This window comes from Cervus elaphus, chromosome 22 (assembly GCF_910594005.1).
Source record: "Cervus elaphus chromosome 22, mCerEla1.1, whole genome shotgun sequence".
Lineage (NCBI taxonomy): Eukaryota > Metazoa > Chordata > Mammalia > Artiodactyla > Cervidae > Cervus > Cervus elaphus.
The window spans coordinates 23,006,360-23,115,334 of NC_057836.1; the positions used below are offsets into that span (position 1 = coordinate 23,006,360).

At 44.9% G+C, this 108,975-nt stretch overlaps 2 protein-coding genes across 4 annotated transcripts; one reads left to right on the plus strand and one right to left on the minus strand.

Moving 5' to 3' along the window:
• Positions 1-50,405: 50,405 nt before the first annotated feature.
• Positions 50,406-88,826, plus strand: FAM234B (family with sequence similarity 234 member B). Its single transcript, XM_043881552.1, has 13 exons — positions 50,406-50,601; positions 60,994-61,392; positions 65,216-65,314; positions 68,877-69,065; positions 70,119-70,249; positions 74,775-74,922; positions 75,249-75,390; positions 77,143-77,286; positions 77,436-77,517; positions 79,060-79,215; positions 82,234-82,348; positions 84,654-84,874; positions 85,768-88,826. Exons 1-13 carry the CDS (start codon positions 50,565-50,567, stop codon positions 85,771-85,773), a joined length of 1,869 nt encoding a protein of 622 aa, XP_043737487.1. The 5' UTR covers positions 50,406-50,564; the 3' UTR covers positions 85,774-88,826.
• An 876-nt stretch (positions 88,827-89,702) lies between these two features.
• Positions 89,703-107,829, minus strand: GSG1 (germ cell associated 1). 3 transcript variants are annotated; one of them, XM_043881553.1, is made up of 6 exons: positions 107,584-107,829; positions 95,666-95,984; positions 94,055-94,225; positions 93,082-93,234; positions 92,153-92,264; positions 89,703-90,118 (listed from the first exon to the last, which is right to left on the minus strand). In XM_043881553.1, exons 1-6 carry the CDS (start codon positions 107,629-107,631, stop codon positions 89,779-89,781), a joined length of 1,143 nt encoding a protein of 380 aa, XP_043737488.1. In that variant the 5' UTR covers positions 107,632-107,829; the 3' UTR covers positions 89,703-89,778. The 3 variants fall into 3 exon arrangements, with proteins under 3 accessions (XP_043737488.1, XP_043737489.1, XP_043737491.1); XM_043881554.1 differs by having other exon boundaries at positions 94,178-94,225; positions 107,584-107,803; XM_043881556.1 differs by lacking the exon at positions 107,584-107,829 and having other exon boundaries at positions 95,666-95,987.
• Between the last annotated feature and the right edge of the window lie 1,146 nt (positions 107,830-108,975).

A 108,975-nucleotide genomic window follows, 5' to 3' on the forward strand; every position in this document is an offset into this window, starting at 1 on the left:
TTTTTAAAAAATATTTATTTATTTATTTTTGACTGTGCTGAGTCTTTGTTGCTGCACGGGCTTTTGTTTGGTTGCAGCGAGGAGGGGCTACTCTCTAGTTCTGTGCACAGGCTTCCCATTGCTGTGGCTTCTCATGTTCCAGAGCATGCTGGCTTCAGTAGTTGTCGCTCCTGGGATCTAGAGCGGCTTCAGTAGTTGTCGCTCCTGGGATCTAGAGCACAGACTCAATAGTTGTGTCTTATGGGCATGTGGGATCCTCCTGGATCAGGGATCAAACCCATGTCTCCTGCACTGGCAGGTGAAATTCTTTACTACCGAGCCACCAGGGAAGCCCCAGGCCTCAGTTTTTACATCTGCAAAGTTGGGATTTTAATGTCAACAGTGCTGCTGGGTGGATTAAAAGAGTCTGTCAGGTACTTAAAAGCGCTGTGTATGTTGTTAAGGGCTAGACTCTCTTCCTACCAACTCCATCCCCCCCAACCCCAACCCCCTCTCCCCGCTCCCCGCCATCCTCCCTGCCACCCCACCCTTCCAGCCAGCCAGCGAGTTGGTTTTGCTACCAAGAACTGAACCCAGCTGCTTCAAGACTATACTAAAGTTGTTATGCCCGATGTCCGAATCCCCGAGCGGGAATAGAGAAGGCCTCCAAGACAATGCAACTCGCAGAAAGGGAAGTTTATTACTGACTCGAGCCAGGACTCTCTGCTGCAACCAACGCAGTGGTGCGGGTCAGAGAGCCCTGAGCCCAAGCTGTTACACAAATTTATAGGGTGAGAAGCGGATTGGTTATACGTTTGCAAAGCAATTTCATTGGTCAAAACTTCCGCGCGTGGGACTTTCCTGGGGGTGTCCGCCCTGTTCCTAATTTCCTAATTGGCAAACAGCGGTCAGTATTAAGTGAAAGCTAATTGGTCCTAATTGGCAAACAGCCATCAGTGTTAAGTGAAAGCTAATTGGTTGTATCCAGGTGGCCTGATAATCTTACCAAGTAGGAAGGCCTACTCTCGCCTCCCAAAGTTAGATCGCAGTCTTAATAAAACAGCCCTGGCTTGGCTTGCTTTTTTTTTCTTTCCTTTTTTTTTTTTTTTTCATTTATTTTTATTAGTTGAAGGCTAATTACTTCACAACATTGCAGTGGGTTTTGTCATACATTGACATGAATCAGCCATGGAGTTACATGTATTCCCCATCCCGATCCCCCCTCCCACCTCCCTCTCCACCCAATTCCTCTGGGTCTTCCCAGTGCACCAGGCCCGAGCACTTGTCTCATGCATCCCACCTGGGCTGGTGATCTGTTTCACTATAGATAATATACATGCTGTTCTCTCGAAACATCCCACCCTCGCCTTCTCCCACAGAGTCCAAAAGTCTGTTCTGTACATCTGTGTCTCTTTTTCTGTTTTGCATATAGGGTTATCATTACCATCGTTCTAAATTCCATATATATGTGTTAGTATGCTGTAATGTTCTTTGTCTTTCTGGCTTACCTCACTCTGTATAATGGGCTCCAGTTTCATCCATCTCATTAGAACTGATTCAAATGAATTCTTTTTAACGGCTGAGTAATATTCCATGGTGTATATGTACCACAGCTTCCTTATCCATTCATCTGCTGATGGGCATCTAGGTTGTTTCCATGTCCTGGCTATTATAAACAGTGCTGCGATGAACATTGGGGTGCACGTGTCTCTTTCAGATCTGGTTTCCTCGGTGTGTATGCCCAGAAGTGGTATTGCTGGGTCATATGGCAGTTCTATTTCCAGTTTTTTAAGAAATCTCCACACTGTTCTCCATAGTGGCTGTACTAGTTTGCATTCCCACCAACAGTATAAGAGGATTCCCTTTTCTCCACACCCTCTCCAGCATTTATTGCTTGTAGACTTTTGGATAGCAGCCATCCTGACTGGTGTGTAATGGTACCTCATTGTGGTTTTGATTTGCATTTCTCTGATAATGAGTGATGTTGAGCATCTTTTCATGTGTTTGTTAGCCATCTGTATGTCTTCTTTGGAGAAATGTCTGTTTAGTTCTTTGGCCCATTTTTTGATTGGGTCATTTATTTTTCTGGAATTGAGCTTCAGGAGTTGCTTGTATATTTTTGAGATTAATCCTTTGTCTGTTGCTTCATTTGCTAGGCTTGCTTTTTGATTGAATTAAGTTGATCAGTCCCTTACCTAAATGCCTGAGGAAAAAAAGAGCCTCTCTGATGGGAAATATACTGTGTGTAATCTCTACAGTTGTTACTTAAGCTACTGCTGCAATGACCATGCAAGTTAAAATCATGCCAAGCAGTTCTATTTCCAGTTTTTTAAGGAATCTCCACACTGTTTTCCATAGTGGCTGTACTAGTTTGCATTCCCACCAACAGTGTAAGAGTGTATACTATCTATGGTGAAACAGATCACCAGCCCAGGTGGGATGCATGAGACAAGTGCTCGGGCCTGGTGCACTGGGAAGACCCAGAGGAGTCGGGTGAAGAGGGAGGTGGGAGGGGGGATCGGGATGGGGAATAAGTGTAAATCTATGGCTGATTCATATCAATGTATGACAAAACCCACTGAAATGTTGTGAAGTAATTAGCCTCCAACTAATAAAAAAATTTAAAAAAAAAAAAAAAAATCATGCCAAGCGATGTTAATATTTAATGGGAAAAATAACTGTTGCATGACCTTTAAAATGTGTTGTCAAAACATTCAAAATGCTTATTATCAGTTAGAAATGTATAGTTCAGTTCAGTTCAGTCGCTCAGTCGTGTCTGACTCTTTGCGACCCCATGAACCACAGCATGCCAGGCCTCCCTGTCCATCACCAACTTCCAGAGTCCACACAAACCCATGTCCATCGAGTCGGTGATGCCATCCAACCATCTCATCCTCTGTCGTCCCCTTCTCCTCCTGCCCTCAATCTTTCCCAGCATAAGGGTCTTTTCCAATGAGTCAGCTCTTCACGGGAGGTGGCCAAAGTATTGGAGTTTCAGCTTCAACATCAGTCCTTCCAATGAACACCCAGGACTGATCTCCTTTAGGATGGACTGGTTACATCTCCTTGCAGTCCAAGGGACTCTCAAGAGTCTTCTCCAATACCACAGTTCAAAAGCATCAATTCTTCTGCACTCAGCTTTCTTTATAGTCAAACTCTCACATCCATACATGAGTACTGGAAAAACCATAGCCTTGACGAGACAGACCTTTGTTGGCAAAGTAATGTCTCTGCTTTTTAATATGCTGTCTAGGTTGGCCATAGCTTTCCTTCCAAGGAGTAAGCATCTTTTAATTTCATGGCTGCAGTCACCATCTGCAGTGATTTTGGAGCCCAGAAAAATAAAGTCAGCCACTGTTTCCACTGTTTCCCCATCTATTTCCCATGAAGTGATGGGACCGGATGCCATGATGTTGGTTTTCTGAATGTTGAGCGTTAAGCCAACTTTTTCACTCTCCTCTTTCACTTTCATCAAAAGGGTCTTTAGTTCTTCTTCACTTTCTGCCATAGGAGTGGTGTCATCTGCATATCTGAGGTTATTGATATTTCCCCTGGCAACCTTGATTCAAGCTTATGCTTCCTCCAGCCCAGCGTTTCTCATAATGTACTCTGCATATAAGTTAAGTAAGCAGGATGACAATATACAGCCTTGATGTACTCCTTTTCCTATTTGGAACCAGTCTGTTGTTCCATGTCCAGTTCTAACTGTTGCTTCCTGACCTGCATACAGGTTTGTCAAGAGGCAGGTCAGGTGGTCTGGTATGACCGTCTCTTTCAGAATTTTCCACAGTTTATTGTGATCCACACAGTCAAAGACTTTGGCATAGTCAATAAAGCAGAAATAGATGTTTTTCTGGAACTCTCTTGCTTTTTTGATGATCCATCGGATGTTGGCAATTTGATTTCTGGTTCCTCTGCCTTTTCTAAAACCAGCTTGAACATCTGGAAGTTCACGGTTCACGTGTTGCTGAAGCCTGGCTTGGAGAATTTTAAGCCTTACTTTACTAGCGTGTGAAATGAGTGCAGTTGTGCGGTAGTTTGAGCATTCTTTGGCGTTGACTTTCTTTGGTACTGGAATAGGGGAGACAGGCAATAAATAAATACTCTGTCGTTGTTGTTATTGTTGTGTAGTCACTAAGTCATGTCTGACTCTTTGAAACCCCATTTGTAACCCGCCAGGCTCCTCTGTCCATGGGATTTTCCAGGAAAGAATACTGGAGTGGTTTGCCATTTCTTCCTCCAGGGGAGCTTCCTGACCCAGGGATTGAATCTGCGTCTCCTGCTGTGGCAGGCAGATTCTTTACTGCTGAGCCACCAGAGAAGCCCAAATAACTACACTAATAAATATAAAGTAGATCAGGCTCTGTGTGTGTGTGTGTGTGTGTGTGTGTGTGTGTGTGTGTAGACACTGGTGTGCCAGTGTTTGCTACTTCAGATGGAGAGGTGACCTTTGAACCCAGACCTGAAGAAATGAGGGCATAATCAAGGAGATAACTGGGGGAGAAGTTTTCATGTCACTGAGAAGAGCATGTGCAAAGGTCCTGTGGTGGGAGGGTATCCAGAACATTGAGGAAAATGAAGAGGCCAGTGTGACTGGAGAAAAGGAGAAGGTATTGGCAAGAATAGCTCAGTCTGGACCCTGGAGCCAAGCTGCCTAGGTTCAAGGCCCAGCTTCACTGCTTATGAGCTGAATGGGGGACCAGTTATTTGTCTTCTCTGTACTTCAGGGTTATCGTCTATAAAATGAGGATAACAATAATATCTTCCTTGTAGGCGTCTTCTGAGGGTGAATAATTACAAAGTGCTCGGAACGGTGCCTGGCTCATTGTAAGTTGAGGAAGATCTGTGTAGATCTCTGTGTCTTATATTGGTTCATTTCTCCAGCGAGTTCTGGCAAATAGAGATGGGGTGCAGGGAAGATCAGGTAGAACCTGGTGGGTGTGAAAGGTAAAGAAACATGGAGTTGGTATTGCTAAGAGAGCTCACTAGTATACATGCTGCAGAATCAAGTTCTCTGAAGTGGAGCCGGGGTGAGGCAGCAAAGGAGACACAGATGTAAAGAACAGACTTTTGGACTCAGTGGGAAGAGAGGGTGGGATGATTTGAGAGAATGGTATTGAAACATACATATTACTATAAGTAAAATAGATAACCAGTGTGAGTTTGATGTATGATGCAGGGCACCCAAAGCCGGTGCTCTGGGACAGCCTGGAGGGATGGAGTAGGGAGGGCTGTGAGAGAGGGGTTCAGGATGAGGGGGACATATGTATCCCTATGGCTGGTTCATACTGATGTATGGCAAAAGCCATCACAATATTGTAATTATCCTCCAACTGAAATAGATAAATTAAAAAAAATAAAATGGAACCAGAGGCCATTGAGGGAGTATGATTTATGTATGTCAGCCTGGGTGGGAATCTGGCCTTTTGATCACTTATTCTCAATGCAGGTATCCAGAATATCTGCAGAATTTTCCAGAAGCTCAAGATACTTACCAATCCTTCCCCTAAAGCAACTGAGACAGTCTGCCCACTTATTAGACCCATACCCCTAGAACGGCCTGTGACAGCCTGTCCCTCAGGACAAATACTTCTTTTTTTTATGTCATAGACTATGGCTTTGTGGCTTTTGCCTCAATAGACCCTTGACTCTTTCTTTTTCCCAGAACACTCTTTCAGTTTGACTCAAATCTGTGTTTCCTGAATTATAGTTCTTAAGCTCCACCCCCCGCAAATAAATATTCTTCTTATTTGCAGCTTTCTGTGGGCTTTGTTTTGGGGGTGAGGTTCACATAGATCATTCATCATAAGGACTTTGGCTTTATTCTGAGCAAGTAGAGAAACCACTGGAGGGATGGAAAAGGTCTCCTTGCTACTATGTTGTTGAACACAGGTGGTGGGGACAAGGGCTGATGCAGAGAGACCAGGCAGCTGGCCCTGGAGTTGATGCTCAGACAAAGGTGGGAGCTGTGGGGATGGTGCGAAGTGGTTTTGCTCTGGATGAACTTGAAGGAACAACTAACAGGATTTTGCTGGTGCAATGGGCTGTGAGATGTTGAGAATGCCTCCAAGGTGGTTAGCCTGAGCAGCTGGGAGAATGAAGAACCTTAAAAATCCAGCAGGGGGACTTCCCTAGTGGTTCACAGGTTAAGAACCCACCTGTCAATGCAGGGGACATGGGTTCAATTTTTGGTCTGGAAAGATTTCCATATGTCACAGAGCAACTAAGCCCGTCAGTCAGTCAGTTCAGTCGCTCAGTCGTGTCGAACTCTTTTCGACCCCATGGACTGCAGCACGCCGGGCTTCTCTGACCATCATCAACTCCTGGAGCTTGTTCAAACTCATGTCCATCAAGTCGGTGATATCATCCAACCATCTCATTGTCTGTTGACCTCTTCTCCTCCTGCCTTCAGTCTTTCCCAGCATCAGGGTCTTTTCCAGTGAGTCATTTCTTTGCCTCAGGTGGCCTAAGGACTGGAGTTTCAGCTTCAGCATCAGTCCTTCCAATGAATATTTAGGACTGATTTCCTTTAGGATGGACTGGTTGGATCTCCTTGCAGTCCAAGGGACTCTCAAGAGTCTTCTCCAACGCCACGGTTTGAAAGCATCAATTCTTTGGTGCCTGTGCACCGCAGCTAAGCCTGTGCACTGCAACTATTGAGCCCATGCCCTAGAGCCCGTGCTCTGCAACAAGAGAAGCCACTGCAATGAGAAACCTGCACACTGCAACTAGAGAGTACTTCCCGCTCGCCACAACTAGAGAAAGCCTGTGTGCAGCAAAAAGACCCAGTGTAGCCAAAAATAAGTAAGGTAGAACAGCAGTTGAGGTGGGGGTGGCGGATCTTTATGGTCCTTCCTCAGGACTGGGTGTTGATGCTGTCTGTCCATCTGCCTCTCCTAAATTCTCCTTTGCTTCATATACTCACCTCCGGGTTGCAGTTGTTCAAATGAGGACAAATAGCCCGGAGTTTTTAGCTACAGCAAAGTCTAAATTCAGACTTAAAAAGGACATATTTTTTCCAGCCTCAGCTCTCACATCAACATCACATTTTGACTGTGTTCTGACCTCCGGTTCCCTAGAGTCACGGCTTCTCAAGCAGTGTCCTTTCCCACCGCAGTTTCTGCCTCACATTTGTTTGTCAAAGTTGCCCATGTGAGCAGTTTTCCCCAACAAAACCATCTGCACCAGAAGGGCATTCAAGCCTTTAAGGCAGCGCGTGCGCGCACGCGCGCACACACACACACACACACACACACACACACGACTACATTGTCTGTAGTGAGTCTTTTCAGTATCTCCCATTCCATTTTCATTAACTTTTTTTGTTGGAGTATAATTGCTTTTCAGTGTTGTATTGATTTCTTCTGTACAACAGAATGAATCAGCTCTATGTGGACATGTATCCCTCCCTCTGAAGCGTCCCTCCCACCTGCCCCATCCCACCCCTCTAGGTCATCACAGAGCAATGAGCCGAGCTCCCTGTGCTATATAGCAGCTTCCCACTGGCTGTCTATTTTACATGGTGATATATATATAATATATCTATATATTGCTACTCTCCCAATTCATCCCACCCCCACCTTCCCCCATTGTGCTCACATATTCATTCTCTACGTCTGCTTCTCTGTTCCTGCCCTGCAAGTAGGTATTTTACAGTCAAATCTCAGCATTTAATCTCTTCTCCACACCAGTCATCACAGCAAGGAGCACTTGGTCTTGCGTAGCTCAGCCCTGAGGTAATGACTGAGAAAGCCTGTCCACAACACACCCCCATTTTATGTCTTTGGCCCCTGATTTGGTGGTGCAGATATTGGGTTGGTCAAAAGGTTGTTCGGGTAAATCTGATTGAATGTTTTGGCCAAGCTAATGTTTTTTCCCCGTCCTAAGCAGGCTCGGCCTAGGGCTTTGGCTCTCTCGTGAGCTCTGCCTGAGATCTCATCCTCACTCAGCAGTGAGATTTCAGAGTCTGGAGAGACCACAGCAGGGCCATGACCTATAGCAGAAGGAGGTGATGTGTACATGGGAGGAAGTGAGGACCCAATAGTCAACAAAAATTGGTGAGCTTGACATGCCAGGTGCTGGATTAGAATCATGATCTTGCATGTGTGTTCCTGATGCTTCTCCATCATGGAATTTCATGCTTCTAAGGACTGGTGAGAATTTATGATCCCTGGTCATAGATTGGAAGAAACTTATAAGACATAGCAACATTATATGGACTCTCTTTGGAGCTTGATTTAAACAAACTAAAGTTAAAAAAAATTTTTTTCCCAAATAACCCAGAAAATTGAACCCAGGAATTATTGTCTGTTTTGTTGGGTATAAATGAATGTCCTTATAGTTAAAGGGTTCCTTTGATGAGGAGTAAGATACTTGGTGGTGGTGGTGGTGGTGGTTTAGTTGCTAAGTTGTGTCCGACTCTTTGTGACCCCATGGATTGTAGCCTGCCAGCCTCCTCTGTGAGATTTCCCAGGCAAGAATACTGTAGTGGGTTGCCATTTCCTTCTCCAAGGGATCTTTCCCACCCAGGGATCAAACCCACATCTTCTGCATCACAGGTGGATTCTTTATTACTGCTGAGCCACCATGGAAACCTACTCACATGCTCTCAAAGTATCTTTCCACAAAGAGTAACAGTGCAGTGGAGAAACTGGACAATACCTCTCCTAAATCATAATTGACCACAATTAATATAACCAACATGGGATACCATGCCTCTGGATCAATACTCTGAGAACAGAAAATCACCCCTGGGTCATTCATCCCAGCCATAGATTTATCATCTGAATCTAACCATAAGGACAACAGAAACCACATAGGTACAAATTCCATGAAATTACTGACCTGTATTCTTAAAAAATGCCAGTGTCTTAAAAGACTAGTGAAGGCTGAGGGATTGATCCAGGTTGAAGGAGACTAAGGGCTTCCCCAATGGCTCAGTGGGTAAAGAATCTGCCTGCAAAGGCAGGAGATGCAAGAGACGCGGGTTTGATCCCTGGGTTGGGAAGATCCCCTGGAGAAGAAAATGGCACCCCACCCCATTATTCTTGCCTGGAGAATCCCATGGACAGAGGAGGGCTACAGCCCAGAGGGTTGCAAAGAGTTGAACATGACCAAGCGCCTATGCATGAAGGAGACTAAAGAAACGTGACAGCTAAATGGTGTCTGCGATTGTGGACTGGACCTTGGTCTAGGGAAAAAAGCTATAAAGAAAGTACTGGAATAATCATTTGCATTGGAATGAGGACTGCAGATTAGATAGATGTACCAGCGTTGGAGATCCCCATGTTGATGACTGTGTTGTGGTTGTGTAAGAGAACATTCTTGTTCTTAGGAAATATACACAGAGAATTTAAGGGGTAAAGAGGGCACGGTCCATGTAAACTGTGATGGGATGGTGCAGAGGTGAGTTATAGTATGTACACATACACGCACACGCAGTCTCTCTCTCTTCTAATATTTTAGTGTCCTCCTTCTGGTTTAGTATCCTCCACCGTCGGGGTCCAGCCCCGGCAGGTCCAGGAACACCCACGGGATGAGTGGCGTCAGCGAGGAAGAAGACAGACACACACAGAAGGATGCGTCGAAGAGGTAGCTTATTTTATTTTTAGGATAGCTCAGTTTTTATAGAATGAACGTTAAGTCCCCCTTAAGTCACCACATATTACATCAGATATTGGTTTCATGCTCCTGTCAATATTTTTCTTTCCCATGTTTTTCCCCTACGCATTCATCTAGAGCGTTTCCGATTACAGGGTTTTTTCTTAAATGTCCCGTACGTTAATCTTCTTGCCTCAATGGCCTAACATTTTCATTCTAACAAAACAGTGTTCTACAAATCTCAGGTGTAGTGTAAACTCTTTGGACAATAAAACAATTCACGGGAAGGGTCACAGTAACATGTTTGACATTTCTGAGAATAGTACCATGAGAAAAACCTCGGTATTTTTCTTTATCTGAAACCACAAAATCTCAATTTACAATGATTAACTATTAAACAGCAAAAACACCTCTAAAGCAGCAAAACACCTCTATTAATAGTGAGATAATGGCAGTGAAGCTGGTTAATATAAATCTTCTATTGAAATCCTATGTACCCCATTTCCTAACTCTACAAAAATACCCATAATCTTCCATGTTGTTTAAAGAAAGGGAAACAATGGACAAATAGCAGCAAGGAAATAGCAATAATGAAAACCCTCTCAACCAAGGAGCAAGTAAACAGAAGCAGTATATCTACTTCTAAATCTAAATGCCTCTACTCTTTTCTATTCTAGAACATTATAATCTTTTAAGCAAGCAGCCAAGCTATGCCTGTGGCCTTTTCCTTTATGACTTGATGTTTATGGTCGTGTCCTGAGCCAGAGCAATCATGAGCATTTCCAAAAAGGCTTGGACTTTTCCAGGGAGGCCGTATTACTATATATTAAATTTCCAAAAATTAATAGAAAGCCCAACAACAGTAAGAGAGAAAGAAGAAAGGGACATACCGGGCCCCCGGGACAACCTCGAGGGGAAGAGCTTCCTTGCAGGTTCTTCTCTCGTCCTGTGACCTTGTCACGGCCTGGGCATGTCCTGGCGGCTCCCGACACTCCACCTGTACTGATCTTCTCTGCGCTCCTCAAGAAGGGAATCTTGTTCGAGATCAGATCCCTTTTCCTTTGCTTGGAATATTCTTCTGCTCAGAAGTTCATTTGGTTGGCTCCTCCTCCTCTCACCTCTTGAGAGAGACTTTCCTTGATGGGACCTGAACTGTTCCATCTCCCACAGAGCACTTACTACTATCTAAACATATAGAATTCATTTCTATACTTTTTTTTTCTCTTGTGTCTGCCCCCTTTTACTAGAATGTACACAGGATGAGAAGAGGCATCTTGATCAGGACTCTGTTCCCCAGTAACTAGAATAGCGCCGGAAACCTAGGTTCTCCACATGCGCTTGTTGAATGAATGAAGGTGGGCCAGGGTGAGATGCTATGCGAGGGCAGGACTCCAGGAGAAAAGCTGGCTACATGAACATGATTATTGGAGAGACTGTGAGTATGTGTCCATGTGTGTGGTGACGTCTAGCACTCTCTTCTATACCAAGTACTTTTATTATTATTATTTAAATCAGTTTTTACCTTTTGGCTGTGCCACGAGGCATGTGGGATCTTAGTTCCTCAACCAGGGGTTGAACTTGGTACCCCGTGCATTGAAAGCTCGGAATCTTAACCACTGGATTGCCAGGGAAGTCCCCTAAGTACTTTTTTTTTAGAAGAGATAAGGAAAAAATTGTGCATAGTTGGTATTTGAATCTTGAGGTTGATCACAATCAGCAGTTTTAGAGAAAAAGAGGAATCCAAAGAGAGGAACTCTCTTGACATGTCCACAACTTAATTGTAGTATCAGCTATTTCTTTCTGATGGCAGGGTCTATGTTAAAATTGCAGTTAGAATGGAGAAAGGATCTGGTTCTTACATCTGCCTGGATGGATTGTCCTTTATTTTGAGAGGTTTCTTTTCCATCTTCTCCTGTTGAGAACGAGGTTATTATCTCCCGATTCTGAGGGATCAGTGCCTGGGTCTCATCTTTGGCTCTCTTCCTCTTCATTTCTTTGTGATTCCTCTTTTATAATAATTTTGTGTGTGGGCCTGTGATGTGTGCGGGCCTGTGATGTGGCTTTAGTTACAGTGTGCTCCTTGCATCTGCTGTATCACTTGGGAAGCCTGTTATCAATGCAGATTCTTTAGCCCCAAATCAGAATCTCTAGGAGGGGGCAACAGGGAAACTAACATTTAAAACTTCATATATTTTTGGAGTAAACTACATATTTCAGACACTGAAAATGTTCTGAAGGATGTGTTGTAAAGAGTTTCCATCTGGCCCCTCTTTTCCAACCACTCACTTCCCTTTCTCAGGAGTATATATTATTATGTTAGTTTCATATATATTTTTTTCTGAAGATTTTTTTTTTTGTACATAGACTGTCAAATACATGCATATGTTCTTCTCTCCTCTCCTTATTACACAGATGATAGCCTACTATACTCATGTTTCCCGTTCATTGTTTTCTTTTAATTTGCCTGTATATCTCAGAAATTATGCCAAGTTTTGGGGGGAGCATTTTTCAGTTATCATTCCTGTTGTTAATTTCTTGTTTAATTCTGTTTTGATCTGAGAAATGCTTTTGTGTGACTTTTAGTCTTTTAAATTTGCTAAGATGTGTCTTATGGCCCAGAATGTGTTCTTTTGAGGTGAGTGTTCCATGCGGGCTTGAGAAGAATGTGTATTCCTTCTGTGGTTGGATGAAATAATCTATAAATGTTAACTGGACCAAGTGATTGATAATGCTGCTCACATCAATTATATCCTTATTAATTTTCTGCCTGCTTGATCTGTCAGTTACTAATAGGAATATGTTGGTGTCTCCAATTACAACAGTCAAGAGCAATTTGTCTATTTCTCTATTCAGCTTGGACTTGAACAGCTTGAAGATTGGTATATCTTCTTGGAAAATTGACCCCTTTATCATTATGCAGTGCCCCTCTTCGTCTCTGAAGAGTTTCCTTGATCATGATTCATGACAAAATATTTGGTCTAAATTTTCATCAAATCTATAGAAATATTTTTTTCTGGTTTTTTTTTTTCATTTATTTTTATTAGTTGGAGGCTAATTACTTCACAACATTGCAGTGGTTTTTCTGGCATTTTTAAATTCCCTCTTTTTTTTCCAGCTCCTCGCCTCCATTTCTTCTCCCATTGTTATTTCTCTGAACAGCTGCTATGCTAGTTTCAATTTGATTACTCAGTTTTGAATGGATTTCCTACCCTCTCCACCCCCATGGAGTTGTATATATAAGAGGTGAGTGTATTTCTGTCATAGATGCTGTAGAAAGAAGTTTCAGGATGGAGTGCTTAAAGGCCTTCTGATAACTTCTGCACAATAAAACTTGAGAATCGTTGTTGATTTTCATGGAGCTCAAGAAAATTGGTGGGGTATTGGAACCCAGCTAAGTTAGAACTGCATTTCTTAGAATTTCCTTCCTTATGTGGTTCCAGGTTGAGGTTGGTGATAGAAGAATTTTGTGTAGGATCTTGAAAGGTGGAATGGAAGAAGCAGTCTTTTTTTTATATAATTTAATTTTTATTGAAGTATAGTTGATTTACAACATGGTGCTGTTCTCTATGTCTGTGAGTCTTTTTCTCTTTTGTTGATAAGTTCATTTGTGCCATATTTTAGATTCCACAAAGAAGTGATATCATATAGTGTTTGTCCTTTTCTTTCTGACTTACTTGACTTATATGATAACCTCTAGGCCATCCATGTTGCAGAGAGAGAGACAGAGAGAGAGAGTTATACACTCTAACAGCTATAGTGTATACACTGTAACAGTTACAGTGTATAACTCCACTATATACATTTGGACATTCTTTTTTTAAAATATTCTTTTTTCACTATGGTTTATCACAGGGTATTGAATATAGTTCCCTGAGCTATACAGTGGGACCCTGTTGTTTATCCACCCTATATATGTATTAGTTTACATCTGCTAATCCTAAACTTCTAGTTCTTCCCTCCCACTTCCTTCTTCCCCTTGGCCACCACAGGGCTGTTCTCTATGTCTGTGAGTCTTTTTCTGTTTTGTAGATACGTTCATTTGTGCCATATTTTAGATTCCACATACAAGTGATCTCATATGTTATTTGTCATTTTCTTTCTGACTTACTTGATAGTATGATAACCTCTAGATCCATCCATGTTGCAGAAACAGCCATTTTTTTAATGCTCTCAAGGTCAGTGGAGGGTATCAGTTGCTACTGCAACTCAGAGACATCATTACTGATCTGCTGGTTTATCTTGTTGGCCTCGAGCAGAAACCTGTAGCTCCTTCAGCTCCTGGTGGAATTTTTCCTTTGACTTCTCTGTGCTTTTGGGCAAAGGGGAAAATACAGCTCCATGATAAAAGATGACAGAGTCTGGAAGAGTGAGTGCAGTCCTGGGACAAAACAGAGAATGAGTAGGTGTCCATACCACGTTAAAAAAAAGAGAAAAGCTTTTGGTCCTCTTTATTGCTTGGAAATGAAAAGAAGGTGCTTGCCAGATCAGTAGTGTGTACCACGTGACAGAAACTGTGTTGTTCTGTTTCAATAAAGGTGTCACATCTGGTGTAGCACCTGTGATTGGGACAACCCTTACTTCAGTTTGTATCAGTTTGTAGTAGTAGAGGTTGTAGAGTTCCCCGGTGGCTCAGATGGTAAAGAATCTGCCTGCAATGTTGGAGACATGGGTTTTATCCCTGGGTGGGAAGATCCAATAGAGAAGGAAGTGACAACCCACTCCAGTATTCTGGTTTGGAGAATCCCGTGGACAGAGGAGCCTGGTGGGCCAAGTCCATGGGATTGCAAGGAGTTGATGGAGCGACTAACAGTAGTGAACCAGCAGCTGTCAGTCTTTTTTCTTTTCTTCAGAATTAGAAAGGTAAATTAAACTGGGAAATGACGGGGACCATCATCTTTTCCTCCTTTAATTCTTTGAAGGTGGTACTGATTTCTGTAATTCTTCCCAGTACATGGTATTTCTTCTGATCCCCACTATCATGGGCAGACGAGAAGGCAGGAAATTTCAGAGGCTTTCACTTGGCCATTTCTACCCTAATGACTGTTACAGAACAGGCCAAGGAATAAATCCGAGGGGTTTTCCTTTTTTTTTAAGTATTAATACATCCATCCTAAGGATGCACTCAGGGACTTGCCAACCACTGGCAGGTCTGTGCACCCATTGTATCCACCATGAGATGAACTTGGGCTAGGACACCATTTCTCTCCCAGATTTCTTATTTCTTTTATTTTTTTAAAAAAATATTTTATTTATTTGTTTGGTCACACCAGGTCTTAGTTGTGGCATATAGGATCTAGTTTCCTGTCCAGGAGTCAAACGCGGGCCCCCTGCATTCGAAGCATGGAGTCTTAGCCACTGGACTACCATGGAAGTCCCCCTATTTCTTTTCTTTTCTAAGAAGAAAGAGAAGAGAATTTTGTTCGAGTTAAGTTGAGGACTATAGCCTGGGAGACAGATTCTCAGAAGCTCCGAGAACTGCTCCATTAATCAGGAATTAGAGATGCAGTTTTATACATTTTTAAGGCAAAGAAATTATGTATCGTATTGGCAGCATTGTATCCATAGTTCAACCAACAAGGTTTTTTATTTTTCTTTTCAATTATGCATGTGCAGACAAGACTTTGGTCAATGTGACCCATTGTACCCTTGTATGAGATGAAAAAGAATATTAATCATAGAATTACAATATTGCAATGCTGGCATCTGAAGAAAGGGGTTAACTTTTTCTCACAGATTTTTGTCCTCCTGTGTTGAGGAGATCTAGTTAATGTATAATGGAGGTGCACTCTGCACATTGGGAAAGGCCTGCAAAAAAGGGGGCATGTCATTTTTCTTCCTTCCTTTTTCTTTCTGTTTTAGTTTGATTGTCCTGCCACAGAATATTTATGATTTTCTTCATCAGGTTTCATCAAGTACCAGTTCCTAAAAGTCTAAGCCTGAATATGTACTTTATCTCTCAGCCACAAATGCTATGTGTTTCCAGTTATAGCTTGGAAAATAGTCTAGGCTGTATCATCAATGTGTGTTTCATAGGTAGTGTTTATAAACTGCTAATGATCTCTATTAAAATTTCAGTATTAGAATATTTCAAATTTCTTGTACCTTCTCCATCTTCATAACTTCTTCAGCTTCTGGAAATTTTAAAAATTGTTTTAGGAAGATCCCCTGGTTCTTCAGGGTGAATCATTTTCCCAAATTTAACATGTTTGGATATGTGTTCAATACATGGGCTAGGTTGGCAAATATATTTTTATGACATTGTGTTCAGTCGCTTAGTCGTGTCTGACTCTTTGTGGCCCCATGGACTAGAGCCCACCAGGCTCCTCTGTCCATGGGATTCTCCAGGCAAGAATACTGAAGTGGGTTGCCATGCCCTCCTGCAGGGGATCTTCCAGACTCAGAGATCGAATCCGACTCTTATGCCCCCTACACTGACAGGTGAATTCTCTACTACTGGACCATTAGGGAAGTCCCTGTCTAACACCTTGATTTTCCATCCCATACATGCCCCAGTTCCTGTTGCTGCATTTTGGCCAGGTATTCAGATTCACACACTGCATATGCCATATGCTTCCAGAGGAGGAATTCCCCGCTTGGGTCCTGCTCAGACTTGTCCCTAGTCATTGGTTTGAAGGCAAATGGGCAAGATGGAGCCAGAGCTAGAGGAAAGCAAGCAGCATTTTGTGAACTACCTGCCTCCAGTGTGGTCTGTTGGGTGATCTCCATTCGAATGAAGTCTGTACTCCTTTAGCAAGGGGGAGGGAGCAGCTTGGGCCAACCTGGAAGATTAAGAAGTATTGGGGTTCCAGGTAGTTAGGCCCTTGCACCCAGATATCCCCATCTTAGGTCTCTGATTCCCACTATCATCATATCATGTCCTTAATTTTGACATGAGACACTTTAGGCTGTTGTTCAGTGTTCTTCGAGCTCTGCTAGCCCAGCAGTTTGGTATCCCTGGTGGCTCAGTGGTAAAGCATCTGTCTGCAAGGGGGGGAGACTCAGGTTCGATCCCTGGGTGGGGAAGATCCCTTGGAGAAGGAAATGGCAACCCGCTCCAATAGTCTTGCCTGGAAAATTCCATGGACAGAGGAACCTGGTAGGCTATCCAGTCCATGGGCTCACAAAGAATCGGCCACGACTGAGCTACTTCACTTTCACTTTTCCAGTGTTCTTGCTTGGAGAATCCCATGGACAGAGGAAACTGGCCATGGGGTCTTACAGAGTCAGACATAACTTAGTGACTGAACAACAACAACAGAAGTGTAGCTGTTGAATCCTGAACTTGATGTTCAGCTGCCTGTGAAAAAGGGTAAGAACCTCTTCAAACACTGCCATGGAGGCTTTCTCACTTTCACTGTAGGTCTAGAGTCGTCCGGTTAACCTGAGCCCATCTTTTAAAATTTTTATCTTTTCTTTCTTCAAGGCTTTTAAGGCCATGAACAAAAGTCAGCCGAAGACTATGGTCTTTCTTACCTAGCACCAGTAATCGAGTCCTTACCAGGGTTTGACCTATTAGTGATTCAGTCCCACAGTTCTTTTTTGGAGGGGCCAATTGTTTTAGCCTAGCTGCTTCAAAAAGGCAGAGCCTTCGACAAGGACTTGGGTGATGATCATTGTTCTGGAAAATGATCCTCCAGGGAACAGAAGGGAGAATGAGGCAGGAAAGGAGGAAAAGATGACCTGAGAGCACCTCAGTGAGTGGGTCCCCTCTGGAGAGCTAGAGCTTCATGCTGTGATGGATGCTGGGAAGTCACGCAGAGCGTGCATAAGAACTGTTACTTGAAAGAGAAGAAAGCAATGTGTGTGCTGACTCCTGTTCTTATAGGAGGATTGCCCTGTGGAGTACCAGTTCTCTTGCAGTTCTAGTTTTTAGAAAAATTCGTTGGTTCTTTCGTATCCTCTAAAGGTGATCAGTGAGATTTTTTGTTTTTTTAAATATCATTATAAACGTGTGGATTTACTGTATTTTATATGCTTCGCTGCACTACAGTCATTATTCTTTTTTCTTCCAGTTTTATTGAGATATCACAGACATCATGCTCATGCTCAGCTGCTCAGAGTCGTGTCTGACTCTTTGCAACCCCAGTGACTGTAGCCCGCCAGGCTCCTCTGTCCAGGAGGATTCTCCAGGCAAGAATACTGGGGTGGGTTGCCATTTCCTCCTCCAGGGGATCTTCCCAACCCAGGGCATACAGCACTGTATATGTTTAAGGCATACAGCATAATACTTTGGCTTACATTCATCATGAAATGAACATCCGTTATCTCATATAGATGCAAAATTAAAGAAATAAAAAAAGTTTTTTTTCCTTGTGATGAGACCTCTTAATATTTACTCTTTTAACAACTCTCATAAATAGCACACAGCAGTGTTAATTGTATTTATTATGTTCTATGTTACATCTCTAGTACTTATTATAACCGGAAATGTGTACCTTTTGACTGCTTTCATTGAGTTCCATTTTCTCCCACCTCCCACCTCTGGTAACCCCAAATCTGATCTCTTTCTGTGGGGACTTACTTTGAATCTATGGAAATATCTTCTTCCTCATCAAAATTTCTATTTATTTGTCTATTTCATTATACAATCATTATTCCTATTGATAATGCTCTATCTTTGGCTATTGGGAGCCCCTTCAAATTGTTTTGACCATTGGGAACTCCTTCAAACTGGCTCCTGTGGACTTTTTGACATGATGCTAGTGAACTTTAAGAGCTTCTTTCTTTTCTAGTATGACTCGGTATTGCAAGCTCATTACTGCTCCTGACAGGAATTCATCCATTTTTCCCAAGCACCCACAGTTCCTTTTCGTGGGAAATGGTATTTAGATAATACAGTCTGGCCACTAGGGGTCCCCGTTGGGCTGATCATTGCTTCTAGGTCGTTTGCCTGGGCCGCACTGGAAACATATATATATATATATATATGTATGTATGTATATATATATGAAAATATCTTCTAAGTTAATACTCATATTTCCAATTCAAACATATATATGTTATGTAAACATATATACCTTCTAAGTTAATACTGATATTTCCAATTCAAATAAAGTATCACATTTTCAAAACCTAACTTCTTTGATTTTATATTTGTATTTCTTTACTCATACTCATTAGCATCATTACTTAATTTGCTTTCACTTATTCTATGTCTTTCACTTATTCTATAGTAGCATCATTAATGAATTATTTTTTTTTTAACCTATTATATGTATATGGAGATGGAAATGGCAACCCAATCTAGTGTTCTTGCCTGGAGAATCCCGTGGAGAAGGGAACCTGGTGGGTGCTGTCCATGGGGTCGCACAGAGTTGGACATGACTGAAGTGCCTTGGCATGCATGCATGCATTGGAGAAGGCAATGGCAACCCACTCCATTATTCTTGCCTGGGGAATCCCAGGGACGGAGGAGCCTGGTGGGCTGCCATCTATGGGGTCACAAAGAGTTGGACATTACTGAAGCAACTTAGCAGCATTATATGTATATATGTGTGTTTAATAGTTTTATACTTTTATTACTAGCAATATGACCCCTGAATACAATTTAAGATAACTTTGCAATTCTATTTTTCCTTTGGACTGTACCCTATAGGAAAGGTACAAATTGCTGTATTTTGAAGTTATTGAATTAAATCATCTCTATATAGTTAAGCCATCATCTTGATATATTTGATTTTTTGTTCTCAATTTTCAAGGATTAATATTTTCTCATGTTGATTTAAATTTGGTTTTATGAGTACATAAACCATTTATATTGTTTTGAAGTTAAGAGCTATAAAACAAAGTATTTTCAGAGAAGTTTAGCTTCTAACCCTGTTTCCTCAAACCTCCTTCTTTCCTCCTAAAAGTAACCATTTCCCACGCCTGTGTGCTCAGTCCCTTCAGCGGTGTATGACTGTTTGCGACCCCATGGACTGTAGCCTGCAGGCTCCTCTGTCCATGGAATTCTCCAGGCAAGAATACTGGAGTGGGTTGCCATGCCTTCTTTCAGGGGATCTTCCAGACCCAGGGATCGAACCAGCATCTCTTACATCCTGCATTTGTTGGCAAGTTCTTTACCACTAGTGCCTCTTGGGAAGATCCCAACCATTTCCCATTGCATTTTAATTTATTCTTCCATTTTTGAAAACATACATTTTCTCATTTTTCCTCCCTTTTTTGGTAAACGTAGAATACTATACGTTTTATCTTGCACCTTGCTTTTTTCACTTAGCTGTGTGTCATGGAATTTATTCCACAGTGGTACATAGGAAACATTTTTTTTTTCACAGCAGGATTGTTCTCCATTGTATGAATTTATCCAGATACAAATGGAAGACAGCACCAAGAGATTTGTAACCAGTAACTAGAAGGATAGAATTATCACTTAGTGTAATGGGAAAGACAGCAAAAGGAACAGGTTTTGGGGGGAGTATCAAGATCTTGTTTGGTTGAGGAGGCATTTTGTTTGAGATGCCTATTAGACATCTAAGGAGAGTTATTAGTAGACAGTTTTGGATAGATGAGTCTGAAGTTCAAGGTGGACAAAGAGCCAATGATTGCCTCACAGCAGAGCAAGGAAGAGGTTGGAGGAAATGTAAACTTGTTTTCACTAACCCATTTCTGCCAGCCAGTCTTCTGCTCTGGGCTCTAGCCAGCCCATCTGCCTCCACCCCTGTCAGCTGTACCGTTTCCACCTCTCCAGAGGTCTCTTATGGTCCATGTCATTAGTTCCTGGAATTCATGTTCTCTTGAAGCTTCTTCCTTGTTTGATTTTGGGGAAGGGAGCCAACAATCTGTGCCAGTTTTCTATCTTTGCAGGAACCAGAAATTCTATTTGAGTTTTAAAATTAAACAAGGGAGAGGAATATTTATTTTTTCAAGAGGAAAAAAATACGGGAGGAACTGCAATTTATTGCCTCTTTTCAAGTATCCTATGAAAACATCCCAAAGAGATTGACCCTGATTAGAGTCAGGTTCAGGAAAACAAAGATTCAACAAAGCTGGGAACTACAAACTGAGAAAATAAAAAGTTGACTCTTTATGAAGAAATGTTATAAGGCCTCTGAAGTTCTACTATGAGGAAACAAGTGTCATATGTCCTTAAGAGGTATTTCCCTAGTCTGTAGCATGCATGGGAAAGATTTCAGAGTTCATCAGTATTTGACAGACAAGTTACAATCAACCTTAAATATGATCAGTATGAAAATAGTAGGAGGGGCAGATTATAAAATGAAACTAGGTGACATAATTTGAGGTCAATAAAATATAAAAAGATATTTGAAAATTTCAGTGGAAATTAACATCTACATTTTATATAAGTTCTCTTGATTGACTCTAGGTTCTTAGTATTTTTTCTTTTCTATTTCTGTCCTGGTAGCAACTTTAAATTTTTTTTACAAGTGTTACCTGCTTATTATCCAGTAGTACAAGTGAATATGGAGTCAAAAGTGAGAGTTATCTGATAAAACTCTCCTTTCATGAACACAAGACAATATACCTCCCAGAGATAAACATTCTTGGCAAGTTGTGTATTTCTCTTTCCTGTCTTAGTCTGTTTAGGCTGCTCTAACAAAAATACCATAGATGGGGTAGCTTATAAACAACAGAAATTCATTTCTCACAGATCCAGAGGTTGCGAAGTTCACGGTCAAGATACAGCAGGTGGGGTGTCTGATAAGAACCTGCTTCCTGGTTCATAGATGGTCATCTGCTTGCCATGTCCACAGGCAGCAGAGACGAAGGAGCTCTGTAATATTCTTTTAAAAACGATGTTATTTATTTTTGGCTGTCTCGGCACATTGGCTCTTGAGTTGTGGTTTGTGAGCTTAGTCGCCCCATGGCATGTGGGATCTTAGTTCCCTGACCAGGAATCGAACCTGTGTCCTCTGTATTGAAAGGTGGATCCTTAACCCCCTGGACCACCAGGGAAGTCCCTGAAGGGCTCTTTTATAAGGGCACTAATCCTAAGAACTTTCAAGGTCTCACCGCTAATGTAATACCATCACATTGGGGATTGTTTCAACATATGAATTATTTTTTTGGGGTGGGGCACAAATATTTAGTCCATTGTACCTTTTTAGACACATTTAACCATTTTTACATGCACACACATAAAATAGATCATTATAGATTTATTTCTGAAATTTATCATGGGTATGTTCTCATATTAGTACATTTAGATTTATGTCATTATTTTGAGTAGCTGAAATTCATCTTGTACAGATATTAGCAAACTGTATTTTTATTTAATTGAAACGACATACAAAAAGATCAAATTGAAGTGAATCATACCTTCTTTTATTCTTCTTTTTTAAGATTTATTTTATACCTTCATTTAAAATTAAATATTGTAAACTGAAGTAGTACTTGGTCATGGATCCCAGTTGTATCTCTTCTTTTCTAAGTTGCCATTTTGTAACTTCTGTCCCTTCCCTAAAAGACATCACAAATCCACTGATCTGTTCTATAAGGCTAAGGTGTGGAAAGCAGTGCTTTTTGTAATGGAAGCAAATAGACTATTACATCCCTTATCTTTAAGACTGGGGAGTGGAGGAAAATATATTCAACAATTTTTCAGATAAGAAAACAGAGATGTAGGGTTAAAATTAAGGTTAAAAAAGAATTTGTTAGGGATTTTATGGGATAGGCAGAAAAACTTCATACAAAAACCCTTTCTCTAAAGTGCTTTCTGTTATTTAAGGTCGGCCTAGTAAAGAAGAAAGGAGTTTCATTCTTAGACATGAGAACAAAACCTCAGGTCTTTGGGGTGAGCCCAGAAACAGAAACAAGGAGAGATTCTGTGATGTCATAGGTCAAACTAGCTCCAGGTACATTCTCTTCTCTAGGTAATCCAATCTTGCTCTTCAATGGGCATTTTCAGCTTTTAGAATACATGTCTAAGGTCTTTAGAGATTTAAAGCCCAAGCAGTGAGAGAAAACATTTCTAAAGGGAAGGAGAAATTAATGCCATGAAAAACATTTTCTCTAAGGAATATGAGGCTTGACTGCGGAAGGAGAAATTAATGTCAAAGGAAACTTCTTGCATTGGGAAACAAAACTTCATGTACTTATGAGAAAGAGGAAGGAGGAGGGAGAGAAAATATTTTTGATAGGAAGGAGGACATAACTTCAAGCAAAATTTCATAAGAGCCCTGACTCAGTATTTCAGGCCTCAGACGGGTTGCCATACGGAATGAGGATTAGGCCTTGTTCAGTGTGGCTTTGGGAGGGAAAATTAGATTGTGGGGTGGTGGTCATTGGTAACCATTACAACATAATCCAGTAGTGGATTTCAGCTGCATAACCACCAGCTCTCAGGAGCTGATAATGTCCAAGCAGGGATGAAGTGACTGAGGATTACAGAAGCAATTCCTACTCGGTGGGGATTAGATTTGCAGACCTTTGAGACCTTCCAATATTGAGATCAGCGCTACTAAACACACACTTGAATCCCCTTCAGCTGGTCTGACACTGGACATGGTGAGGAGGTGGGTGTTGGGGGTGTGTGGGTCTTTTGTCATAGACTTAGTGAATAGGATGGCGGGGACCTTAGGAAATATTTCTAGCAGAGCCTCATCAGTACAAGCAGTCTGATTTAAAATATATTGCATGGGACTTGCCTGGTGTCCAGTGGTTAAGATTCCACACTTCCAGTGCAGGGGGCCCTGGTACTATCTGTGATTGGGGAACTAGGATCCCCCATGCTATGTGGCCAGAAAATACATGAAGTGAAGTGAAGTGAAAGTTGCTTAGTCGTGTCTGACTCTTTGTGACCCATGGACTATACAGGCCACGATCTCCAGGCCAGAATACTGGAGTGGGTAGCCTTTCCCTTCTCCAGGGGATCGTTCCAACCCAGGGATTGAACCCAGGTCTCCTGCATTGCAGGCGGATTCTTTACCAACTGAGCTACTAGGGAATATGTAATATATATATACATATTGCAAAATTCCTGGGTGTGCGGGTGGAGGCAGGGTCAGAGAGCTACCCTGGAGAGAAACTGGAGCTGGCAGGGCAGTGTTACGGAATGGCCCCTGTGCTGGAGGAGATTTAGAGCACTTCCGCCAAGAAACTTCAAAGCCTGGGGTGTCCTGAGGCACAGACCCCCAACAGAAACCCCCTTTGCCCCCGTCTGAAGGCAATTTGCCCTTTAGTCTGAAATTGCCATTCTAGATTTACATAGAAGGCATGAAATTAAAGTTAGTGGATGAACAGCATCTGAAGCAAATACATTGAGTGTGATTAACATTAAAGAAGATTTTTATTCATTATTCCATTTTAAACTAAACTTTTGGCCAATTATTTTCCTTTATACATAAGAACATGTAGTTTAGCATGTGCTAGAAACTGGAAGAGATGGTGTGTCATCAACGAGATTAATATTTTAAAACCTGGGTAATGATGTCATAGAAGACAGATTGAAAATTAAATTGTTATTCCACTTGGAAGTTAGTTAGTGTTAGTCACTCAGTCATGTCCATCTCTCTGTGACCCCATGGACTGTATTCTGCCAGGTTCCTATGTCCATGGAATTCTCCAGGCAAGGATACTGGAGTGGGTTGCCATTCCCTTCTCCAGGGGATCTTCCCGACCCAGGAATTTCACTTGGAAAGAATTATATAATATAAAGCCAAAAGGCAATGAAGTGAAATTCTTCAATATGAAACATTTCTGGCTCTAGTTTCAAGGTGAAAGAGAAACAAGTTACACAGATTTTTCTCAATAAGAGAAGTCAACATTCAGTATTGAAGGCTGAAAAGAAATTTGTATTCTGAGAGAACACGTTAACATTATGTGAAATGTCTCTTATCGGAAATCTACTTGTCCTAAAAGATTTTATTACTGAAGGAGAGAGTGGTTGTATGTAAATAAAAATCTCTTCAATAAGACAACAGAGTTTCACCACTTTAAGGTCAAGGTATTAAAGAGAAACATAAAAATAAACATGTTTCACGGGAATAAGGAAGTATAAAAGAATAAAATCTTATCTCTTCCGGCGGTTGAATGAAATACTCAGCTGTGTCTGACTCTTTGTGACCCTATGATCTGTAGCCCACCAGACTCCTTTGTCCATGAAATTTTCCAGGCAAGAGTACTAGAGTGGGTTGCCATTTCCTACTCCAGGGGATCCTCCCAACCCAGGGATCAAACTTTGCATCTCCTGCATTGCAGGCGGATTCTTTACTGCTGAGCCATCAGGGAAGCCCATAAGAAAATAGCTTCATGTAAATCTAAGAATCCAACTACAGCCCATGGAATTCTCCAGAATACTGGATTGGGTAGCCTTTCCCTTCTCCAGGGGATCTTCCCAACCCAGGGATCGAACCCAGGTCTTCCGCATTGCAGGCACATTCTTTACCAACAAGCCACAAGGGACCCCAAGAATCCTACTAATAGTCTTTAAAGCTATTAAATACTGATGAGGCAAAAGCAACACCAAAACCCCTGAGGTCCTTAAGGAGACAGAGTGAAGAAGAAATATGTCTAATGTCATGGATGAGTAACCCCATGCCATACCTTCTCTCTAAATAATCCTCCTTGGTTTTATTTTCAGGTTCTTCACAAATTCCCAAGTGTTCTTTCTCAGCTCGACTGTATGTTGATGCTTTTTGGTCTTGAGATGGAAATTTCAGAGCCTCAGAGCTAGAGGCCATCAGAGGATTTCTCATCATTGTGACCTTTATGACTCCTGTCCTCTGCTTGATATTGTCTTCCTTAAAGTTCCCAGTGGTCCAAGGACTTTCCTGGTGGTTCGGTGGTTAAGAATTTACCTGCAAAGAAAAGAGGAAAGAAAAGAATGATCCTGCCAATTCAGGGAAGGTCCCACATGTTGTGGAGCAACTAAGCCTGTGTACCACAACTACTGAACACCACGTTCTCTAGAGCCTGTGCTCTGCAACAAGAGAAGCCACTGCAATGAGAAGCCCAGGCACCGCAACTAGAGAAAGCCCGCTCACAGCAACGGACCCAGCACAGCCAAAAATGAAAAATAGATAAATTTTAAAACTTAAAAAAGTCCCCTGTGATCCTCCACCCAGACTGAGTGTGTCTTTGTCCATAAGGACATGGAGGAGAGAGGGCAATTGAGTGTCTTCGGGTGTGACCTGGTGACATGTCCAAGGACTTAGGTTGTTTTTCATCCCATGTGGCAGATCAGATACTGTGGGTTCATGGAGATGTGCCATGACATCCTCTACTTCATTTGGGTCACCAAGGGGCAAGTTTACTCCTGTCCTCTTGGAAGCATGAAAACATACAAGCTCAGTGTTTTCTGGAAAGAGCAGCTTGTAATATAAGAAAATCCTGATGCTTGTGTTTGCTGTTTAGCCTGGCTTCTGGGAAGAAGTTTTATGAATTGCGTACCTTGCTTAAGTACAATAATTAGGAAAGTGTTAGTGTTAGTCCCTCAGTCATGTCCAAGTCTTTGCAACCCCATGGACTGTAGCCCACCAGGCTCCTCTGTGCATGGGATTTTCCAGGCAAGAATACTGGAATGGGTAGCCATTTCCTTCTCCAAGTGATCTTCCCGACCCAGGGATCGAACCTGGGTCTCCTGCATTACAGGCAGATTCTTTACTGTCTGAGCTACCAGGGAAGCCCAAAGTGAAAGTGTTAGTTAAGAATTAGTTAAGAATTAGGAATAGTTCTTAATCTCATCTGCTTCCCTTGAGAAGAAAGAATCACTGTATGGCTGGATTATGGTCCTTGGTACCACACTGAGGTATCTGTACCTCTTATGTGCTTGTTCAGTCACTCAGTTATGTCCTACTCTGTGTGACCCTGTCCATGGGATTTTCCAGGCAAGAATAGTGGAGTGGGTTCCGTTTCCTCCTCCAGGGGATCTTCCCCACCCAGGGATTGAACCTGTGTCTCTGGCGTCTCCTACATTGGCAGGTGAATTCTTTACCACTGAGTCACCTAAGAAACCCTATCTGTACCTCCTACACTGGTTGTTTAAAACTGGACTAGAGAAGAAGAAAGTAGTTTGGGGGAGAATCTAAGAGCAGGAAGAAGAGAAAATAATACTGGGGAAACCCATTGTATATTAATATAAGAACAAAACCTCACATCTATCAAACCGAGACACACAAAAAGATTATTTGAGGTTATTGAAGGTTTTGGGGTCCAGTAAATTCATACCCATGTTCCCTGCAGAGTTCTGATTCAAGGGAGAAGAGACCAAAGAGATGGGCAGATGGAGATTAAAATATCAGCTTCACTGTGGAAAGAAAGCTAAACTGAGTGACACAGCTTAGATCTGTGGCCAAAAGGGCTTGCACGTTCTTTCTTTGAATTAGACAGGCTTGCTTAGTCTGGCATAGCAGGAAAACTGCAGGTTCCTTAAATCACAGAAGAGAGGAGAACAAAATGCACGCTCACAAAGCAGACAGATCACTCCTAGTCTTCCCTTCCTTGGTTTCTCTGCAGCATTTCACCCCCAAACACTGCCTCCCACCAAATTTCATTGGTCATCCTTTGATTTAAACCAGTGGCTACTCCCACTGGTTTCCTGGCTGGTTCAACCTCTTTTCCATAAACTATGATGCTGAAATGTGGCAGGGCCCACTCTCCTCCCTTCGCTTCCCCTCCTCTCTGCTTTATACTCACTCTTTTAGTGACCTCATTCAATAATAAGCTATATGCTAATGCCTCCCAAATTTACATCTTCCCTTAGGCATGCGTGTTAAGTAGCTTCAGTCCTGTCCAACTCTTTGTGACCCATAAACTGTAGCCCACCAGGCTCCTCTGTCCATGGGATTCTCCAGGCAAGAATACTGGAGTGGGTTGCCATGCCCTCTAGGTGATCTTTCCCACCCAGGGATCGAACCTGTGTCTCTTTGGTCTCCTGCATTGGTAGGCGCTTTCTTTACCACTCATGCCACCTGGGAAGCCCCTAGGGCTTCTCCCTGAACTCCAGATCCTTATATCAGCTGCCTAGTCCCCATTTCCACTTGCACGTCTGATTGGATGTCCAGTTTAGCATATCCCAGCACAAACCTCTGACCTCCCCTTTCCGGCCTGCGTCTCCTCTGATCCCCTTTTCCAGTTGCTCAGGACAAAGCTTCAAAGCCTCCTTGGTTCCTCTCTCTCTCATACCTCACATTCAATTTGTCAGCAATTCCCCAGGGGTCTACCTTCAAAATAAATTAAGAAGCTTAATACTAGTTTCTACCTCTGGGACGACCACCCTAGTCGGAGCCACCGTCAGTTCTTGGCTGAATGATTGCTGTGGCCAAAAGTTGTTCATCACTCCTACCATCCTCACAGTCTGTTCTCAGAACAGCAAACTGACCCAAAAGAATCCCTTTAAAACAAGTTTTATTTACTTATTTATTTTTATTGAAGCCTAGTTGATTTACAATATTGTGTTAGTTTCTGCGGTACAGCAAAATGAGTCAGTTATTCATATACGTATATCCACTTTTTTGATTCTTTTCCCATATAGGTCATTACAGAGTATTAAATAGAATTCCCTGTGCTATACAGTAGGTCCTTAATACTTAGCATTTTTACATATATTAGTGTGTGTATATCAATTTCAATCTCCCAATTTATCCCTCCCCCTGCCCCTCTCCCCCTTGGTAACCATGTTTGCTTTCTGCATCTGTGACTCGATTTCTGCTTTGTAAATAGGTTCATTTGTACCATTTTTTTTTTTAGGTTCTACATAGAAGTGATACTATCTAAGTCTTTAAAAATCAACACTTTTGTGCCCCTAAACTTTAAATCATTCCCTATTTAACATACACTAAAAGCCAGTTTTTGTTCATACCTGCAAAGTCCACATAACCTGTTTCTCCTCTGGCCGTATCTGAGCTCATCTTTTGCTAATTACCCCCTAGAACCATCCTTTCCAGCCACATTCTTGCTGGTCCTCCAACAGTCCAGGTATGCCTCGGGCTTTTCACCTGCTATTTCTGCCACCTCCATGTTGGAATCCATGTTCAAATGTCACCCTCTTACTGAGGTCTTCTCTAACCATCAAATTCAAAATTGGAAACCTCCTCCCCCATTGCCAGCCACTTCCACACTTAATTTCCTCTTCCCTATTCATTGGAAGGACTGATGCTGAAGCTGAAACTCCAATACTTTGGCCACCTCATGCAAAGAGCTGACTCATTGGAAAAGACCCTGATGCTGGTAGGGATTGGGGGCAGGAAGAGAAGGGGATGACAGAGGATGAGATGGCTGGATGGCATCACCAACTCGATGGACATGGGTTTGGGTGGACTCTGGGAGTTGGTGATGGACAGGGAGGCCTGGTGTGCTGCGATTCATGGAGTCACAAAAAGTCAGACATGACTGAGTGACTGAACTGAACTGAACTGATTCTATTTTTATCCATGCTTTATCACCATCTGATACATTGTATATTTTATTTATTTACCTATCTTGTCCCTGACCTGGCTCCACTATTTTGTTTGATCTTACATCTCAGGGTCTAGAATAAAGCCCAGAAAGTAGCAGTCACTGAAATATTTGTTGAATGAATAATTTAAAAAGTGAATGAATGAATATGTACCAAAGGGGAAGCAGCCATGCTAATATGTTTTCCTTCTTTTTTGCTGATCTCACCAATCAGAAAACACTTCTTCCATGGTGCCCTCGCAGAAATGCTGCCATATGGAAATCTGGGATTGGGAATAAGTGTTCCTCCAAAAAGTGATGGAGAGAAATATAAAAACCCATATCAAAGTATCTCCTCAAATAAGACCAGTGCTGGATTTTAAGATTGCGGAAGCGGAGGAAAGATTAGCTTCATGCAAAGTTGTCCAAGTGAAGAATAAAACTCAGGTTTTCATGATTACCTCATACAAGGACTTCCCTGGTGGTCCAGTGGCTAAGACTCCATGCTCCCACAGGGATCTGGGTTCGACCCCTGGTCAGGGAACTAGACTCCACATGCCACAGAATATCCTGCTTGCCACAACTAAGACCTAATGAAGCCAAATAAATAAATAAAAATATTTAAGACTGGCTCATACAAAGAAATAGATGAGCCAGTTGTGTTGGGAAGGAGAAAATACCTTTATGCAAAATTTCATCTGTAAGTCCCCACCTGTGGTCCCTAAGAATGGGGTAAAGGAATAAAAAAGTAATTACTTAGATGAAAGAATAAAACATAGAGGTCTTGATGACTAAAATAAAAAAGAAGATTTATGATAAGAAAGAAGTAAAAGAAATGAACGAGATTTGAAGAACTGGATACATACAAGGCAGCTTTATACCCACGGTTTCTGGAAAATTTTCTCAGAGCCGTTAGCTCTTTAAGGACAAGTGCTTGGAAGGAAACCAAAGTAAAGGAAAAAAGAATGAATGAAAATACTTGTGGTGGCAAAGGTGGAGGAGATTCATTTGTTTCACAACCTCTGCATAGTCTATGACTACATACATCCTCTCGGCTCTGCCATTTTCCCTCTCAGAACCTCAGATAACTCCCTGGAAATGAATTAAGCATCACATCGAGTTCCATGTCATAACAAACCCCAGGTTGATGAACTAAGCTTGTTGCCAAACCCAGAAGAATGGCCAGAAGTATTATACATGGCAATCAGGTTTTATCAGATTATATTAGAGACAGGTTATAGTAAAATATTTAAGGAATAATAAGGTGATGATGAAAATATTTACAAAATAATTTTTACGACAAATATTTGAGGAACAATTTTTAGGTTTAATGTAATTCAGAAGTTACCTTATTATATGGGGTTCCTTGGTGGCTCAGATAGTAACAAATCTGCCTGCAATGCAGGAGACTCAGGCTGGATCCCTGGGTCTGGAAGGTCCCCTGGAGAAGGGAATGGCAACCCACTCTAATATTCTTGTCTGGAGAATTCCATGGACAAAGGGAACCTGGGGGGTTACAGTCCACGGGGTCTCAAAGAATCCAACACGACTGAGCAACTAACAACTACATTATTACAATGTGCTTCAAATAAGGAAAGCTGAAACTGTTAAATGTATAGGAGTGTGAATAATGGCTGGGGCTTCCCAGGTGGCGCTAGGTTAAGAACCCGCCAATGCAGGAGACGTAAGAGACGTGGGTTCTGTCCCTGGGTCGGGAAGATCCCCTGGAGGAGGGCACGGCAACCCACTCCAGTATTCTTGCCTGAAGAATCCCATGGACAGGGGAGCTTGGCAGGCTATAGTCCCTAGGGTCGCATAGAGTTGGACACGACCGAAGCAATAGCATGCAGCACGTGAATGATGGCTAGTATTCAGTATGATTATATGTTAAGGAGAAATTACTTTTTGTATATGATAACTTCATATGATGGTCATTTACTTTTCCTTGGGACAGATTAATATAGAAGGAAAGAGTTTATCTCCATACGTGTGTGTTGGACTGTCATCTAAGGCGATAGCTCCGAATAGCCGGGGGCATCACTCAGGGCAGAGAGATCCAGGGAGCCGTGGTGTCTGTACGTGATTCGGTTCAGTTCTCAGATGGTTCAGTCCTGCGGGTGCTTGGCTGCTGGAGTGTCAGGCGTGTGTCAGGCTAGGAGTAAATACTCGAATTTATAGCCAGGCTCCCGGGAGAAGGAATGTGAGTTTCTTAAGCGTCAACAGGTTGCATAATAGAAAGATAAACAGCACCCATATTTTCCTTCTTGCTAAAACAGGAAAGCAGGTAAAGAGTCAGAATTTGTGCCTGGTCTCCACTTCCTCTAGTCTATTTTCTCCACATAGGAGCCAACTAGATGATATCTGGACAATAAAAAAGGCTGAGCGCTGAAGAATTGATACTTTTGAACCGTGGTGCTGGAGAAGACTCTTGAGAGTCCTCTGGACAACAAGGAGATCAAACCAGTCAATCCTAAAGGAAGTCAACCCTGATATTCATTGGAAGGATCGATGCTGAAGCTCCAGTACTTGGGTCACCTGATGCGAAGAGCTGACTCTTTGGAAAAGACCCTGATACTGGGAAATATCGAGGGCGGGAGGAGAAGAGGGCGACAGAGAATGAAAAGGTAGGATGGCATCACCAACTCAATGGACATGAGTTTGAGCAAACTCCTGGAGATGGTGAAGGACAGGAAAGCCTGGTATACTGCAGTCCATGGGGTCGCAAAGAGTCAGACACGACTGAGTCACTGAACAACAAGATGATACCACTTTTACTGATAAAAGTCTTTTGGGGTCAAGCAAGGCCTTGAGGTCATTTGTATGAACTGGTTCCTGTTACCTCTTACTTCTTACCACCAACTCTTTGTACAACTGTCCTCCAGGCCCACCGCTTTCCTCCATAAAACCAAGCTCTGTTCTGACCTGGGCACAGTCAACTTTTACCCATTATCTAGAGCTTAAGTTCCCAGAGAGTCATTTCTTCACCCCCATCCCCCACGTAAGCTGTGTTTCCCTGTGAAACTGACTTTCGTGGTCCTGGATTCCCCTCAGTCATAGTGTTCATCACCATTCAAAATGATAAGACTATTTATAACTTGCTTAATGTCTGTCTCCCCTACTAGATTGCTAGGTCTTTGAAGGGAAGGGTCTTGCCGAATTTGTTCACTACTTCATATCCAACTCTGGGGAAAGAATTGGCCACGGATGGCCCTTGAGAAGGATATAACCAGTGGACTCTAGGGCCCTTGATAGCAAGTGTGAGTGTTGCTTATTCTCTATTATGATGTCTTGTGGAGATGCAGAGATGACCAGAGGTGATCATTAGGAAAGCTGAGTCCACCTAACTGGAGGGCCAGTTGGCAGTCATGAGGCATGTGTGGAGTCTATAAGCATTTTTGAGGGCTACACGTGCAGTCATACTGGGTTTCCTGAAGTCAAACAGGATGGGTGCTTGGACATGGCACTGATACGAAGAGGTGCAGTGAAAATTTGAGAATATCTGGATTACAGGAATCAAGGAATGTGAATTTAAGAAGAAAATGTTTATAGAAAGTACCCCTTGATTAAAAATTGTTTTTTCTAAATTGACTTTATTCTTCTCAATAATGTGATAGTCATTCATTCATGAATTCCAATTTATCCAACAGACCCCTGGGACAATGTGCTTCACATTGTGTAGGGCTAAAAAAGATGAAAAAAACTCACTTCTTTTCTTAAATAACTCAACGTTTTGTGGTAGACAGATATTCAAATCATTACAACACTGCTGCTTACGATAAATCCTCTGAGAAGGGAAGAAAAATGAAGTCTTCTAGTATGTTAGTTACACAATCAGCAGTACCCTAACTTATTGACCTTGAGAGCATTACTCAGGAGTCAGCCAGTGAACTGGAAGTGTAGAACTAAAAAGACTTTCAGTTCAGTTCAGTTCAGTTCAGTCACTCAGTCGTGTCCAGCTCTTTGCAACCCCATGAATCACAGCACGCTAGGCCTCCCTGTCCATCACCAACTCCTGGAGTTTACTCAAACTCATGTCCATCGAGTCAGTGATGCCATCCAGCCATCTCATCCTCTGTTGTCCCCTTCTCCTCCTGCCCCCAATCCCTCCCAACATCAGGGTCTTTTCCAATGAGTCAGCTCTTCGAATCAGGTGGCCAAAGTACTGGAGTTTCAGCCTCAGCATCAGTCCTTCCAATGAACACCCAGGACTGATCTTCTTTAGGATGGACTGGTTGCATCTCCTTGCAGTCCAAGGGACTCTCAAGAGTCTTCTCCAACACCACAGTTCAAAAGCATCAATTCTTCAGTGCTCAGCTTTCTTTATAGTCCAACTCTCACATCCATACATGACTACTGGAAAAACCATAGCTTTGACTAGACAGACCTTTGTTGGCAAAGTAATGTCTCTGCTTTTTAATATGCTGTCTAGATTGGTCATAACTTTCCTGCCAAGGAGTAAGCGTCTTTTAATTTCATGGCTGCAATCACCATCTGCAGTGATTTTGGAGCCCCCCAAAATTAAAGTCGGACACTGTTTCCAATGTTTCCCCATCTATTTCCCATGATGTGATTGGACCAGATGCCATGATCTTAGTTTTCTGAATGTTGAGCTTTAAGCCAACTTTTTCACTCTCCTTTTTCACTTTTATCAAGAGACTCTTTAGTTCTTCTTCACTTTCTGCCATAGGGGTGGTGTCTTCTGCATATCTGAGGTTATTGATATTTCTCCTGGCAATCTTAATTCCAGCTTGTGCTTCTTCCAGCCCAGCGTTTCTCATGATGTACTCTGCATATAAGTTAAATAAGCAGGGTGACAATATACAGCCTTGATGTACTCCTTTTCCTATTTGGAACCAGTTTGTTGTTCCATGTCCAGTTCTAACTGTTGCTTCCTGGCCTGCATACAGGTTTCTCAAGAGGCAGGTCAGGTGGTCTGGTATGCCCATCTCTTTCAGAATCTTCCACAGTTTATTGTGATCCACACAGTCATAGGTTTTGGCATAGTCAATAAAGCAGAAATAGATGTTTTTCTGGAACTCTCTTGCTTTTTCGATGATCCATCGGATGTTGGCAATTCGATCTCTGGTTCCTCTAAAACCAGCTTGAACATCTGGAAGTTCACAGTTCATGTATTGCTGAACCAAGGTCTAATATAAATATTAACAAATCATTACATTTCCTGACAAATCAGAACATGTCTGACTAATCAGCTAGGAATTCCCAACCAGTTAGAACAAATGTTGGCCAAATATCAGCCACTTTCAACACTGAATACATATCAAGAATCAGGTATGATTCTTGAAGGGATTTTTACTTTGGCGAGTATGCTATAAGTGAAGCAAATAATTTTCACATTTTTGTTGTTGTTCAGTCGATAAGCCATGTCTGACTTTTTACGACCCCATAGACTGCAGTACACCAGGCTTCCCTATCCTTCACTATCTCCCAGGGTTTGCTCAAACTCATGTCCATTGAGTCAGTGATGCCATCCAACCATCTCATCCTCTGTCTCCTCCTTATCCTCTTGCCTCAGTCTTTCCCAGTATCAGTGTATTTTCCAATGAGTCGGCTCTTTGCATCTGGTGGCCAGACTATTGGAACTTCAGCTTCAGCATCAGTTCTTCCAGTGAATATTCAGGGTTGATTTCCTTTAGGATTGATTGGTTTGATTTACTTGGAGTCCAAGGGACTCTCAAAAATCTTCAGCACTGCAGTTCTGAAAGCATCAATTCTGGTGGATCTGTCCTTAATTACTGTCTTTCATTTTTTTTTTTTTTTTGTAAACTTTTTATTTTATGTTGGACAGCAGTTGGCTAACAATGTGTTAGTTTCAGGTGTGATGACAAAGTGATTCACTTATACACATATATATATCTATTGTTTTTCAAATTCTTTTCCTGATTAGGTTGTTACAGAATATTGAGTAGAGTTCAATGTGCTATACAGTAGGTCTTGTTGGTTATCCTTTTTACAACTGTCACTCTTCAACATATGTGCCAGCCAGGGACTTTTTAAGAAGACTTTCCTTAAATCTCAGTGCCCAGAAAGCATTTTATAGTCAAGGTTACACTAGACGAGTCTAGAAAGTTCTACAGGTTGGAAGTCTATATGAGTTGAAGCTGGATGAGCCCTATTGTTTTATTTTTATGTTTATTTATTTTTGATGAGTGGGGATACAACAGTTTTATTTTCAGCATGTTAATTATGATATCTATTGCATTACCAAATATGTATTTCAAGTAGCCAGTTGGTACACACAAGCTTGGAATTCTATGGAGACGTTTAGATGGGGATAAAATGGGGAATAATAGATGTAAAGAAATGGACATATAGTTTCTGAGACAAGAAGAAAGATCCCAGGATTGAGCAATGAAATAGTCCAGTAGTTAGAAGTCAAATAGAGGTGAAGACAATCCCCTCTTTGTCCCCAGTACTTACCGCAACACCACGTGTCCAGTGATTACTGAGTTAAATTGTTCCTTCTCCATATCAGAGTAATAACAAATTGTAGGATGACCATGAGCCCCTGTGTTTTATTAAGGGATGCTCTGGGAATATCCATCAACAGAAAATTGAATTAAAGATTTACTGAGCCTGGCCCTGCCCATCAGAGCAAGACCCAGATTCCCCCACAGCCAATTCCTCCCATCAGGAAGCTTCCACAAGCCTCGTTCTTATCCATCAGAGGGCAGGCAGAATGGAAACCGCAGCTACAGAAAATGAACCGAAGTGATCACTTGGATCACAGCCTTGTCTAACTCAATGAAACTATCAGCCATGCTGTGTAGGGCCACCCAAGATGGACGAGTCATTGTGGAGAGTTCTGACAAAGCATGGTCCGCTGAGAAGGGAATGGCAAACTTCAGTAATCTTGCCTTGAGAACCCCATGAACAGTATGAAAAGGCAAAAAGATATGACACTGAAAGATGAACTCCCCAGGTTGGTAGGTGCCCAATATGCTACTGGAGAACAGTGGAGAAATAACTCCAGAAAGAATGAAGAGACGGAGTCAAAGCGAAACAACTCCCAGTTGTTGATGTGACTGGTGATGGAAGTAAAGTCCGATGCTGTAAATACCAATATTGCATAGGAACCTGGAATGTTAGGTCCACAAATCAAGGCAAATTGGAAGTGGTCAAACTGGAGATGGCAAGAGTGAACATTTTAGGAATCAGTGAACTAAAATGGGCTGGAATGGGTGAAATTAATTCAGATGACCATTATATCCACTGCTGTGGGAAAAATCCCTTAGAAGAAATGGATTAGCCCTCATAGTCAACAAAAGAGTCCAAAATGCAGTACTTGGGTGCAGTCTGAAAAAAGACAGAATGATCTCTGTTCATTTCCAAGGCAAACCATTCAGTATCACAGTAATCCAAGTCTATGCCCTAACCACTAGTGCCAAAGAAGCTGAAGTTGAACAGTTCTATGATGACCTACTCAATATGCCAGCAAATCTGGAAAACTCAGCAGTGGTCACAGGACTGAAAAAGGTCAGTTTTCATTTCAATCCCAAAGAAAGGCAATGCCAAAGAATGCTCAAACTACCGCACAATTGCACTCATCTCACACGCTAGTAAAGTGATGCTTAAAATTCTCTAAGCCAGGATTCAGCAATACGTGAACCGTGAACTTCCAGATGTTCAAGCTGGTTTTAGAAAAGGCAGAGGAACCAGAGAACAAATTTTCAACATCTGCTGGATCATCAAAAAAGCAAGAGAGTTCCAGAAAAACATCCATTTCTGCTTTATTGACTATGCCAAAGCCTTTGACTGTGTGGATCACAATAAACTGTGGAAGATTCTGAAAGAGATGGGCATACCAGACCACCTGACTTGCCTCTTGAGAAACCTGTATGCAGGCCAGGAAGCAACAGTTAGAAACTGGACATGGAACAACAGACTGGTTCCAAATAGGAAAAGGAGTACATCAAGGCTGTATATTGTCACCCTGCTTATTTAACTTATATGCAGAGTACATCATGAGAAATGCTGGGTTGGAGGAATCACAAGCTGGAATTAAGATTGCCAGGAGAAATATCAATAACCTCAGATATGCAGATGACACCACCCTTATGGCAGAAAGTGAAGAAGAACTAAAGAGTCTCTTGATAAAAGTGAAAGAGGAGAGTGAAAAAGTTGGCTTAAAGCTCAACATTCAGAAAACTAAGATCATGGCATCTGGTCCCATCACATCATGGCAAATAGATGGGGAAACAGTGTCCGACTTTAATTTTGGGGGGCTCCAAAATCACTGCAGATGGTGATTGCAGCCATGAAATTAAAAGACGCTTACTCCTTGGCAGGAAAGTTATGACCAACCTAGACAGTGTATTAAAAAGCAGAGACATTACTTTGCCAACAAAGGTCTGTCTAGTCAAGGCTATGGTTTTTCCAGTGGTCATGTATGAATGTGAGAGTTGGACTACAAAGAAAGCTGAGTGCAGAAGAATTGATGCTTTTGAACTGTGGTGTTGGAGAAGACTCTTGAGGGTTCCCTGGACTGCAAGGAGATCCAACCAGTCTATCCTAAAGGAGATCAGTCCTGGGTGTTCATTGGAAGGACTGATGTTGAAGCTGAAACTTCAATACTTTGGCCACCTGATGCGAAGAGCTGAGTGATTGGAAAAGGCCCTGATGCTGGGAAAGATTGAGGGCAGGAGGAGGAGGGGACAACAGAAGATGAGATGGTTGGATGGCATCACCGACTCAATGGACATGAGTTTGGGTGGACTCTGGGAGTTGGTGATGGACAGGGAGGCCTGGTGTGCTGCAGTTCATGGGGTCGCAAAGAGTCGGACATGACTGAGCGACTGAACTGAACTGAACTGAAGGAGGCATTACAAATAGCTGAGAAAAGAAGAAAACGAAAGGCAGAGGAGAAAAGTCAAGATATATCCATTTGAAAACAGAGTTCCATAGAAAAGCAAGGAGAGATAAGAAAGCCTTCCTCAGTGACCAATGCAAAGAAATAGAGGAAAACAATAGAATGGGAAAGACTAGAGATCTCTTCTCTGGAGAATGAAACAGCAACCCACTCCAGTATTCTTGCCTAGAGAATCCTGTGGACAGAGGAGCCTGGTGGGCTGCCATCTATGTGGTCACACAGAGTCGGACACGACTGAAGTGACTTAGTAGCAGCAGCAGAGATCTCTTCAAGAAAATTACAGATACCAAGGGGACATTTCATGCAAAGATGGGCATAAAAAAGGACAGAAATGGTACGGACTTAACAGAAACAGAAGATACTAAGAAGAAGTGGCAAGAATACACAGAAGAACTGTACAAAAAAGGTTTAATGACCCAGATAACCATAATGGTGTGATCACTCACCTAGAGCCAGACATCCTGGAATGCAAAGTCAAGTGGACCTTAGGAAGCATCACTACGAACAAAGCTAGTGGAGGTGATGGAATTCCAGTTGAGCTATTTCAAATCCTAAAAGATGATGTGAAAGTGCTGCACTTAATATGCCAGCAAATTTGGAAAACTCAGCAGTGGCCACAGAACTGGGAAAGGTCAGTTTTCATTCCAGTCCCAACTACCACACAGTTGCACTTATCTCACCCACTAGCAAAGTAATGCTCAGAATTCTCCAAGCCAGGCTTCAACAGTACATGAGTCGAAAACTTCCAGATGTTCAAGCTGGATTTAGAAAAGGCAGAGGAACCAGAGATCAAATTGCCAACATCCATTGGATCACAGAAAAGTAAGAGAATTCCAGAAAAACACCTACTTCTGCTTCATTGACTACACTAACGCCTTTGAGTGTGTGGATCTCATTAATCTGTGGCAAATTCTTTTTTTTTTTTTTCTTCTTTTTTTTTTCTCCTTTATTTATTTTTTTCCAGTGGGTTTTGTCATACATTGATATGAATCAGCCATAGATTTACACGTATTCCCCATCCCGATCCCCCCTCCCACCTCCCTCTCCACCTGATTCCTCTGGGTCTTCCCAGTGCACCAGGCCCGAGCACTTGTCTCATGCATCCCACCTGGGCTGGTGATCTCTTTCACCATAGATAGTATACATGCTGTTCTTTTGAAACATCCCACCCTCACCTTTTCCCACAGAGTTCAAAAGTCTGTTCTGTATTTCTGTGTCTCTTTTTCTGTTTTGCATATAGGGTTATCATTACCATCTTTCTAAATTCCATATATATGTGTTAGTATGCTGTAATGTTCTTTATCTTTCTGGCTTACTTCACTCTGTATAATGGGCTCCAGTTTCATCCATCTCATTAGGACTGGTTCAAATGAATTCTTTTTGACGGCTGAGTAAAATTCCATGGTGTATATGTACCACAGACAAGCTTGGAATTCTATGGAGACGTTTAGATGGGGATAAAATGGGGAATAATAGATGTAAAGAAATGGACATATAGTTTCTGAGACAAGAAGAAAGATCCCAGGATTGAGCAATGAAATAGTCCAGTAGTTAGAAGTCAAATAGAGGTGAAGACAATCCCCTCTTTGTCCCCAGTACTTACCGCAACACCACGTGTCCAGTGATTACTGAGTTAAATTGTTCCTTCTCCATATCAGAGTAATAACAAATTGTAGGATGACCATGAGCCCCTGTGTTTTATTAAGGGATGCTCTGGGAATATCCATCAACAGAAAATTGAATTAAAGATTTACTGAGCCTGGCCCTGCCCATCAGAGCAAGACCCAGATTCCCCCACAGCCAATTCCTCCCATCAGGAAGCTTCCACAAGCCTCGTTCTTATCCATCAGAGGGCAGGCAGAATGGAAACCGCAGCTACAGAAAATGAACCGAAGTGATCACTTGGATCACAGCCTTGTCTAACTCAATGAAACTATCAGCCATGCTGTGTAGGGCCACCCAAGATGGACGAGTCATTGTGGAGAGTTCTGACAAAGCATGGTCCGCTGAGAAGGGAATGGCAAACTTCAGTAATCTTGCCTTGAGAACCCCATGAACAGTATGAAAAGGCAAAAAGATATGACACTGAAAGATGAACTCCCCAGGTTGGTAGGTGCCCAATATGCTACTGGAGAACAGTGGAGAAATAACTCCAGAAAGAATGAAGAGACGGAGTCAAAGCGAAACAACTCCCAGTTGTTGATGTGACTGGTGATGGAAGTAAAGTCCGATGCTGTAAATACCAATATTGCATAGGAACCTGGAATGTTAGGTCCACAAATCAAGGCAAATTGGAAGTGGTCAAACTGGAGATGGCAAGAGTGAACATTTTAGGAATCAGTGAACTAAAATGGGCTGGAATGGGTGAAATTAATTCAGATGACCATTATATCCACTGCTGTGGGAAAAATCCCTTAGAAGAAATGGATTAGCCCTCATAGTCAACAAAAGAGTCCAAAATGCAGTACTTGGGTGCAGTCTGAAAAAAGACAGAATGATCTCTGTTCATTTCCAAGGCAAACCATTCAGTATCACAGTAATCCAAGTCTATGCCCTAACCACTAGTGCCAAAGAAGCTGAAGTTGAACAGTTCTATGATGACCTACTCAATATGCCAGCAAATCTGGAAAACTCAGCAGTGGTCACAGGACTGAAAAAGGTCAGTTTTCATTTCAATCCCAAAGAAAGGCAATGCCAAAGAATGCTCAAACTACCGCACAATTGCACTCATCTCACACGCTAGTAAAGTGATGCTTAAAATTCTCTAAGCCAGGATTCAGCAATACGTGAACCGTGAACTTCCAGATGTTCAAGCTGGTTTTAGAAAAGGCAGAGGAACCAGAGAACAAATTTTCAACATCTGCTGGATCATCAAAAAAGCAAGAGAGTTCCAGAAAAACATCCATTTCTGCTTTATTGACTATGCCAAAGCCTTTGACTGTGTGGATCACAATAAACTGTGGAAGATTCTGAAAGAGATGGGCATACCAGACCACCTGACTTGCCTCTTGAGAAATCTGTATGCAGGCCAGGAAGCAACAGTTAGAAACTGGACATGGAACAACAGACTGGTTCCAAATAGGAAAAGGAGTACATCAAGGCTGTATATTGTCACCCTGCTTATTTAACTTATATGCAGAGTACATCATGAGAAATGCTGGGTTGGAGGAATCACAAGCTGGAATTAAGATTGCCAGGAGAAATATCAATAACCTCAGATATGCAGATGACACCACCCTTATGGCAGAAAGTGAAGAAGAACTAAAGAGTCTCTTGATAAAAGTGAAAGAGGAGAGTGAAAAAGTTGGCTTAAAGCTCAACATTCAGAAAACTAAGATCATGGCATCTGGTCCCATCACATCATGGCAAATAGATGGGGAAACAGTGAAAACAGTGTCAGACTTTAATTTTGGGGGGCTCCAAAATCACTGCAGATGGTGATTGCAGCCATGAAATTAAAAGACGCTTACTCCTTGGCAGGAAAGTTATGACCAACCTAGACAGTGTATTAAAAAGCAGAGACATTACTTTGCCAACAAAGGTCTGTCTAGTCAAGGCTATGGTTTTTCCAGTGGTCATGTATGAATGTGAGAGTTGGACTACAAAGAAAGCTGAGTGCAGAAGAATTGATGCTTTTGAACTGTGGTGTTGGAGAAGACTCTTGAGGGTTCCCTGGACTGCAAGGAGATCCAACCAGTCTATCCTAAAGGAGATCAGTCCTGGGTGTTCATTGGAAGGACTGATGTTGAAGCTGAAACTTCAATACTTTGGCCACCTGATGCGAAGAGCTGAGTGATTGGAAAAGGCCCTGATGCTGGGAAAGATTGAGGGCAGGAGGAGGAGGGGACAACAGAAGATGAGATGGTTGGATGGCATCACTGACTCAATGGACATGAGTTTGGGTGGACTCTGGGAGTTGGTGATGGACAGGGAGGCCTGGTGTGCTGCAGTTCATGGGGTCGCAAAGAGTCGGACATGACTGAGCGACTGAACTGAACTGAACTGAAGGAGGCGTTACAAATAGCTGAGAAAAGAAGAAAACGAAAGGCAGAGGAGAAAAGTCAAGATATACCCATTTGAAAACAGAGTTCCAAAGAAAAGCAAGGAGAGATAAGAAAGCCTTCCTCAGTGACCAATGCAAAGAAATAGAGGAAAACAATAGAATGGGAAAGACTAGAGATCTCTTCTCTGGAGAATGAAACAGCAACCCACTCCAGTATTCTTGCCTAGAGAATCCTGTGGACAGAGGAGCCTGGTGGGCTGCCATCTATGTGGTCACACAGAGTCAGACACGACTGAAGTGACTTAGTAGCAGCAGCAGAGATCTCTTCAAGAAAATTACAGATACCAAGGGGACATTTCATGCAAAGATGGGCATAAAAAAGGACAGAAATGGTACGGACTTAACAGAAACAGAAGATACTAAGAAGAAGTGGCAAGAATACACAGAAGAACTGTACAAAAAAGGTTTAATGACCCAGATAACCATAATGGTGTGATCACTCACCTAGAGCCACCTTTGCATCCTGGAATGCAAAGTCAAGTGGACCTTAGGAAGCATCACTACGAACAAAGCTAGTGGAGGTGATGGAATTCCAGTTGAGCTATTTCAAATCCTAAAAGATGATGTGAAAGTGCTGCACTTAATATGCCAGCAAATTTGGAAAACTCAGCAGTGGCCACAGAACTGGGAAAGGTCAGTTTTCATTCCAGTCCCAAGGAAAGGCAATGCCATAGAATGTTCAAACTACCGCAGAGTTGCACTTATCTCACCCACTAGCAAAGTAATGCTCAGAATTCTCCAAGCCAGGCTTCAACAGTACATGAGTCGAAAACTTCCAGATGTTCAAGCTGGATTTAGAAAAGGCAGAGGAACCAGAGATCAAATTGCCAACATCCATTGGATCACAGAAAAGTAAGAGAATTCCAGAAAAACACCTACTTCTGCTTCATTGACTACACTAACGCCTTTGAGTGTGTGGATCACATTAATCTGTGGCAAATTCTTTTTTTTTTCTTCTTCTTTTTTTTTTCTCCTTTATTTATTTATTTATTTTTTTCCAGTGGGTTTTGTCATACATTGATATGAATCAGCCATAGATTTACACGTATTCCCCATCCCGATCCCCCCTCCCACCTCCCTCTCCACCCGATTCCTCTGGGTCTTCCCAGTGCACCAGGCCGGAGCACTTGTCTCATGCATCCCACCTGGGCTGGTGATCTCTTTCACCATAGATAATATACATGCTGTTCTTTCGAAACATCCCACCCTCACCTTCTCCCACAGAGTTCAAAAGTCTGTTCCGTACTTCTGTGTCTCTTTTTCTGTTTTGCATATAGGGTTATCGTTACCATCTTTCTAAATTCCATATATATGTGTTAGTATGCTGTAATGTTCTTTATCTTTCTGGCTTACTTCATTCTGTATAAGGGGCTCCAGTTTCATCCATCTCATTAGAGCTGATTCAAATGAATTCTTTTTAATGGCTGAGTAATATTCCATGGTGTATATGTACCACAGCTTCCTTATCCATTCATCTGCTGATGGGCATCTAGGTTGTTTCCATGTCCTGGCTATTATAAACAGTGCTGTGATGAACATTGGGGTGCACGTGTCTCTTTCAGATCTGGTTACCTCAGTGTGTATGCCCAGAAGTGGTATTGCTGGGTCATATGGCAGTTCTATTTCCAGTTTTTTAAGAAATCTCCACACTGTTCTCCATAGTGGCTGTACTAGATTGCATTCCCACCAACAGTGTAAGAGGGTTCCCTTTTCTCCACACCCTCTCCAGCATTTATTGCCTGTAGACTTTTGGATAGCAGCCATCCTGACTGGCGTGTAATGGTACCTCATTGTGGTTTTGATTTGCATTTCTCTGATAATGAGTGATGTTGAGCATCTTTTCATGTGTTTGTTAGCCATCTGTATGTCTTCTTTGGAGAAATGTCTGTTTAGTTCTTTGGCCCATTTTTTGATTGGGTCATTTATTTTTCTGGAATTGAGCTTCAAGAGTTGCTTGTATATTTTTGAAATTAATCCTTTGTCTGTTTCTTCATTTGCTATTATTTTCTCCCAATCTGAGGGCTGTCTTTTCACCTTACTTATAGTTTCCTTTGTAGTGCAAAAGCTTTTAAGTTTCATTAGGTCCCATTTGTTTAGTTTTGTTTTTATTTCCAATATTCTGGGAGGTGGGTCATAGAGGATCTTGCTGTGATTTATGTCGGAGAGTGTTTTGCCTATGTGTTCCTCTAGGAGTTTTATAGTTTCTGGTCTTACATTTAGATCTTTAATCCATTTTGAGTTTATTTTTGTGTATGGTGTTATAATCTGTGGCAAATTCTTAAAGAGATAGGAATACTAGACCACCTTACCTGCCTCCTGAGAAACCTGTATGTAGGTCAAGAAGCAACAGAACCAGACATGGAACAACGAACTGGTTCCAAATTGGAAAGGAGTATTTCAAGGCTGTATATTGTCACCTTGCTTATTTAACTTCTATGCAGAGTACATCATGTGAAATGCCGGGCTGGGTGAAGCACAAGCTGGAATTAAGATTGCTGGGAGAAATATCAATAATTTCAGATATGCAGATGACACCACCATTATGGCAGAAAGTGAAGAAGAACTAAAGAGTAGCTTGATGAAACTGAAAGAGGAGAGTGAAAAAGTTGGCTTAAAGCTCAACATTCAGAAAACTAAGATCATGGCATCCGGTCCCATCACTTCATGGCAAATAGATGGGGAAACATGGAAATAGCGAGAGACTTGATTTTCTTGGTCTCTAAAATCACTGTAGGTGGTGATTGCAGCCATGAAATTAAAGGATACTTGCTCCTTGGAAGAAAGCTATGACCAACATAGACAGCATATTAAAAAGCAGAGACATTCCTTTGCCAACAAAGGTCAATCTAGTCAAAGCTATGGTTTTTCCAGTAGTCATATATGGATGTGTGAGAGTCGAACCGTGAAGAAAGCTGGGCGCCAAAGAATTGATGCTTTTGAACTGTGGTGTTGGAGGAGATTTTTGAAAGTCCTTTGAACAGCAGGGAGATCAAACCAGTCAATTGTAGAAGAAATCAGTCCTGAATATTCATTAGAAGGACTGATGCTAAAGCTGAAGCTCCAATACTTTGGCCACCTGATGTGAAGAACTGACTCACTGGAAAAGACCCTGATGCTGGGAAAGATTGAAGGCAGGAAGAGAAGGGGTGAAAGAGGATGAGATGGTTGGATGGCATCACCGACTCAATGGACATGAGTTTGAGCAGGCTCTGGGTGTTGATGACGGATAAGGAAACCTGGAGTGCTGCAGTCCATGGGGTCGCAAAGAGTCAGATGAGACTGAGCGACTGAACTGAACTCAACTCGAAACATAAACCTGTTTGTCTTCGTGATAAGCCATGCAACTCCTGATCAGAGAGTGAGGTTCTCTGTGATAAGAAGTAAATATGCCACTTGTACCTCCCCCTTTCAAACTTCCTGCTCTAAATGCAAGGCTGGTATCACAGGGTCCTTGGCATTTGCATCTCATCCCCAGATTTTTGCTGAGCACTTCTTTTGCTTTTCTCCATCTCCCTGCTGTCATTTCTTAAACATTAGAGGGCGAGTGAGCTGTTTTAAAAAATAACTTATTTTTAAATTTTTGGTTATGCTAGGTGTTTTTTATTGCTGGCATGCTTTTCTCTAGTTGTGGAGAGTGGGGACTACTCTTTCTTGTGGTGTGTGGGCTCTAGAGCTCGGGGTCAGTAGTTGCAGCTTGGACTTAGTTGCTGCTTGGCATGTGGGACCTGCCCTGACCAGGGATTGAGCCCATGTACCTTGCATTGGGAAGTGGATTCTTATCCTCTGCTCCACCAACGTAGTCCCCATGCTATCACTGTTATTTGCTATAGTGAAAGAAAGCGAAAGTTGCTCAGTTGTGTCTGACTCTTTGTGGCCCCATGGACTATACAGTCCATGGAATTCTTTAGGCCAGAGTACTGGAGTGGGTAGCCTATCCCTTCTCCAGGTGATCTTCCTGACCCAGGAATCGAACCAGGGTCTCCTGCATTGCAGGTGGATTCTTTACCAACTGAGCTATCAGGAAAGCCCATAGTATTTTTCTTTTTTGATCTCATAGGTATTGCTCCCTGATTCAATCTCTTTGGCACCCCTGTAGCAGTGGGGACGATACTCTGAGCCTGAGGTGTGTCCACCAGAGAGTTCAGACTGGTCCTGGCCCTGCCAACAGATGGAGGAATGGCCATCTGTCAGATGGCTGAGGCTGAGAAGCCTCCCAGGAGAGCTTGTCCTTAGATGCAACACCAAGTCCTAACTCAGAACAACAAGCTCAGTTCCAAAGTGAAGCTTTAGTCCCTAGAAAAGAAGAATGGTTATAAGTAGAGCAGAGCCTGAAGACTCTCCCTGAAACTGAGGACTCAGGTCTGTATCCTATAAAGATGTGGGGTGACTAGGGTAGCAGAGATTGGCTCGAAGCTCACCAAACTGTTTCCTTTCCTTCCTACACCCATACCTCCCTGGCAAACCTAATTTGCATCTAGTTAGTCGCTCAGTTGTGTTGATTCTTTGCGACCCCATTGACTGTAGCCTGCCAGGCTCCTCTGTCCATGGGATTCTCCAGGCAAGAATACTGGAGTGGGTTGCCATTTCCTCCTCCAGGGGATCTTCCCAACCCAGGGGTCAAACCTGCATTGCAGGCAGATTCTTTAGCATCTGCACCACCAGGGAAGCCCATTTTGTTTCTAAGTTCTGGCTAAATAAATGTGGGCAGAGGTCACATATATCACCTTCCAGTCCTGCTGGAAGCTTCCTGCATGATCAGAAAATACAGATGATCCAGTGGGGGACCTGAAGGCCCTAGGTATGAAGAAGCACCAGGTAGAAGAAGCTGGTTCCCTGAATGACCTGGAGGAATAGAGTCTCAGGGCTGATTATCCCCACCTTCACCTTGACCGTGCCATGAGCAGAAATGACCTGATTCTTGAAAACCACTGAAGTTTTGAGATTGTTGATAATGGCAATAACCTTGCCCCAACTGACTCACTGGGTAAAAACAAATAGCACTGTTTAATGAAAATACTACATTTGACCTTGAAGAACAGGCAACACGGCATTTGTTTTTCTAATCAAGTGTAACACAGAAAGAAGAGGACAGTCTTCCCTACCTGCCCCTGCCCTGAACAGCTTTGACATTTCAACAGCGCTCAAATATGAGGTGGCCCTGGCTGGTGGGAGATACAGGAAGAAGTTACAGTTTCTGAAAGGAGGCAGAAATGGCCATGAGGCTTGGGGCGGCTCCAGCGGTGCCAGGAGGGAGGGGTGGCAGCTGCTGTGGACACAGAGGTACCGATTTCAAGAGGAAGTGGTAAAAGCTTGCAGGAGAGTCATGACCAGTAGAACGGAACATATTGTCTAGAGAATGGGAAGTACCAGATGATCAGATTTGCTTATGAGCCCATGTAGGATGCTTGGAGATTGTTGAGCAATACTAGGGCTTCCCTGATGGCTCTGATAGTAAAGAATCTGCATGCAATGTTTGAGACACTGGTTCAATCTCTGGGTCAGAAAGATTCCCTGGAGAAGGGAATGGCTACTCACTCTAGTATTCTTGCCTGGAGAACCCCCTGGACAGAGGAGCCTAGTGGGCTACAGTCCATGGGGTCGTAGAGTTGGACACGACTGAGCGACTAACACACTGGGCATCACAATGGTCATAAAAATCAGCAAATACGGTTTTTAACCACAAAGTATCGGCAGCTTAGAAGGCTGAGGAAGAACAATCCCACTGCAGATCCTTGTAGGGAGACTAGAATAGGTTCTGCGGCTTCAGCTGTGACTGTCAGAATTTCTTCTCTTCATGGCAGGCACAGTGGTCAGACAGGGTGGGCTGTCCTCAGGCTTCTCTCCCCAGCCCTCCTTGTTTCACTCCTCCTAGAGAGGTCAGGTTAGAAAGCCAGGAAGTCCAGGTGTTTGCATCTTCCAGGGTGCCCTCAGTAGGGGGGTCTGCACAGCAAGGCACTTAAGTCCGCCAGGTGACTAGAGAGCATGTCACAGGTTTTCTTTAGGTAAAAGTCTAGGATTCTGATTTGTTCGGTGGCTGCTTTGAATTTTTTCCTGTAATTGAACGAAAGTACATTAAATGTGAGAAACACTGTTTTAAGCTGTGGTTCCTGTGTTAAAATGGGGGGAAAAAGTGGAGGGGATGGGAGAGATTTCTGGAGTTAAGAGAACCAAAGAGGCGGTAAGGTCAGGGAGCCAGGAGGGAGGGACTCCTTGGCATCTGTGTCCCCCTGAAAATCATTTTGGCAGAGCTGGGGTGATGATGGGGAAAGGGGAAATGCTCAAAAGATTAGGCTTAAGAGGGCTAGAGATGCCGTAGCTGTGGGATGCACATACAGTTACACACATTTATGTGCTGCACAAATGTAAGTGCTATGGGTGATGATATTTTTTTTTTTAACGCATGCTATTATTCTCTTTTCTTTTTTAGAATTTTATTTTTATTAATTTGATTTATTTTGGGGGCCACACCTCGCAGCCTGTAAGACCTTAGTTCCCTGAAAAGTGAAAGTGAAGGTGTTAGTGGCCCAGTGCCTCTGCATGGACTGCAGCCTGCTAGGCTCCTCTGTCCATGGGATTCTCCAGGCAAGAATACTGGAGTGGGTTGCCATTTCCTTCTCCAGGGGATCTTCGCCACCCAGGGATCGTACTTAGGTCTTCCACATTGCAGGCAGAGTGTTTACCCTTAGGTCCCTGACCCAGGGGTTAAATCTGTGCCCTTTGCAATGGAAGTGTGGATTCTTAGCCACTAGACCACCAGGGATGTCCTAACAGTACAGTTTTAAGCAAAGTTTTAATCAAACTTTGTACAATTTAATTAAAAATTAAAAAAATTTTTTTGGCCATACTGTGCGGCTTTTGGGATCTTAGTTACCTGGCCGGGGATTGAACCTCGGTCCAAGGCAATGAAAGCCTGAATCTTCACCATTGGACCACCAGGAAATGCCCTTGTACAATTTACTTTACTTTCATCACATAAAAAGGGACTTTCACTAAGAAAAATGGACAGACATTCTCCTTCCCTGCTCTCCTGTGTTTCTGGCTATTTCAGTTCACAGGCATCCTCTCCCAGAAACCCAAGTTCCTATCCTACAGCAGAAACTGATTCTACTCAGCTTAAAGGTTATTTTTCTCAGTCTTTATATCTCAAGAATGTGTTCCAGTTAGCTAATCTGATATCAGGTAAGCCTCTGCTGGTTTACTGTGACCTGTCATGGTGTTTTTCTTAGATGACCCACATAGATGTCAAACGTGGTTTTTAATCATACCTCCAGAGAAGTGTTAGTGGACATTTCGGGAATGGTAGTACACACAAAGAATAAACAACTAATTTTACTAATCTCTACAGTATTATTAAATTTATTATTAAGTTATTACATTGTCAAAAAGTAATAAATTATTAATAAAAAGGAGAGCTAACACAAAACACGCAGTGCCACACATGGTTCTGTGTGCTTTGCATGTGTCCATTAAATTCTCAGGAGGCCTTTCTTGTTGGCTCAGAAGGTAAAGAATCCACCTGTAATATGGGGGACCCAAGTTTGATCCCTGGGTGGGGAAGATCCCCTGAAGAAGGGCATGGCAACCCATTCCAGTATTCTTGCCTGGAGAATCCCACGGTTAGAGGAGTCTGCTGGGCTACAGTCCATGGGGTCAAAAAGAGTGGAACAAGTTTGAAGCGACTCAGCATGCATGCCCATGCAAGCACAGCCTGGCTCCAGACTCTTCCCTCTGTCGACATGAGTGATATTATATTTTTGTGTGGGGTAAAGTGCGGTGGGGATAACTGTTAGAATGCTGGGACTACCCTCACAGGACAGGCCTAGGACTGTTTCTCATGCAAATGAGGCAGTCCAAGTGAGAGACCTCTTAGAACTTTTGTTTGCCACTAAGAAGTCACATCACCTTTATAGATTTCAGTTTTCTCTTCAGTAAAACAAGGAGTCTCTAAGGTCTGCTTCAGTTCTAAGATAAATAATGTCTTCAGCATTCCTGGACTAAAATGCCTATCTCTTGGTGCCTGAGGGGAAGAAACAGGTCTGATCTTGCGTCCTTAGACCCTTCAAGCTGGAAGCTGCGGGGTAGGGTGCTGAGTGGATCCCTGTAAAGAACTGGTAACCAGAGATGAAGCTTAGAGCTCCAGGGGAAACCTCGCCTTTAACCTGAGAAACGCAGAGAAACACACTGATTAGGTGCCTGCTGTGTGCTACGCGTTTTAAAAAGATTATGTAATATCATCCTCACAATATGCTCCTGAAGTAGGTGCTATTATCTCCATATCTAAGCTGAAGCTTAGTCATACAAGTGACTTGCCCTAGATGGCCCAGCGAGTGAGGGTTGAGGGCGGAATTCAAACCCGTTTGACTCCAAAGCCCAGGCGTATTTCACAACCTTTGCTTCCTATCTATTATCTCATTTCGTGCTTACTGCAAGCCCATGGGCTGTATCAGATCCCCATTTCACGGAGGAGGAGAGTGAGGCTCAGAGCGGTGGCGTGACCAGCCCAAAAAGGCATCTGTCCTGGAGGGGGCGGAGTGGAGGGGCAGGAGCGCGCACGCGGGCGCGGAGGCGGCAACGTGCGCCTCCTCCAGGCCCTGCCACGCTGCCCGGCTCCCACCTTTTCAGGTCCCGGCCCCGCGCACCTCGACTGCGAACTACATTTCCCGGCAGGACGCGAGCGCGCGCACGCGCACCGGGGCCTCCACCATGGCGACCGTGCTGTCCAGGGCGCTCAAGCTCCCCGGTAAGCTGCAACCTCGCGACCACCCCGCCCCCGCCGGTCTTGGGGAGGTGGGGACTCCAGGCTCCCGGGGGCGAAGCCTATCGGGGCCTGGCCCCAACCCGAGCGGAGCTGCAGGCGCGCGGAGGCGAGACGGTGAAGCCTCCCGCGGGCTGGGGTCCACGCGCCACCAGGGGGCAAAGGAGGCGCCCGGCGGGTCGGGGGTCGTAGGCGCGGGGCGAGCCTGGGAAACGCGGGGGGACGGACCCTGAAGGCGCGCCGGGATGGTAGCCTGGCGCTGCGGCGGCGGCGGCGGATGTCAGGGCGCGCGTCGCCGCTGTCCCCAGGGGAGGGCGATGAGGTTAGCATCCTTTCCCGAGCGCCGCGAAGGACTTACGGGAGGGTCTCCAACTCTTTCCGTCTTGGGCTGGACTGGGGGTTGAGGGCAAGGGAGTGGCAGGATGGCGAGTGACCCCTTTGGAGCAGCCTCTCCGTTTAATGACAACATTGATGCTGCGGTGAGGTAGGTGGAACAGATATTTCCCCTCCTAAAAAATAAACTATTTGTCAAATTGACTTGTCCAGGGTCGCACAAACAGCATAGGAAAAGCCTGGACTTGAACATGCGGGGTCTTCTGACTCTAGATTCTGGGTCTTGGGTTCCATTTGTTCAGTCTCAGGCTCTCAAGCCTGAGCATTTATGAGGGTAATTTATTTGCATCGGTAAGTTGCAGATAATGGATGGAATATTCTTTTAAGGAGCCACTAGTGGTGAAGTCAACTTGCAGAGCTAATTCAGTGCTTGGGGGCAACAGCTCGAAGTTTTTGTTTTTCCTTTTAAACCTCCAGCTAGAAACTTGCTATTTTAATAAAAGTATATTTATTCTGCTCAAATAAATTTTAGATTTTAAGGCTTTAGAAAAATGTATGCTTTTATCTAAATAAGTTTGTTGTTTTTGATGTGGACCATTTTTAAAGTCTTTATTGAATTTGTTATAGTATTGCTTCTGTTTTATGTTTTTGTTTTTGTTTTTTTTTTTTGGCTGTGAGGTATGGGGGATCTTAGCTCCCCTACCAGGGATCAAACCTACACCTCCTGTGTTGGAAGGCAAAGTCTTAACCACTGGACCACCGAGGAAGTCCCACCTAAATACATTTTTAAACATTGACCTATAAACTGTTTGCTGATAATCTTAAGTTGTTTGTGAGAAACGCAGTTGCTTCCCCAGCATGGGTAGAAAGGGCTGATTGGGTGTCTGGCAGATAACCCCGTGGAAGGTCCCTGTTCTCAAGGAGTTTCCAGTCTGCCAGATTGTCCCACGAATGACACTGGGTTGATTGTGAATTTAATATGAATTTGCATTTCCCCAGATTTCATAACTTCAGACACTTTTTCTTTGCACGTGGTCTCATTAGAACTTTGGAAGGAACGTTGATCTCTCTGTTGGAGTGTGTATGTAACATTGGAATAGAATGGGGATAACCCTTTATGTGCAGGATTTACTTTTAAGAGAGTAGCCGTGTATATCCTTAGTGTAGGATAGTGTCCTCCCACAGGCTTCTCAGGTGAGGCAGTGGTAAAGACTGCACTCAGGAGACTCGGCTTCAGTCCCTGCATTGGGAAGATCCCCTGGAGGAGGAAATGACAACCCACTCCAGTATTCTTGTCTGGAGAATCCCATGGACAGACGCGCCTGGCAGGCTGTAGTCCATGGGGTCACAAAGAGTCAGACGTGGCTGAGCACGCCTGCATAGCACAGCATAGACATCCTCCCAAGGGGTAATGGGATGTCATACATGTTTAGCTTTGTTTCTCCTTTTCTTTTAGATTCTTTCCCCACCTCGCGCCCCCTCTGAAGTGAAGTGAAGTGAAAGTTGCTCAGTCGTGTCCGACTCTTTTCGACCCCATGGACTATACAGTCTATGGAATTCTACAGGCCAGAATGCTGGAGTGGGTAGCCTTTCCCTTCTCCAGGGGATCTTCCCAACCCAGGGATTGAACCCAGCTCTCCTGCATTGCAGGCAGATTCTTTACCAGCTGAGCCACAAGGGAAGCCCCGTGCCCCCTCTCGCATAGGTAATTGTCATTCTCAAAGGCTGGAAATGCAAAACAAAAACTCTTGCTTTTGAAACTCTTGAGCTCTCTTGCATGCTGAGGCTTCATCGTTAATCCTGGAGTATTCAGTTACAGTAAATGTGTCAGCTGACCGGGTAGGGGAAGCACAGTCTGGTCCTGGACGTGTGTGTGTGTGGACGGCAGTAGGGCCCTGAGCACTCCGGTACTCTTGATACTTTTAGGTCCCGGTTGTTGTTGCTCAGTCTCTAAGTCATGTCCTACTCTTAGTGACCCCATGGACTGCAGCACGCCAGGCTTCCCTGTCCATCCCCAACTCCTGGAGCCTACTCAAACTCGCGTCCATTGAGTTGGTGATGCCATCCAACTGTCTCATCCTTGGTCGTTGCCTTTCTCCTCCTCCCTTCAATCTTTCTCAGCATCAGGGTCTTTTCCAATGAGTCAGTTCTTCACATCAGGTGGCCAAAGTATTGGATCAGCATCAGTCCTTCCAATGAACATTCAGGATTGATTTCCTTTAGGATTGACTGGTTTGATCTGCTAGCTGTCCAAGGGACTCTCAAGAATGTTCTCCAACACCACAGTTCGAAAACATCAATTCTGCGGTGCTCAGCCTTCTTTATGGCCCAGCTCTCACATCCATATATGACTACTGGAAAAACCATAGCTTTGACCACACAGACATTTGTTGGCAAAGTGATGTCTCAAATTTTTAATATGCTGTCATAGTTTTTCTTCCAAGGAGCAAGCGTCTTTTAATTCCATGGCCACAGTCACTGTCCACATTGATTTTCGCGCCCCCGAAAAATGAAATCTGATACTGTTTCCACTTTTTCCCCATCTGTTTGCCATGAAGTGATGGGACCAGATGTCATGATGTTCCTTTTTCAAATGTTGAGTTTAGGCCCAGGTACAAAGGCTGTGTGTTTTTTAGGTGATGTGGGTCTTTTGGGTTTTTGTTCATGCTTTTGCTTTTCTCCCTCTTGCCCTCTCTCCCTTCTACCACAAGTACAACTGTTAGCTTTTATATTAGATGGAAGTTGCTTTCTGATAGCTCTTTTTGGGTACCCTGTAATTGGGTCTGTGAAGCTGTTATCCTGTTTTGGCTACTGTATCATGTTACTTTAGTTAACGTCCTCACTATTTTTTTTTTTTTTACATTGAGTATCATTGATGTATAACAGTGTATTAGTTTCAGGTGTACTAATGATTTGAAATTTGTAGATATTGCAAAATCACCACAATGACATACTCACTATTTTTATGTGTAAGGAAGCAGACTAGAATGGTGGTGAAGAGCATGAGACCGACTTGGATTAATCCACTCTTTATCAGAGTCTCTTTAACCTTTAATTTCTTCATATGTAGTAATAATATTATTATGGAACCTTTCACTGTTAGCCACACAGTAGGGTTATTTGGTGTAGTAAAAGAGATGGATGTGCTTAAGAAGTTTGTTGACCTTTGTTTTGTGTTAATTATTCAGTAAGTGTCAGCCATTATTATCTTCATCATTAGCACCATGATCTTTACAAATGTGGTGACTGGAGGGAGGCCTGTTGTAATGTGCTCATGGCCAGTGTCCATCAACCTGGCGAAGAAAGAACAGTTCCTGGGATGTCTTTCAGTTGCATATCCTTTCATCAAGCTCAAGACGGAAAGATGTTTGGCCAACATGCGTAGAATGCGGTTAATTAGTAACAGAAGGACAATGTGAGATTCATAAAGTAGCTGGTGGGGCAACTTATCGCTTAAGAATATATATTTTTAGTCCATTTAAAAGTTTAAAGGTCAAACACTGAAGGGAATAGAAGAGCATAATGTTATTGTAATGGCTTGTTTTATTATGTGTAACTTGGAATGATTCTGTGCCCTTGGATAAACTAATTCATGATGGGAATGATTTACCTTTAGTTGCAGTAGAGTGTAGGCGATAGTCTGTGTAAAGTATAGTGCATGTCACAGAGGAGGTTACATTATAGTATGTTTTCCTGAGAACACTTGGGGCTGGTATAGTTGCATCTCTTTTCTATTGATATTTTCCTCTATCTCATTTTGGGATTGCTATTTGCCCAGCATCCTCTCTCTCTCTAAAAGTGACAGTCATGGGAAGCTTATTTACACTGATGTATCCTGAAATTGGGCTTCCCAGGTGTCACTAGTGGTAAAGAATCCACCTGGCAATGAGAGACACAGGTTTTATTCCTGGGTCAGGAAGATTCCCTGGAGAAGGAAATGGCAACGCACTCGGACAGAGGAGCCTGGCAGGCCACAGTCCATGGGGTTGCAAAGAGTCAGACACAACTGAGCGTCTGAGCACATTCTGAAATCAGTGTCCTCTCTTTATTTTCTGAAAACCTTTCATTGACTAAAAATGCGGGTGGTGGCTGAAATCAGCAGACAAGAGGTTGGTAAAGTTCCCTGAGCTTTGAAGCACGGATTGGATGTCTACTCCTCAGCCTGAGTATAACTTTAGGCAAGTGATGTACTATATATTTCACTCTTTTGCTGTGAATAGATAGAAAAAAAATTTTACTTAGGACTTCTCTAATTAAAACTTGCTGTAATAATTAAGTGGAAGGTCGTTTTTGCATGTTCTGGAAAAATACATAATAATAGTAAAAAAGTCAATATTTAGTTTCCTGTGTAATTTGGCCAAGCACTGGTTGTAATCTGTGATCCCGTAAAGAAAGCGTATGTGATCTTTTGTGCTTGACTCTGTACTTCAGAAATATCATGTCTGGGTCAGTTCTTGGATTTTGCGGTCCCATTTTCTTTCTCTGAGGATTTTCCCATATTGCCACACTGTCATTTAGTAATGTGTTTTACTGTGGAGAAGTCAGCCTGATTTTTGTTCCCACTGTTAGTGCCTTGCTTCTTTTCCTCTTGGGCTGACTGGCTGCTTACAGGATTCTGTCTTTGTCCTTCAAGTTCTTTGCCTTTACTAGGATATATTTCAGTATTGATTGCTCTGTGTCAGTTTTTCTTGAGACTCAGTGGGCACCTTATTCTGCAGTTTCAGGTCTTGCTTTCCTGCAGGAACCTTTTTTGTATGGGCTTCCCTGGTGGCTCAGATTGTAAAGAGTCCACCTGCAATGCAGGAGACCTGGGTTTGATCCCTGGATTGGGAGGATCTCCTGGAGAAGGGCACAGCAACCCACTCCAGTATTCTTGCCTGGAGAATCCCATGGACAGAGGAGCCTGGTGGGCTACAGTCCATGGGATCCCAGAGAGTTGGACACAACTGAGGAACTAACACTTAACTGCAGGAGCTTTATTCGTATGTCTTTTAAATCATTTTGGTTCCATTCTCTTTTCTAGTCTCTTCTTCAATTACGTGTAGATTGGATCACTTTTGTCCTCTCTATCTGTCCCTTTCTATCTAGTCCTTTTATATACTTTGCTCTTTTTCTTGTGAAGTACTGAGATAGTACAGCCTTCAAGCCAGACTGCCTGGGATTGAATCCTTGTATTATCACTTGCTGTATAACTGTGGGCCGGTTACTTAAACTTCCAAACCTCAGTTTCCTCATCTTTAAAATGGAGATAATATTGTGTCTGCCTCAGAGAGTTGCTGTGATAATTTACTGAGCTAAGGCAGTAAAAGGGCTTGAAAGAGAGCATAGTAAGTGCTCAAAACTGCCAGCCCTTGTTATTTCCGTTTCTTCTTGCTTGATTTTCACAGTCTAACCTTTATATCTCTGATGCTCTTTTCAGCCATTTCGGTTCTTTTTGCCGATCCCAATAAGGATATCCTTTGTAAGATTGTTTTATTCTTTCCTTCCATCATTTTCCCGAGTCCTGCTTGTTTACTTTTCACCTTCTCTGTTGAATCATCATTTCTTCTTAGAAATGTTCTGTTTTTCCCACGAGCCCTTATTTCGGAGAAGGCAGTTGCTTGAATTTCTTGGATTCTAGGGGGAAGTATCTGTTCACTATTTCTTCCATTTCGTGGTATCCCTTGTCCAGCATTTGTTCTGTAGCTGGGTTTTTGTTTGCTGGGTTTTGTTGTAATTTCTTTCTTGAATGTTTGTGGAACTTTGCAGTAGCTTATGGGCTGAGGACTAACGATGGCTGCGTTCTGATTTCTATTGGTATTTAGATGGGCGGCTGTTTTACAGCCAGCCATTGGCTGGCTGGTGGGCGGAGGCTGAATGCATTTGGGCAGCTGAGGCTGGAAGCTAATCTAGGCTGTCAGCTCAAATCCCTTTTCCACCAGTGCATTTCCTTTGTGGATGTTGCTTTCGTCACAGGCTGGCATTTGTCACAGGGCCTCAGAATGCTGGTTTAGCCTTTACTTCTTTATTTCTTTTTGTGTGCGCATGCTCAGTCGTGTCTGATTCTGCGACCCCATGGATGGTAGCCCACCAGACTCCTCTGTCCATGGGTTTTTCAGGCAAGAATAGTGGAGTGGGTTGCCATTTCCTCCTCCAGGAGATCTTCCTGACCCAGGGATCAAACCTGCGTCTCCTGTGTCTCCTGCATTGCAGGCGGATTCTTGACATTGTAAGCCCTTGGGGAAGTTCCTTGTGCCAGTTATCAGTTTATTGACCCCGAGCTCCACGTTCACTTTTGTTGTCTGATCTGTAAACGTGGACCTGGACCCTTTACATACCACGTTTGTCCTTCTGGGCTACAGTCTCCCCATTCTAGGATACCTTTTGGATTTCTCCTCCCAGATTTATTTTACTCTCCTGTCACTGTTTAATCATTCTCTGCATGAAACTGTCCTCTTTGAATTAGTGTCTGGTTTCTGTCTCCTGATTGGACCCACACTGTCCAAAAAAATCCGCCCCTTGAGAACTGCCAGTGTTACCTTTTCTAACCTGCCGTGATGCCAGCCTGCTTCTTGTAAAGAGAAAAGCTGCGCTCTTTCTTCTTCAGTCTTATCTTGGCTGTTCACGCTGTGGTGTTGAATGAGGCTCATTGGTGCTTCTGGGACCCCCAAGTTTTGTCTTTCTGAGGGAAAGGTTATTTGCTTTGGCTTTATATCTGGGGAACGAGGGAGGCAGCGCAACGGATTGGTTAGAGCCGTGGATTCTAATCAAATTGCCTGAGGTTGAATCTTGGCTTTTCTTGTTAAGTCTGTGATCTTAGGCAACTGACCTCTTTATATTTTAATCTTCTTGTTGATAAAATGGGGATGATAATGGCACCTACCTCCTGGGGTGGTTGTGAGGATTAAATGTGTTAACCCCTGTAACTGCATGGACCAGGGCCTGGCGTAGTAGCTCTTAGTACATTTCCATTGGTCATCCACGTCATCACTATTATTAATTTCGTGAACGTGGCTCCTTGCTGGAGACCTGAGATGTGTGTCCCTGTTCTTACTATACTTCCTCAGTTGGATGCAAGTTTCACTGCCTTTGGCAATGACTTTTCATAAATTACAGTTTGGGGATGTGGCTGTTTCCTTTTTTATTCTTTTTCTATTTTTGTTTCTTTTTCTTCCCCTCTGGTTTTAGGGAGAGACTGACAGAAAGGCCATCCTTTGCCATCATTAACTAGCAGCACATAATCTTTTTAGAGGGACCAGTTTGACAGAGGCTTTGATTTTCAAAGAATGCTTGTAATTTATTTTTATAGGTTTATTAAAGAATTTGCAGGTCTCTGCAGCATTTGCAGTCAAGTTCTCTTCCTCCCTGTGATAGTATACCATAAAATGAAAATGGATTTCCTTTAAACCGTTTTGTTCACTAGTATTACAGTCATAATTTCACTTTGGCAGAGGTGCTGTTTTAGGCTGTGTTTGTTGCCGGCTGGAAACTGACTAGGAAGATGGAATTCGGTTAGTGTCCATGCTGAATTTTTCACTTGATGCTAAAAATCATGTAATTGTAGGACGGCTTGAGCATATGTAGAAAGTGCTTTGAAGTTTTAGTTGAATCAGTTGTGTGATGGGACGACCAAGAAAGCTGACCTGATCCTAGGTGGTGGAGGTTGCTGTTTAGTCACTCAGTCGTGACTCTTCGTGACCCCATGGACTACAGCACGTGAGGCTTCCCTGTTCTCTATTATGTCTGGAGTTTGCTCAGATTCATGTCCATTGAGTCAGTGATGCCATCTAACCATCTCATCCTCTGTCACCCCCTTATCCTCCTACCTTCAGTCTTTCCCAGCATCAGGGTCTTTTCCTATAAATCAGACTTTTGCATCAGGTGGCCTAAGTACTGGAGCTTCAGCTTCAGCGTCAGTCTTTCCAATGAATATTTAGGGTAGATTTCCTTTAGGATTGACTGGTTCGATCCTAGTTACAGGTTTTGAATTGTAGTGGCCCCTCTGTCCTCCCCTGGTCAGACTGCACTGCTGGGACCATATTCAGGTCTGGGGACATATTGTGTCCAGAGGAGAGGGACCAGGGTGTCATGGACACATGAAATAATGCTTCTTCAAGTAATGGGTAGAAAAGATAGAGATATTTAACCTGGGGGTGAGGAGACGGGGTGAGGGCAGAGGAGAGATAGAATACCAACAGTAATAACAGACGCTGAAATTTACTGAGTGTGACTCTTAAGTCAGCACCGAGAACCATGCGTGTGTTATTTAATCCTCATAACAGTGGCTCATTGGTAAAGAATCTGCCTGTCAATGCAGGAGACACAGTTTCGATCCCTGGGTTGGGAAGATCCCTTGAGGAAATGACAACCCACTCCAGTATTCTTGCTTTGGAAATTCCATGGACAGAGAAGCCTGGTGGGCTACAGTCCATAGGGTCACAAAAGAACTGGACATGACTTAGTGACTAAACAACCATAATAAGCCTGAAATAAAGGCATAAACTCCTCCAGTTGCTGGCACTTAGGGCCAGGGGCGGCTTGGGGGGAGGAAGGTTTAACTCCCTTCAGCCCCATAAATGTCCGCCTCCTGCCACCCCACCAAAGATACGGTCTAAATAAAACTGCAGTGCTTATTGTATAAACCAGTGTCAAGACAGGTCCTCCGTCTCCACATGCCTGCTAGATTCCACCACTCCCAGGCTGCAGGATCAGAATAGCAATTTTCAGGTAACCACTGTTTACTGAAACATGTACTGAACGGGTGTTAGACTCTCAGGAAGGTTCTCAAAGCTAAGTTTTTGGTAGGATGTCTCCAGGTGACTTTCAGCATTTGACTTTCTTTGTGGTTTCTGTAGAAACAGTTGTGTGCTAAGTCGCTTCAGTTGTGTCTGACTCTTTGGGACCCCATGGACTGTAGCCCACCAGGCTCCTCTGTCCATGGACTTCTCTAGGCAAGAATACTGGAGTGGGTTGCCATTTCCTCCTAGAGGGGATCTTCCCGGCTCAGGGATTAACCCGAGTCTCTTAGATCTCCTGCATTGGCAGGAGGGTTCTTTAGCATTAGTGACACCTGCGAAGCCCAGAAGCAACCGGGAGGTCACACATACCGGCCTGTGAGGAGTGGTGTGCAGAGAACAATGGTTCTAAAAGTTTAGAGGAGTCATGGGACAGATTGGAACATCACCACTCTAAGAAAAATCAAAGGAAATATACACAGTAGGTGTATGCAAGGCCCATGGAAGAGCCGTGGTCTTTTTGTTACTAAGAATCACACAAACTAACAGAACTTAAAAAAAAAAAACTAGTATTTGAAGTTAGCTATTTTCTGTTTCTTTTCAAATGTTCTTAAACTCATGAAAGTGATATTTCTCGAACAGCAGTGCCCATCCTTTTTGGCACCAGGGACTGGTTTGGTGGAATGCTAGATCCCTCTCACGGGCTGTTTACAGTAGGGTTCACGCTCTTATGAGAATTGAATGCTGCCGCTGTTTTGACAGAAGGCAGAGCTCAGACAGTGATGTGAGTGATGGAGTGTGTATGTGCGTGCATGCGTGCTTGAGCGCTCAGTCATGTCTGACTCTCTGCAACCCCATGGACTATAGCCTGCCAGGCTCCTCTGTCCATGGGATTTCCCAGGCAAGAGTATTAGAAGAGGTTGCCATTCCCTTCTCCAGGGGATCTTTGTAACCCAGGGATTGAACCCACATTTCTTGCATTGACAGGCCGGTTCTTTACCAGCTGAGCCACGGGGGAAGCCAAGTGATGGGGAATGGCTATAAATACAGATGGAGCTTTACTTGCTCACCTGCCTCTTAGCTCCTGCTGTGTGACCCAGTTCCCTGTTGGGGTCCCCTGTTCTAGAACACTGTGATTTCCTTTCTTTCTCTCCCCCATCCTTTCCCCCTTTTCACGGGCATCTGTTTTTATAGATGGCTCCAGTCCAGGCTTATCAACCTAGACCTGTTCTGAACTGTGTGTTCTCCTGGGTGTTTCCAGTTTCCACGTGTTGACTGAGGGTTTTTCCTCGCAAGTCCCCCTTGACCGTCTGGCTTTCTGTCTTTTCAGGGAAGAAAAGCCCGGACCTGGGGGAGTATGACCCCCTCACACAGGCCGACAGCGACGAGAGTGAAGATGATCTGGTGCTTAACCTCCAGCAGAAGAACGGGGGGGTCAAGAATGGGAAGAGCCCGCTGGGGGAGGCACCGGAGCCCGACTCGGATGTCGAGGTCGCAGGGGCCGGGAAGCCACGTCTGTCCGAGGTCACCCCCGAGGGGTACCCCTTGGAGCCCCTGGGGGCCCTGGAGCAGAAGGCGGCCTCCTCCGTCGTGTCCTACGTGCGCACATCCGTCTTCCTGTTGATGCTGGTGGTCTCCATGGTCCTGGTGCTTGTGTGTGCTTTCCTGATCCCCTGTCCCCCCCGGGACCTGCACAGCACGTGGAGCCGCCACCTGGGTCCCCAGGGAGGTGAGCGGCTGGGGGGTGGGCTGTGGGGGTTTCAGTCCGTAAGACTTCTGTCGTGTGTCGTTCTGGAAAGCGCCTGATGACACTGAAAATTTGCTTTAAGTCTTTACATGTTAACATGTGTCACCTACCATTTCCCCTGCTGTGTGCAGAGATGGTTTGGAAGTTAGGGTTGGAAATAAGACCAAAAGATGGATCGGTACGGTTCCAAAATCTTGGGAGGATGGCTGGCTGTGTTTGTACTGGGGAAGGTCTTAATTGGATGCAGAGAGAGGAGAGGCCTGGTTTGCTGGGCTCCAGATGTGCAGCTGAGGCTGGATCAGGGGCGGGCAGAGCTGGGGGAAGGAGGATTCACAGAGAAAGTGAAGCTCCCATCCCGGCCAGGCCAGAGGCCATCTAGGGCTCCTGTAGGGCACTTGGGCGTTCACTGACTGTGGAAGCCCGGTCTAAATTGAATTTTCGAATACTTTTTAAAAATTTATTTTTTATTGAAATGTAGTTGATTTAGGGGGCTTGCCTGGTGGCTCAGAGGGTAAAGAATCTGCTTGCAGTGCAGGAGACCTGGGTTCAATCCCTGAGTGGGGACGATCCCCTGGAGGAGGAATTGGCAGTGCACTGCATTATTCTTGCCTGGAGAATCCCATGGACAGAGGAGCCTGGTGGGCTACAGTTCATGGGGTCACAAAGAGTTGGGCATGACAAAAGGAATGACAGTTTCACTTTCGTGGTTGATCTACAATGTTGTATTAGTTCCTGCTGTACGGCAAAGTGATTCAGTTATGTCTCCATATCTATAGCTTCTTTTTCAGATTCTTTCCACTATGGGCTATCATGGGACATTGAATATAGTTCTCTGTGCTCTACAGTAGGACATTGTTGTTTATGAAATAATTTCTTTTCAAGAAAAAGAGGGTTGCTTTCTTGCAGTAATTTTTTTCCCCTGCTCTTAATGGTTAGAATGGTGCTACCCAAGTAATTCTGGCAATTTTGATTCATTTTGGAGCAGGTTTCTTTATTTTTTATTTTTGTTATATTTTTTACTGAAGGAAAGATTCTTTAAGTTTTATAGTGCTTTACAGTTTTCAGAAGTTTCTAACCTGTAGTTTCCTATAATCCCATAATAACCTCTTTTTAAAAAATCCTCTATGTTGCTCTGCCCTTGTTTCCTCTTAACCACTGGTGACCAGTAGTTTGTTCCCTGTAGCTGTGAGTCCACTTCTTTTTTGTTAGAGTCGCTGTTTTGTTGTATTTTTGAGAGTCTACATATAAGTGATACTGTACAGTGTTTGTCTTTTGTCTGCCTTATTTCATTTAGCATAATACCCTCCAACTCCATCCATGTTGCTGCAAGTAGCAAATTTCATTTTTTTAATGGCTAAGTAGTATTCCATTGTATATATGTATGCATATTTGTATACAGGGTATATATACCTTTTCTTTTTAAACTTTTCATTATGTATCAGGATATATAATCGATTAACAATGTTGTAATAGTTTCAGGTGAACAGCCAAGGGACTCAGCCATACCTATAGATGTATCCATTCTCTCCCACACCCTCCTCCCATCCAGGCTGCCACATAATTTGAGTAGAGTTCCGTGTGCTGTACAAAGGTCCTTGTTGGTTATGCACTTTGAATATAGCAGTGTACCACATCTTAACTTTAACCATTCCTGTCGATGGACACTTAGTGGGTAGAGCAGGTTTCTGTAACACAACTTACTTGAGTCAAGACTGGGGATCCCATCTAACTGTTAGTGTTGAGTGGTCCTGTCTCTTGTAAACTGTACCAGGCAGAAGGGGCTCCGAATACACAGGCCCCACTGTGGCACTTGGGTGGATTGGCTGTTGTGTGTTGAAGGCATTTGAACAACAGCAGGTGCAAGAGGGCCACTGACCTTCCAGCCTTCCTAAAAGCAGGAGATGAAACTCCCAGGTGAAAGATGCTCTCCCTATAGCAGGAGAAAAGAACAATCTTATCACCTGAGGTTGAGGCCAAGAAAAATCTGTGTACATAGACCTTATAATTCCCCATGTGTCCTTCACCTCCTCACCTTATCCCCTTCTGTCCACCAAACGGTTCTGCTGTCCTGAGTTTCCTGTCGCTATTCCTTTACTTGTGTTTAAAATTTTGCCACATAGATTTGTATCCCTAAATGATCCATCCTTTAATTTTGCCTGTTTTTGAATGTCATATAAATATAATCATGTGATCTTCTGTGACTTGCTTTTTTTGTTCAGCATATTTAAAGAAAATGTTTGAGGGTTATCTGTTATCAATGTACGGTCACTAGAGTGTCTTTATTTTCACCACTAATTTTCCTTGGTGTGACTATCCTGTGATTTAGCAATCTGTTTTACTGTTGGTGAGCATTTAGGTGGCTTCTATTTTTTAAAAGTAAGTAAGACCAAAAAAAAAAAAAAAATTAAGTAATACCACTACCCTGGAGAAGGAAATGGCAACCCACTCCAGTATTCTTGCTTGGGAAATCCCATGAACAGAGGAGTCTGGTGGGCTGCAGTCCATGGGGTTGCAAAAGAGGTCGGACACAACTTAGCAACTGAGCAGCAGCAGCAACAGAAACACCACTAAGGAGATTCTTGAATGTGTTTCCTGGTGGAGTGTGTTAGAATTTTCCTTGAGCATAAACCCGCGAGTGGAATTGCTGGTTGGCAGGGTGTGTTGTATGTCTAGGCATGCGTGCGTGCCAAGTTGCTTCAGTTGTGTCAGACTCTTGCGACCCTGTGGACTGTAGCCCGCCAGGCTCCTCTGTCCATGGGATTCTCCAGGCAAGAATACTGGAGTGGGAAAAAAGAGAATACTGGAGTGGGTAACCATTCCCTTTTCCAGGGGATCTTCTGACCCAGGGATCAAACCTGTGTCTCCTGCTTTGCAGGCAGATTCTTTACCGCGGAGCCGCCCGGGAAGCCCACATATCTAGGAGTTTATATTAAGTCATTTTCCATAGTGGTTGTACCAGTTTATGTGTGAATTCCACCAACCTTGTGTGAATTCTCTCCGAATTTGGCAGTCATCCTCTGACTGCACACTGTGTATGTGTGTGTGTGTGTGTGTGCGTGTGTGTGTGTGTGGAGGGGTAATGCTGCCTACCTTGTCCCTGCTCGGTGGAGGAGGAAGTCCAGGCCTCTGAGGACACCAGGAGAGGGGGGCCGCCCCGTGAATGCTTGGTGGAGGTAGGACTCTAGGCTTCCCCTCTGTGTGGAGGCCTGAGTGCTGCTGGGCGGGCATGAGAGTCCAGCCTCCTCACCCGACTTCTCTGACATGACCCTGGGGCGAGAGCAGCCTTGTTACCCGGAAAGTGTTTCCACTCGACCTGTCTCGTGGGGCCGGGTGGGATCACAGTTTTATCTGTGGTTTTTGCTTGGAGTAGAATGGTTATTGTTGAAACTTCTCCGTCTTGCTGGGCTGCGCCTTTCCTGTCCTTTGGCCGGAGATCAGCTTTTCTGGGACCTTCCTGTGTGTCCCTGTTGGCAGTTCTGGGGTGCTAGCTTCTGCAGCACCCTGTCTGGGATATGTGAGGTCAAAGAAAACCCAGGGGAACCCCTAGATTGTCCTTTCTTGGGGCTTACCATCCCCAACTGATCTGCCTTCTCTCCACCTTCCAGACTCTTCTCATGTTTGACTTACGTTTAATGCCCAGGGATTCTAGCTGTCCTTAGTGAGAGGCAGAGGCAGAATGGGGTCCGTGTGTCTCATCTAGGAGCTGAGATCTGCCTGGTTTTTATGGAGCGTTCCCTGTCCAGCCTGGAGTAGGGAGCTGGTCTGTGTCACTTGCTGAGGGCTCTGAGTCTCTTGTATCCATCAGGCGGGGACCTGTCGCCGTTGGACCTGGCGGATGTAAATGGAGATGGCCTGCGAGACGTGCTCCTCTCCTTCGTGCCGTCAGGGAACGGGAGTGCGGCCGGTAAGAGGGTGGCTTTGGAGGCCTGGGTGGGAGGAGCTGGTTGGTTGGAGGGTGTGAGATAAGGGAGGCATTGGGGTTGTGAGCTGATGGACCTACATTGAAGAGAAAGCCCTTGGCGATCCCTTGTACCCGATGAGCCTGGTCATCCCTAGATAAGATAAGATACACAGACCCACTTCTGCCTGTGCCTCTCACTAAGGGCAGCTAGAATCCCTGGGCATTAAACATAAGTCAGGTTCATGCAGAACCTTGTACATAATGCCTGTTTCGAGAAGTCACGGTGGGTGAGGGCTGGAGGGCACTTTCGCGGCCGCCCTGTTCAGTGGGGACCCTGAGATCCAGAGGCGAAGTTTCTCGGCCACATGCCTGCCTTGAATGGCACCAGCACTTAGGTTGCTTGAATCTTCCCTGAGTCAGTACTCCCCAGCCTCTTAGATGATAATAAACATAGGCTCTCATCCCTGGCAGAAAGCTTTTACCGATGTTCTGACATATCCTTACGCATGTACGTCTTGCCTGGGTGTTTTCCTCTGACCCCGCCTGTTTGCTCCTCTGTCTCTGCATCCCATCCTACTCCCCGAGGGATGAGAAATGGACCCGTATGCATTAAGTCAGCAGGTTCCCCGGTCTGCAGACTTCCCTTAGGTTTGGCCAGTGGGGAGCACAGGCCAGAAGCTGGAGGAGAGGCAGAGTAACCTGAGGGTATTTATTTCCCGGGCTCTTCCCGCTGGGTCTCCTTGATCAGAGGTCACAGTCTGTCTCAAGGTGGTCCTCCTACAGACCTTCTTTCTCTGGCTTCAGAGACTCCCTTCCTCCCCTGTCTCTTGGGCCCTGGGAGTGGTCACAGTTCTGAGGGGCTGTACTGTCTCTTGTGATTTCTGTACATCCTGACCACATCTTTATGTCTTTATTAAACCTTCACAACTTACCCTACTTGAGTGGGCTGTTTTTTGGGGGGACCCCAGCTGAGACATGTCAACTGCAGAAACAAAAATGTTACATTTTCAGTATAGGTACATGGGGCCTTTGAATTTGTCCTGCAGTCTTCATTTAAGTGGATTTGAACTGCAGTCTGTAAACTGATACAGTAGCTATGGTTGGAGGCAGACAACGCCCTCCTAGGGCTTCCCAGGAGTCCGCCTATTGATGCATGAGACACAGGAGATGCCAGTTCAGGAGATGTCCATTCGATCCCTGAGTTGGGAAGATCCCCTGGAGGAGGAAATGGCAACCATCTTCAGTAGGAGAAAATTGCCTAGAAATTTTCTCTTGCCTGGAAAATTCCATGGCAGAGGAGGTTGGCCCCACTATAGTCCATGGAATCACAAAGTCGGATACAACAGAGTGACTGAGCACATATGCACAGCCTCCTAGTTACTTTTTAATCACTCAGGCCCTGAGATAAAAGTTTAGGTACATTGTAGAGAGCATTAGAAATATCATCTCAGGGCTTGTGCAATATACAGAAGCAATTTGGGTATAATTTTTTTTTATGGGAAGAACCTCTAGCCTAGAAGTTGACTTATATGATTGTTGACTTTAATTACATTTATATATTTTTTCTGCTTATGACTGATCAGCTTTTGAAGTAAAAACTCCTCCCATTCACTTTTTAGAGATTTTTTTTTTTTTTTATCATTTGGTATTTTGCACGGTTTGCTATATATCAGGACTCAGTGGTAAGGCCATGAGTTTGGATATAAGATGGACCAGCCTGATTTTGTTATAGATTATAAAAAATAATAATAAAGTGAACACATGGTACTTTGTATGTGCTATGCACTGTTGTATATACATATTACGAATGGATTTATCCCTCAGTGTTCCTATAAGACAGATTAATGTTATTATCCCTATTTGCAGATGGGGAAAACTGAGGCATAGTGAGGTGAAGGAACTTGCCTGAAGCCCCATAGCTGGCAGTGGTAGAACTGGGATCCAAATTGTACAGCCTGGAGATTCTGGGGAGTTCATGACCTTGACCTTTATGTCACACTGCTGTGCCCATAACCCCAGCCAGTAGGTTCAAAGATCTGTGCCACTGGACGTGAGGAGGACTGCGTTTCTTATTTGACCTGCTGTGCACGTTACATAGAGCTGCACCGGTTCTGTTGAGCTAACAAGGAGAGTGGTCTCTGCCTCAAGGAATCGTGGTCTGGTAGAGAAGGGATGACCCATCATCACCACCCAGAAAAAGATGAGTCACACAGTTGACGTGGAGTTGGTAGGGACGTGAAGAGGGAAGGACAGCAAAGTCTGTTAATGAGAGCATCCCTGGGAAGTCTGGGAGATGGCATGTATTGCCACGATTTACCATGTAAATTGCTGCTTCTGGTAACAAGGTCTGAAAGAGTGAGCCAGTTTACTTGCTTTTAGCTTGTTTGTTTATTTCAATTTTTGGACCACATTTTGTGGCATGTGGGATCTTTGTTCCCTAACCAGGCATTGAACCCGTGCCCTCTGCAGTGGAAGCTTGGAGTCTTAACCACTCCACACCCCCAGTAAGTCCCCTTGGTTGTATATATTTAATTAGCAGTTTCAAGGACTAGGAACAGTGAAGCTGTAAAACCTACATGTCCAGTCCTTATTAGCTGTTGCTAGAAGTGGGGAAGTGAATTGGGCCGTCTGCCCATCCTGAAAGTGAATGTGAAACTGGCAAGAGAAAACATGATGCTTCTGATAGGGTTGCTGCGTGACGTAGAGGATTGTTGGTTAAAGAAGTGAGCTGCATTTATCCTTTATCAGCCGTCCTTGGACCTCAGTACTAAGTTTGCCCAGGTATTCTTGCCTGCTGGGACCAGATCAGCTGAGTCCATGGAACTCTAGACCAGGGGACCTCCTGATATCATCGGTATGTGTCATCTTCAGGTTTAATTTTAAAAAAGATTTTTTTCTGCTCTCCGCATTTGCTAGCAGTGATTACAATTCAGGTACTTTGCTCCCTTCTCTCCACATATTCTACATCAGTCTTAATTTTCGTGTTTTTTGGCCACACCATGCAGCATGTGGGATCTCAGTTGCCCAACCAGGGATCGAACCTGCACCACCTGCATTGGAAGTTCAGAGTCTTAACCACTGGGGCACCAGGGAAGTCCCTAGATCAGTCTTGAATTTTTGAGCATAACCTTGCCTTCTGGGTTTTTTGTTTGTTTTGTTTCCAACCACTCCTTTTTCATATTCCTGATTTTGCTCCTTTTATTCAGAAAGCAGTTGGCTGCTTTATGTGCCAGGTGCTTTGCAAAGCACTGAGGATGCAAAAATGAATGTGACAGGCTTTAGCCTTAAGGACATCCCCGCTTAGCAGGAGTAAGGTGACAGACATGTCAATAGACATGTTGTGAGAGTGAAGATGCACCCAGGTCGCCTGGAGGCGGTCACGGCAGCTCACCTTACATGAGAGGTGTGTTGAGCAGATGTGACAGGAGCCCCGCTCGCAGACCCTTTTCCCAGAAACATGGGAGGGAGCTGAGCACACAGGTCCTTGAGGTTTTCTGGTCCCCTGCTCACATCTCCTGCTCATCTCCTTGGCTTCCTGCCTTTGTTCTCTCGTGTGTGCTTCCAGATGTCTCAGGACCCCCTGCCGTCCTCGTGTGCCTTTCGGGGATGAACGGCAGCACGCTGTGGTCTAGTCCCCTCCCCGAGGAGGCCCGAGATATTACCTGTTTGGATCTGACACCAGGGAACCTGGCCAAAACTGTCTGCCTGGTGACGGGGACGCACAAGATGCTCAGTGCATTCAATGGGACATCAGGTAAAGATCGTTGGCCACCAGAGGTCCCTGCTCCCGGGAGCCCTCATCTTGGATTAGAACAGTCTGGTAGGGAAGGGACTGTTCCACTCTCGCATGGTGGGAGGTCTGATCTCCTGCTCAGGAAGGTGGATGTTAAGGGAAATAAGAGAAAGGGTTTAAGTAGAGTGTCACATCCATGGTTCAACCTGTTTGGTGATAGGATAGGGCTAAACTGAGTTATACAAACAGAAACTGCCCCAGGGCTTTCGGTTTTGAAATAATCTCCCTACTGTGTTCTTTGTATAGAAGACAGTGGAGCTTTGTCTCTTTGTATTTGATATATAAGGGTTCACATGTGAGCTTGGTCATTAACCAGTTAAAAATAGGCTAATGAAAAAACTTAAGGTTTGCGGAGGCGTGTTGGTTTGGCCTCTTCTCATCTTATCGCATTCAGACATACGTGACAAAAGAGATAGAAAAAAATCAAGTATTATGAAGGCTCCTTACAGAGTCTTACACTTCCAGTGTGCTCTTAACCTTGGACTCAGATAAAGCTGGATAAGTAGCCTCCTTCCTAGGTGTAAAGATTGGAGTCTGGGAATGGGGTTCTTCTGAGTGAAAAAAAAAATTTTGCATGTGAGCTAACTCCAGAACTGAAGTCATCTTTTATGGTTTCTCTGCTCCTCTGAACATGTGCCAGAAGGAGTGGGTTGGGCTTCTGTTTGGCTGTCCTTGGACAGTTCCTTAGTAGTTGGAATCATCTTTAACAGATCAATTCCTCCATTCCAGACAAGTGAGCTCTTCTTTCTTGAACAGACTTCATCAGGTCCGTATTACCTGAAAAACCCAGGTGTTGGGTTATTACATGGACTTGATAGCCAGATACTTGCAGATTTCAGTTCACGCTCCCTGCTCCCTTTCTCCCCAGCAAGATACAAACTAAAGGGAAAAGTGTATAGGAGTTTCTGTCTGTCACTTAGCCCATTGAGTCTCTTTTCTGGCCTGGGAGCCTAGCATCTGCCTTTTCAGAAGCAGAAAATGCTCGTTGTGATCAGTGTATTTATCCTTCCCCAGGGAAAGCCATGTGGACTTTAAACCCAAACTACTTATCCAACGGGACCCTGGCTGCCCCGGCCGTGGTGCTGCCGGATGTGGACGAAGATGGTGTTAGAGACCTCGCAGTTCTGGTCATTGGGGAGTTGCAGGTAAGTGCCACGCACAGTGGTCCTTGCCTCTTACAGGGAAGGCAACTTTGCTCACTTCCTAGGATCACTATTAGAAACGCTGCTTGAAACCGCCTCATTAGAAGGGCTTAGCTTTCAGTCAGTTCTCTTGGTGAGATCAGGTGAATAAATTGCCAGCATGAACCCATTCACCTGGTTCCATTGACGTGCGTGGTGGAGCTTGGGAGCCAAATAGGTCTGTGTTCGAATCCCCGCTCTACTCCTCTGTGCTCTTGGTAAACCACAGAGCCTGTCCCAGCTCTGGTTACATCATATGTAAAGTGGGGACGTTATTCTACTTGTAGGGTTGTTATGAAAATTAGAACTCACATATTTGAAATGCCTGGAGTGCCTATTTTTCACCAAGAGTATGTATTGTATTGTTGATTTTACAGTGGAGCTTTGTCTCTTCATATTTGACATACAAGGCTTGACATGTGAACTTGGGCATTAACCAGTTAAAAATGTGCCAGTGAAGAAACTAAGGTTTGTGGAGGGCATGTTGGTTTGGCCTCTTATCATCTTACTGCATTCAGATATACATGACAAAAGGAATGGAAATATATTAATATGTTTCACTTTTATTGCGACTACAAAACAATGAGACAGACTGATAGAAAGTCCATAGGATATATGTATATATATATATATATATATAAAATTGTAAGTGAAACAAGTAATAACAACAGGGACCAGGAAAAAAAGAGTTGTTGTTTAGGCTGTGATTACAGACTGATTCTAGTACAGTGGTCCCTAAATTTTGCTCCTCAATTTTTGCTTTGTTGGAATTCCCGTGCCGGGCAACTAGTTATTCTCTGTGCAGATAAAATAATAGTATGTTCCCTACATCACAGGAAAGAATATATTAATGGCCAGAATTGTCTCAGTTTTAAGTTTTTGTTCCTTAAGCTTTTCTCAGAACTTCTGTCAGACTTTCTCTTAGACTTTCTCTTGGACTGTCTAGCCTGAATCTGCCAGAAAAGGCTCATGGACAGAAGAATTGAGCAATTGGCCAAGAATATTTGTGGACAAGTGTGTCTATAGAACATTGTAGCTTATTGTAATTTGGCTAGACCTCATGATTTTTATAATGCATACATGGAATGGAGTTATTGGTACAAAATATGCAAGTGAAATTATTTAGAATGGAATTGAATTTGTCAGTACTTTATGGTTTTTTGTCAAGAGCACCATAAACTAACTCAGAGTGCCCTACCAGTCACAAGTTTCAGGAGCCCTGCTCTAGCACCTCAGTTGATACTTGATGTTCATGAGATGAGAGAAAAGAAGACAAATTGTGAGGGAAATTTCCAAAGATGAGTCACTTTTAGGGGTCCTTTCTGTTTGTTTTTCTTCAGCTGGCCAGTTGGGCTCGGAGAAGATTGAACCAAAATGTCTGGAATTCTGCACATAATCTTTTTTCATTCTGGTCGCTGTGAATAAAGAGATTGTGGAGTTGGGAACATTTTAACAATTCCATTCATCAGGGAGTGAGTCTCAGAAGGTTCATCTGTCAGAGAGTGGAAAGTATGGGTAGTTTTTTTTTTTTTTAAGGAATTATGGTTCTTAGCAGAAGCACAGCGAAACATTGAACAGATTTACGTGTCCTGGACAAGGTTATAAATCTTGGCCTTGACTCCTCCATCTGGCTTCTTACTCACCAGCAGCGGTGGACAGGATGATGGTTTGGACCTGACTGAGGGACCCGCCATTGTGAGGAGGCTGTCTTAGAAGAGTGACCTCTCATCTACTCCTGCTCTGTGCCTTTTTTCCTTTTTTGGAGGTAGGGGTATGGGTGTAGACCAGTCTCCATTCTGTCTGGAAAGTGATAGGTAGGAGTAGCCAAAGTCTGGGAGAAGTGGTGGGTTCAGAGCCATTGCTTCATCTTCATACTGACCTTTCTGACTTCTATACCAGCGACAAAGAACCTGAGGAACATGCTTGCTGTCCGCTGTAGACATGGAAGGGGGACTGAGGCATGTCAGATCTTCGACTTTGAGGGGTGGCATTCTTAGATCTGGACTTAGAGTAAGGCGGGCTTGGGATGTCTGGGCCTGGCTGGGGTTAGAGAGCGCATCTGGGCTAGCACGTCCGAGGGAATGGACCTTGGAAGCCATGACATTAACGCTCTCACACTGTGCTGTTGGACAGTATCTCTCACTGATACACTGTTCCAGACACTTGGGCAGTCATAACCTCTGAGTCCTCAGGCTGATGGCAGTAGCACTGACTTGTGACATAGTTTATTTCATTCTTGGTGCGCTCTAGAAAATTCTGTCTTATGGGTGAGAAATCTGCTTTCTCCTAGCTTCCATTCATTGTGCCCACATCAGCCCCGTAGAATGCTCTGAATGAATCTAATCCTCTTCTACATGAACGCTCTTTTGCTGGAAGCCTAGTTCCTCCAAAGCCTGCTACTGTCAAGCCTGAAAAAAAAGAGAAAGTGTTAGTCACTCAGTCGTGTCTGACTCTGTGACCCCATGGACTGTAGCCCGCCAGGGTTGTCTGTCCGTGGAATTCTTCAGGCAAGGATACTGGAGAGGATAACCATTCCCTCCTCTAGGGTATCCTTCCTGAACCAGGGATTGAACTCAGGTCTCCTACATTTCAGGCAGATTCTTTACCGTCTGAGCCACCATGGAAGCCTAAATAGCTAGTTTCTCATACTGTTCCTCATGCAACATGATCCAGGCCCCTTCTTTCTTGATTTCTTTCTTTTTTCACTCCACTTTGTCCATATCTCTTTTATGTGGTACCCATAAATGAAAACAGTGTTCTGTTTGTAATATAGCCAGTTATATCAAATAAGGAAATTGTTAACTTTTTCTGATATTGACTGCATATCTATAAATGCAGTCAAAGATGGTGATAGCCTTCCTGTTTTTGTTTATAATCAGTTAAAACACCCATATCTTTCCCACTACTTCTTTATTTGTTTTTTCCTTCCAGTTTTATTGAGATATAGCTGACATAATAGCACTGTATAACTGACATATAGCACTGTTTAGGTGTTACAGCAAAATGACTTGACTTACATACATCATGAAACGATGACCACAATAAGTTTAGTGAACATCCATTATCCCATACTGATGCAAAATTAAAGAAATAGAAAAAATTTTTCCTTTTGATGAAAACTCTTAGGATTTATTCTCTTAACTTTCATGTATGACTTATAACTGTTAATTATATTTATTATGTTGTACATTACATCTCTAGCACTTATTTATCTTATAGCTGGAGTTCATCAGTTTCAACCACCTTCCTTCAGTGCCCCCTCCTCCCACCCCCCGCCTCTAGTAACTGTGAATCTGATTTCTTTTTCTATGAATTATTTTTGAAGTATAATATAATTAACCTGCAACAGTATGTTAGTTCCTGGTGTACATCATACTGATTTGATATTTCTGTATATTCAAAATGATCACCACAGTAAGTCTTGCTACTGTGAAATATCCATGTCTGTTAATTAATGGGCCAATTTTTTCTTCCAGATTTTGACCCATATTCCAACCTAAGACTTTTTGGAATTTTTCAGTTTGTCATACAGCATACTAGCTATCTCTCTCAGCTTTGCGATAAACCTGAATTCTTTTCTTTCATGTCTTTGATAAAAGAATGAATAATAGGAATAAGATAATAGCTGGGTGAGGTGACATTCCACTAAAACCTCCCTCTGGGTTGGCGTTGGCCCCTTCTTGGGGTACACTGAGAGCCATATCTCTTTATCTTGTCCATAAGTATTTATGACAATAAACTCTGTCAAAAGCTTTACTGAAATCAAGACAGCAGTGTAGTCCTTGTATTTCTCAACCAGTGCCTCTCTTCCCAAAAGAAAACCCTCTTGTACAGGGGTTGGCAAACCGTGGCATGCAGGCCAAATTTGGCCCACTGTTTGTTTTTGTAAATAAAGTTTTATTGTTACACCTATTCATTCACATATTGTCTGTGGCTGGTTTTATACTAGAGTGGTGGAGTAGGATAGTTGCTGCAGAAACTACCTGGCTGGCAAAACAAAATATTTACTGTCTTATCCTTCCCAGAAAAGGTTTGCTGATCTCAGTTTGAGAGTGAGGTCGATAGTGGCCAGGCCAGACATGTGTGTTACAATGGGAGCACATGGCCTGCACTGATTCTCGTGGGACCAGATATTGCTGGGGATTTATGGGTATAGGGGTGGGTAGTGACTGGTGGGTCCTGTATTTAGCTCTAGGCTAGAGTTCCGTGCTTCAGGAGACTGCTCCTCAGCAACAGCTGTGCTTTGGAGAAATTGCCCAAGTCACCGTGCAGGTGCCCTTGGCTTGTATCTAACAAGGGAACGGGGCATTTGCTTCACTTTCTCACTTCCCGGGAAATGCAGCAAAGCAGGTGTGGCCTTGGGCTTTTCAACTTTGGGAGGTGTTTCTGACCCCCTTACCTAACAAGAAGGAACGCCTACGGAGAAATGACTCGATTCAGTAACAACAGGGTTTCTATGGGCTCAACCCTGGTCTTTCACTTTTATCAGCCAGATCTGTGTTTTCTGCTGGTGTCTGGCCGGACAGGGAGCCCGGTGGGCCGACCTGTGAAGTACAACATCGTGGGAGTGGGCAACCTGATTGGCCCTCAGGTTTACATCACCACCAGCGGGGCCGCCTACATCCTGTTTGGCTTTGGTAAGAAGCGAGGCTCGTTTTTGCTGCTGTCCCCATGGGTGTGTGGTGAGGTCTCCCTGGGCGGTGGGGAGAAAGCCTGGAGTCGCTGACACGAGCCCTCTGTCACCTCCTCTGCTGGGGACCCCCCGCCACAGGGTATTCACGCTGCTGTCCCTGGCCGCCTTCTCCAATGAGAAGACTGCTCAGCGTCTGCTTAGCCGCCTCCCTACTGGCCCCCTGTGTGAATCCATCCCTCCGCCCAGGCTCTGGGTCTCCCACTCCTGTCCTTCCCCTGGGAAAGTTCTTTTGAGTTCAGCTTCTCCATGTCGGTTCTTCTGTGCTGTTAGGTAATATCCAGGCTGTCGCCCTGCGGGATATTTTCGTTCAGGCCCAAAATCGAGACAGCTTACCACCTTCCCTGCAGATAGAGGAACCTGAGTGGGAGAAGCGGAGATCCGTCAACCTGTCTGAGCTCATTGATGTTTACAGGTAGGCAGCCGTCTGGTCCTGCCATGGTGAGACCCCAGCCCACGCATGCCTGGAGTCTCGGTGTCTGGTGGGCTGGCAGACACGTGGGCTGAGGTTTGAGGGGAAAATGGTGCCTGGCCTTCATGGACCACCTCCCGATGTGGTTGCAGGGAGTTAAAAGTACTCTGCTCCTGGCGACATAATGTATTGATGTCTGTGTGTGGATGATCACTTTGCACACAGTTGGCAGAGAAGGGTATTTGTTTGGAGTGGGAATCAGAGCGGGGCAGTTGAGACCAGGGAACCTCAGGTAGGGAAATGGATTTATTTAACAGAACTGCTTGTAAAACTCTGCTGAAGGATCAGTCCTTCTGTATTCCTGTGTTTTTCTCTTAAAGAATCATTGTGGCAGAGGCAAAAATAACATCCATGAAATCTTTTTTTTGTTTTTTTTCCCCTCATTTTTTTCTTAACTAAAAACATGTTATTTGTCATATGCAGTGGATGTTATCCATTTAACCCTGGGCCTGGGTAATAATTATCTTTGTTATTTTACTACCAGAAGCTTCATATCACTTTCTAGCATTTTCTTTGTTGTTGTTTAATGCTAAGTTGTGTCTGATTCAGTCCTGTCCAACTCTTTGCAACCCCATGGACTGTAGCCCACCAGGCTCCTCTGTCCATGGGATTTCCCAGGCAAGAATACTGGAGTGGGTTGCCGTTTTCTTCTGCAAGGAATCTTCTCCACCCAGGGATTGAGCCCATGTCTCCTGCATTGCAGGTGGATTTTTCACTGCCTAGCCACTGAGGAAACCCAGCGTTTTCTTAGACAGTATCATATTGTGTCAGTGCATTTGACAGATGTTAAATAGAATGGTCCCAGTTGTACAGAGTAAGAAATATTGGGCTGGCCAAACAGTTCATTCGCGTTTTCCCTAAAGATCTTACAGAAAAACCCAAGTGAACTTTTTGACCAATCCAATAATTTGATGAAGTATCGAGTGTGAGCTGGTGCTGAAACTCCAATAGTTTGGCCCCCTGATGGGAGGAGCCAACTCGTTAGAAAAGACCGTGATGCTGGGAGAGATTGAGGGCAGGAGGAGAAGGGGGCGACAGAGAATGAAATGGTTAGATAGCGTCACTGACTCAATGGACGTGAGTTTGAGCAAACTCCGGGAGATGCTGAAGGAGAGGGAAGCCTGGCATGCTGCAGTCCATGGGATCGCAGAGTCGGACATGACTTAGTGACTGAACAACAACACCAACAACGAGAGTGTGAGCTGCTCTCCAGGCTTAGTGACAGTTCCGGGCATCCTGTCCCGATCTCTGGCTCCTTCCCTGTCATTGTTCTCGGCTCTGTTATCCTTCCAGAACATCCAGTGTGAGAGGCACTTCTCCTGTCTGTTCCTTCTGAAACTGCGTGAATTTTCTAGGGCTCCTCGATTTCTAAAGAAACCAGGAAAAAGAGATTCAAATGAAACAGCAAGAGTGCCCCTCTTTTAAAAAATTTTTTTTCCTAGCCACACCACGTAGCATGTGGGATCTTACTTCCCCTATCAGGAAGCAAACACGTGTCCCCTGCATTTTAAACATGGAGTATTAACCACTGGACCACCAGGGAAGTCCCAAGAGCACCCCTCTTGACAAGACACTGGTAGGAGACGAACGCAAGGGCCTATACAGACATGTGCACTTAGAGGATTAGCCAGAGTATGTGGGCAGGAATCTCACCGCAGCCTGAGACTAACTGTCGGGGTTTCTCGTTTAACTCAGCAGTGGGGTGGAGCTCCTCCAGATGGTGAAGGCGCCGGATTCCAACAGCAGCAACCTCCTGATCACAACCAGACAAGGCCTCGTCCTGCTTCGGGGGCAGAACCTCACCCCTTCCTGGGCTTTGGGCGTCCAAGGCCTGCGCAGGTTAGTGATGTGCTCCTATTCACTCAAAACTGCCCAGAACCATTGCTTAATGTTAATATCTGGAGCCGGTGCAAGGGGAGTGGGGGGGGGGTCCCATTCTCCCCTTTTGGTCCTTCACTTCCCATCACTCACGTTGCTCTCACTTGCAGCCAGCCTACTCCAGGGTATTTCACGGATGATGAGACGATAGACTTCCTTCTGCAGATACCGAACGGAGTTGGGATGAAAAAGGTAAAACCTGGGGATGAAGATCAGTCAGAACACACATCCAGGATGAACTTGGTGTCCAGGCCTGTGCTTGGCATCATGAAAAATAGGAAGAACCTTAAAACACGGTCCCTTCCTTCCAAGAACTCCAAGTGTAGCTGGATGGGTAAAATGAAGTCACAGTGCTAACATCTACAGCAGCAGAAGCTTTTGTCGCTGCCCTACTCCTTGTGTAGCAGTTCCTTGTGGATTCTCAGTGTCCAGGTACTTTCTCAAGTCTCTTGCTGGGGAAAGGCAGGTATCAATAAATGTACCACTTCAGTTTATATACTGAGATTTCAGAGAAGTTCGGCCAAATGGGGCGATGGGTTGTCATGGAGGACTTCATGAAGGAGGGAAAGGTGATCAGGGCCTGGCAGTTGAGTTGCACTTCTAGAAGAGAGGCAGATCCACTCAGGAGCTCCAGAAGCCCTGAGATGGACGGTAGAGTGTATTCCAAGGTCACCAGTGTTGTTGTTGTTTGGTTGCTAAGTCGTGTCTGACTCTCTGCGACCCCATGGACTGTAGCCTGCCAGGCTTCTCTATCCATAGGATTTCCCAGTTAAGAATACTGGAGTGGGTTGCCATGTTCTCCTGTAGGGGATCTTCCCGACCCAGGGATCGAAGCCAAGTCTCCTGTGGCTCCTGCATTGCAGGCAGATTCTTTGCCCGCTCAGCCATCAGGGAAGCCCCTGGGATTTGGGCAAATGAGAAGCTGTTTTGTTCTAGAACTGTGCACTATGAGGGATTTGGGGTGATGAGGAAATATACATGCAACCAGGGATTTTGAATTCCCCTTAATTCTACAACTGAGATACAACTGAGTGAATTTTCTCTTAATTTATTTTTTTTGCCTGTTCGGAGTTTGCTCTTTTAAATTTGAGGCTCCCCGTGGTCTGAGCTGCACCTCCCAGGACGCACATGGCAGAGTCAGACTCTAAAGCTTTAGCACAGGGGATAGGACTGAGCTGTCGCCTGATCATGTTCCCCTAACTGTGGTTGGCCATGGTCACCAGCGGGAAGGGACACAGACGAGGCGTGGATTTTAACTCCTCCACAGAAGAATAGCTGCTCCACCCAGGACCGCCCCAAGTCCAGAGTAATCGGTGTCCCTTCGTGTCTCTGAACCTCCATTTCCTCATCTGACAATGAGAGGAGGCCTCCATGATTTATAATGTCCCTTCCCACCGGGAATTCTGCAGTCCTTTAGGCTCCGTCTAAACTCCCGGTTGTGTTGTTCGGTTGCTAAGTCATGTCCGAATCTTTGTGACCCCATGACTGCAGCACACCATGCCCCCTGTCCCTCTCTGTCTTCCAGAGTTTGCCCAAGTTCATGTCCTTGTCCAGACTCCTGGACCTAGTTGTTACGTAACGCTCCTTGAACACCCCGTTGTTTGCATCTGATTTAAGCTCCACCTGTTAATGTATGTGTTGTTTGTGTGTCTGTGGGTTTTTGTCTGGTTTTGTGTTTGTGTGTTCTGCTGTCTCTCTGAGGATGGGCCGTACTCATCATCTTCTCTTCTGCAGGTGATGGTGGTGGATGGAGACTCTGGCCTGGTCACGTGGAGTTACAGCATCCCGTGTCACATGAAAGAAACTCCGGCCACGTCAGCAGCCACTGTGGAGCAGAAATCTGTCTTCCTCTTCTGGGCTGAAGGGCTGTCAGCTGCATCACCCAATCCCGTGAGTGAGCCTAATGTCAGATGGCACCTGCACTTGAGGCTGACTGGGTCTGGAGGTCTTATTAGACCTGCTGTCTTCCGAGCGGTTCTGGGTAGAGACAGTGACCTGGATGGGTGGGAAACCCAGAAGGGCAGGCGTGTGTGTGTACATAAGGCTGATTCGCTTCACCGTGCAGCAGAAACATCTCAACGTTGGGAGGAATCCAAGTTGGTGTTCCTAGTCATTAAGTCATCTCTGTCTCTCTGTCCATCGGCTGAAGATGAAGGTTCCCCTGGGGGATCACAGGAGCGATGTTCTGATATGCAGAAGGCAGATTTGAGAACATATTTCTTTTTGATTTAATTAATTACTTAATTTTTGGCTGTGCTGGGTCTTTGTTGCTGTGCGGGCTTTTCTCCAGTTGCAGCGAGTGGACGCTGCTCTCTAGTTGCAGTGGCTTCTCTTGTTGCAGGGCGTGGGCTCGGGGGTGCGTGGGCTTCAGTAGTTGCTGCACGTGGACTCTGGGTTCCCGGGCTCGAGAGCGCACATTCAGTAGATGTGGTGCATGGGTTCAGTAGTTATGGTATCTGGCACGTGGGATCTTCCCAGACCAGGGATCGAACCCACATCTGCATTGGCAGGCAGAGTCTTCACTCCTGAGCCACCAAGGAAGCCCTGAGAACGTCTTCAGTACTATCCGAAGGGCCTTGAATGGGGTTGAGGAGATGGGGTCTGCCTCTGCCAGGTGCCAGGGGGTTTTGAGTAAGACTCACTCTGATTTAGTTCAGTTAAACCCAAGCTGACCAGCACCTACTGTGTGCCAGGGACCTCAGGGTAAACTGGGGACAGTGCTGCCCTCTGAAGGACAAGCTGATGATCCTGGGTGATGGGGAACCTGACTGAGGGGCAGTCCTGAGTTCATCAGCCCTGCACTCTAGGACTTACCTTTGCTGAATCTCAGGCTCTTTATCCGTTAATGCAGATGCTAATATAGTCCCTCGCTTTAGGATCAGATTTCCAATGATGATTGTCCTAACTCTGAAGTTCCCTGACATGTGACCGTGGACATTCTACCTAACATTTAACTTCCTGGTTTCCTCATTTAATAAAATGAGGGACTCAGACCAGATGACTCTCAAATGTAAGTGTCTATAAATAAGCACAAAACAAAAGCAGGTTACAGATGCTCTAAGGAGGTGCAGATACAAAGTCTAGAGGGAAGCACAAAAGGAGAAGGGTCTTCATTTTGTGGAGAGGGACGGCGATTAGGGAGCTTTCCACGAGAGGTGGCATCGAGTTGGGGACCTCGTGACAAGAAGTGCTTTAATGTGGAAATGGCTCTTGAGGATGATGTCCAAGGGGAATTGAGATTGGCCAAGGACAGGTAAAGCTAGTGAAGTGTGAGCTTGTTTCACAGACCTTGGAGCATGGATGTGCAGGCAAATGATCGTAGGAGGCTGGGAAAGGCTGATTTGAGTTAAATGGTGTAAGACCTTGGTTTTCACGCAAAGGAGTTTGGGCTCCATTCTGTAGGCAGTGAGGAAGGACTTTGGCTATATCCTTTCTTTTTTTAAAACTTTTAACTTTATATTGGAGTGGTGCTCGTGGTAAAGAACCCACCTGCCAGTGCAGGAGATGCGAGAGACCCGGGTTCGATCCCTGGGTCGAGAAGATCCCCTGGAGAAGGGCACAGCAACCCGCTCCAGGATCCTTGCCTGGAGAATCTCATGGACAGAGGAGCCTGGCGGACTACGGTCCATGGGGTTGCAGAGAGTCGGATAGGACTGAGCAGCTAACGCTTTCACTTTCACGTAGTTGATTAATAATGTGTTAGTATCAGGTGTACAACAGAGAGATGCAGTTATACGTATACCTGTATCTATTCTTTTTCAAATTCTTTTCCCATTTAGGTTGTTACAGAATGTTGAACAGAGTTCCCTGTGCTATACTGTACACCCTTGTTGGTTATCCTTTTTTTTTTTTTAATAACTTTTTATATTGGAGTCTAGCCAGTTACCAATGTTGTGATAGTTTCAGGTGGACCGCAAAGGGACTCAGCCACTCATGGTTATCTATTTTAAATATAGCAGTGTGTCCATGTCAGTCCCAAACTCCCTAACTGTCCCTTCCCCCTAGCCTTCTCCCCTGGTAACTTAGGTGTCTATGATGTGACTAAGCTATTTTCTTGTCATCTGAGCTGCCCATGGTGCTGGGATCCTGGATACAGGAAAGCCCTCTTCTGCTTGGTGGGTACTGGTGGGCGCGGGGTTGTGAGCTTCCTGCCCACGTGACCCCTCCCCTGCTGACAGAGAAGGAGCAGGGCTGACACTCACTCCACATGGTCCCGGAGGGGAGGTACTGGGGTAACCCATTCATGGGGTTCCTGTGCTCTGTGGCCTTGTGTCTGCAGAATATCAACCTTGCATGGAGTCAGATGGTGAAGAAAGTTCCGATGTGCATTGCTTCTGCCTTAGGGGGTCAGGAGACGGACACGGAGCTCTTGGGATTTTTGTTTCTGTAATTAATGAGTGTCTGATCCATGTCTTAGTTATTTTAGGAATAGATAAGATTTTTGTGATTTTTTTTTTTTAGCTTGACACTTGCAGTTGGCTTTGCTGTCCAGTGAAAGCAGGGGTCTTTGGTTCACCGTGTTTTCATAAGCAGGCTTTCCCTTGACAAAGCCCCTCCTGCTGCCGGGGAAGAACTGTTCCTGATACTCTCAGAGGCACCAGACTGCGAGGGCGCCATCATTTTCTTTCCTGGGCCATGCCTATTTCCTTTCTTCCTTTCTTTTTCCTATAAGGGAGAAAGCATTTTCCAGCTCTGGTGGTTTGACAAAGTTAGTGTTTAGTCACTGTTTTGAGATTTGAAATGATATGTCTCTCGTACGTGGGAGTTTCACACACGCCCTGGTGTGGGATTGGGGCTTGGCCTTGTGGGGGATGAGTAACCCCCACCGTCTCTGCCGTCCTTTCATCTGAGCAACGTTGTACGAGGGAGTGTGGACTAACCTTTGCTGTCCCTATTTCTCCTTGTCAGGATGTCCTGGGAAGTGAGCCACCCAGCCTTCACCACCTATACCTCCTGCATCCCACCTTCCCCTCCATCCTCCTGGATCTGGCCAATGCCACTGGCACTGTGACAGCTTCAGAGGGTAAGTCCCAGGGGGTGATGCAGAGGAGGGGAGGGGACGTGCTGGCCGGGTGAGGGGGATGAGGGTGTGTGCTGTGGGTCCCAAGCGGCTCCCTGCATTGAGCGGCTCTCTGCATTTCCCTTGGTACCATGGCGCCTGGGGCCACTGCCCAAGAGTGCCCTCTGGGGGTGTACCTGGCTTACAGGGTGAGGACCCACAGTCCTTGAACATGCTAGAATGCTAGAGGCTACGGGGCAGTGCTGTCCCATCCCCAAGGGTTCAGGCAGCTAATGTTTCAGCAGCCATTTACCAGTCATCAACCATGGGCCAGGCACTGTGCCCAGCGCTGGGAATACAAATCAGAGTATTTTCTCAAGCCTATAGGAGCTTAGGAGCCAGAACTCACTGCAAAGGATGAAACAGGCAGGATATTTTCTCAGGGCATCTGTTTAGGCTCAGTGCATGCTCAGTCATGTCCGATTCTTTTCGACCTCATGGACTGTAGCCCTCCAGGCTCCTCTGTCTATGAGATTTCCCAGGCAAGAATACTGGAGTGGGTTAGGCTCAGTAGAGACTTTCTTACTGTACATGCCCAGTGCACGGAAACTGGCGCCAAGAGGAAAAGGGAAGAAGAAAAAATCACCTGCCATCTGACCACTCATGACCACCGTTAACATTTGCAAGTGTTCTATTTCATGTTGTTGTTCAGTTGCTAAGTTGTGTCCAACTCTTTGCGACCCCATGGACTGCAGCACACCAGGCCTCCCTGTCCATCGTCAACTCCCAGAGTTTGCTCCAATTCATGCCCACTGAGTCAGTGATGCTATGCAACCATTTCATCCTCTGCTGCCCTCTTCTTCTACCCTCAGTCATTCCCAGCATCAGGGTCTTTTCCAGTGAGTCAGCTCTTTGCATCAGGTGGTCAAAGTATTGGAGCTTCAGCTTCAGCATCAGTCCTTCCAATGAATATTGAGGACTGATCTCCTTTAGGATTGACTGGTTTGATCTCCTTGCAGTCCAAGGGACTCTCAAGAGTCTTCTCCAATACCACAATTCAAAAGCGTCAGTTCTTTGGTGTTCAAGCCTTCTTTGTGGTCCAGCTCTCACATCCATGCATGACTACTGGAAAAACCATAGCTTTGTCAGTAAAGTGATATCTCTGCCTTTTAATACACTGTCTAGGTTTGTCATAGCTTTCTTTCCAAGGAGCAAGGATCTTTTAATTTCATGGCTGCAGTCACTGTCCACAGTGATTTTGGAGCCCAGGAAAATAAAATCTGTCACTGCTTCCACTTTCCCCCCTTCTTTTTGCCATGAAGTGATGGGACCAGATGCCATGATCTTAGTTTTTTTAATGTTGAGTTTCAAGCCAACTTTTTCACTCTCCTCTTTCAACCTCATCAAGAGGCCTTTAGCTCCTCTTTGCTTTTTGCCATTAGGGTGTCATCTGCACATCTCAGGTTATTGATATTCCTCCCAGCAGTCTTGATTACAGGTTGTGATTCATCCAGCCTGGCATTTTGCCTGATGTACTCTGCATATAAGTTAAATAAGTAGGGTGACAGTATACAGCCTTGTTGTACTCCTTTCCCAATTTTGAACCAATCATTGTTCCAGTGAACATTACATAATGGTAATTAAGAATCAAGACCATTTTTATTGCAACACCTGGTTTATAGATGAGGCAGAATAAACACTAGTTTGGTACATAGCTTAGGCCATGAGGTACTGACAATCTCGGGGTTACCAGAATTTCTAGTTTGCTGTGCTCCCTTTTCCACAGTTGGCCAGTCCCCTCACTTCCTGATCTTGGGCTTTCTCAGAGATAGCTTTGGGACTTAGCTGGTAACTCAGTGTAAAGAATGCACCTTGACATGCAAGGGACATGGGTTCGACCCCTGGTCGGGGAACTAAGATTCCACAGGCTATGGAGCAACTAGGCCTGTGTGCCACAGCTACTGAAGTCTGTGCGCCGCAACTAGAGAGTCCATGGGCCACAACTAGAGAGTCTGTGTGCTGCAATGAAAGATCCCATGAGACTCAATGAAGATCCAATGCAGCCAAAATAAATGAATTATTAAGAAAAAAAGGTAGCCGCTTTGGAGAAGCACAGGTATAGAGAGAATTTGCCGCCTTGCTGGCCACCAGCTGCTCACCAACGTGCACCCGTTGTCTAATCGGTACCTTGTGTGGATTAGTGCTCAGGAAACGTCTTGTATGAATCAGCAAAGGAGGAAATGAGTGAATGAGTCTTGAGCCCAACCTCTCTCCTGTGAGCCCAAGTCTTCTGTCCTCACTGACTGCTCTCCTTTATATCCTTCCTCAGTTGGGATCAACGACCTGTGGAAAGATGCCTTTTACGTTACCAGGACAACAGGGCCCAGCTCCGAAGGGCACCCGGCCCCCCTGGTGGTCAGCAAGCTCAGTCTGCGGTGGGCGCTGATGGAAGGCCAAATGGTCCAGCTGGAGGAGACCACCTCCAAAATCGGCCGCGGGGAGCTGCGCAGATTCCTCTCTCGGATAAAGTTCGTCGACTCTCCCTACCAGGTGACAAGCTTGGGAAAGAAAGTGTGTGGTTACTCTTGAGGGTGAAGGGCAAACACAGCCAACTCCCAAGTCTGCTCTTTAGAAGGTCAAGGGTGCGGGTGGGCACCTTCTTGAGTTGCTAGGTATCAGGAAACAGCTGTTTTGGACCAGTATGATTTCACAGGGGTGAGTGATGACCTTGTACTACTGCTTGGTTGTTCTGAGCTGGAAGTGGTACCCTCTGTCTTAGAGGAGACATTTGGAAGTGGGGGGTCATGGCTTTTACTGTTACTCTGGGTCTTTTCTGGGTAAGGCTGGTGGTGCCAGCCTTGTGCAGGGCTTGTGGCAGTTAGCTACTGTGAAGAACTCTGGTGGTGGTTGTTGAATTGCTAAGTCGTGTCTGACTCTTTGACTGCATGAACTGCAGCACGCCAGGCTTCCCTGGCCTTCACCATCTCCCGGAGTTTGCTCAAATTCATGTCCATTGAGTCAACGATGCCATCTAACCATATCATCCTCTGCCGGCCTCTTCTCACCCTGCCCTAAAGTCTTTCCTAGCATCAGGATTTTTTCCAGTGAGTCAGCTCTTCGCATCAGGTGGCCAAAGTATTGGAGCTTCAGCTTCAGCATCAGTCCTTCCAATGGATATTCAGGGTTGATTTCCTGTAGGACTGACTGATTATCTTGCTCAAAAGCACCCCGTGCCCTCCCTCAATATGACAGCCTAGTTCAATGTTCAAGAATGTATCATGGAAAAAGATAAAGTCTCTGGACCTTTCTGGAGGGACACTTGTAAACTTTGGAGGCTAAACAAAAGGATAGGGAAATAGAGGGATATTCTGACCTTGAGAGTCCTTCCATATCTCTACCATGAAAAAAATTAAAGTCACTGATTTGTGCCGTTTTCTCCCTAGATCTAGGCTGCTGGACTCTTCAGTTCCAGAAGAAGTGAACGGAGTGGCACTGTCCATCCCCAGTGGGTGTAAACATAGTTCTTTGGAGAGGAGGACTTCTGTCACCCCCTTCCACCTCCTCTGTGTGACCGTCGCCAGGCACTTGGAAAGGCACTTGGAATTCTTCGATAACAGCACCACCCGTTCGGCTGGGGTATCTTACCTGCCCGCCCGACCCCTGAATTAATAACCCCTTCTCCTAGGTACTGTGTGGATAGTTTGGAACTGTGAATCTTACTGTTTTATTTTTTGTTTGTCTAATTTATGAACCCTGGCTGGGAAATTCCAGTGAAGTCCTTCCCTGGAACATTTTGCTGTGCCTAACGCCCTGAGCGTGTATCTGTCTGTTCGTGTGGTGATGAAGTCTTTTCTAGATACGCACATCCTAAGCTCCCAGGGACCCAGGTTCTCAACCGTCTGAAACACATCTTGTTGGTTTGGGTCCTCTTGAGACAGGTGGCCGACCTCTGACTTGGAGAGCCCCTCGGCATCTCTCCCCTATTCTCCCCCCGCTGTTACCTCGCCTGCCCCCTGACCTTGGCAGCAGCAAGAAAGACTGGCATGGGGATAGCACGAGCCAGCCAGAATTCTCATTTCTTCCTCGTCTTACGGCTCCTGTCTCTTGTCTCCTCACATATTCCTTCTCTCTAGATGTAGTGACCATAACAATTAACCCTGATTGGTGTGGGGTGATACCTCATTGTAGTTTTGATTTGCATTTCTCTAATAATGAGTGATGTTGAGCATCTTTTCATGTGTTTATTGGCCATCTCTATCTCTTCTTCCTGGGAAGACTGAAGGCAAAAGGAGAAGGGCGTGGCAAAGGATGAGATGGTTAGATAGCATCACTGACTCGATGGACGTGAATTTGAGCAAGGAGATAGTGGAGGACAGAGAAGACTGGTGTGCTGTAATCCATGGGATTGTGAAGAGTCAGACACGACTTAGCAACTGAACAACAACAACATATCTTCTTTGGAGAAATGTCTGTTTGGGTCTTCTGCCCATTTTTTGATTGGGTTGTTTTTTGAGCTGTTGAGCTGTGTGAGTTGCTTATAGATTTTGGAGATTCATCCTTTGTCAGTTTCTTTGCAATAATTTTCTCCCATTCTATTGGAAGGGGAGCAAAAGTGGTTTAAATACCCCCTCCCTCCCTCCACGCCCCCACCAACAAGGTCCAGAGGTTATGTCTCGGTTGATATCGTTCTGCCAGTCATGGTCATTTTTATCATGTTTACTTCGGATGTGCTTATGTGTATGCCATCCTCAGCTTAGAGGAAAACTCAAGTCAGGAACGACTGAGGCAGGCAGCCTCAGCCCCCTTCATCTCATCTCCACTCTGCTTTCTCAGCATCTTCTCCTCACGGGCATCTTCCCTTCTGCTCTTTTATTCAGGGATATTTCTGCTTTGCTTGCACGAGAGCCAAGCTGTTTCTGGACTTTGATTCTGGCTCCTTGAGCCCAGCATGCAGCCATTCTGCCGTGTACCCTCCTCTTCCTTGTAGAGCCCTTGAAGCAGAGTATTTTGAGAAAATGTCTCTGTAAATACTATAGCTTTTATAAGTGGTGAAATTCTTTAGAGTTATCTCTAGCGCTTACTTCTTCCTTCTTCTGTATGAATACGTTACTTTATCAGGTTCTCTTTTAAACGTCTAAACCATTGTTCATACAGCAGGGAATCCCACATGAGCCGGAGGAGAACCACTTTTGTTCTGGAATAATTTTGAAAAGTCGTCCCTGAGTACACTCAGGTTCTCTCTTGACTTAAACCTGTGTCTTTTTAGCTTGTGTTAATAGATTCCTCGACTTTAGAGATTATAGAAAATTGGGATGCCAGTTTTAAAGGGATATGTCTGAATTGCCACTGAAAGGCATTGTGACCTAACAGAAGGTTGGTAGCCAGAGCTCTAAGAACCATGTTGCTCAGCCTGTAGACTGGTCTTAACCAGGTGTCTGCCCTCCCATCCCTTCTGCCTTAAGTCCTTGAGAGCAAATTTGATTCTAGCTCTTTGAAAGGCATGTGTGGGTCTCGGTTATTGTAGACTTAGGGGAACAGTTAGAAGACTACTCAGAAGCATGGGATTGATTCCAGATTCACTTCTAGGGTTTGAATCTGCCTGGCTAGAAGGGCGTAGGATCGAGTTTGGTCTAGTAGAGAATTCTAAGGACTAATTCACAGTCAACTGAATACCTAAAGCTTGAGTGGCCATCCTGTGGCCCGGGGCTGGCCACCTGCTGCCCTGCCACATAGAGGCTTCCTGGGAAGCCACCCACTTTGGGCAAGAGTCAAATGCAGAGTTGTTTACTGAGGATCTGGTTTGAGAGGGACTGCTGAGGGCAGGAGACTATATTTATGCTGGGCGTGTCCCAGAAATACATCAGTAGCAGTCAGGGGGAAAAAAAGTCCCTAAATTCCTTGTGGTGTGTTTGCAAACCAACTTAACAGAGACTGTTTTGACCCTGATCAGTTTGAATCTCTCTCTGGCTAAACCAGCAGGACACAGGTTTCCTCTTTCTCTTGCAGCCAGTACAGTGGGGTGTACATGGTGGATGAAAATCGAGGAAGCTTCATCTGACCAGTGTGGGTGCTGGGCTGTTGTCAAACATGTCCCTGAACCTCCTTCTCTTCTCAGGCAACCCCCTGACCAGACGTCTAAGACAGGAAGGGCTCCTCTCCTCCCCTGCGCTCCTCTCGGGGTGCCAGCAGAGCCCATCAACCACTGCTTAGAAAGGGTACTGACTTCTGAGAACACAAGGCTGTTCCTTCTCCCAGCATCTCCTTTTTCCGTCCCTTATGAACCCTCCACCCTAGATAACATCCTCCCCACCATCCCCTTCCCAGAGAGTCTCTCCCACTTTTCCTCCTGTGGTCTGGTGGTTTCTCCCCAACCTCCCCCGCCCCTTCGAATGTGAATGGCCATCCTTAGTACCCGTGTTTAAGGAGAGCCAGCTGGTACGTTGTCAGGAAGCACTATTTAAAATGTGAATTGTCACAGAACAAATAAACACTGTGTATAGGAGCATACGTGTGTGCTGCTCACATTCTTTCCAGCTGTCAAGGATGGTGTGTTCTCCCTGATGGAAGAGAGAAGGGGCGAGGGGGTGGATGTGAGCCGGGGGCTCAGAGAGGAGTGTCAGCTGCAGCCTGGTCTCTGGGGAAGCGTCCCTTGGGTTCTCCACTGGGGAACCACTGTCCTGTCTGCATGGCCTCGGTGGGCTGGTGTTTTGTTTTTGTTTTGCTGCACCCACTGCTTGTCGGATATCTCAGTTCCCTGATCAGAGATTGAACCCAGGCCATGGCACTGAAAGCCTGGCATCCTAAGCATTTGACCACCAGGGGGCTTCGGGGGGGCTGTTTTGGGGGTGGCCTGTCCCTGCAGGCCGTGGGAGCCTTCTCATGTGTCCTGGTCTCCTGGTCTCTCCAAGGATAATGTGTAATTAACATAGGAATTAACATAGTGTGATGTGGCCCCTACCACATGGATGCAGGACACTGTGGCAGGCAGCGCGGAGGATACCCGCTCTACATGGCATCGTTCCTAGTACTGCCTCCCAGTGTGTGGCTTTAAAGTCAAGTGCACCACAGCTGAGCTGAGCCCCTATCAGCCACCCGTCTCTGTTCTTCTGACCAGCCTGATTGCCCCTAAAGGGCAGGATCTCTATTTTACTCCTCTTTTTATCTCCCAGAACCCGGCACATAATGAACAATCAAATCGAGAAGGAATTTCTGAATGAGTGAGATGTGGGGTGGGGGCGAGCGGTAGAGTGGGGGTGGTGAGACTAAGCTGTGATGGAAAAGGGAGCCAGAGCGCTGGGCACCTGGGTGTGCACCCCTTGGATTTAGACTTTCAATACCCTTGTTCTCAACCTCTGGAAGTCACACTCAGGAAACAGACTGTGGCTTGAGCACGTGTTGATCACAGAGCAACATGTAAGGTGGGGCTTCGGCCTGCTCTCCAAACCCCCTAACTCCTAACACTCTTCTACAGATGAGCCAGCCGCCTTGGCCTCAGGCTCCTGGCTGGTGCCTTGTTGAAGTTCCTTGTCATGTAGTTCTGAGTAGAAGTCTACCCCTTCGGAGATGGAGCGGATGGGCTGGCCGTGGAACTGGGGGTAGCTGGTCATGGGGCCCCCCGGCTGGGCTGTGCATGCCAGCTGCTGCAGGAAGCACTGGTGATGATGCGGTTGGCAGCCTGGGGCTCCTCGGAAGCTCTTACTGTGCCTGCACTTGAATTCCAGCACCAGCCGGGTGTAGGTGTTGAAGGTGGTGACCGCCGATGCCATGCAACAGGTAAAGGAGACCCAGGCCGTGCTAGGGACACACACACGGAAAATGGGAAAGTCAGACATTTTCTTACGGGTTTGAAAGAAAAATATCAAGGTCCCTTCCTACTAGTCAACTAGGGGATGCCTCTTAAGGATTTAGGAAGAGGGTGTCACCTTTCACATGTAGATAAAGAGCGGTGGGCAAGAGGTCTGAATTTGGTCTGTCCTAGGGTAAGTTCTGAATGTTTTATAGTAAAAAGCCATGATTTATATGGTGTTTAAAGTTAGGAGTTGAACATTCATTTTCACTGCACTGATTTTGTTGCAAGTGCTGTGTTCTTTTATACCTGGCGGCCTATTTTGTGTGTGTGTGTGTGTGTGTGTGTGTGAGTCACTCAGTCGTGTCCAACCCCATGGACTATAGTCCGCCAGTCTACTGCAATGGGTAACCATTCCTTTCTCTAGGGGAATCTTCCTGACCCAGGGATTGAACCTGGGTCTCCTGCACTGCAGGCAGATTCTTTACCATCTGAGCGACCAGGGAAGCCTGACACATACATATTTCCTGCCAAAGATTTTCCTGCACTCAGACACCTCTTCCGTCTTCCTTGGTTTTCAGCCTAGCTGTCCCCAGAGTTGAGCCTCTGGGAGGCATTCAGGAAACCCTGAGTACACATCCAGAGGCATTAGTATAGACTTCTCTAGTGGAAACAAGGCCTACAATGCAAACAAGTGTGGTTCTTGACTCAAAGGAAATTTGTAAAGGATGGAAGAGAAGCTGGATAGATTCAACAACGAGAAAAAGACACCAGGGAACCATATCAAACACACTCCTAAGAACCGGGAAAGTCAAACCCCTAAGTGTCTCACAGTCGTGGGAAGCCCAGGACACCAGGAGTTGGGGGGGCGTTGCTGGAGGGTGGATTTCATGAGGCCGTGACAGTGAAAGGCCATGCGCTGCTGCTGTGTGTTCCCCTCTGCTGCCTGTGACAGACTAGACTCGGGTGGGAGATACTTGGGTGGGAGTTTTGAAGTCTGAGCCCTGCAGTTGAAATGCCAAGAGTGGCTAGAGAAATGGACAAAAGCTGAGAAATGATGAGTCTGGAAAATGAGCTAAACTGTGACAGGGTGGCTGATGGAAAGATCAGAGACCCCCGAATCCAATAGCCCGTATTATACCATGAGGAAAGGGGACGGGATCCCGTGACAGACAGGTGTAGGCTTCCATGTGCCTCTTCGGGACAGAAACTCAAGCCTGGTGCTGTCTTTCCAGCACTGGTAAGTGCTTAGAACTCAGCCCAGATGATTCATGATCTAAGTCGGCATCTGTGTTGTGAATGGAGAGTGTCCCTCAAGGGAGAAGGTGAGAAACCCACATAAAGGGGATGTTACCCTTGAATGCATGTGTTTCATCATGGTCTCTGCTTCCTTCTTTATAATAAGAGAAGTCTAAACTAACTGAGCCCTTAGTTCTTTAAGGGTTAGAGAGAGACTGTTTCATTTCTAACACAGTTTGGTGGAATAAGAATGGAGGCAGGATGAACTTATTCATTATAGGAGGAGAGTGGGCAGCCATTCACAGAAGTGGAATCCAGATTTCAAGGCTATTTCTTCATTTCTCTGTCTTCCGGTATTTTGAATCAAAATATTGGGTTGGCCGAAAAGTTTGTTCAGGGTTCTCTGTAAGCTTTTATGGAAAAATCTGAATGAACTTTCTGGGCAACAGAACATATAAAATGTAAAGCCTCATTTCCATAAACCATGCGAAATCAGTCTCATTTCCCTAGGACGTCCTACATGTCAGGTGTAGAAGCACGTATTAACAGCTTTATCAGCAGAAAAACTTGATAACGTCCTCACGAAAAATAAGCCAGAGGAATCCACTCTGTACCTCTCCTTGGAAGGTGGGGAGAGAATGGGTATGGCCTGCTGGTCAGCCCTCTGGATGATTGACAGGTGTCTGGGATGAGGGATGGAGAGAAGGAAGGAGGACAGAGAGCAAGTGCCTAGTTGAGGGCTGCCACTTAATGGAGGTGGACCGGGGAAGAGGAGAAAGGTGGTGGAGGTGATAAGCACTTACTAGAAAGCCCAGCCGTAGTTCCAAGTGTGTGGCCTCCAGTCTTCTGGACCCAAGTTGGCCGTTGCCTGGAAAACTTGTGAGTACATCATATGGCCCACCATCCCCAGAAGGCCTGCAAAAGAAACAGGGAGTCAGCACCCTTAGAGAAAGACTGGCACTGCTATCTATCTATAGGGAATATGAATTGGGAGCAAATCATATTCCCTATCTGGCATCAGGGCCACCCTGCACTGGGGGCTCCTCCTTGAAGGCATATTTGCTGTTGGTTCCCCAGATGTTAGGTTTTGAGCTATGGGAACTTTCTAGTCAATGCTGCACCCTGGACTGCTACTCCCTTTAGGTCTTTCCCATCTGCATCCCCAACTTGAACCCTTTCCTTCATCATCTACACTAGGGGCTCCAACCTCTGGGGGTCTAATGCTTGATGATCTGAGGTGGATCTGATATAATAATAAAAGAAATAAGGTGCACAATAAATGTAATGTGCTTGAATCATCCCCAAACCGTCCCCTGCCCCCAGTCTGTGGAAAAATTGTCTTCCATAAAAAACTGGTCCCTGGGACCAGAAAGCTTGGGGACCACTGATCTACAGGCATCTCTTACTTGATCCAACAGAGTCCGGCAAAGCTGTGTGCATGTCATGACTCAGAAGTAATAAACCAAACTGTATTGTACATAATGAGAAAACTTGCAAGCGGAAGGAACCCAGAGAGAAATCATTTTGCAAAGTACGTAGTGACTTAATCTAGCATTTTGCATGCTGTTTCAGTTTAAAATTAAAGACGCCTGTGCTGTATCTCCTGGGCTCCATTCTTTAGCTTTCTTCAGGGCTCCTTCCTTCTCTTAGGACAGAGATTCCAGCTGCCGGCTAGGCTTCAAAGGCAACAGGGGACACCCACCCCCTCTGTAGCTCCTGAGACGCTGCTTACCCGACAAGACAGAGGAGATGGCGGCAAAGGCGCTCAGCTTGAGGCCACAGCCAGGGTTCCCTGTGAATAGCAAGTCCGTCAGTAGCAGGAGGAAACTGATGAGTTCAAGTCCAATGTAGGCAAACTGGGCTCCCAGTGATAACCATAGGATCTCTGTCAGAAACCAGAGGAAGAAGAACCGTCACCCTGACAATTAAGTAACTGAACCAGCAGTGAACAAATGCTGCCCACGAGAAGTGGAGAGCCTCATAGCACCAGAGGAGAAGACAGAGTTGAAGCAGCTGGAACGGTCCTTGACCAGGGGGCTCGAGGCTATCAGCTCTCTCTCTCCTCAGTACCCCATACACAACCAACCACGCTTGACTCACTGTAAATACTCTTAGGGAGACTGGAGAAGAAATCATCCAATTTCCACCAAATCTTTTAGGGATGTAAATTTTGCTACTTATTTCTGCTTCTCTTCTTAAAAAAATTTAATTCTGGAACCATCTATTTTGTTTCTCTTCTTCCTCCCCTCCCACCTTGACTCCTTTCTTTCTATGTTACAAAAATCTTTATTACATCAGTGTTAATTTTGCATTGGCAGAGGTAACCTAACCAACTTTCATTATGTTTTGGTACTAAGGGATATATACCTTTCAATAAAGTTACTGAAATGCCAAAAAAAAAAAAAAAAAAGGAAAAAAAGGAAAAAAAGGAAAAATTCAAGCTTTCTACATGGTTACTTGGCAACAGGAGGAGGTTAGAGCCGTTGGTAGATTTCTGTTTGGGAACTTTATTTGTCCCTGCTGTTGCTTTTTTGCGTTCCTGCCTAGGAATGAGTGTCAGCCAGGTGGGAGTTTGAATCAGCCTAGTGGGAGTTAGTGTCACCCTGTGGGGCGCAGAAGAAAAGAAAAGCAGGAGATCACAGTACAGTTTAGATCCCCAGAGGCCCAACTCAATGGCAACTAAATTTATCTTCAAACCCACATACTTGCCACAAGCCCCAAGGGAGGGTGGGAGAGGGAAGCCTTCTCCATCAACCGCTTCCCTCCAAATCGGAGAGTGGGGTGACGTGGGCCTTGCAACGTGGCAAATTCCAGTAGTCCTTCCTCACCTCTCTCGGTTGGTGGTGTGAGTTCAAGGAAACGTCGGCACCTCTCCCCTGAAATAGACAAGGTACAAGGTGGTGAGTTGCTGTCCTGGTCAAGGGACACAGGCTTTTTCTAATTCCATCCCGGGGGCCTGCCCAGCACATGGAAGGCAGGCCATAAACGTCTCTTTAGAAGCAGGGAAGGATGCAAGGATGGATGAACAAAACAGGCCAGAGTCATCCAAGATTAATTTCTGCCTCAATTCCTGATTATGAAGAGGACACTCCCCCAGTCACCCAGGGGGTGTCTCCAGCGTTGGTTCACCAGCTCCTTCTGCTCCTGCTGCTGGCTTGAGTGGCTCTAAACTGTTTCCTGGACTGGAGTCACAGCAGTGCTAAATGGCACAATAATAAATATAAATGGAATTCTCTCAAATCATTCCACCCCCTCCTTCTCCCACTGAGTCCAAAAGTCTGTACTTCACATGTATGTGGAAACGTATATATTACCACATGTAAAATCGATAGCTAGTGGGAGTTTGATATATGATGCAGAGCACCCAAAGCCAGTGCTCTGTGACAACCTGGAGGTCTGGGGTGAGGAGGAAGGTGGGGGCTTCAGGATGGGGGGACACATGTATGTCTATGACTGATTCATATTGATGTATGGCAGAAACCATCACAATATTGTAAAGTAATTATCTTCCAATTAAATTAATTAAAAATGTAAAAATAAATGGAAATACCCCAGAGTTTATAATCCTTTCCCATCTCCTTTTCACCTTAGCCCAAACTGGGAAAAGCACTAGACTGCAAATTGTACACAGTTCTGGGCTTTAGGAAAACTTCACTACAGGGGGATCTTTGCAAGCTTTAAGCAGGGAGGAGAGAGCGTCCTCTGCTATTCGCCTGAGGACAAGCCCCTATCTAACATGCTGGATAGCGCCTGCTTTGTGAGTGTACGCCACACGACCTGAGACCTGAGAGGGTCTGGCTGCGTCTCCTCTGGGGAGAACTTCCAGGATGTATTTGTCCTCCCTGGGCTTCACTTGCCCTGCCTTTTCAGTGGTAACAATAACACTTAGAATGAGAACACACTTCTGGGATGCTTTAAGGGCCATCTACTCTGATGCCTGCATCTCACAAAGGAGAAAATCAAAGCCTGTAGGAGTGAAGTTGTTCCTGTACAGAGCCCAGGCTTTCTCTACAATAGTCTCCTTGTTTTGTCTCTAAACGGCAACTCTGGCTGGCAGGAATGGGAAGTCTCATAACCTTCAAAGTCTGCGTGAGACTGTTGAAGGGGGATGCTGTTTGAAACCAGCGAGAGTCTGGAGGTGGAATGCCAGATGGATGGACTTTGGACTTTATGACAAAGGAGTCTGATGTGGAAGGGACACAATGGAGAGGGGGGGAGATGCTGAGGCTAGGGGTGAGCCTGGCCGGTGTGAGCGAGGGCTACATACTTCCCCCTGCAGGGGCGGGGGACAAGAAATCTGGGGGCGAGGCAGCTACCTGGTTCTTCCATGATCTCCGCACAGGATAGCCACATGCCGCTCCAGAAGGCATGGAAGGTGAACCGGTCATCCCCGGCCTCCCAGCTGTAGTGTACCACCTCCTGGGAAGATGCGTTGCTGCCGCCCCCATCCAGGGGCACCGGCACGTCAAAGCACTTGGCTGGTAGACCTTTCCCGCACAGGGGCTTGGGCACCTTCTGTGTGCCCACAAACCAGTAGTTGCTGAGCAGGGATGCTGTGGAGAGGCTGAGTGATAGCATGCTGAGGATGGCAGATAGGCATGTCCGTTGGCTAGAGAAGCTCTTCGGGAGCCCCATCTGTAATAAGACACAGGTGAGGAGCCGGATGTTAGAGCCTCATCTGAGATCGGAGATCAGCACCCTCCCCTGAGGCTCCCTAAACTCCCTGGAGCCGCTTTCCTCCAACACAATGGGCGCGACCAGCCCTCAGGAGTTTTCTCCAAGTAGCCTTGGGCGAGCTCGGCTCGCCTGGAGCAGGCGCTGAAGCCATGATGTTTATTTCAGCTGGACCGTATTATATTAAAACGCTTATTGGGGATAATCTGAACAAGCATCAGATAGTAATGTGATTAAGCCACTGAGCTAGTGTGTATCTGGTTGAGAAAAAGGATTGGGTGTTCACCAGATGTTCCTGCTGGTAATCTTTGGTTTTGTCTTCAGGGAAAGGTAGTGGGGAGGTATTTGTTCTTGTTGTTGTTATGAGGATTTACTTAAATAATACAAACAAAATGTTGGGCACTTATCTGACATGTAATAATGGCTCACATGGTAAATTCCCCATTCTTCCAATCTAACAAAAAACATTGACACTCCTTTTAGTTATAAATGGGTTTTAATTTATGACTATCCTATATAAGGTTTTGATGTCTTCCTCCCTGGTAGCTCAGATGGTAAAGAATCCGCCTGCAATGCAGGAGACCCAGGTTCAACCCCTGGGTCGGGAAGATCTCCTGGAGAAGGGAATGGCAACCCAGTCCAGTATTCATACCTAGAGAATTCCATGGAGAGAGGAGCCTGGCAGGCTACAGTCCATGGGGTCGCAAAGTATCAGACATGGGTGAGTGACTAACACTTTCACTTTTCCCTGCATTAGATTCTTCTGAGAGGAGTAAAGGGGCATATATCCATGGGATTCTCCAGGCAAGAATAGTGGGATGGGTAGCCATTTCCTTCTCCACGGGATCTTCCTGACCCAAGGATCGAACCTGGGTCTCCCACATTGCAGGAAGATTCTTTACCATCTGAGCCACCAGGAAAGCCCATTTATCCTATTAATAAATGTTAAAGAGGATGCTCCCTAGGGGAGCAGATAGAGGCACTGGACTCTTGAGGGTAGGAGGGCGGATGACCAACTGGGATGCTGCAACCCTTGGAGAGGAAATAGAGTGATGTGTTTTGAGAGAGGTGGTGATCTGAGTTCAGCTTCCATCCACTATGCCTGAACTGAGAGAATCTCAAATGCAAGGTGGCTGCGTGGTACCCATGGAGGCTGGACTTTGAGTGCTCTGGCCTTGGAGCCACAGCGAGGGTGCCCTGTGGACAAAGAACCTGCAGGTGCGGCCCCCCAGCCCAATGCAGTTGCAGTGCCTGCGGGTGACCCGGTGGGGGGCTGCAGAATGAATGCAGCCCCCGTGGCTTTGGCTGGAGCCCTCAACCTTGTCATTTTTAACCTAAAAGATGTCCAACGTTAGATGTTTCAGTGCTGGGGAGTGGCGGCGTGGAGCCAGATTGAATTTGATTTATTAATAGAAAAATAAAGAGATCTGACAGGTCTCACACTTTGCATTATGAAGCAGTTTGTACTGTTATATTAATATATACTGAGCGGAAAAGAAGCCCATACTTAGTTGCTGACAGACACTTCTTAAAGTAAACCATCTTGAGCTTTCTAAGGGGAATCACTTACATCAGAATTAATCAGACCCAAATCTGCTTAGCTTAAGAGATGTAAATAAAACCATAGCTAAACGAGACAGGCCCATAAATCTGCCTCTCTCATCATCTCCAGCTGAACATTTTCTACATTAAACAGGCGACTTTATCTTAGAATCACAACAGTTTGTTCTTTATAATTTTTAGGGACTAAAACAGTACATACCACAGACAAAGTGCAGTTTTTTATGGCAATAAGAAATATACCAGATTCATATGTAGATAGAAGCCAATAAGCAAAATGTATGATAAAACAGCTTCTGTAAAGCAATTTGCTAATAAGATTTTTTTTTTTTTAAAGCACTCAACAAATTAACTCCAGCAAGAATTGTTGGTTCAAGACTCTGGGTGACCTTGGTGAGGACTCAAAAGCCATGATATCTGGAAGGGGGCAGTGATCTTATATTGCCAGATATGGAAGTCATTATGAGCCCCTTTTCTTCCCCCAAAAGAATGTTTTCATCTTGTTTTTTAGTTTTGAAAATCCTATAGTTTTTTTTGTCATTGTTCTGCTACTCTTAGTTACTTACCCTTTCTATTTTTATATCCATTGTTTGAATAGGAAACAGACTTCAAGGTACAACATCTTCGTCCATTATTCTGCATAAAGATGGAACTAAGGATTCAGGCAATTCTACGTTTTCGACAACTTTATTTTCAACCCCGTATGACTTGGAGATTTAGCCACTATCCCATCACATCAGATTTTAATTTTACCCTCAATCCATTTTTTAAATCATACCTATTCATAAATTATTCATCAGGTTATTCCGAAATAAGAATCATGAATCCCTCACCACTTTGTAGCAGCGCTAAGGTGACAGACAACCAATTTAAGAAGTTGAGAAGCAAAGAATGAAAAAGAGCTTGGGAGAACGAACTTACGGTTCCCAGGGGGAAGGGTAGGGGGAAGGGAGAGTTAGGGAGTTTGGGATGGACATGTACACTCTGCTATATTTAAAATGGAGAACCAACAAGGACCGACTGTATAGCACAAGAAACTCTGCTTCATGTTATGTGGCAGCCTTCACGGGAGAGGAGTTTGGGGGAGAATGCATACTCCTATATGATGGCTGGGTCGCTCTGCCATGCACCTGAAGGTATCACAGCACTGTTAATCAGTTATACTCGCATATAAAATAAAAAGTTTTGAAAAGAGAAGAAAAAGAGCTTGGAATGAAGTCCAAAGATGCTGTTCCTATGAGTGTCTACCAAGGACAGACTCAAGCAACCTCATTCAATGATTATCTTGATAAATGAATGAGAATCCATTCAAGAATCTTCAAGAATTGCCTTCAACACCCACACTGCGATACCCTTCACTACATATTTTATTCTCCCCCCTAAAAATGCCTTTCTCTTGATTTAGAAGAACAATCTAATTTGGCAATGGTTTCCTTCAGGGGATCATGGAAAAGAAATAGCAGCCACAAGACATGTTCTATCTTCGCAGGTACTGACAAGCCCCAAGCCGAGGCGACTCTTCACTCTCTAAAAATGGGACACTGTGTGGCTTCAGACACAGGCTCAGACCATTAGGGAAGTATATAGACTGAAAATCTATGCTTTTCAATAATTAATTTCTATCAAGTTTCAGTGATTCTTCCATCAACATAGGTTAATGGCAAAACCTCAGGATTAACACAGACTAGTAAGGACAACAAATGGATGTGACTGGCACATCTCTTAAAAGAATCAGGAGCAAAACAGCTATGAAATGCATGTTCCAAACAATAAGAGAGGGAAGATGGTTACCTTGACCATGGTCCTTGTCTTGCAGCTTGTCCAGAATGACTGCAGATGCCATCTGTGCTCCAAATCCCTTTGGTTTAGTGTTGAAAGAAGTCAAACTCCCTTTCCATTCCCCTCCCACCTCCTCCCACCCCTCCCCTCTATCATATATTTTGGAGTGCTTCATGATTAAATGCTGCCTTGCAGGGAACTTGGGCATTTAAAAATCGACAAGGCACTCATGGTCCAGTTGTCCTGAGTGATTACAAAGAAGAACTTGCCATTGGGGGTCTGGGATTCAGCACTAAGACGCAAGGACCTATGTGTGCAGAATTGAAGAAACATCAAGATTCTGTAAAGCAATTATCCTTCAATTAAAAAATAAATTTAAAAAGTGCAGAGCGATTGAGTGTCCATCTCACCGCCACTCCCTAGGTAACTGGTGGGACTGGATTGGCCTTGATTTTATGGCAGAAGAACATTGTAGAGTCACCACTGCTTTGGAGTAACTTTTGTCAGTTCCTATTCCCTTGTGTTGGGTTTTCCATCCCCTTCCTAAGCCCCGTGATCTGCAATGTCAGGGGCCTCATAGAGCCATGGGTATGGAAAGGCTTCCTGGTATCATGGGTGGTCTCCGCTCTCCAGTGAGTGACATCAGTAAGGATTATTATAACATCCTGAGACCATCTGTGTGTTAGGTAGTGTTGGGGGTAAGCCTGCCGAGGGAGGAGGATTGGAGAGAAATAAACCCCTGGGTTAGCAATGCTGTGGCTATCTACCGTTTCTCTCTCAATCTTTGGGCAAAGGGATTAAATTTTTTTTTTTTTTAAAGTACATTTCTAAAACTTAAAAAGCAAACAAACCTGGCAAATCAATAAGGGTTTGATTGCATATCTTTTGTAGTCAGTCCTCTAGAAATACAAATGGTGCTTTCTGTCCTCAAAAACTACCAATTAATCAGGTTGAGAAGGTGGGGAGACTGCTATGTTCCCCTGAATGCCCAAGGACTTCATCCTCCTCATCCTGGCAGATGCTCTTCCTTCCTTCTTCTTGGAATGTCTCCTCTTCTTACCCGAGGATCTGCCTCTTGTCAGGTTGAACTCAAGTCACTCATTCTTTGAAAATGTTTCTTCCTAAGGACTGTTCCCTCCTCTCTGTCCTTGTCCCCTCCCATGATGCGTTCTATATTCCAACTGTTTGTCTGGATTGTAAAGTCCTCAAAGTTTACTCCATATTCGAGAGCAGTAGTTCTCAATTCTGACCGAGCATCAGAACCACCTGTGCAACTTTGGGAGATATGCAGATTCCTAGGCTCCATCCTGAGCTGTAGTGGCTCTGGCGTGATACCCAGGAACCTATAATTTTAGAACACTTTTTGCATACACCCAGGGCTGGGCTTCGGAATTTCCGGTTCCACAAGCAAGGAACTTGGGAATCACCACTCTGATCACACAAGTAAAAAAATGGAACAGACTGAAAACTATATAATCAGGCAATTAACGTGCCATAAAAATCACACCTGTTTGACTCACTTTGGGCTGACATTTAGCGAAAGCCTCCTCTCTGCCCTGCCCTTCCACCATGTCGACCAGATCTGCCGCCAACCAAGTCATGATCCTCCATCCTATGTTTGTGCAGTCGGTCTGGGGACTCAAAGGCAGGCTCCCCTTGGAGCATTTGAATTAGTCCACATTCTGGCCAAATTAGTCTCCTTTGATCTTGATCCTGTCACCCGATCCTGTCACTCTATTTTTAAAAAACTTTTAATTTCATATTGGGGTATAGCCGATTAACAAGGTTGTGACAGTTTCAGGTGGACGGCAAAGGGACTCAGCCACACTTGTACCCATTTCCCCCCAAACTCCCCTTCCATCCAGGCTGCCAGGTAACATTAAGCAGAGTTCCCTGTGCTGTATGGTACGGTTTTGGTGATTATCTATTTTAAATATATCAGTGTGTACACGTCGATCCCAAACTTCCTATCCCTTCCCCTGATCCTTCCATTCTCCCTCCACCATAAGGTCTGTGAGTCTGTATCTGTTTTGTAAATAAGTTCATTTGTATAATTTCTTTTTAGATTCCGCATATATGATTCCTCTTGGGTCGGGAAGATCTCCTGGAGAAGGGATAGGCTACCCACTCTAGTATTCTTGGGCTTTCCTGGTGGCTCAGCTGGTAAAGAATCCACCTGCAATGCGGGAGACCTGGGTTTGATCCCTGGGTTGAGAAGATTCCCTGGAAAAGGGGAAGGCTACCCACTCCAGTATTCTGGCCTGGAGAATTCCCATGGACTGTTTAGTCCGTGGGGTAGCAAAGAGTCAGACACGACTGAGTGTCTTTTACTCACTCACTATACGATTCCACATATTAGGGGTATTATACCATATTTCTCCTTATTTGTCAGCCTTACTTAACACCCTTGTTTAACACACGTGTGCTTTAGTCCAGAGGTGATGTCTCTATCACCCAAAAGACCATTTATTTTCCTCCTCTCCTTGGAGAAAAGGGAGCAGGGAATTTCTGATTCCTGTACGTCATTGAATTGGCTGTTGGTTTCTGGCTGCAGTTTTCATCTCAACGCTGGGTGGCACTATCTTCCCATATTTTCCTTCTTCACTCACACGCTTCCCCCCACTAGCAGCAAAGGTGGGTGGAGGTGGCTGCCCCACCCCGCAGGCTAGCGCTCTCTTTTCTTGCCTTGGCCTCCTCCCCACACAGTAATCTATAGAAGCCATGTGTCAGCGTTCTGGAATTCAGGGCTCACAATGAACTTTGGGGCCCTCCAGCTGCTCCCTCGAGGACATCTTGTAAGATTGTTTCCTGTGGCACATTTTTCTGTGGCCAGTTTTAGTTTTCAGTGACTCAATAGGTCCTCAAATACTTCCCATGGGAAATACAACTCCGTGGTATCAGAAAATATTGTTCGACAATGTGTCCTGATGAGTTTTGTGCACATTTTTCTTGACTTAATCGTATCCTCATTCCCTTTCCACCCCAGAACAGTGACCAATTCTTTTCCCTTCTCTCTGCTTCCACCCTGCAAATACTTAGAGACACTTCTCATATCCCGCTTGAGTCACCTTTTGGCACAGTCCTCTGTCTTTGGTTTTTATTGCCTCTGCTCATAAACCGCGCCCCCTGTACCTTAATAGCCCAAAATATGCCCTCTCTAGGGAAAAGGAGATGGGAGCAGCAGAGTCTCAGATGGGTTACATGAAGAAGTCTAGAGGTAGATTGAGAGAGTGGAGCTGATGAAACTTCAGCTTTGTGGTCCCCCACTTACTCAGGCCCCTTCCAAGATACTTATTATTTAATTTGTACTTTTTTTTTTTTTTAAAGAGGGTCTCCCAAATTATATTATTTTAGGCCTTCCCAAAGCCTAGCTCTGGGCTTCTCTGGTGGCTCAGACAGTAAAGAATCAGCCTGTAATGCAGGAGACCTGGGTTTAATCCCTGGATGGGGAAGATCCCTTGGAGAAGGAAATGGCAACCCAATCCAGTATTCTTGCCTGGGAAATCCATGGACAGAGGGGCCTGGTGGGCTACAGTCCATGGGGTCGCAAAGAGTTGGACACGACTGAGAAAGTAACACTAAGGCCTAGCTCTGGGAGAGGAGCCTGGTGGGCTGCAGGCCATGGGATTGTAAAAAGTCGGACATGAGTGACTTAAGATGCACATACCCGTAGGAGGCTGTGCATTTAGCGTGCGTGCTTGTTTGACTGGCTGGCTCCTAGATGCAATCAATATTGAGACCCCCCACCCCATCCCCTCCCCAAGGACCCTGGGCCACAATGTCCAATTTCCTCTTTTTGACAAAGCATGAGTTTCTCTGCCTGACCACAAAAATCAGAGCCGAGTATCCCACTCACTTCCTTTCATTGTAATTTGAGCATGTTAATTTTTTGTTCCTTCTCTTTCTTCTCTTAAAGTAATTGCTAGTCAATGCCACATAAATATAATTTGACTAGGCTCAGAAGCTCCTGACTCAACACAGACGAGAAGATTCCATGTCTCGGAACATTACTGAACTTTGGTCTGTTGGACCCTGATCCCCTCAGGACACCCCCACAGGGATGTATGTGCAACTGAACGTTTGTGACATCACAAAGCCAAGGGCTGGGACCAACCTATCCCTGCTAAGGTCCTCAGTCACTGTGCCCTGCACTGTCCAAAAACACATTTACTAGGTATGAAAAAAAGAGAAACTGGTCTTGGGACACCCACATATACTTTGTAAACAGGAATTCAATTTGGTTTGTGACTACTCTGGAGATTAGAAGTGATTAAAACAATGGGTAAGAATGCTGAGATGCTGAACCAGTTCAGTTCAGTTCAGTCGCTCAGTTGTGTCCAACTCTTTGCAACCCCACGGACTGTAGCACGCCAGGCTTACCTGAACCAGGGAAGATTGTAAAGCACAGCCCTTCCCTCAGGTCCAAGACTGGGGCTATGGAATCCAGGTTTTATTTTTTTATTATTATCACATCCATTCTGGCATCTTGTCCCGAGAAAGGTTTGTTTGGGACAGTTGTTGTTCACTCACTCACTCACCCTATGGACTGCAGCACGCCAGGCTTCCCTGTCCTTCACTGTCTCCCAGAGTTTGCTCAAACTCATGTCCACTGAGTGGGTGGTGCTATCCAACCAACCATCTCATCCTCTGTTGTCCCCTTCTTCTCTTGCCCTCAATCTTTCAGGGTCTTATCCAACTAATCGGCTCATCACATCAGGTGGCCAAAGAATTGGAGCTTCAGCTTCAGCATTAGTCCTTCCAATGATATTCAGAGTTGATTTCCTTTAGTTTGGGACATAGATAGTATACTCTATCCTCTCAGGAGTCAGATTTCTGACCCAGGCCCTATTAACTAATTCTTTTCTGTTACTAAGTAGATGAAAGGTTGGAATACAGTGTGAATGTTTCAGTTGTTACTGACTCTGGTCTACACTGCTCTGTTCTGTCTGCCTCTCTCCTGTAACTCATCACATGGTTTACCTGGCTATTCTGTTCACTTGACTAACTTTCTAGATACAGTAGTAACTATGTCTTATTCGTTGTTGATCCTCAGAGCCTAGCCCTAACAGCCATAAATGAATGGAATGAATGAATGAAGTGCGTAATGGAAACCCAGCTCACAAATACAGTTAGGAAGACTATGGCTGAAGATAAGATCTTGAAAAAGTGTCCAAACAGCCTCCTATGGTGAAAGGGACAGGGATCCTCCTGCTTCACATAGGAAAGAGCAGGGAGGAGCTGCAAAGAGGGTCCACAGACACACCCCAGGCCTTTCTACATAGATGCACCCTGAGTTTCATCAAACAGACCCTGTGCCAATACGCTTCCTCCCACCTGTGGAAACATTCCTGCTGTTTGACGCGCCAAGCCCAGAAAACAGCAGTGATCTCATGAGCAAGTATTATCTTCAGTTCACAGAGACTAGGGTACAATCAGATTGCTCACAAGCCAGTGACAGACTGGAAATGTTATATCCTTTCCTAACCCCTGTGATTCCCTCCTGGTTGGAGCCCTTTCGGATGGTAGATCTCGAATGTCCAAAGTTCTGAGGTTCTGTAGCCCTAATTACAATCGTTACTTCAATGCCTCACACATGACACATTTACTGAGGACGATTAGCAACACTGGCTCAGGACATTTTGATATCTGCTTCCCAGCCCTAATGGGAAGACTAGCATCACTAAAATGCCCATGCCGAGTGTCCAAAATACTAAAGCCACTACAGGACATTGAGCTCTGGGGTTTCCCAGCTTCAGGTTAATTCCTAATGTAATCATGCTTTATGTCCACATGGCCCCAGATGCTCACAGAATAAGAAAAGGACTCTAGTCTTCCTAACATGGGTCCCGAGTTCTGGGAACACCTACTTCTGTGCAGTGGGGAGGGCCAAACAAAATCATTTGCGGGGGCTCTCCTCTCTGTGGCTTTTCCCGTTCCTCTTTTTAATGGAATTGTTTGAGGGCTTTTGCGAATGCAGTCATTTCCAGGAGAGGAAGCCGCCTTCTTTCATGCCTCAGGCAGCTGGAGTGAATCAGAGGGCAGTCCCATCTGGGCATCCTGTGGGGCAATCGCTCACGCGGGGGTGACGGAGCTCTCGGGGACTGCTGGGGCGGGGCGGAGGTGGTGGGGTGTCGGGGACAGACTGGCGGGGCAAGGGCCTAACGGGAGTGGCCTCTCAAGGGGCGCCCCATTTGTATCCGGCATGCGCCCCCCACCCCGTCCCTTCCTTCTCTGCCCCCTCCCCTCCCCGACTTCCCCCGGCAGTCGCAGTGCCCGAGCGCCGGGCTAGTTCCCGCGGGCCCCCTCCCATCCGCTAGTAACACGCCCGCCCTCAGTTTACTACGGCGCCCGATCGCCTAGCAACGGGAGAGCGTTGCCAAGGTGACGCGCTGGAGCCTGTTTTGAATCGTTTGGCTAGGCCCAGCCCAGCGGCGGAGCGCCGAGAAGTCCCGAGCGGGTGGGGCTCCCCGCCCGGGGCCTCTCCATCTTCCTGGGGGGAAGGGGACGGCGTCCCGAGGGTCTTCCCAGGCGGGGTGGGCGGAGGGAGTGCGGAGATCCCCGTTCATCCCCTGAATTCCGCTCCCGAGCCGGTAGGGCGAGGGTCGGGAGGAGCTGAAACCCAAGTCTAAGGTCTCCGCGCCCCCTGCCGCCTTCCCCTAAAGGTACGCTCCGGCTCCAGTTCTGCAGAAAGGCCTTGGCTCTGACTCATTTCGTGGGTCGGAGAGACGGAACTTCGGAACTTCGGGGCCACCAACCCACAGCAGATCTGAGTTCTAGTCCCTGCCCACCCCACGACTGGGCTAAAGATTTTGGCCAAGTTCCCTAACCTCCCTGAGCGATTGTTTTCTCGGAGGCGAATTAAAGAGAGTTTGTCCTCCCCGGTTACCCCGTCCCTGTCCCAGACGGTTTGGCAGTCCCTCCACGGACGTTTAATCCTCACTACCTCGAGAAGTCAGGACCCCAGTGTCCGACTCCTCAAGGCCACACTCTCTAAACGCAGAGTCAACTTGGGAAACCTCCTGAGTCAAGGCCAGGCCGCCCCTCGGTCAAGGCAAGGCCTGGTCACCCTTACCCGTGTCGCAGATTGAGGCCCAGTTATGACAGCGCACTCATAATGAGGCAACAGATTGCCTCCTTTAAACTTCACGGGTGTATACTGATAAACGGACTCTCCCATCATTTCCTCTGTACCTCTCCTCGTAAACCAATAAAATTTTTTTTTTTCACTACGGCTAGTCCTAGCTGTATTCACTTCTGAGGGTTGGCCTATTTATGATTTAATCACTTAGGGAGATTCTGAACCAGGGAAGTGGATTGAGCCCAATAATCTGGTGGTTCTTCAGAACTGTGAGCTCTTTTCTGAGGCTCCAGATGTGTCTTTTTTTTTTTTTTTAGAAACTCCTTTCTTCTGAGATCTCTAACTTCCAGCCCATAAACAGCACACCACATTGCTCTGTGTGTGTGTCTGTGTGTGTGTATGTTATTTCTCAAGCTAATCGTAAGTTTCATTTTTCTCCCCTGGGAAAGGTAAGATATAGGAGAATGAACATCATTTTTTTTTTTTTTTCTTTTTAGTAACCCTGTGAGCTGCAAGTTGGGAATTGCCAACTGTCTCAAAATGGAAGGCAAGTCACTTCCAGATGTGTCTTCTCCGCTAAACAAGCCAAGATGTCTTTGTTGGCTATGAGTGTCTTTCTGGGTCTGGAAGTGTCTCTGCAGATTCTGAGACCGGAAAGAGCCTAAGATTGTGCTGTCCTTTCTTAGTTCCGGCAGATTTCGGATTGGAGTTGGTCATGGGAATGCCTCAGCATCTTTCAGTTCGCTGGAGTGATGGACACTTTATCACTGCTATCACTTCCGTGCCCTTGGGCCTTTTCCAGGGACTAGATTTTGTAGTAGAAATCATACAGAGAGGGGAAAAAAAGACCTAGAAGACATTAAGCTGTACTGGGAGCAGAGGAAAGGTGTGATAAGAGGCAAAGGAGGAAGAAATGGAAGTTTTAATGGAAGATGATGAAAGAACAAGAGGCCAAGGTAGGGCCATCACTGGGTTTATCAATAAAAACTGGGCTCAAGTAACACATTTTTACTGCATTTCAGATAATCCTACCGAGTGTCCTCAAGCTCCTTATGATGAGTTTGTATAACCCATATTACACATCCAACAGTAAAGGGACTACACATGAGATAGTCATGAGATTTCAAAATTTAAGGTACCTACCTTCTGGGTGAGACAAACATTTTGAATCAGCTGAGAGGAATTGCTCATTCACTTTTGAAGTTATGAGGCAGAGGGGTTTCAGTGTTTCTTCTGCTATGTCTTAGTTGGTTGCGTGGGATGAGCCTTGACTGTGAAGATGAATCAGAGCCCCTCTTGCCAGCAGAGGGGTCCGGTGGTATGAGGTAGGCTGGAGAGGATGGAGAGGTTATCCTGCAGCCAGGACACGCTGGGGTGGGGCTGGCTGACACAGGAGGCTGCCTCTGTGACATCACAGTGGCAGGCAGGGGTCACCCTGCCGTTCACTCTGCCTCCTACCCCCACCCTCAGAAGGACTGGGGCCACTCTGGGGTTACCGTCCAGAGGCCTGCATGTCTTTTGTGTCCTCCAGATCTTATGCTTTTATTGCTGTGCGTAAGAATCACCTGGGCATCTTAGTAAATTATCAGCTTCTGAAAGTCAGGAATGGCTCCCATGGGACACTGACCAACCCTCACAGGGTTGTAAGACCCTAGGCCAGTGCTGTCCAAGAGAAATGAGATATGAGCCACAGATGTCATTTAAACTTTCCCAGTAGCCACATGAAAAAAAAAGTAAAATTGAGACACACACTGCAATCTAACAGTGATATTTTATGCAGTGCTGTTGTTGATGTCAAATGCAGGCCTCCCTCAAACAATAAAGTTGAGTCCAGTGGAAAAGTCATCTACACTAGTAAGGGTTCTAGTTCATTTAGACTAGTTCGCTATTTTAATAAGTACATAATGAGGATTTAGGAGCTTCTATTAAAAATATTATTTTATTTATTGTGCTGGGGCTTCGTTGCTGCACATGGGCTTTCTCTAGTTGTGGCGAGTGGGCTCTAGTCTCTAGTTGCAGTATGTGGGCTTCTCATTGCCATGGCCTCTCGTTGCAGAGCACAGGCTCTAGGGCTTATGGCTCAGTAGTTGTGGCTTGTGGGTTCCAGAGCTCGGGCTCAGCAGTTGTGGTGCACAGGCGTAGTTGCTCTGCGGCATGCGGGATCTCCTGGGACCAGGGATGGAAACTGTGTCCCCTCCATTGGCAAGCAGATTCTTAACCACTGGACCACCATGGAAGTCCTGCTTCCATTTTTAAAATGTAAATTAAAATGAAATAAAATTAGAAATCCAGTGCCTCAGTTGCACTCCTCCAAGGGCTGAGAGAGCTTGGTAGCTACTGGACAGCTCAGCTCTGGAGCATCCCCAGAGAAGGTCATGATGGACAGAAATTAGCACTCTAAAGAACTAAGAAACTAGTGGATGTTCACAAATGTTATTTTAATAAGTACACAATGAGGATTGGAGCTGTAACACTGAGGCTTGAAGAGTGTTTTCCAGTCAAGGGTCCAGCTTATTCCACCTCTGAGCTTTTACC

Bases quoted from the DNA above. Each gene is read 5' to 3' on its own strand.
- FAM234B (XM_043881552.1), top strand. From the start codon at position 50,565: ATGGCGACCGTGCTGTCCAGGGCGCTCAAGCTCCCCG. The intron at 70,250-74,774 runs GTAAGTGCCACG...CACTTTTATCAG, and splicing joins TGGTCATTGGGGAGTTGCAG to CCAGATCTGTGTTTTCTGCT. The intron at 82,349-84,653 runs GTAAGTCCCAGG...ATCCTTCCTCAG, and splicing joins CACTGTGACAGCTTCAGAGG to TTGGGATCAACGACCTGTGG.
- GSG1 (XM_043881553.1), bottom strand. From the start codon at position 107,631: ATGAGCAATTCCTCTCAGCTGATTCAAAATGTTTGTCTCACCCAGAAG. The intron at 95,985-107,583 runs GTAGGTACCTTA...GTCTTATTACAG, and splicing joins ATGTTTGTCTCACCCAGAAG to ATGGGGCTCCCGAAGAGCTT. The intron at 93,235-94,054 runs GTATGTGGGTTT...GGTTTCTGACAG, and splicing joins TCCCTTGGGGCTTGTGGCAA to AGATCCTATGGTTATCACTG.